The sequence below is a fragment of the Amblyomma americanum genome, chromosome 5 (assembly GCF_052857255.1).
Source record: "Amblyomma americanum isolate KBUSLIRL-KWMA chromosome 5, ASM5285725v1, whole genome shotgun sequence".
NCBI lineage: Eukaryota > Metazoa > Arthropoda > Arachnida > Ixodida > Ixodidae > Amblyomma > Amblyomma americanum.
The window spans coordinates 131,146,947-131,291,125 of NC_135501.1; the positions used below are offsets into that span (position 1 = coordinate 131,146,947).

A 144,179-nucleotide genomic window follows, 5' to 3' on the forward strand; every position below is an offset into this window, starting at 1 on the left:
GCGTGAATAGACACTAAAAGTTAGATTTCTATTCCACGCTGCTGTTTAGAGCCAGAACATAAATACAGAGTAGCTTAACATATGAATACGCAAACGCGGAAAATAGAATAGAAAGGTGACATCGATGTGGGAGAATTTTAATTTACTTGCGTGCATCTGCAGTGTCTGGCGAGTGCATTTAGGGTGCATTTTATTTGTACTTACGGAGTTCGAAAACTACAACCGGCATTTAGTAGGGAGGTGGTGGCGCTGTGAGATTCGATGTCGAGTGCATTGTGTAACGGCGCAAGAAAACGACACACACAAGAAGAAACAGACAGGACAACGCGCGGCTTCTTCTCGCCAGAGTCTTCGTTTTTAGAGCGAGAGCGCCACTTCACTCGCAAAGCCCGAGGTATGTGTGAAGCCTCAACCTTTGACATTTGACGCGGACCTTACGCAGCTGCTCCGTCAGCGCGTGGAATCGGCACCCTCCATCTCCTCACCGCTATAGATAGCGATATCGGCTGATTATAAAATCTTCCATGCGGTTGAGTCATGTGCTTTGTCCTAACAGGTTTTAGCCATTTCTGTTTTGTAGTGCGCTTGCACACTGCGTTCTACATCGAGTCGTGAGCTTATCGGCTCCCTGTGGGGAGAAATGGGGGGCGAGATCGGCCTAGCAGAATAATAAAGAAAAATGGTCGGGTGCTACCTGCTGTCTAAACTGTCAACGTACTGCAATAACCCGTAGTGAAATATGAAAACCACCAATTCGATCCTGATGCATGTCCGACAGATTAGCATGCGGGATTTTCGTTAGTAGTAAAGTATACGAGAAAACAATGAGTGTTCTCAGTGCCTATCTGACACAGTGCGAAAAGTGCAAAGTGGGCCGCTGCGCTGTACAATGCGTGGCAAATGCACCTCCGTACTTCGCATTTGAGTCCTGTAACTGCTTAGGAAATGGCGCAGTATCTGTCTCGTATGTCGGCGGACACCTGAACCGCGCCGTAAAGGAAGGAATAAAAGAGGGAGTGAAAGAAGAAAGGAAGAAAGAGGGGCCGTAGTGGAGGGCTCTGGAATAATTTCGAGAAGCTGGGGATCTTTGACGTACACTGACATCGCACAGCACACGGACGCTTTAGCGTTTTGCCTGCATAAAAACGCAGCCACCGCGGTTGGGTTCGAACCCGGGTGCTATGGATCAGTAGCCGAGCGCGCTAACCACTGAGCCACCGCGGCGGGTAGAGAGAGTGAACACCGAACAGAAAAGCAGAAAAGAAGGCAACAAATGATACCCTTTGGTTTGAGTGCGCAGCACAAGCGTCAAGACCGAACAGCAAAAGCTGCGCACTTAATGGTTTAACACGGCACCGGAAACCAAAGGGGCTCATTTGTAGCCTTCTTTTCTGCTGTGGCGCTTAAAATTTGTTTTTGTGCATTTCGGTTCATTGTGTTTCTTTAGATTTCACATTAACCTTTGTACTACGTCCTGTTTGCGTAAAAAAATAATAATTATATAAACGTTCAAAGTTAACTGCGCACGGCACACAATGCGTAGAACATATAACAGGAGTCTCTTCCGAGTGACACGCAGAATACGAAGAGAAGTCCACCGTAGTCGACAGGTCTCAGTTTGCACGGAAAGGGCTCGAAATTTTTAGAATAAGGCGGCCGTTCTTACTCTGTGAGGGTCAAATACAATAGCTGTGACTCTCTGTGGCCAAGCCAATTTTCTGCCATCAAAAATCAAATCATTACTGACTTCAAGAGACCACTGCATTATTCATTATGTCAAAGTCATCTCTGTTCTTGCAGCGGATCCCGGGGTATCGTATACAAAACGTATCTATCCCCATTGCTGACACTACAAAACCGTGCCTTAAAAGCCATAGGATTACCTACTTCGTAAAGTTCTAACATTTTTTGCGCAATGCAAATAATGTCGTTCACTACCATTCGCGACTACGAAATAGTTCTTATGGTTTATAATATTATAAATACCAAATAGCCCTTAGTACATTCAGTATTCCCGTCCGCAACACTAGACAAGCCAGTAATGGCAATTAAAATCTTCCAATCTGTTATAATGTATAATGAGAAAGACGAATAGAATTTACAGGAGCTAACAATTGACACTCTTTGCCAACTGAAATAAAGCAAGCTAGGAATTTTTAAACTGACGTGCAAGAGACATTTTCTGGGTATCGAAGCAAGGCTACAAAATTAGTTTTTCTTCAATGTGTTCGTGACTGCTAACCTATATATTACTTTGTATTGGAGCGCTGACTATCATTGGCTATCGGTACAAATATTACTCCAATATTACTGAGGAAACTAGCCGCCTATGGGATTGTTGATGACACACTGCAATTTTTCACCAGTTACTTATCAGGTCGACAACAGAAAGTGGTAATTAACAACCTTGAATCTACATATAGCTTTATAAAATGCGGAGTACCCCAATGATCTGTCCTGGGGCCTCTACTGTTTTCCATTTATATAAATGATCTTCCAGGTTCAGTCTCGCTTTCGGAGGTTCTCATGTATGCAGACGACACGGCCCTCATATTCACAGGTAAATCGGTTTCTGAGATGCAAGACGACATGAAGCAGGATTTAATGACTGTTTCCAACTGGTTCAGTAACAATAGATTAACATTGAACGTTGCGAAAACTAAATATGTCGTCTTCCATACAAGAAGAAGAAACGTTGATTTTAACCATATTAGGATTTCCTTGAACAATTGTATAATCGAATCTGTTCCTTCATTTAAATATCTTGGTGTTATCTTTGACAATAACCTTAATTGGAAGAATCAAGTGAACAGCGTTTGTAATAAAGCTGCGTTTGGTTGCTACGTCCTTATTAAGGCTAGACAATACTTTCCTCGCAACATATTACGAAGCTTGTACTTCTCATTCGTTCATTGTCATATGAGTTATTGCTGCGAATCATGGGGCCACACATACTCAACTTATCTCACACCTCTGCAACGGTTACAGAAGCGAGCACTAAGGATTATAACATATTATCCATTGCATCATCCAAGTAACAATCTGTTTGAAGAAGTTCGAGTACTAAAATGTTCCGCCCTACGCGACTACAAAATCTCCCTTCTAGTAAACTGCATGTTAACAACTAACTCTCCACTCCCGATGAGCTTATCCACTTTGCCTGTTCGCAACACAAGACATGCTGCCAATGGTAATTTTAATCTTCCGATCCATCACAACACATACGGTGAGAGATTAATTGAGTTAATTGGGACGAAAGTCTGGAATACATTGCTATTGGAAATAAAGCTTGCCAGAAATTTTAAACTATCTTCTAAATTATATTTCTTGCATAATCAAGTAATCATGTGATTTCCTTTTTGTGTTTCTGTGTTTCTTAAATTGCCGGTGTATACCTTCCTTGTACGTTTGCCAAAATGCCTTGTTTTTGCATGCGATCGGACACTGCATGCTTTTGCTGTGTTAATTCGCTGTTTCCATTTTTTTTCTCACTTTACATATTTATGTGGTTGCCTAAATGCCTAAATAACTTGATTTGTATTGGACCGGACAATAGCCATGTAGGCTATCGGTCCAAATATTTTGTACAATTTTTTTTTGAATTATGAAATAAAGCTTCCTTTGATTGATTAAATTTAGTTCATGTCATCCAATAAAACTTCTTGATTGATTGATTGATTGATTGACTAGTTAACATGGTTTGCCTGTTTTCGAGGTCCGCCAACAATAGAATTAATATGCTGCATAAAGCTTCCCTTTAGATCAAAAACCCTATATGAAAAATAGTCACCTTTACAGAAGCACCTCATATTTCAAAGAAATGACGCTGCCGTAGTTGTATTGGCTTTTAATCTGGTCCTCTGTCGGCACCTGTCCGCAGACTAAGGCGAGGCTCAACGTTATGCCGAAGAACTTCACCGGACTAGCTGTGTATAACGTGGAGATGGACGACTCCGAGGAAGCCTGCGGAAAAGGAAGATTCCCTCGGCTTCGAGCTATCAAGCGGGCGCTCGCGGCTTCACCGCAGCTAAAGGAGGACCTGGAAAAGGGGTCCTGGAAAAGAAGTCCTAGTTTTTATGACACTTTCCATGTGTCAGTTTTGCCTGAATTTCTTCTCGACATTGCAAGACAAATACGTAGGATAAATGGCGGATGACAGTTAAGTTTCACGAGCTTGAGCAGAACATTACTAGTCAGGAGATTGAAATGAAGGGCCTAAAACGCGTGGTGACTAATTTATAGAACTGGGATAACGTGAATATGACACGACTAGCTGACGTCCAAAAAATAAACGGTAAGTAATCCTCTAGGAATTCAAAGAAGACTTGTGGGCGCGGAGAAGGAACTCCTATTCACTAAACTCGGTTGCCGACTTAGATCTGCGACCTCTGTCTATTGCAGCTGCTCTTGCGCTAGCTTACCGGCTGCCTGCGAAACAGAAGCAATCTGGAATTAACATGTTGCAAAGAAACCGAAAAGGACCGATTGAATTGAGGCGGAAAGAATTCATTCACAAATATTTATACATTGGAGAAATTTCGGGCAACGAACAATATGGTAAAAGACAAGGGGAGAGGCGTAATATTTTTCTTGGTAAGGCAACGATAAATCTGATACCTTTCAGGTTAAGGGAAAACATCGGGCCAGTGTGCCGGCGACGCTTAGTTTGTTCTTGTGTGCTTGAGAAAGAGTGAAGAGCAAATAGCGATCTCTTCATCGTCAACTTTTCAATGAACAGCAATCTCTTTATAGCCCTTGTGTGTAAAGAAATACTGTCACGCAGTAGTGGCTCCAGTCCGGCGTGTAGGAAGGGAGCGAAGAGGCCAGGCTCAACGTTATGCCAAAGAACTTGAACGGACTGGCAGTGTACAACGTGGAGATAGATGACTACAAGGACACCTGCGAAAAAGAACGATTCCCTGGCCTTCGAGCCATCAAGGCGGCGCTATAGGAGGACCATTGAAGTCGTGTAAATGCCGCTCTCGGCCGTGGTCATTTTAAAGACGGCAGGCAACTTTTGAGATACGGCGTGCTAAGTTGCTAGAACATTTTGGAATAACGTAGAATCTGCTCCGCATGTAAGCAATGAGTCGAGATAAATCTGGTCATGTATTGCTTCACAAAGCGAAAAGCGGTGTGCCGGCAGCTTTGAAGAATGAAAAAGCACTACACAGACTGGCGACATTTATCCCCCCTCAAATAAGCATCGATCCGATGCTTTAAAACAAGCAGGCCGGCTAGAAACATGTAAGCCGGATTGTGCAAAATAGAGTAGGAACACTGCGTCCTTTAGCGCGCATAGTATGGCTTTAAACGGACGACATAGAAAACTTTAGGTAGCACTCGGCGTCGCTGGGATACAGTCATTTCGTCAGGATCGACTCTATAGACGAGTTCACTTAGCGGAAGAAACATGTACGGGCCGAAATAGAGGCACAAAAGCTTTTCACCGAATCCACGGCGGTGAATCGGCGTCCAAGCTCGGACTCTCTCTCCGGGCTTGTATTCTGCGTTGTGTCTTAAGTTGTAGCGTGTGGCGTCGGTCCGCTGCTGGTCCTTGATCCGTAGCCGAGCACGTCTAGGGCCACTTCTGTGGGGTGAAGGTAGGCCCGGCGACATCGGCGTTATTTTCTTCGGTAACGGTGGGCAGCATGGCTTATAGCGTGGTCGTAACCTCCCTGCCTAAAATGCGTCACATGGGTGGCTTTCTGTGCTGCGGCGTGGTAGGGGAAGACGTCCTAATGCAGGATGACGTCCCAGGTCTTGTGTTTGGTATCGACGTACATGGCGAGCATATCGGCGATGGTTCTGTTCAGGCGTTTCGTCAATCCGCTGGTCTGCAGATTATATGCACTTGTCGTCTGGTGACTTGCTTTTCTGTAACGCAGGACGTGTTCCGTCAGTTATGTCGTGAATACTGTTCCTCTGTCCGTGATGAGCCCATCCGGAGCGCCGTGTCGCAGCTGAATGCACTCAACGAAAACTTGGCGACATCATACGCTGTTTCGTTGGGTAGGGTTTTTGCCTCAGCGTAGCGGGACAGGTAGTTGGTCGCTATGACGGTCCACTTATTTCCATATATTGACTTTGGGAAAGGGCCAAGCAAGTCCATGCCGATATGCTGAAAGGGCCTTGAGAGGTTCAATGGTGTTCAGGAATATTGATGGTCGGTTGGCGAGTGTGTTTCGCCACTGTAAATCTCGGCAGGTTTTCAGATAAGGGGCGACATCGGCAGAGCCGGGGCCAGTAATACTTGTCTTGAATGCGGCGCAGGGTTCGAGAAAACCTGAGATGTCCAGCGGCCGGCACATCATGTGAAGCCTGTAGAACTTCTTCGCGGAGTCTTGAAGGTACAACACGGATGAAGGCTGTTTTGTTGGATGCGAAGTTCTTCACGAGGAGATACTTTTGTACACAAAACGAAGACAGTCCTCGATTGAACGAGGCGGGGGATTAAGAAAACGCCTTCGAGTACGTTGCGCCAGCTCACCAGCCGCCTGCGAAACAGGAGCGATCTGGAATTAATATGTTACCAAGCAACCGAAAACGAACGAGTGAGTTCAGGCGGTGCTTTACGTTGGGGTCTGAGCGTTTCTGCGGTCCCAGGAAGGCATCCTCATTGTCGTCCGGCGGCGGTGCATCTAGAGGGGCTCGTGACAGGCAGTCGTCGTCAGAGTTCTTGCGTCTGGAAGCGACGGTGACGCCGTACTCCTGGAGGCGCATGCTCCATCCAGCGAGGCGGCCGCAGGGGTCCTTCGAATTGGCAAGCCAGCACAGTGCGTGGTGACCGCTGAGCACCTTAAACTGTTGTCCGTAGAGGTAGGGGCGGACTTTAGACGTAGCCGAGATGGTGGCAAGGCACTCATTCTCGGTTGACAAATAGTTAGCCCCAGGCCTTCTACGGGGAACGGCTAGCGTATGCGATTACTTTCTCCACTCTGTCAGATTTCTGAATGAGGACGGTGCCTAGGCCCACGCAGCCTGCGTCGGTATAAATTTCAGTCTCGATGTTTTCATCAAAGTGCACAATGATTGGTGGCGACTGTAAACTACCTTGAGGGCTTCTGCTAGCGGCGCTTCTTACTTAAGTGACATGCCTGCCTTGGTTGAGCCAGATGCTCGATGATGCGCTTAAAGATATTGACAAACCGTTGGTATTAACCGCACAGTCCGCGGAATCTGCGCGCAGCTTTCTTATCAGCCGGCGTTGGATACAGAACGATAGCAGCTGTTTTCTGTGGGTCGGGGCATACTCACTAAAATGGCAGTTTTTTGCTTTAATTGAAAGCTTAGGCCAGACGACCTGATTGCCTCTAGTACTTTTCTAAGCCTTTTTAAATGGTCTTCAAGGTGCTGGTTCTAGGCGAAGAGATAGATGTCATCTAAGTATACTAGGCAAATTTGCCACTTGCGGCCTGCAAGCACCGTATCGATTACTCGCTGATACGTCACTGGTGCTGAACGGAGATCAAATGGCATCACTGAGTGCGGAATGTGGTCTTTTCGCGATCTCTTTCATTTGCCTCAAATTGCCAGCAGCCGCTCTTGACGACCTTCGATGAAAAATGGTTGGCGGTAAAGTTTAGCCGGCTAATTGTGTCTTCGGTGTGGGGTAGTGGGTCGACGTCCTTCTTCATGTTATTTAAGCGGCGGCAATAGATTCATAATCGAAGGGCATCGCGTTTCTTCACTAGAAATACCCATGTCGCCCAGGGACCCTTCGATGGCTAAATGACGTCATCGCGACGCATTTCGTCCACTTGGTCCCGGATGGCTTGTTTTTCTGGCGGCGAAGCAGGTTATGGTCTCTGGTGGAGAGTTCAGGCGAGCTGGTCAGTTACAATGCGATGGTTTGAAATCAGTGGTTGTCGGGCCTTCGGCGGTGACTAAAAGCACTCGCTGTATCTTCGAAGCAGATTGCGGATCTGGTCTTCTTTGTTCAAGAGCATGGCGGTGTTTATGTCAAAGACGTGCTAGTGATCTTCCTTAGGTGTATCTTCTGGATCTCCATCCAAGAGGGAAAAGACGTCGCGAACTCCGGATATTTCGGTGAGGTAACCAATCGTCTTTCTTTTGTTAACGTGCCGGTATTCTTCACTGAAGTTCTTATGCAGCACTTGAGCTTGACCATTGCAGAAAGGTGCAATGCCCCGTGCGATGCCGATTCCTCGATCTAGAAGCAACTCCTTGTTCCCTTCGATGAGAGCCTCCGTGTTCTTGGCATCCGTGGCACCTACGATGACTATGACGCTTGATCGGGGTGGGATGCTCACATGTTCATCGACAACACTTAGGGTAAGATGCTGCTTTATGGTTTTCATCGAATGGATGGCTTCGTCCATCGAAAGTGATGAGCTTGAATCCTGATGCTTATTTCGAAAATTTATGCCAATATTACGCCGAGGGAACAAGGCTGTAAAACTATGAAGATCGCAAGACAGGTATGTCCCGTGGCAGTCATTCGCGCTGTGCATATTCCTGACGACGTAATGGAGGGTCCTCCTGCGAATTTGTGGGTCGTCCCAAATAGTCGTGACTTTCCTCAACTGCGCAACAAATATTCCATTCATCACTGATCAATCGGATTCTGTGCCGAATACAGCGGTAACTTTCAGCTCGTCAATAGCCGCCTTTAAGTCAGATGTCCTGACATTTGCGCTGCAGATCGTCCACAGCGTCGGGTCATGTCTTCGGCGGGTATGTGGATTTTGGATAGGACGTGTGGTCGGGGCTTCTGGGTGGCGGTGTCCATTTCAAGTTCGGTCGCGTCATGGTCGAGCTCGTGTTTGTGAGCAGCGTCGGCGTCGCAGATGCGCTGTCTTGATGCGTGCTGGTCGGTGTAGGATCTTCGTCGTTTCGCTGGTGAGCAAGTTTGTCTGCAATGGTCACTTTCTTTTATTTCCCCTGCGGTGGCTGAATGGATCTTCAGCGCAGAGCCGCTGCGTAGATCCGGCCCGGCGACGCAAAACGGGGCACGGACGGTGAAGGTGAGCGGGAGAGACGACTAGATGACACGTACTCCTCTTGACGCAGGTACTTGTCGATATCCCACGGTCTTTGGCCAGGACGGGCTCATGCTGCATTTACAGGGATACCACGCAAGGCCATTTTTTTGTGTGGGAGCATTGCGGAAGAATGATGCCGTTTTCGCCACAATAGAGGCACAGTGCGCGGCGCTGGTGGGGGTCCTCCTGAGGTCAGCTTTTGTTGGGTGATCTTGCAACTTTATTTATTTATTTATTTCAAAATACTGCAGGCAGCAGTGCTGCCCAGACAGGAGAGGGTTACGAAAGGTAAGCTTGCAAAGAACGCTCAAAGGTATTAATGTTAGTACATTCAACAACCGAAGCAGGCAGGCGATTCCATTGTTCGATTGTGCATGCGAGAAGATTTTTGGTACTGCTTAGTCCTGGCATTGTATAGCCTTATCACTTTTGTGTGGTTCAGCCTTGATGATCTTTGTGGTGGACAAAGTAAATACGAATCATGTGGCAATCCTGTTTTGTTAGGATATAATAAGTGCAAAAATTTTAACCTGGCGATCTGGCTGCTCATCTGGAGTGGCTCCAAGTTATGCTGCCTCAACATATTAGTAACGGAAGATAGTTACCGGTAATGGGATGAGATGAACCTGGCTGCATGACGTTGGATGCGCTCCACCTGCTCGACGTTTTTTACATGATACGGATCCTACACAATAGAGGCGTACTCTAGGACCGGTCGAATCATAGTGCGATATGCTACAAGTTTTAACGCTCGATGGGGATCCTTTTAATTTCTTGCATAGGTAGCATAATTTCCTGAATGATTTCGAGCATATATCATGGAGATGCATATCGCATTTAAGATTGGTAGTAATTGCCAGGCGTACATATTTAATGGATGTGACTGCATTTATGCTTTGATCTCCAATTTAATAAGCGTATTGTAGGGGATGTTTTTAGTTGTAATTGTCATTGACGCAGTTTTAGAAAAATTGATTTTCAGCGCTCTTTGTTCACACCTGTCCGCGAGTTTACATAAATTGGTATTTAGTAGTTGCTGACAGGAAGAATTCTTGAGGACTGAATAAATGACACAATCATCGGAAAACAATTTTACATTTTACAATCAACATTTTGAGCAATATCATTAACATATATGAGGAACAAAAGCGGTCCCAGCACAGATCCCTGCGGTACACCGGACAGAACACGCACTCGGACCTCACTCCACCACATTCAACAAACTTTCTGCTTTTCTGTAGGTACGCTTGCAAACATCTGATAAGAATGTCTGGCATCCCGATTTCTTATAGCCTCTCAATAAGCAAGTCCTGCGGCACACAATCAAATGCCTTGGGGAAATCCAGGAAAATTGCTTCTATTTGTTAGCGGTTATCAATGGCCAGATAAAAGTCATGAATTACGGATAATAGCTGCGTTGAAGTGGACACGTTTTTACGGAACCCATGCTCAAATTCGACAAAAGAAGTTGACCGATTCAAGATAGTTGGATATATGATGAGCTATTATGTGCTCAATTTGCAACACGTACATATAAGTGAAATAGGCCGGTAGTTTCCAGGATTAACTTTTCACCGGACTTAGACTGGCACTACTATTGCGACTAACCAGTCACTAGGCAGGCAGCTTTGATCAAGTGAGGCAATAAAAATCACGTATAGGTAGTAAAAAATAATCTCAGAGTAACGATGGAGAAAAGCATTAGGAATGACATCGGCGCCATTTGACTTTTTTGATTTATATTTAATAAACGTGGATATATTCCCTCGCGGCTTAGAACTAAATTCGGCATCTTAAAACAGGAAGGAAATGCATTAACACTGGTGCGATATGATGAGGTAGAAATCTGAGCGAATGCTCTTTGAAACGTAATATTTAATTCATTAGCAATGTCATTAAAATCTGAATTAACATTACCATTAATACGTAGCTGATCAACACTCTGCTTACTACCGGAAGGAAAGCGCCAATATTTGCCAGGAGAATATTTTATAAAACAAGCAAGGGTATTCTCATAGAAGTTCTTGAGTGTATTTCGCAGTTTGGAAACCAGATCTTTGAGAGCATGCAGGTTAGCCTTACAACCCTTTGATTTCTGTTTCCGTGCTCAGCACCGCTTCAGGTGGATGATATCACGGCTGATCCAAGGGTTGTGATGCCTCGTTTTCTTACGCCGGACAGGAATATATCTGTTAATGCATTCCATGACCGTATTCTTGAACCTTTTCCAAAGGAGCGAGACGTCACCTCCGTGTTCGAACTTGGGAAATTTAAAGGGCAAGGTATCAAGAACCGATTCGTCATCTCCAGCTGAAATATCACGAAACCTTTTAAGAGAAGGCAGTACTTTGCTCCCATGTGCGTTTAAATTTATATGGACTGACTTGTGATCAGCGATGCCTTCCGTGATGGACACATTACAATCTTCTGCAAAATTTTAAAGAAATATGAGATCAAGGGTCGTTGCAGCTGTTTCTGTCACACGTGTAGGAGAAGTAACCAGCTGTGTTAGGTCATGAGGAAAAGCTGCATCAAGGAGAAGACGGGCACTCTCGGCATCATGCGATTCTGTTATTTTTAAAGAGTTACAATTTATACCGGGCAAGTTTAAATCACCGGCTAGCACAAATCTTTGATTAGGTCTTATTAAACCTTCAAGATGATCAGTCAGTTTTGCGATGAAGGATACTGGGCTACGGGAGGATCTAGAAACGACGCCGAGTAGAGTGAAAAAGTCGCGATAGCTGATTTTACACCACATGCTGTCGTGATCTATAATCTGATCGACTAAGACGCATTCAATTTCTTTTTTCACTATCACAGCCACTCCACCCCCTCGCCCTTTGCGATCTCGCCGCACTATCTTATAGGAAGGGGGCACAATTTCAGAGTCAGTGATTTGGGATGACAGCCATGTTCCAGTAACTGCCAGTATATGGGGATCATGAAGAAAAATAACGTCTTCAAGTTGACATGCTTTGTTAGCAGGACATCTTGCAATTAATAAAGAAAAGCGGAGTGATTTGGGGGAGTTTGTGATTGATATTTTTGAAGCAGTGCATACGGCTCATGGCGCTGAGTGGGAGGACGCCTTTGGCTGCGAACCGCGGCAGTGTAAGTCATGGCCTGGGGCTGTGTTTCCTTCCAAGTGCCAGTGTCGAAGTGCAAAGTGTCGAAGTGCCAAAGTTCCGAAGTGTCGAAGTGCAAAGGGCCAGTTGCACTTCTCGCGCCATATTCATGAGGCTCGCTGCTTGAGCATGTGGGGATGTTGGCAGCAGTCGTCGTAGCTCTTCGCGGACGACTTCGCGGGTAACTCCCCGCAAGTTGGGACTAGGTGGGGGTCGTCGTGTCTGGACCAATGGAAGAGGCATAAGCTGTGCGGTTGTACTGCCGAGTCCGGACGTCGAGGGTCTTCTCGATCGTGCAGGCTCCTTGCATGAATTCCTCGACAGTTTTTGGCGGCTGGCGGACGAGGCTAGGAAAGTGTTGTTCTTTTACGCCATGCGTAAATGATTGAACTCTCTTATCTGTGATCTCGTGGTCGACGCGTCAAAAAAGGCGCTTCATCTCTTCGACGTATCCGCGGACGGGTTCGTTCGGAAGCTGGATCCCGGACTCGAGTTGTTCGGTTCTTTTTTTCCTCACGATACTGGTGAATACATTCAAAAGTTGCTTCTTGAATAACTCTCATGTCGCTAGGAACGACTCGTGGTTTTCAAACCATGTACGTGCTGAGCCTCTAGGAAGAAAAAACACGCCTCCCATTTTCGCTGCATCATCCCATTTGTTGGATAATATCATGTGCTCAAATTGGTCCAGTTATTCTTTGGGGTCTTCGCCTAGGGATGTATTGAAAGTTGGCGGCACCCGCGGCTGCTGCAGTATGATTGGGGCCGGCATCTTAGGTGAAGTTGTGATGCTCGTAGCATCGTCTTCTTTAGTCGGGTGCGGTCCGGCAGGGTGTCGAACTCAGGCTGCTCTCCCTGGAGACGTCGGCCTGCTCGGTCAACTGGCGGCTCGTGCTCCGGTGCGAAGCGCAGAGGGCTGGCGTCACGACTTGCAGGGGGTGTCCGATACATGGACGGCAACCCCGTACCTTTACTAGATGTGCATAATGGTGACGGCAGTCTGGCATGCAGGAAGATATCGAAAATGGTTTACGAACGAAATTATTTATTAGGCTGACTTGCGCCTAAGTGAGTTGGCGGTGACGTAGCAACAAGCCTGTTTGGCAGTCGTCGAACAGAATTCCCGCCGCTCTCGGCCATGCTGTGTTTAAAGCTATTAGCTAACTTTAGAGATGCGGCGTGCAAAGTTAACACAACACTTTGGAACAACGTAGAATTAGCTCCGCCTGGAAGAGATCAGTGTAGATAAATCTTGTCGCGTCTTGCAAGCAAAACGATAAAGCAGCGTGCGGCAGCATTGAAGAATGAAGCAGTACACCTACTCGCGGCAATATTCTGTGCATTACCTGCACTTCCTCGTACAGTTGAGAACGTGCAGCGCATAATCAAGTTTTGTCAAAAAAAAAATGTTTCACGGTACACTGCATGCCAGCATGCCAGCATATATCCTGCATGCCAGGACTGCTATGACGGGAAACATGGCTCCGAAGACGATATATTATGGGAATGCACTAGCAAACCCCCTCCGACTACACACTTGCCAGCTCCTTCGGCGGAGGAATGGGAGAAGCCGTTAGCCAGTTCTAGAAAAAACAACGCAGCTGGCCCTCATCATTCGAGCTCAAAAGGTCGCCCCCGACTGAAGGCCATCCTGCACTCTCCCCGGCCCCATCTTTACATTCCATTGTGTGGCAATAAAGTTGCAACCACCACCACCCCTAATTTAGCGAGAGGAATTTGGAGTTCTTGTTGCCTCAGTAACGACGGCACATACCCACGTTGGTGGATAGGCCAGGGTTTTGTGCGGATCCGGACAAAAGAAAACTCATCCACTTTTGGATTAAGCGGCTCATGAATTGAGGTAAAGGAGTATGCGAGAAAAATTAATCATGAATTTTGAGAGATCTTCAGGAATTTGCTTAAACTGCAAGGGATTATCGTGCTGTGAATTGCACGTCGTCATCTTCACCAACTTCCACTGAGCCACGAATGAGCCTATCAGGATAATCACATGATATCGCACGTCTACTCGGTTTACCCACGTTAAAACCATACCACTTATTATGTGAAATGTTGTTTTTGACGATAGCAGATGGCGCAGTAACTTCATCAAATCTCGGTGGGCATGTGAACCCCAATTTAAGGGAAGGGGTAAAAAGTATGGAAAGGCATACAAGTGAGGGTGTTCGACGTAATGTGTCTGGAAGGGCGTCATAAAATCTATCACCGTTTCTAGATAGTACTCTAACACAATCCTCTTAAGATATTCTCAACGTGTACACACATAATACCCTCGGAAGTTGGTGCAAACGAAAGAGGTTAACTGAACGCCTTGATCCAACCAATGGCCTAATGAAATGCTAAAGTAGAGCTCGAAAAGGCGGGACAAAACGCAACTGCAGCGTCAGCACCTTCTTTCAAACATAAACAGTAACTGGCCAAAGAGTAACTATTTACGAGACGGCTACTCTTATATCTAAGTAATCTGCAATTCGCTGATGAGATTGCCTTGCTGAGTCACTCAGGAAATTAACTGCAAAGCATGATCAATGAGTTAGATAGGCAGAGCAAGCAGCAAGTTGAAGCTAAAAACGAACATACGGAAAACAAATTTATTGTTCAACAGTCTCGCAAGGGAACAGCAGTTCACAACTGGAAGTGAGGTGGTGGAAGTGGTAGGGGAAAACGTCTTCTTAAGCAGGTAGAGACCACTGATCAGGATCAGGGAAGCGAAATATTTAGAAGAATAACAAGAGGATGAAACATATGGCAGGTTCTCTCCGATTGTGAATGGAAGTTTACCAGTATCCTTCAAGAAAGAGGTGTGCAATAGCTGTATCTTACCCGTGTTGAGCTATGTGGCAGGAACGCGTAGGCTAAGGAAAGGATTCAGCAGAGGTTGAAGACAATGCAACGATCTATTTAAAGAAAGATGGTAAGTGTAACTTTAAAAGACCGGAAGTGATCAGAGTGGGTGAGGGAACATCGTAACGACATCCTAATGAGAATCAAGAGGAATACATGGGCTTGAGAAGGGCATGTAACGCGAAGGCAAGATAACCGCTGGTACTTAAGGAGTGAATTCCAAGAGAATTCAACCGTAGCAGGGGGCGGCAGAAGGTTAGGTGGGCGAATGGGATTAAGATATTTGCGGGGATAAGCTGGCCGCAGCTGGCAGAAGACAAGGATAATAGGAGAGACGTGGGAGATGCTTTTGTCTTGCAGTGGGTGTAGTCAGGCTGATGATGATGATGACCCTTATCGTGTTCGCGTTATGTTCTTGCCAGCGCGCTTCAAGCAAGGAGAACTCGAACAAATCCAAGAGTAAGTCCTGCGAAGCGCCAAACTGGCGTTGCACCAAATATGAAAATCTGGAGGAAGAAAATTTTCAGGATCCCACCATTGGATAACAGCTCTGCCCAAAGGCTTCATCGTCATTATCAACATCGCGGCATTATAGAAATCAATCAAAACGACCCTTTATTTTTATTCGGAGTATCAAGACTGACAAGACTGAAGATTCAGCTCGTTTTTCCGTGTGTGGTCTGTGTGTAGGTGGCACTGAAGCCATGTGATCAGCCTGGAACGTTTTGTAAATGAGATGCAGCATATGACAAAGAAGGAGGGTGACACCGCACCCCTTTGCCACTACACCTAGGCCAATTCGTCCATGTGCGAATGCGCAATGTTTTTAGAGGAAGAAGAAGTTTTATTCCGCCACAAAACAACCGCCACCATCTTCCGGGGCTCGCGGCTGCACAAACAACTTACATAAGGTAATTACGAATGTAAGAAGACGCCATGAGGCGGTACGACAATAACCCACAATCTGTGTGATAGATTGATCGATTGTTCGACTGGAACCTGTCTTTACAGTGGGTACGCACAACTTCTGCATTTAAGGACAACATATCTACCACGGTCTTTCTCGGTCTGGGCCCAGTTCCTCAGACTGCAGCCCATGGGTAAGCCTGGTTATATTTTATCTCGCTGCCCCCTCCCCTTCCTCCTCATAAACAAGTAAACACGTGAGGATCGAGGAGGACACGTTCTGAAGGTGGTAAACTTTATATCTACAAATAAATCCTCCTCTTCTCTCTATTCTTACGTAGCTCAGCTTTTGTGTGTATGCAGAGGACGACCGTTCTCTGGGCGTCCTGGCACATAACCGCAAAAAAACGTGATATACTTGTCAAGCTGCCGTGTGTAATTGTATACGAAAGCTGGACGAATTAATAGAACGCGGTGAGTGGTCAGAACATGTTTAGGCTCGTCGGCAGCCGCCAGTGAGCAAATGGCCTGGTCGCTTCCCACGGAAGCTTGAAACAAGCAGCTATGTGAGCAAACAAGAGCTACCTGTTCGAGCAAACCAAATGGGTACGAAATGGAAAGTGGAGAATTGGAGCCTCTGAAGGAACTCCCTAAACAGCTATGACAATAATGAGACATGGTTTGCAACGGGGTCATGATATTATACAAGGGCTTAATTTTAGTGACCGATGAAACACTAAATAGATCACGTCCATTATTGGTCACATGGACTATCTATGTTTCATGAGTCCTTGATGTCGATTACTAGCATTATCTCTTATATGACACAATAACTTGGTGTTTTGATGCGTGCGCGCTGAGATCTACAGGCTCCCTTACCACCGCCATAGCGACACTGTTTTGTGATTATCATGTCATTTCTGGCCAATGACGCGATCTTCACAAAACAAGCCCTTCCCTGCTGACGCTGCCGATATACCTTGTGACAGCGCGCTCTATATGCCAGACCTTACTAAGAGTGTATAGATACTTGCTTACGTGTATCCATAGTTTGTCGGCTGTCTATAGACAAGAGTCTACTAACATTGTACGGCCATAAACTTACAGATTGTCTATCGACTGTCTATATGATTTCTACTGTCTATAGACCGGTCTATAGGATTTGTCTTTGGAAAGTGTACAGCTTTCACTGAAAACGGTACATGGACAGTACAGAGACTCTTAACGAAATTTGTGTAAGAACGGTGTCTCTTGCAGGGCTGACATAAGGCTATAATGTGCTTAATGGAAAAACTGCTATTCCAAAACAGAGATACATACATGACCCAAGTTACGTTTCCGCCCGCACCAACAACCCACTAAATGTCCACGAGTACAATTCCCGAATTAACACATTCAAATATAGTCTTCTCCCACGAACAATACATGATTGGAACAGTCTGCCCGCACAAATTGCTGCTTCCCCTGCCACATCTTTTTACAACGCGTTGAAAAATCACCTGTCAATATCATTGTATTCAATTAACATGACTGTTAGGGTCACTATTAATATCAGTGCAGCAATATTTCTTATCCTAGTGCGTTGTGCTCTTTACAGTGCGCTTAAGGCACACATCACGCCGCGACATGTGGTTGGGCGTGGTTCGTTAAGATCATCTTGTTTATGAGAACAGGGCTAAAGGTATTACTGGTAGCAAAAAACTACAGAGGATGTTTGCGAAACACCTGATTTGTGCTACTTAGAAGCGACGATGAGCGCGCATTGTCGGGAGACGGAGCGCTCGCGCTAGGCCAACTTCGGACGCGCAAGAGACGATTTAGCTCGCTGCAGAACCATCGGATAACTTCCACGTAGAAGACGACGAAGAGAGGGCAGTGCTGCGGGACGGAGCGTTCGCGATGGGCGCAGGGAGAACGCGACAACGGACTATTTCGCTTGGGGTTGGTACTCAAAAGATTAGTGCTTACGCATTAAAAAAAAAAATTCTTGTGAGCCATTGTCTCGTGAAAAACGCAAGTGCTGTTATTCCTTTATTACTCTAGATCTATCACAGAATGCGACTTTGGTTCCGGATACTATTTCGGAGTTGAATATAGTACAGAGCAACTGAGGGATTGAAACACAGGTGGTACAGTAGGTACAGGACCTCTCCTTGTATTGCCTACTATATGACTGTGTCTGGTGCCTTCGTACTGACTGACCGTACGGCCCTGTCCCGTGCATAATGTCGGACAGCTGTGGACGCATTTCCAAAAGACTCGAAAGCAAAGCGCGCCTAGACGACAGCGTTTCGCGGTAAACGACGAAGAAGATAAGGAAGGCCAATTACGGAGCGTGCTAAGGTGGAATGTTGCGGACCCCGGATATCATTTTTGGACATAATTTCTCCTTCCTGATATTTTGGCGACATCTGCGAATTCTTCCTTACTGTACAGTTGTATCATGGAGAAGAATAGCTATAGATTTTTGCATTATTTTTTTCTTCCTTCTTGCAGGTGACCAGTCAGTGGTGCTAAAACCGGAGCCGGTTCCGGCGCCGGCGCCGACAGGCGAGCGTGAGTGCTATCATAGTGACAGCTTGATTGTAGAAGTGTAAATATAATTGAAGCATGCATAACGCCATACTTGCTTGTCGCCATGATGTCATCAATAGATAAAGCCTGCTGTGGTGTCCAATAGGCCGCAACCTATACATGAGTCGATTCAACATCAGTTGTAGTAGCAACGGTAGTGGTACTTTTAGTGGTAGTAGTAGTGACAGTAGTGGTCGTGGTCGTGGTGGTGGTGGTAGTAGTAGTAGTAGTAGTAGTAGCAGTAGTGGTAGTAGTAGGTGTAGCAGCTGTATTAGCAGTAGCAGTAGCAGCAGCAGCAGTAGTAGTAGTAGTAATAGTAGTAGCAGTAATAGCAGTAGTATTAGAGTAGTAGTATTTATTTATAAAAAGTTGGAGCCCGAGTGCCAAGCAGAGTGGGCGATATTACAAAACAGCCAGAGATAACAATTGCCAGCGCATAAAAATTCATCCAATAACGCTCTTCACAAACAATCTGACATGCGGATGAAGAACATAGAGGCAACAAGGGAAAAACTGCATTGCCATAGCATAAAAGCAGAGAAAAGTAAGAAATAGACACAGCAGGGCGCAGACAGCTAAGTAGTAAGAAAACATTTTCTTGGAACAGCCGAGTTTGTGAATAACGGAGACATGAAAATGGATAATCATGTAATAAAGTTACATGCCAGGGAAAAAATGACAATTTACTACCCCTGCTTTGCATTGTCGTTGTCTTTTTGCTGTTGACTTGGAGCGGGACTTTCCTTTTCTTTGTTGTATGTATTTTTTCTCCACTCCTGTAAAAGCCCTTCTTGGGCTGACAGAATCAATAAACAAACAACAAACACTAACTCAGATGAGAGGAAACATGCGCTCTTCAAAATCGACGAAATCACGCGCGGCAAAACACTGCTGGCGTTTTGGCATTGCTAAGCACGGAATATTGCGCGAAAACAGGATTTTTCAGGTAGTGGCGTTGGATGCGGAAAATATTTATGGGCAGATACACTTGCAGGAGGTTATGCGCAAGCTGGCGTAGAGGGGGGCCAGCCCCTACAAGTAATATGAACACCAAAGCCATGGAGAAGAAAGCGAGATTGAGGTGTCCATTCACCCAGGGAGCCAGTTGTGCGCGTTTTTTCGTCAATATCAACGGACTCTACAACGTTGTCCACGCTAACGCCAGTGAATACGCCGGTGGCCCACTTGTTTTGTTTGGTTTGGTTTTTGAGGAAAGGAAGTGACGAAGCAACTGTCTGACATAACTCGGTGGACACCCAAACCATGCGGTAAGAGAAGGGATAGAGGAGGGAGTGTAAGAAGAAAGGAAGAAAGAGGAAATTGAAAATTGGTTTATGAGGAAAGTAAATGGCGGATTATCTCTCACATATCGATGGACACCGGCTTGCTTGCTTGCTGTTTTCAGAAAGAATGGAAAGGAAAGTGCACGGGACTGCCCATTGGCTCAAGCTGAGCCACAATCGCTGCCGCGTGCTGGAAGTAGGAGAGTTAAAGGATTGGAGAGAAAAGATTGAAATAAAAGACGCGTGCTATTATGTGGACAAGGGAACTATGCTTTAAGGGAGGTATTAAAGGAGGGAATGAGAGAATAAAAATCACCTGGCTGCTACATCACCACCGCTGCTCCACTTTAAGGTCTAATTGCGGCGCCGATGAACTTGGCTTGACTAGGCTAGTAAAGCTTTCAGTTTAATACGTGAGCTAGCAAGCTATTACACTGAGCGATACTACGGGCAAAGGGAGAGTTTTTTGAATAGTTTCGTGCGGGTGACGTGTTGCGTGAGGCTGTGGTCATGAATGTAGCTAGTACGTTGGGTTAAACGTGGGCGCAGGTAGTCGCCGCAGCTGAAAAGAAACTGTTTATAATAAAGTGAGAAAATAAATTTTAGCCTGCCGAGTGATCCTGCTTTTTTTCAAGGATGGAATATTGTTTGCGGCCATGAGATCGGATGGTGAAGTATGCCTCTGTTGAAAATGAAGCGAACTTTTTGTCTTTTTACCAGCTCCAAGTAATATTCATCTTTTTTTTTTGAAATATGGATCCATCATACACTAGCATATTCAAGTTTAGGTCTTATATGTGTGCTATAAGCTAATAGCTATATGGGTTGTGGGGCAGATTTTAAATTGCGGCGGCGAAAGCCAAGCATTTTTCGGAAGCCGCATCGCAAATTGTTATTTAAGGTTAGGCCTAGGTACTTGTCATATTCGACGTGCAGTCATTTCTCGCGGTTGAATGTATAGGTAACCCGTAATGGTTTTTTCTTATTCGTGACCTGTATCGATTTGCATTAATCATTGCAAAGGACCAATCTTAAACTGCATTAAGGTTTGTTTGCACTGATTCTTGATCGTGGTGACTATATATGTTAGGTTGAAAAGACCACAGTCAACTTCAATTAACCTATTATTTATGGCAGTGGCGTCAATGGCCGTGACGATGTCATTGATGTAGTTTGAGCAGCAGTGATTGAAGTACGAAGGCAGAAGTTGTCTGCAAAAGAGAAATGGGGGTGTAGGGTGACGCCGCATTTATTGAAACCGCCTTCCTGAGCAGTGCGAACCTGTGATCAAGACGGACGAGAAGTAAGGAAGAATAATGCGCCATACTCTCGGAATCATAGATTATGAACACGTACAGTACAACGTGATTAAAAGAGTAGCGCTTTCAATTCGGCCCAGTAGGGCAAACTATTTTCCTTGTGTTATGTTCATTTACCCCCAAGAAAAATAAAGCTGCCGGTATGATGAGCCAATAGGGTAGCTAAGCTGAGGTATTTCCTTCGGCCTTCTTTAATAGGTTTTAATACGTTCAGGATAACTTCAAAATGCGTTAAACTGTACAAGTGCAATATAAGGTAGGCACAAAATGAAACGGAAGACAGAAAGAAACTCGAAATTGGCGAAAGTCTTTATTAAAAATGGAGTTATAGAGCCGAGGGACAGGTTTGCGTTCAGGCCAAATGCCTTAGGCCGCTGGGCCTCTGCTGATAACATTTCCTGCGTTATCAATGGATAATATTTCCAACACGTACTGATCGGACCTCAAGTTGCATGCCATTTCAGAATCAAAGCGATGCCGCGTCACTTTAATCGTTCTCTTGCTTTTCAGAGCCGTCAGCAGCGCCACCAGGCGGTGAGTCCGCACTTTAGAGCTGAGCTGAAAAATCATTTTTATCGCATCATTCTTCACGATCATCATCAGCAGCAGCAGCCTAGGTTATCGCCACTGCAAGAAAAAGAGTTCTCCCGACGGCCGCGAATCTAATCAGCCCTCTTCCAGCAAATCAGCTTAATCCCAAGCGCCCAACTATTTGGCGACCCTGACCCCTGACTCCCCCTCTTTCTTGGATCACCTATTTATTAGTGCGACAGCATTAAAATTGCCGTCTGGCAAAAAGCATCCGGTTTCTTCGTGACGAAATTCCCTCATTGGTTGAGAGGGCCGTGACGTCATGTTCACAGCGAAATTTTAAAGTGTGTGGAGTAGAATGTTCGATTACCTTCGATTATAATATTATATGGGGTTATGCTATAACCTGACCTGATATTCCAGCTTTGTCCACCTACTTATACCCACAAATCCGCACAGTTCAGTAACTAACCCTTACTAATCCTCACTGAACAACCTTATTTCACTTTGTGGAGCAACCTGCTTCAAACTTTGAGGTCCTTGGACTATTCAGGAGTGTGGGCAACTATCAAATATTTCGAATTTTCTTCTTTGAGGATATTATTCTTAAGTTCTTAAGTCTTGGCAGTATACAATCTGCGGTCTCGAGTAACTAATAGGAATGCAAGGCTTCTTAGGCTGTGAAGAAAGCGAGAAGGGAAGGCTGGGAAAAAGTGAGCATATAAGCCTAAATAGTGCTGGCCAGCGTGCGAGAATCAGCTGCAGCCAGTTAAATCTGTATGCCCCGTTAATTGCAGCAACCTTTAATTTCTACTTCGTTCTGTATCGTAATTTGATTAACTTTGCCCCTACCTACCACTATTCGCGGCGCACAAGCGCGGTTCTCAATTGAATGTCAAGCTCTGTCATGTCAAAATGGGCCACCCATCGAGCTCACCAGCGATTCAAGCATTATGTACTTTTTTCGGTTGTATCTGGGTGAGCTACACTTCATAACCTGAGTGTGCCCTCTAATTACCCAAGCAGCATAAGTGATCGCCCCAACATCAGAAAGAGACGGTTTTACTCTGCTCCTTCGTGGGACCGGCCTTTGTCAATATATGTCTAATTTTGGACCAATTACCTGCGCTGCTTGGGTAGCTACTCCTGCGCAGTTGCATTCTTACTGCCATTCTTTTTCCATGACCTTTATCATTCGTCACTGACGTGGCACTTTGCGCGTTAGCGTCCTCAAACAAATCCCTCAACCACTCCCCCGAGTTACTGCACAACTATTTTACCATGATGCTAAGTTTATTAACACTTATGCCAAGCTTTTTCTAATGATACGCGAGGAATATTTCCCGGAAACACAAGGTGGAAAATAGCGGACGGATTATGCCACGCCACCTGATATCTGCGTACGGTAGAGGCATGCCGTGGAGGGGGAGGGGGGGGGGGGGGGTTGGAACACTTAGAGATAGCACTCACCCTAGCCTACACTACTGACGTATAACAGGCTTAATAAATCATTTACAATGAAAAATAGGATGGCTCAAAACATGGAAAGAGGAATATCGTACAACCTTAAGTAACTATAAAACAGCAAAGAGTGGACAGAAATCTTTGATCATCTCATTCATTTCGTAGAGGGCTGAGGTAGCTGCGCAATGCGATAGCATTAGAATCTTCTGATGCCTTTCAGGAGGTGATTACGCTTCCGGTCTGGTGACATTTCCTCCAGCCAATTGGCGAATTTAATTTCCAACGGCATATTTTTTTCGCGATTTTTTCTGGCGTCTAAATGAGGAGGTGTGAAAACCAGCTGTGGAAGCGTGCATATTGCCCTAGTGCGCGCCAAAGCCGCAATGCGGCACTGATGCCCTTGGAGTGGTTGCAGTGAACGCACTGCTGCAGCCAAAATTCTCCTCCTGAGAGTTAAGTGCTCAGTTTCACGTTTCGCAGCACTCTTCCTTGGCATACGCTTACAAAAACTTCTTAAGACAGTCTATACACTGCCCATAGACTTCTGTGTATAAAGTTTATAAACTCTCTATAGACGAATCCTAGAGTACAGTCTGCAAGTAGTATAAATCCTATAGACAGTGTATAGACAATCTATAGATATATGGCCACACACTTTTAGTAGACTTTTGCCTATAGACAGTCTATGGACTATGAGTAGACAAAATATCCATAGGAAGGCAATATAGTCTATCGAAGGCCGTAGATTGTAAATGATCATTTACCCTTGTCGATAAATGTCCTGTTCAGGGGCCCCAATCCTTAGGGCATATTCGACGAATTTCGGGCACTTGCGCACATCCATTGATTAGAAGGACCTTGAAGGTAATTTTTCCTGCGCATTGAACAGGCTCGAATTATGTGTGCTGCAGCGCCTGTAAACTTCACCGTTATATAACCTAAAGGAGGGTCGATGTACTTCGTAGGAGAATTTGCGGTGCTTGGGCGTACGTAAAAAATATAATAACAATAATCGAGGCAGTCATGAAAAACAATCACCTGCAATGTCTGGAGGTTGACGGGACATGCAAACTTCATCCGGTGGTGCCAATACCCAGCCGCTTGGTCACGAGGCGGCGCTGCAATTTATATTTTTCTGACAACGCATCCGCCACCAGTATTTAATTTGCATATTTGGCAAGTGCGGGCATATTTGTAGCATGCACCTGACGCTTTTGTAAGCAATGTACGCAAAACAACAATGAAGGTACACATCTCATCAGTAAATATTGAGAGTAAATAAAGAGATAGTATGTTGGGAACTCTTCAAACACAATGTAAAATATGATAGGCGCGTGTTCCGATCATTGCACCAGTGCCAACGTTAGAATGTTGGTACAGAGGTATAACGTATTACTACCACAATACTCAATAGGGTTCGTAAAAATTTATAATTTATAATTGATAAATTTATAATCTAGGTTTTCACAGTCACGGTCATATTGCATGTAAGATGTAAAACACAGTGCCATGTTGTCGGCCAGTCGTCAAACAGCACCTGGGTTTGTATTTTTATTCTTCGCAGCATGTATCACACATGCAATAATGATGTAAAATCGCTGTAGTGATTCATAATATTAACCAAGCGTCGACACGCGTGGGGTACACGTCCAACATATTGGAAGCGGTCGAGGGAAAGTAGCATAACAAAATGCTTGAATCACTTTTGCTTCGTTCTTTACCAGTGCATCTGGTAAATAATCAAAAATTAGGGTCATTAATCAGTTTAATCAAAGCTACAGCGCTTCAGTAACGTGAATTAGTGGTCGGTTCTACCTTTGGTTTCGGCGTCCATGTTAAGGTTGTAGCGCTATAGTTGGATACAACTTAGAACAAAAAGCAGTTAACACCGGGCCTCGCACGGAAGAGTATTTTATTACTACGCTAGCCAATCACAAGAGTAAACGAAATCAGCTGTTCAATGTTTGAATTTATTAAACGGGTCATATTTATCCAAATTTTAGACCTTATAATTTTGTCTTGCGATTGGCTTCTTGTTTAGGTGACAAGAAAAGTCCTAACTACGGACAACTATTTCTCGCAAAGGAATTCTGTGCGACGGCCCTAAATGCGGGCGGAGCTTCACTGCAGACTTAAGTTGTATCCGAGTACGAGTATGTTGCTCGATATCCCTTCCTATATTGATGTTGAGCGAGCGCGGTCGTTACATTGAGGTGTCACAACTGTATAAGAAAAAAAGGCTATGAAAGTGTTTAGTACACTGCCTGATAACCTCTTTCATAACTGGAGACTGGAGGGGCGAACTGACTCGTTTGGAGTTGGTAGTTGCTCTTGTTATTTGCCTGCATCATTAGTAATGCCCCACTTATATGCATTGTTGTGAGCTGTTGCATATTTCGGCACGGCATCGGACGGTGAATAGGAGAAAACCAGTTCATTGTTGCATAGATACGTGGGTCTATATTCGAGTTTTTTTTTCCGGATTTGCTTTTCTATACTTTCACCCCTAGTTACTGCTACCTCTTACGTCAGTGCTGCCTTCACTGTGCACAGTAGTTAAAAAGGCAGAGTCAAAGACAATGTTAAAAATGTTAAAATGTAGATCTTCAAAACAGGCTATCTTAGAGGCGGACCCCATTCTCTTAAACTAAATGAATTAGTGTGAACAGCTATAAAATTGCAATTCTTCAACGTGACAGAATGGTTCCAAAATTTTCGGGGTCCCTCCACAGCTTTGGCATAAATTACGTTCAGATGAAGTTACTTCACGATAGTTACTTCATTTATTTGACATAGAACTAGTGTTTTAGCCGCCTGTGTGTCTTTCTGCACTTCTCTGTATGGTGCGGTTACTAGTGGCCCTTATGAACGAATCCTACCGTGCTTCCGTTTTCAGGAAACGCGGAGTAAGTACAACTTTCCTGTGGGAAACATTTTATTTGGCATATTTGTTTCATTTACACGAAAATATCGGAAACCAAAAATAGGCAGGGAAAGGCGACCTAACACAGGCACACAATGTCGTTCCGGTGTCAGTCCCACATCTGCAACAAAAGAACAAGCAAATGCAGCAAAGCACCCCGTCAAAAAAAAAATAATGACAACATAACCTTGGCTTTCAAACAGAATTGTACGATGATGATTGTACATTTCTAGACCTAACTAAAAAAACAGTGGCTACTATTCCTTTGGAGTGAAGTACTTTAAAATCTCCATGCTTGCATCCAACAACAGAAAAGACATCGCTCAGTGCGCTGTCAAGCCTCAAACATAATTATTGCTGCGTCGAACTTGGAAACACAGTGATGGTCCCCGTACTTAGAGGAAAAGTAATTACATGCGCTCAGAAAGTAAAAAGACAAAATAAGTTAGTTGATCGACAAGCTCTTCGAACAATTGAGGCTGTCAGTGTAATTGGAAACGCAGACTCCCGAAGAGAATTCCATCAAAGAGCCGACGGAAGTTCGATGGCGCAGGGATTGGATGCAATGATTCCAGTAGCAAGGCACCAGATGAGAGGCCGCATAGATGGCACGGAGAACGACTTGGTTTAGACGCGCACTGTACAGAACTTGACTTCTACGGCGTCCCTCCAACAGGCGATACGTCATTTAGTATTGTACTTGTTTGGAAAAAGAGTATCACTTATCCCGCATAGCCTAGCCATCAATTTGTCTCTTGTCAAACTAGACGTAAAAATTGGCTTAGCTGGGGAGTTTCACGTTGTAAGCGGTGCACTGACGCTTCGTCGTCGATGGCACACCGTAGAAGCGAATTAGTGGGATCCGGACAAAACAGGTCTAGCTTTTCTCTTACTTCGGTGCTGCTGTTGTTGAGGTTGTCCTGGACCTCATTATGGTACATACATTTTTATAATGTTTGGATTCTATTGGCACAAAGGGGGTGCTTGACCACAGAGCGCCATTTCTGCCTCGTTTTGGTCTTCATGAGGGGAGGTCAAAATGCCTATTTTTTCAAGCTTTGCATAAGTAGAAAGTCTAGTACAATGGCAGGTGATGTTTTTACGAGTTGACAAAGCTGTGGGTACCTTGATGGCCTGTGTATTGCACCCCGCATGCCCTGCGCAAGAAGCGAGGGCTGAACAGACTAGGCCAGAACTGCTCTTGACAGATTCAATTTTATTAACACCGCCGTCCGACGAAAGAGCACGATGACAAGTAGTAAAAATTTGCTCTCTGAAGGAGTAATTGATATAAAATTTGGAAATGTGCTTTTTCTCCAGCTTTTATATTTTGCCTTGGTAAAATATATTATTCTCCGGGTCGTAAATTTTTGTGTTTTGGGGCGTTGACTCGAGGGTTTAATGAAAAATATTTAACTCGAATAAGTCAGGGTGTCTTTTTCACAGTGCTTTGAAAGAATAAGAATGTTCTCTTGGCTTCATATTAATACTTTGGCAAGTGTTTTTTTATAAACAAAAACGTAATATATGAACGGGACGAAGAAGGGCGAAGACAGGACAGCTCGTCGCGTGCATACGGTACGTTTTTGTTTATATGTCTGACCAACTGGCCCCTCAGTATACCACGTCTTTTCTAGCTAAAAAGTTTGTTTTTGTATTTTTTCCGCATTAATTCCACTCCAGAATGAGCCCGCGACGGGCCTGCAATAGGTGTAAATAAATAAACTAATAAAATGTAGAGCAAAGCGTCTCTAGGCTGGAAATCAGCCTAAGCCGCCTTCATAAGGAAGAGGTTAAGTTACGGGCCGTAGAATGAATGGTTGAGAAAAACAACCTTGGAGAAGAGTTTCTAAACGCATCTGTAAAGGCGAGGGGGCACACATAGAGGGCACTTTAAAAGACTGAATCTCTGTACATTGAGCAACACTCTCGCCGTTACCTTTCTATACGTTTTGTTTTTATGGATGCAAAAACTGCTCCATTTTAAAACTCGCCAGCAGCTCTTTAGAGAGTAATTATCCCATATAATTGCCCAAGCAAAGCCATACAGCTACTAAGGCAAACTATGCAGCTTTTTCAAAAACTTATTAGCTGAAAATATTCCTTCTGGTCCGTGGAACGAACTCAGGACCACCGCTTGTCCGGGGCAGTTGCTCAATCACTTATGTTAACCAGGACGGCTATCAGATGAAATAATGAAACCAGATTTATTAACAACTAGAAGTGTGAATCATGCTCCCCTAAGCACACTGAAAAAAAAACAAGCAATATGGCCAGAATTCTTTACACCAGTGCTGTTTGTATACATTCATCACATTGAAATCAATTTTGAAACTTTCATTATTTGATTCAATCATTTTCAGTTTCACATACATTTCAGTTTTTTCGACTTGTGCAGACCTTTTACCTTGCTCTCCGTGGTCATAGCGGGTGTTTCTTCCAAGACCACACAATTTTAAAAAATAGCATTTTTGAGTTAGAAGACCGGTTTGTTCGTCATAACATATAGTTAGCGATGTAGTACATCAGAATACAGTTAAGACGTGCTAGCTAGCAGGCTAGTTAACTAATATCGAATAGTAAATTTCTGACTCTGTTAGGGTTCTTAATTGTTCAGGGCTGTGTAACTTACGGTATCCAATATCCAATCCAGATTTCAGAATTGAGAAACCCTACTTATCCTCGGCGCTATGGCCCAACAAATCTTGGCTGCATCACGCCATAACGTATGCGCTTTTTAGAAGCCTTCTGGCAAAGCAACCTCTTGAGCGGACATAACTTGCCAAAAGAGCCAAATTTTTTTTTTGCGCCGCAGCTCCGAGGGTAGCCGCTTTACGAAGTTGTAAAAAAAAACTGATACTCACGGTGGGCTATGCGCCTCTCAATAACTAAGGAGCCTAACGACAATATTATTATTTTGCTATTTAATATTAGTTAGCCAAACTGCTAGTTAGCACGTTGTAGCTATGAGTTCCCATCGACATTGCTGTACTCGCTGCGCTAGTTCCTTGGATTTGCGCGGCGGTGCCGCCGGCCAGCAGCGTCAGTTCAAGTGCAGCTTGGCAGTGGCTGCCTCCAAAACGAATGGTCGAGTACAGGCCTGGTCGTCTGCTCGCCTTGGCGTCGCTGCCAAATTACAGCCAACTGTGTGTCACGGACATCAACGGGCGCCAAAATCCCGAGCCGCGCTCCGAATTTTTCGAACAGCTAATCCCAAGGAAGTGTCGCCATGAATTTGCCCCTAGAAAGAGCTGCTTCATAGAAAAAAGAGAGTCATACATTGCATGTATACACGCAGACGACTTACGAATATGCTCTGAAATTCTCCCCATGAGACTCGATGGCTTCGGTTTGCAGTTATGACGCCATGAAAAGTTCTTAACCTCCTCACCCCCTCTTTTCATGACAGAACTGTCGTCGATTCATTTAGCGCCTACTGTCATATCTTCATTGGTTCTCAACACCTGCACATGGACGCCGCCATATTGCTACACTACAGCTTCACTTCCACTTCGGAGAGTTCAAGCCAGCGAAGAACTCGTGCTGCACTAGGCTGACACTTTTGCAGAACGAATACGGAAATGCAGCGGGCGCGCGCTGCAGTGGCAAAACGAATGCGAAAGTGCTTCGCTCTTTGAACTGGTGCAGAGAGAGCAGCCAATAAAAGAGGCCTACAGTCTTATGTACTAACCGCACCGGTGGCCAAGTGGTTGACCATCCGCCTCGCATGCGGGAGGTGCGGGTTTCGATCCCCAGGGCGGCCGGGTGCCACCGGTAATGAAGTAGGTACAAGCTTTCCCGCGGCCTGATGCTCGGCTTATCTGGGGTGAAATGCTTGGAAAAATAGGTCTTTGACCGCTCTTCAGTAGTCAAAAGTTCGTCGTGCCATGACGCTCTTTAGCCGCAGATGCTCTTGCACCGTAATAATGCATAATCATCATAGTCTCTTGTGCAGGTGCTGACATAGGTAAGCGGAGCACGCTATTTCGTTCTAAGAGCAATCACGCCTTCGCTATCAGAAATTATTAAAATTTGTTTCTCCTTTAGAATGCGCACAAAGATCCACTTCCAACATGCACATAAAATAACTAGCAATTTCCACTAGTGGGTGCATGAAATATGATAAAAGGCAATGGCGCGCTGCGTTTACTTTTGGCCGCACCTGTACTACATCGCGGACAGTGATATGCCAGAAAAAGCGCTCTTGCAACCCAAGAAGCCTATGTTTAAAACTTGTGGAAAATCTTGGGCGAAATGCCCTGTATATTGCCATAGCACCAAACAAATTCTGCGACATCATTCACTGTTTGGGTATTGATTGCAGTAGAATCTTATCATCAATTCGTGCCGACTCGTCGTCTACGCTCGCAGAGGAGGAGAAGGTGAGGGCGGACTCAACGTGCCAGCGCTCGTCTGCGGCGGTGCCTGCCTGGGGTTTCTGCTGCTGTGCGGCATAGTTTTCTTGGTCGTTTTCAACAGATCCTGGGAAGATCGTGAGTGTCTCTTTCGCTGCATGGTCGGAATAAACAACTAGCAAGTGTTATTTGCCGATCACACGGGACCAGTTCGCTGTTGGTGCTAAGCAACTGGGCCCGTGTTGTCCTTTCAAAGCCTGAGTAGCTGAACGAGGGGAATGAAGGGACTGTATCATTAGTATCGCTACTGAAACGCTCCATAGGAGTCGCTCGTATGGAATGATGAGAATATAGAGTCCACATTATATAGAATAATATATAAAAATTCCTGTGCCCCTGTACGGAGTCCATAAACTTTCTATAAGACTTCCATAAAACACTCATAAAGTGTGCATGACGTCATATGGAGTCAGTAAGTTTTCATACGCGTATTCCATAAAGTATCTACCGACTCCTCAAACTGCATACTGCGTGCATATAATGATTTTGGAAACATGTGGGATTATCGGACTCGCCATATGAAAACTCTCAGTAGGGATACTGTTGGTTTTGTTCGAACAACAAAAATAAAAACGGCGATGAAACAAGGGGTGCCCGCAACGGCAATTGCTATATGATCGAAAATGGAATCAAGGTTCGCCATGGCGGCTAGTTAACTGCTACATGAAGTTGAAAGGCAGCTCACGCAATGTGACACCAGTGGCGGTGTCAACTGGAGTGGGCGGCATTTTGCGTAATGGCACTATGGTCACGCGGAAAGAGGTTTAGTGTATCACACGACCCAGTGACAGTCACATCGCGAGCTGGTACCATTGTGACGTGACTGATGGCAATGCGTAGCATGACTTTCTATAGTTTTCTTCTTTTTTTATTTTCAGAGGGAGATAAGCGCCGTACTAATAGAACTGAACCCATCATCCCGGAACCGTCAGGTAAGACGAAAATTTCTTTATTGTGTTTTAAATCGACGCATTCAAAAATCATAATATTCAGTGAGACTGAACCAAACCAGAGGATAGTTGTAAGAAGATTGTTTTTTTTTTATTTTTGGTCGCAGAAACCGTGTAAAGGAGAGCGAGAAAGAGTACATGTGCTACTATAGAGAAGGTTCTCTGAGGAATGTTTAGAGCCAGTTATGCTCAGGCACAGCAAATGTGCGCCGCTTTGTCTTGCTTTCATACCTTAGTTCTTACTCGACACGCCTGTAGCAGACAGGAATTAAGGTCAAATTAAGTGTTGCTAATGGCTTCCAATTTCCCTATTGTTGTGCGTTCGCAGTGCTGTGAATAAGCAAGAGCCCTCCCGGTGATGGCCCCCAATATTCCTTATTTCTTATTCTTTTACAACATGAATGTCTGCACTCCGGCAGCGCAGCTAATCGCTCCAACGTTGGAAATGCATTGGCAAAGGCCGGGTCTACAAACGACCGAAGTGGAACCATTCATTTCCAAAACTGGGCAGATTATCTGTGCTGCTTGGACAGCGACTACGCATCTGAGATCGATGCCTAGCGAGTCAGCACCACTGCGATTCGCCGCCGGTGACGGATTCACTTAGTTGTTTGCGGGTGAAACCTTTTTAACTGCACGATTCTGCGCACAGTCACAACTCTTAACTTGCTCCCAAGTTCAACACCGAAACTGAACAGCTAATATAGCTCTCTAATGGCTTTTTTTGCTGGAATGGCGCTGACGTTTCTGCGCCCAGCAGTGCAGCCTAAGTGCGAACGCATCAATTAATCTGAATGCCGGAATATGAACTGTGTGTTGCAGCTCAACTTCATGGTTGCCAGGATTGCGTTGATGCTGGAGATGACGAACGTTTGTATAGATTTTTTTTCTTTTGCGAACAGGAGGCCGAGACCCGTCAAGTAAGCTCAACTATGCCGCTCATGGCATCGACTTTTGAACAGCGCTTACAAAAAGGAACAACCGTTAGGTTTATATTCTGCTTTGGAAATGGGTGGAAGGAAGAGGGGGGAGGGGCGAGGCATTATTTGATTTTCAAAAATAGTTCCTGGTGGTGCGGCGAGTTGGGCGTGTTGGTACATGGTTTTGTGTACAGCGCCCGTCCTTGTCGCCTCGTCTCTGTCCTCGTCTGTTCAGCGCTGCTTTTCCAGAATTCCTGGTGGTGCTTGCTAGGTTCACTATAGTGCACTCTATGCATTAAAGAGCTTTCCACAAACCTCCACTTTTTGTTTGAGATGGCGACCTACCCCACTATCATTCTGCAACGCGTCATGCAAAATACCCGTCTGTTTTCGGCGACATTAGCTTTTGGCATGCTGCAAAAGATTTGTAATTCAGACTGCCAGTCGGCTCTGAAGAAACAATTAGCACTAAAATGAAAATGTGCAGTAGTGAACAGTGTGTGCATAGCCACACACCACATTTAGGAAAGATGAGCCTTAAGACGATATCGGTTTGGCGTTGTAACCTATCTGTTTTTTGCTGCAAGTAAAGGATCAATATTACTTGAGAACAGTGGTATGCGCAGATGAAGTGTATAATTATTTCAGGCTCAAATTTGATATTGACAGCAGCACATAGAGAGAACGAGTTTGCAAAAGGATGTTTGGGTGAGGAAGCGTTGTCTGGTACGAGTAGGTAGAGCGGTATAGTTATGGCCGAAATGTCGCTGATCACGAAGTGGTTGAGAAGGTAGCGCTCTGCTGTTTTTACCATGAAAAATTCTACATAGTGTATGGCTCAAGCAATGACAGCCCGCGGGCACTGATAGTAATTTGGCCTGGAAGGTTACATTGGACACCTTATCATTCAAAGTGCACAAGTTGGTTGAGGCAAGGCTTGCTATGAATGGGGCAGTCGATGTGAAATGTGCATTTGAATACTGGAACAGGCGCGGTGTTATCTCAGTGTCGTTGGGCTTAAAATATGTCATCCACCTGAGCTATCAGATGACGTGAATGACATCTGTTGCTTTTTGTGCGGTTCTTGTGCATCCTTGATTAGCCTGAACCTAAGCGCACTCATTCTGTAACGGCTATGGTTTCATATTAAAACCCGCAGCACTGCAATTAAATAAAACTGTTAATCTAGCTTCGACTGCCTCTGAGGCTGAAAAGCGCATCAATGACTGCGGTTTACGCTACAATGTAGTCGTGGTGTCAGTTGGTGCCAATAGCAACGCTTGGTTAGCTGGCACCATACTTGCAAACTGCGTATTTCTCTAGATAGCGATGTCGGCATTTCCTATTGATAAGACTATGGCTCAAGAAAACTTGTTGGATGAGTTGGTTAGACCGGGCGCATTGTATCAGATGAAAGTTGGGAACGATGGTCTCGAACTATCGCATCTCGTCCCAACCAGTCAATAAAAACCACACACTTCCAGGAGGTGGTGTATTATAGGCACAGCATTGAACCGATTTTGAATGCGAAACCATTATACGACTGAATCGATCAGATATCGTGTTAGGGCCCTTCTTTCTTAAATGTAGCGTGTGATTATACATACATCGATCAGTAGTGCACATTTTCATTGTCGTGCTGTTTCTTCAGAACCTACTGGCAGTGTCTCATTGCCAAATTTTTTGCAGCATGCCAAAAGGTAATGTTTTGCATCATTTCAAAAGCCTGGTGCGATGAAAGGTGATAGAATGGGGCAGGTCACCATCTCAAACAAAAAGCGGGGATTGTTGAAAGCTTCTTCAAGGCGTAGAATGCGCTATGGCAGACCCAGAAAGCACCACCAGAATCATTTTGTTAAATGCCGGTTGTGTAAAGGCTAGCCTGAAGAGCAGCAGTCGTAACGGGGAAATCGTTAAGGTCCGATAAGAGACGTCGATATTTTAACGCCATTAATTGCTGACATATATTTCTGGTAGGAGACCCTACTGCTGCTATCCTAAGTTGCATGCCCCGATTGCTTAAGTACTGAATAAATTCACTATGAAGGTAGTTTGTTTAGCCTTGACCTCCCAGGTTTGCAATACTATGCCAAAGTTTACACTTGCCAGAACGTGAACTAACTGTACCCGTATTTCTGGCCGGTGGGTTGCTCTACCATGCTCCGTGACGTTTGTTCGAAGCTAAATGAACGCCAAATCGACAAGAATAAGACTTTGTGGGCCGAAACTAATCCGCTTACGTTGAGATAATGTGCAAGGTGCACATAGAAGCGAACAACGCAGTGGCCTTCTAAGTAGGCTCTCTCGCCGGCTGACTGAATATAAACAAGCATGATGGGTTTGACACTATTAGTCACAAAATCAAGCATGCGCACCAAGGGTCCGAGGGGCTTGCATAACTCGGACTTGACAGAGTAAACCACGGAGAACAAGAACACTCCCACGGCAACGGCTGTTAAAGGCGCGTTTGCTGTTTCGCTGATGTTCGCATCGGCGTCATCTGCTTAACACCCTGCCGTACTTATCAGTCAGCATGCAGTGGCGTCAAGCATTACGTCCGCGTAACTTGCCAGGTTGATTTGCCGGCATGTATTGACGTCACTAATGACGTCACAACATTGCGCTAAAGCATAACACCAACATCAGTAGTCCGTGCAGCAGTACATTTCACAGGGCTTCCAGTACATCTTGCTTGGCAGCGGCCGTCCTATCCGTCTTTTTGCGTGGTTTGTGTTGAATTTAGCGCTGTTTTTACCTTTTGTTAGAAAAGCTTGTGTATTTTATGCCTTTCTTTAAAAAGTGAAATTTCCTTGCAAAGTGATGTAACGAACCTCCAGTGTACCCCACTGGCCATTTAGCGCTGATTATGCCGATTTGTAACAAAGTGCCACACTTCTATATCAAATTTATGTGGAAGGTTTAAACCACAGCGCATGGCCTGCTCTGTCAAGCACCGTGGAAAACGCACAAAAAACTTATCCCGTCTCAACGGTGCAGGCAGAAAGCGTTTGTGTCGGCAATTTGTCATTTTCAGCGCTCGTTATGCTTCTTGCGCTTATTTGTACGCGGAAAATCGGGCATGTGGTCCTCTGAATAATGCCGCACTGCGCGGTGCGCACGGCCTGCTGCGCCATGCTGGACCTCGACAGAGTTAGCAAGGCAAGGGGGCTACATTAGCGGATCATGATTAGCGGAATTTAAACATACTGCGCACAAACCTTTTATTACAATTGATCCATCCTCGTGAGCAAAGCCTCCAATTTCTATTCGCTTTATATTGCCGCGAATCATTGCACCGTTTGTTTTCGCACTCAAAACTGCCGTTACGCGGTTGTGTCATTTTGTTTTGTAATTCGAGATTCGACGAGACTTATGTTCATATATCGGGGCCGGTTGCAAATGCTTCCACATTTTTCCAGATGGCTGTAGTTGCTTTTGGTTCTTTATTTCGAAGATTCCTCGCCAGCTCTAAATTGAGCGCGGCCAACAACACCAAGCATTAAAGACGATGACCGCCGACCACGTTTGCGGCTATAGCCGCTGTCGAGGCTTTTAGTTCTTAATGGGTGCGAGTCAGTCCCTTAACCACGGTTTATGGGGGTTTAACGTCCCAAAGCGACTCAGGATATGAGGGACGCCGTAGTGAAGGACTCTGAAAAGTTCGACCTCCTGTGGTTCTTTAACGTGCACTGACATCGCACAATACGCGGGCCTCTAGAATATCGCCTCCATCCAAATTCGACCGCCGCGGCCGGGATCGAAACCCCGTCTTTCAGGTCAGCAGCCACCGCGGCGGCACTCCGCCCCTTAAACCGTTTCTTTTGGATGCCGTTTCGTTGTCTTTTTCACTGAGGAATGTCGTCACCACAACGTGACAGTTTGCATCAACCTTTGAACATTTAATATATATATATATATATATATATATATATATATATATATATATATATATATATATATATATATATATAGCGAGAGAGAGATGTGTGTGTGTGTGTGTTATGTAAGTGAGCATTAAATACATTATCAACGAAATAAGCTCAAAGTCTTGCCCCCCACTCAAAAAAAGTTCCGTAGTAACTGTAGATTACCCCGTCTTCAACCTCTCTGCAAACGGTGCAATGCGCATGCGTATATGCAAGCCTAGGCGAAATCACGAGTGGTCATTCAGGCTCACTCACAAATGCTTGGTCAACGTACGGGCTCTCTCAAACTCACACTGACAAGAGCTCGACCTCATTCGAACTCATAACTGAAACTCATTTTGGCGCACTCAGACTCACGACTAATCTAGACTCACTCACTCATTTGAACCCACGACTCGAACTCACTCGTATAGACTCACGACTCATCTTGGCTCACTAACTTCTACTCATGACTCATGTGCGCTCTCTATTTCGAGTCACGACTCACCTGGACTCATCCACTCATTTTAACGTGATAGCGTTAAATACCGAGTAACGAAGAAAATCCGGCGTCGGAGCTGTCGGCGCTGAGCGAAAAATCAGCATCATGACACTGGCAGGCGGTGCCCAGAGAGGAACCTAGGAGGCAGGAGGGCCACCTAGGTCACGCGATCTTGCAGTGTCATTACAACTTGCCTACCGCATAGTCAGAAAACTGCTCACCATAATAGCTGGCACTTAAATTAATGATTGGTCGCTTGGGAACAGCAGCTTCGGTCACACAAGGCTCACCACCGGGAGAACCTGACGTCGAAGAAGAGTGGCGCATCGCTTATCCTATGCATCACTCTCCCTGTGAGGGATATGAGGACTCCCGGGTATTTATGAAAGCAAAGTAGAAAATGACCTCCTGCAATATATGCATTAACTCATTATGCTATCGCGTAATACCCTTAGAGCGGAGCTTAAGCGTCCCCCATAATTTTTGACTCACGGCTCATCTGCACTCACTCATTCGTATCTACCCATGGCTTATGTGCGCTCACTTATTCGGGCTTACTCGAATATTTCAGCTCATGACTCACCAAGGCTCACCTTGACTCGTGACTTCCTTAAGCTCGCACATCGAACAGTGGAACCATTTTTGTGCCCAGCGGCCCATGTTGCGCGCCTCAAATGCCAAAAAAGGTGTAACACAGTGTTGCGATGAGATTTATATGCAGTTATCCTGTAGCCTGAGATGACTAGAGGCCTGCAACTTCCGCTCGCGAGACTTAATGATCTGAGGCGACTACATGTTTTAAAAAAAACAGTAAAGGAAGAATTAGAACAACTGTGATGCAGCAAGGAATAGCTATTATTTAACGAGACCAGGCGCGGCGACTAACAAACTTTTCTCGCCTTTATGTAATGTTATAGAATGATGCAGCCATAAAAATTACATTGCACCAAGGAAATAAATTTTTCTACATTATAACCTCGACCAGAAGCGCATTTAGATTTACGAGTGCGCAGGAAACTCGCGTTTAAGAACTTTACAAACTCGGGTCCAATTGGTATCAGATTAAATGTGATCATGGGATTGTTCGACCTCACATCATGTATTTATTTGATTTGAGGCCCACACTACAGAGCAAGGTAGGAGGATTCAGATCACAATATCAATGTTAGCTCACTCTCATCACGACACAGATCGTAATCCGAATATGAGTACGAACTCACATACAACTCAGATCAACATATGAAATGAGCCTGAGTGAACCTGATTAAGTTGACTCAGAAGTGAGTCTGCCGAACATGTGCAGTTTATATTCCGTTTTCCCAGTGTCATTTCTGGGTTAAAATCGTTTGTTCGTGCGCGCGGTGTGGTTGACATTAGCTGTCCCACTAAGGCCAAGCGGCGGAAAACAAGTGCGTAAAAAATTTCTGTTCGCTAGAAAGCGGCCATCATTAAAGTTAGCACTCTCTCGTGCGCATGCATCACTCTAAAATTTTTCACCACGATTCAGATGTGAGAAAGGTTTCCCAGAGTGTCAGAGGGCTAGAACCTTTCCGGCCTTGATAAACATCCTTATGCTATTCATAACATATTAACAATGTTCATGAACATCAAACATCAGAAAGGTGTTCACGAACACCCTTCAAAGTGTTGAACACGCTTAAAGGGTGGTAGCCCTGTGACAAGAGCATTATAATTTTGAAAGTTTATTAATTAACCGTCATTCGTCTACATGGGAGTGCTGTCTGGTGCTGAAGCGTTGTGGCGAACGAATTCAGCCTATTCTACCTTTTTGTCTTTATCTTTTTTTGTCTTATCCGGAACTCCGTGATCATGTGCTGCAAACAGTAAAGACGATGGCCAGGATCAGCACCAATGCTGATTAGTTGTGCGATAAAACCAACCACACCTCTTGTAGTTGCGGCTACAGTGTTAGTAATGGATTCCGCACCTTGAAACCAGCATTTATAATTCGGAATAGATCTCTCCCTGTCGTCTACGACATCATTCCTTTAGAACTCGTTTTCTATGTAATAAAGCCCAAAAGGCCAGGTGTAAATAGGCACACGTGACAAGGCCGACATATTCCCTCACTGTGCCACCGGCCGTCGTCACGTAGCGTAACTGTCACGCATCGCTATAGCGAAGTCATGGCTGTAACGAAGAAATCGCGGGACCCCTTTGACTTCGTTATAGCTAGTTTCCGCTGAATGTTCGCCGCCGTATAGAGATGTCGCTAAATATAGCATCACATACTCAGTGATAACTGTCCTCTTTAGATTTAAAAAAAAATATTTACGCAGAATATCTAATCTCCCTTCAGCATCGCTCTCTGTAGAGTGGAAACGCAAAAAGGTGCCTGTGAGCGTAACATCGGTCCATCCTAATGATAACCAAGTGGTGGAAACTATATCGGAGTCTTCATCTGCGTCGCCTCTATGCTAAAATTTTCACTAAGAAAATATAGAGTAAACGTTTCACCACAGTACATGACTCCAGAAAGAGCGGGGAATTGGCCTTGAGGAGGAAGTGACGAGGACAACTACGAAAAATTAAAAGTCAATGTTTCACCACAGTACATGACTATAGAAAAAGCCCGAAGTTTCCGTTAGGAACGAAATTATCAGGATGGAAATTAAAACTTACAATAAACATTCCACCACAGTATACGACTCTAGAAAATCCCGGAGTTGCCTTTAAGGATGAAGTGAGCATGATAGGGAGGAAAACTTAAGAGTGTACGTTTCACCACAGTACATAACTCCAGAAAAGGCCCGTAGTCGCCCTTAAGGACAAAGGCGTGTTTGAGTTAGTTTCTGAGGCCTAAGTGAGGCAGCGCGTGTCTGTGTTGGCAAATGAATATATGCCTAATTAGTGAAGCGCATTAAGAATTGCAGTATGAATTAATTGCGTAGTCTCAGCATTGAGGCTGTTGTCAGAAAGTTTAAGACCTATAATTTTCATTTTGATGACCACGAGGATGGGGGTGCCATTTAGTGTGACTCAAATGTCACACTAGGCCTTTGAAGAATTTTACTTTAATGGTTCAGGGAGACTTTGAGTAGAGAATTAGTAGTAGAGCAGGTTTTTGTAGAATTTGAGTATTTTAGGATTGTTTCAGTAGTTTTCAAGAATACTATTTAAAAAAATTGCGGGGTAATCAAGAATACCTATGTACTTTTAATGCAAAAACAATGTCTCGTCGTGAGTTCTGGAGCGAGGTTCATTGCGATTCGTTCGTTTCTAATTAGAGACCTACTCGTTAGCATACAGTCACAGAGAAAAGATTGCACCGGGTTCAGCTTTATTCGCCAAAACTCAATGCGGTTTGGTGCCATTCGAGTTGTGTGCCTGGATCACAATCTGCAGTCCCTGCTTGAATTCCTCGCACCTTGAGAAGGAACTTTCTTTTTGCTGATGGCGTCACCGGGTTCTGAACGACGCCGGCTTTCATTGCCCATGTGCCATTAAACGCTTTCGCATTAAAATGTGGCCGTCAGGGGCAACGCACGCCCGTGTTGGTAGCCCATAACAAAGCGATGTGCAAGCGAATAAGAACAAGGCAAGAATACGAAAGCCGCGCTTTGCTGTGTATCTCCTTCCTGGTGTTGTGGGCTGTTGCTCTTTACTGTGACTAGATCTACACTCAGTAGAAATTGAAAGAATATTTTGGCCGATTACAGCGTTGTTATGAGGAATAGTCAAAACAGAGGAAGCTTTCAAAGCTAGAAAAAAAAATAAAAGAAAAATGTGGTCTCCACTTGCCGTTTCCTTAAGCTGACTGTGGTGATGGTATTAAATTTTTGCACATGTATTTCCAATGCTTGACCACATCGGTATCCTGTTCCCGCAGTTGATCACGAAGTCTGTATTACTTTCGATATCATCATCCACATCACGTTTTCAGTTGAGCAGCGGGAAAGAACTATCCTGGTTTTCACTTCAAACATATTGAGAATAAATTTTTTTCCCACAAAATAGTAGGCAGCTGCTCCCAAGAAAAGCCGAACAATCAAAATTCTCTGAAAGCAAAAGCTGGATGGAGTTATTATCAGTGTCGGTTGAAAGTACGTGCGAAATGTAGGCTGCTCTTGAGGCGATCTTTTTAACTCGCACGTTGCGTGCACGCAGAGTGGACCTACTTCGGAGTACGCGTAGGAGACCTGGAATCCAAAGGACATGGCGTGTCCGGAAAGGTGTACGCTGCGACCGCACAGGTTATCTGCCTCGTCGACTTCAATTACGATGGTGCAGGGTCCTGTAAGTAATAGCCATTGACTGAGCGTTTGCCACAAGTTTCCGGAATAGGAGGTCTAAGAGGATTCTGGTGTGGGCTAGTTGGTGCATACTTTCTACGACACAGATTGACACAGCGCAACGGGACGAGGACGAGAAGAAGAAACACGATACACAGGACGGGCGCTGCCTTTGTTTCGTGCTTCTCGCCCTCGTTCACTTGCGCTGTGTCAATCTGTCTCGTAGATAGGAGGTCTGTTTGTGAGTCCTGCAGCGAGGCCACTTAAGTCAGGCCGCAAAACTTTAGACATCTGCAGGGCGAGTAGAACTGTCATCCTCATCGCTGAGAACCGTGGTGACTTCATAGGCACCTTTAGTGCTCCACTGTACTTCTAAAGGAAGATCCTGTGTCCCTGAGAGTTTTTACTGAAGCTGCATCTGCATGTGAAAAGAGTAAGTTACGGACCTTTCTTTTCGGGCAGTTGTGAAACTAGGTTGGGCGTTCTTTCTTCTGCTCTATGAGTTGCTCACAATGTTGCAATGAGAGTGAGAAAGAGAAAATTTTAGGAGCATCCATGCAATGCGCTCAGAAGGTCAGCCTCACCTTTGGTGCACAAGCAGCCTAAGTGCATTACGGAAAATTGCCAGGCGAGTAGGTACATGATTTCAACGAAAACAGTGCGCGAAAGACGGGACTGAGTGTGTACATGTCTCCTACTCTCGTTCCCGCCTTTCTCGCACTGTTTTCGTCAAAAGCAGGCTAAAGTTTCACCTTAACAATGTAACGTGCTTGGCCTATGGCTGACAACCTTTAAAGGTGGTACCAACCATTCAATAATGTTCGTGACACATTTATGATATTAGGATGTTCGGGAACACTTCACGCGTGTACATAGCTGGCCATATTGGTGTTTATATGTACCAGAAGGGTATCCATGAACACCCTGAAAGATGTTAGCCTGGCAGTTAAGCGCAACGTTTGTAAAACTTTACAGGTGCAAAGCATTTTAGTGTAAGCGGTACCAAGCGCCACTGTTGCTCAGAGTCAGCGTACTAACGCTGTGCTAGAGGTAAAGGGAATGTAAAATAATAGGCGTAGTCACGAATATTGATTTTCCCAATCTCTCATGTGCGATGTTGTTGCATCCAGATGTTAACGTGGAGTGTTAGAGGGCGGGTCTCGTGAGTGACCCGGGGGACGTACTTCGCGACTGGTGAGTTCGAGACAGGCGTGCAGGTCTTCCGACGTTGGCACTTGGAAAGGCTTTCCTCAAAATTACTTATTTATTACAATATTTACAACTTATTTACATATGCCGACAAATTTCGGCCTCTCCACTTTAACTAAAAAAAAGACAAAACTCCAACACTCTCGCGACTCCGGACCACCGTCGGCCACCACACGGCCAACCCGCCCGGCCGCCGCTCAAGCAACTCGCTTCTCCAACTCTGCGACCCCGGGACCACCACCGGCCGCACACGACCGATCTGTCCGGCTGCCACCAACCAACCTCCCGCGCTCTCCTTAGCGCGCACCCATCTCCTTGTCCTCCCGCCAAAACTACACCCTCAGCCAATAGGTGACTTTCCCGCCACATTTCGGACGCAACATATCACAACACAAAAGAAAAGCACACAATATAAAACACACGCCTTGCAACACAAAAGAAAAGCACAAAATATCGAACACACGGCTCGCTGCAAGCTGCCGTGGCTAACTAGAAGAATGCCACAACGAAGGGGGAGAAACCATTTATGACACATGCGTCCTGTTAGCCGCTCTGGCCTAGGGTGCCCGGATGCCCGCTCGCCTCCGGCGCTGGACCATCGAGCAAGTTGCTGTGGCTAACTAGAATCATGCCACAACGAGCGGAAGAAAAACCATTTACGACACATGCGTCCTGTTAGCCGCTCTGGCCTAGGGTGCCCGCTCGCCTGCGCTGGCCCATCGAGCAAGCGGCCGTGGCTAACTAGAAACATGCCACAACGAGCGGAGAGAAACCCTTTACGACACATGCGTCTGATCGGACCATTCCCCCTAGCTTAGGCCGAGGCTCCCGACACTCGCGCGCGACGCCGCCGTGAGAGCCTCTCCCTTTTGCCGGCGCGTTCCCCTGCTCCCCTTCGGCGGCCCTCCTCGCGCCTTACCACGACGTACACCAGCTGCGTCGTGACAGGTAATAAAACCGATAATAAAAGGTCTGGTGACGTTGCTATGACATAATGCCATTCGTGCGGATAACAACCCTGACGCGCCACTGTTGCTCAGAGTCAGCACACAAAAGCTGTGTTAGGGGTAAAGGGGATGTGGGTTATTAGGCCTAAAGGGCATTTATCGTGACCGATAACAGAATATCTGGTGACGTTGCTATGTGATGACGTCATTTCGTGCGAACAGCAACCATGACGCGCCCCTGTTACTTTGAGTCAACATACTAATGCTGTGTTAGGGTTAAAGGGAATGTGGATTAATAGTCCTGAAGGGTATTAATCGCGACCGATAATAAAATTCTGTTGACGTTACTATGATATGACGTCATTTCATGCTGGTAACAACCTCGAAGCTTCTCTAGGCTGCGGGAGCGTTCATGGGGCGGCGTTTCTGGCTCTGACAGGAGTCGATATAAAAATGCAAATGCCACTCATCTTGCAAGGTGTTTATCAGAGATAGCTTTGAGCTTAGCTCTGAAAGGCGCATTACCAGGAATTCGGTGCAGCGCCCAGACAGTAAGCCCAATCAAGCGGCCTGTCACGTTGTGTTCTGCAGGTACCCAGTGAATCTCTTTCGTTCTTACATTATGGATGACGTCAACGAGGTATTTTTGAATGTTCAAAGCAATACTAGAAGCGCTTGGAGCAAACTCCTGGTAATGTTCTGGGAAGGAGGGGGGGCTGTTGTGGAGTGCGGCGGACCCGCATTAGTAAACTGCGCGTAATTGATTGAGAAACGTGATAGGAGAGTGAGGGTGAAATATTTTGGTGAACGACCTCGAAGAATGGCGCCACAATTAAACCACACAGGAAACCTTATGAAACAAAGGACTATGAAATGTTTGTGATACACGGATGTAGAACTGTGGCTTTGCTATATTGAATATTAGTCTGCTAAAATGTTTCAACAGTACTGTCATTAGTAATGTAAACAAAATGTATTTTTTGGCCCTTCAGGGACAATTAAATGATTAGGTTGCAGTTTTGCTGTGTGGAATTGCACTTGTCTCTTTTTTATTCGCATTGTTTACTATGCATAACGTTTCTCCTGCAATGCAGTTTCCTTCATTGCATTGCGTATGACTCTCTCCGCTAAAGTTGTCAACTTCTACGGGTGACTAAGCCTATCAAGTGGTCACTGCTAACAGCTTTTTCTGGCCATTCACAGATTTTGTTTAACAATAGCCTAAATAAACATTCATTCATTCATGGTTGGAGAGCAAGGCAGCACGCTTTGCCAGTTGACCTAGCCTAACTGAAAATAGCGGAGAGGAAACTGAACAGACAACTAAACTTTGTTCGAGGAGCGTTTCGGAATGCATGCCAGGCATACGACACCAAGCACGCATTTTGGTGACATGTGCCTCACGTATTTTTCATGTTCCTGCCAGTTTGAGTTTGTACATTGCCACGCAATGGTGCGAAAAAAAAACAGACAATAGACGAGGCGATTGACGTAGAACTGCAATTAACTATTATTGGGTTGACCTGGGCGCACAAAGAACTGAAGCCGGCGGCTGTGACCATAACAACAAGGCAAGATAACCTCTGGCCCTTTAGGGTAACAAAGTAGATTCCAATATTAGGAAAGCGTAGCAGGGAGCGGCAGAAAGTTAGGCGGGCGGATGAGGTTAAAAAGTTCACGAGGAACGGTGGCCGAAGCTGGCAAAGGACACGGTTACTTGGAGAGGCATGGGAGAGGCCTTTGCCCTGCAGTGGGCCTAGCCAGGATGGTGATGATTTTGATGGTGAGTGAACTTTCCAGATACGAGGTGCAAAACAACCAGAACAGCATCGAACAACGTATAATCGGTTCCACCAGAGTGCGATAATTCGCGCTAAACCTGGTTTGTCTTGCATCACAAACGAAAGCGGTAAAGCCACGTGCCACCGATTTTGAGGAATAAACAAACAACCACTACAAACCTTTGTGTGAATATACTAGAGCTAAAGCTTTACTCTTCGCACCACAACTCCCAAGGTCAAGTTTGTTGTGCGTTTGACCTTGAGTCGGCGGAGCGGAGGTGTGGCAAGTGACGTCATACCACATGACTCGTTGGGGAGAGGCGCGCAGCTGCGTTCGCTCGGATTCTCGCCGCTGCTGTACCACGTGACTGGCAGGGGTGTAACAGCTGCTTCTCTGGCGCCGGTCGGTCAGTCTGGCCATGGATGAGGCACGCGCTGAAATGACTCCGGCGCCGAACTTTGTGTATCTATGCTTAAAAGAGCTTTCGCTCATTTCACGAGTGCTAAGAAGCGCTACACGTCAACTAGTTTTTTTTTTATCGTTTCTAAAACTCGTTTAGTTTTTTTTCATGTGCCGTCTGTATGCCTTCTTCTTACCCCTCTTTGTCTCACAGTGTACCTTTCGGAGATTTTTGGATATATAGAAAAAGAATTGAGAGGAAATTTTCTCCATGGTAGCTTGAAAGTTTTGATCTTGCGAGATTAAAAAGAAAGCCTTAATTCTGCTTTTCACACTCAAGAGGGCCTGTCGTAAATTCAGCGGGCACCATCACAAAACCTTTTCGGTGAATTGTGCGCCTTCCAGGAATTTTTTCGTGGAACCCCGTATTTGTTGTCTTCGGTCGTTCCAGAAGCTGTTAAAGGGACTATGCAATAAATTAATTGAGATTACGTAAAGCAGACGAGAGATAGGCATTCGATCACGCATCACCCCAGTGCAAGAATTTTTGAGCTAGCATCAATAGCACTGAAGATATAGACGATTAAAAATTACGCTCCTCCTCTCCCCCCTCAACTCGTACACGAGGAACACCAGAAAAAAATAAAGAAAACAGCTCTGGGACTGGGTCCCGTCCATGAATACGTCGTCCGCCGACGTTTATTTTGCAACTTCCGGTTGTCGCTACTAGCCCCGCAGCAGCAGCGTCGGCGGCGTGGCGGCATCTCTCCGGTCTCTTCTCCTTCCTGGATTGCGGCGCGCGTAGGGTTTCTTTGCTTGTCATCTGTGGTAATTAGCAGTAATAAACCCGGACCTCGAGGTGCGACTGCTCGCTTTTACGGCCGCGATGGGCATTGAGCCCTATGCGTGCGCACGAAGAGCCTTGCGAGTGGCTCCGGAACTCCCTACAGAAGGAGGCGGCAAAGGAAAATTGAAACTATATGCGCGAAGGCAATGCCCTGGCTCGCGCTTGGCAGAGAGGCTCGCGCGGCGGCACAAGCAAACGATTTTCACGGCTACCGGAAGTGTGCCCGTGACGTCGTGGCTTCCCTGGCTCCAGCGAATGAGGGCGTGTGGTGGCCTGGCGACGTCATGGTACAGTGACATCTCAGTTCCACGATTTTAGTTCCAAAATCGGTCACTACGAGCACACCAATCGGCCCGCGAATTTTGAAAAACACGGTTTTTAAAAGTTCATAATAAATTGCCGGCTCAGTTCTGAAGACTCATACTTGGTGTGAATGCTTCTTAGCATCATTTCTAAGCATTGAAATCATTTACAAGTGACTTTTTATTCGTTGCATAGTCCCTTTAAATGGCCAAAAAATAGTTGTTAGAGTTTGGGGAGGAAGAAAAAGTGCCCCGAAAATTTAAATGTGCAGATGCCCGACGTCACTCGTCAACACGAAGAAATTACTTTTTCCACCCTCATTGGGCAGCGAAAATGAGCTGTTTCAAACAAACAGGAGAGTGCGGTTTTAAGGTAAACTACAAAAAGTCAAGGCTCAGAAAACAAAACTAGAAACACAGCGTGTCGAAAGCAGGATAAATTAAACAACGGAGCAAAAGCACCGTGCACGGAGGAGTGATAACCGGGAAAAAAAATTAGCAGCTCTGTATCAGATCAACAAGCGACACAAAAACGTCGCCAGTGGAGCAAGCGATGAAAGAAAGCTCCGCAAATAACTTGCAGATAAATCTAGGCTCGAAGTAAACAATAACGATTGAAATGCTAATGCCACGGGAGTTGATAAAGCACGTATTATCAGCAGCATAGGTTTACAACGTTCTTACTCGGGCATGAAAATGAGTTCGTGTTTTTCTAGCTACAATGAAAGGTAACGATTGTTTTCCATAAAGTAGCGCGCTAAAGTGCCAAGGCATCAAAAGAAAACTGACACCATCAATCGGGACAGTTGAAGTACTTGCACTGGTTCGCTTTCAGTATTTGAAGGGCACTGTACCCAAAATTCACGCTGAGTTGGCACTTTGCGGCGGCAGCGCCGCAGATTATGAGAGAGTTCTCGAATGGCGCCTATGATCTGAGTGCGCTCAAACAAGCCTGTGAGAAAAATAACGGTGCGGCCGGCCGTCACTAAGCGGTGGACCACAAACGCAATGGAATTGGAGGCTCAAGTCCTCACAGGCCAGCGGATAACTGTTGAAGGAATAGTCGAGCAAGTTGCTATGGGTGCCGACTTATCGCACAACGTCCTTGACAAAAACCTGCACATGACGAAGGTTTCCGCGGTTTCTGAGGCTTGCGCAAGAAGACTTGCGGAAGAAAGCGGCCGCAACAACGATGAAGGTTTACGAGAGAGAATATGATGATTTTTCGGTCACCTTACCATCATAGATGAGTGTTGGGGGAGTACTGTGAGACAGGAACCCAGCGGAAAATAATGGCAGCATTTAAACTGACTAGCGCGAAAGGAGGCCAAGGCTGTGCGTGCATCAGGCAAAGCCATGCTGAGCCTGTGTTAGGAAAGCCGTGGTGCTCTTCTTACCGATTATCCTCGCAAAGAGCAAACTATTACGGGGAATAATTATTGCGAGCTTCTCACAAAGTTGTGAGCTGCTGTCGATGCTCAGCGCAGAAGAACGCCCACGAAAGCGTCCGTAATCGTCTCCTTCAAAACCGGTGACGGTGACAAACGCTGTGTCCATAGGTTAGAAAAGCTTGCCTCTTACTTTATATTCACACCGTTTCACAACAAACGTTTTCCTCTTTTCTCGCATGACGAGCACAGTACGCGGGTAAACATTTCCGAGAGGACGAGAAAGTGTTTCCTCAAATGTAGCTATTCCTAAAATCCCAACAAGTCATGCTTTTTTGGGCAATAATCTTGAAGACGGAACATGGTTACGTGCTGCTGCCAGAATATTGAATGCAATGGTCGATCCGTTCGATGCTCGGAGATATATTTCTCCTAAATACTTCCCATTGCTCGCATCAAGTGTTGAGTTTTCCATACAAAGTTAATAGGGAACGTTTATCAAGATAGGAAAAAAAACATTATTAGCAAAAAAATGCAAGCCTGCCCATGGGGGATCGGATGATATATTTATTGTTGCAGTGAAATCTTACGATACACTAAAAATGGCATTCATAAACTACTTCCCGTTGAAAAATGCTCTTGTCGAGAATTCCTGCCTATGAATGAGAAATACTATTGGAATAGTCTGCGGCAGTTCGTCCATAGTTGGCTAAAGTGCTTGGACTTGGGAGGCGAATATGCAGAGACAGATTAAACTTCCTTTCAAGTCTCTATGTTTCTTCATGACAATAATATGTTCACGGCGGAGCTGTTGCAAGTCATCCTACGGTACAACGAAACACGCTACCCGTGGACGACTGCGTACCATGCGCAGACCAACGTTTTTACGGAGCGCTTGAACAAGACCATAGCGACTTGGTTGCGCCGTACGTAGGCGCCGAACATGGCGTGGGAAGTCATCCTGCCTTACGCCGTGTTCGTCGAGGGCAGTGCAAGAGGTCACGACGCTGACGACGTTCAGGCTCGCCCATAGTAGGGAAGACATGACCACGCTCGACGCGATGCTGCCCATCGTTAGCCGAGAAGATAACCTCGGAGTCGCAGTCTACACTCTGAACAGAAAGGAGTAAAAAAGGGGAGCAAGCTGTCCCCTAGAACACCCCCTTTTATTAAAGTAAAAGTGCTAGAGGACAGATTCCTCCATTTTTTTCTCCCATATGTAGGCGTATTCGTGATTAGACTGCACCTACAGTGCGCGAGGGAAGTACGTTGTCTCGCGCACTGTCTTTAATGGTCTTTAATGACAATGGTCTTGGTCTTTAATGACCAAGAGCACAAAAATGCCAGTCTTTAATGGTCTTTAATGACAATAGTCTTGGTCTTTAATGACCAAAAGCACAAAAATGCCAGTCGCTGCAACCTACTCCGACACCACGCAGTATACAAACCGGGTGACCGCATATTAGTGTGGACGCCCATTCACCGCCACAGGCTGAGTTTAAAGCCTGTACGACACTCATTCGGCCTGTACACGATCATACGTGGACTTGGAGAGCTCGACTACGAAGCGGTCCCCGGCGGACCGACAGCATCACTGCGGCGCAAGAACGCGCACAAAAGCTGCGCATGTGGTACGCGTGAAGCGTTATTACGACTTCGTATTTGCATTATGACTTATTGTTTTTGCATTCTCTGTGTTTATATTGGCGCACATTTTTCTTCAACGTAAACCATCCGATCGGTGCTTATTTAAGAAGGAGGTGATGCCGCAGAGGCTTGCAAAGTTTATGTGTTCATGCTTAATGCCGCCGGAAGACGCGTTTATCGCTTTATTTGTGATGCACGACGCAGCTGTAGATTTATATGGAAACATAACAACAAAGTGTAAGAGATTTTGCTCTGTTCCTGACTTGTTGTAACTTCGCACGCCGTATCTTGAGAGAGCGCCTTTCTGTCTCTCTGTCTTCCTGTGTTCGTTCACTTGCGCCATTCAACTTTATGATGAACCAACTAGCCCAACAGCAATTACTTCTGTATCTATAAAGTCCGATGTCAGCTTTAAATTGAGCGCGGCCCAGGACAGGCAGACATTGTTCGACGACTGCCGAGAACGCTGGTTGGCGTTCCCGCCACCGAATCATTCACTTCTTTGTCGGTGCAAGTCAACCCAATAAAAAATTCTTTTCGAAGCTCTTTTCGCTGTCTTCCTGAGCGTCGGACAGCTGTCACCATTACGTGGCAATATGAATTTTACGAGCTGTTCTCTTATTTTAGCAAAAAAAAAAAGCGCACAAAGCAACACCAGTTCGAATGCAGCTGAGCAAAAGTTTAGTTTAGTTTATGGGGGCTTAACGTCCCAAAGCGACTCAGGCTATGAGAGACTCCGTAGTGAAGGGCTCCAGAAAGTTCCACCACCTGGGATTCTTTAACGTGCACTGACATCGCACAGTACACGGGGCTCTAGAATTTTGCCTCAATCGAAATTCGATCGCCGCGGCCGGGATCGAACCCGCGTATTTCGGGCCAGCAGCCGAGTGCCATAACCACTCAGCCACCGCGGCGGCGCAGCTGAGCAAAAGCTGTCATGGTAACGTGATGGTAATTCTGGAACATTTCGCGCATTAAAATAGTCATAGTACGTGGTAACGGCCTAGTCTCCAGATTCGATATTTTGGTGTTTGGTGCCGGTGGTCATGTTGATCTTACTGCCTCCCGGGAAACTATGCAAAGGTTTCCAGAGAAGTTCGACATAGTCGCGACTGATAGCTTTCATACCGTTCGCTCGGTCGTTTGCTCTCTCCGCACCGTAGCTGCTGTTTTCATGGTTGGAACGACGGACGATCCCGACGACAATGGCGAAGTGCTACGCGACTTAACGCTAAGGTAAGCGGCATGGTTCCGGAAAGTAATGGCTGTCAAATAGTCGCGTGATGCGTGGATATATGAGTTACTTGAAACTGGTCAGTACTTTTCGACGTAGTCTTAGCACAAAAGACATGCGGAAGAATATCTTGGATGGTTTAAACAAGGATGCTAAATAAAATAATGTGACCGAAGCCAAATAAAATTTTATCAAGGGCCCACACATCTTCCCTTCCCTACCTTTAAAAAGTATAAAGACCCATCATGAAGCTATGCATTAAAAATTAAAAAACTGTAAGCATATCCCTGGCAAAACACTTCTAGTCACGCGTCGCAGAAGATGCACCCAAAGATTAATATATTTACCGCTATAAAATAGAGACTCGGTTCTGCCGAACTTCCGAGAAAAAAAAAACGACCGTTATCCTGCTTAAATGTTGATAGGGTGGGATTCCAGCTGTGACATGGGTGCCTGACTCTGACACCGTCTTTCTTGGTGGCACTATATCCGGAAAGCGGATATTGCAACCCGTTTTAATGCATACCTTCCCATTCAAACTCCTCAGTGGAGCAAAACGTTTGGCTCAGTTTTTCTCGGCTGTCTTGGCTGTGATTCACATAAAAAACTGTTTGAAATAGGAAATAGGCGCGTGGAAAAGACGAGCCGTTGCGGAAAGTGCTGACGCACTGTCAAGCCGCTGATAAGAGCGGCGGCCGCCCACTTCGCCGCGGTCAGCGAGCACGCTCCGTTTGCGGGAAAGCCTCTGAGAGCTCTGCAGTATGGCAACGCACGAGCGCAGTCACGTGGTATTCTTTGCATAGTTCGCGGGCTTTCTTTAGATGCCGGAAAAAAGGACCTCGTAGGATATACAATGCTACATTAAACTAGATCGGTTGTTTCTAAATATGCTCTACAACCTAAAGTAATGCTGTTGGCACTGAAATGAATACTTGAAAATTTGCGCAATTTATCTTAATTAGGTAAATAGGCGGAATATATAAATATTCTCAGAAGCGCCACACGATGTCACGAAGACGAAGACAGCTTGACTACAATGGTGTACCGAAAACCTACTGACCACCAGCAATATTTGCACTTTGATAGTAGCCATGTGAAACCTGTTAAAACCAGCATCCCCTACAGTCGAACACTTCGGTTCAAACGTATCGGCTCTAAACAATCTGACTTTAAAAGCAACTGCGCCACACTTCGTAGCATGCTCATTAAACAAAATTACCCCCTCAGCTGATCGATCACGCCATAGAGCGCGCAGATACACAATCCCGAAAGATTCTACTTTCTAAAGAAAAACCAGATACTTCCTACTCAAACACCAACCTTGTCCTCACTCATTCTGCATCCGCATCAAAAGTTCCTTATAATATTCTCATGCAAAGTATTCGCCAGAAGGAAATATCCGTAGAGCCACCAACGGCTTTTTATAGAAGATCGAGAAATCTACGGGACATACTAACTTCCTCAAAAGCTACTGCTCCACAACCCACAGGCTGCCACCCTTGCAAAAAAAGCCGCTGTAAAGTTTGTCCGCATATGACTACGTCTCAGAGCGTTAGCAGTACTGGATCTAACTTTCATTTAAGAATTCAGGGTGGCTTCGCCTGCGATAGTGCGAGCGTCTTTTACCTACTCCAGTGTACCATATGTAACCTTGCGTATGTAGGCCAGACTGAAACCCTCTTTATATTACGCTTCAATAACAACGGAGCCTATGTTATACCCATCTCAAACCTGTCCCTATCAAGACATTTCCAGCTCTGAGGTCGTTTATTTCATCATATAACAGCTCCTATTCAGGAATCTGCATTTAAATCTAATGAAGACCGATAAATTAAAGAGTCCCTCCTGATCTATAAGTTTAATATAGTATCTTCTGGTTTGAACGAAAGCACGGGGAAATTGAGCACCCTACCAGTTCAAACGCACTGATATCCACCGATGTTAGTGCTATTCTGTTCGTTCTTTTTGTTCATATATATCGCCCCCCCCCCCCCCCCCCCCCGCGTTTGAGTTTAATCGCATTTGTATGTTCAACTTGCCGCTCCATCATATAACTAAAATTTCGCTACGTTCATCTTTATAGATCACCGCATAGGTATGCTTCTTATTTCTTCTTTTTTTGCGCTCGGACAGAACAGGCCGATCGCGTGATGAGTTATTTTTGTCAGTATGTAATAAAAGATGATACTTTTACCGTGTAGGCTGCTTTAGCGTGACCGTGTGTTTTTTTAGTGTTTTTAGAGTGTACAAATTCTCGATTCTTAAGTATTGCTGTCCAGTAATCCTGGTTTCTCGTCTTTGGACTGTAAGCATGACACGTGTAATCATCGGTCGTCGCATTCTGTAGCAAAGCTTGTTAACGCTTTAAATTTCGCAACGTACTCCTTCTGTTCAGCCGTTGTGACCCACATTCGTGGACCTACATACCGCGTTTTAGTCACGCGTGTATTATGTTTTTAATCTTCTGTGCATTATATGTTTGCACGTTTTTTGCGCACCCGTCGTCATATTCTGTGCCCTCCCTTCCTATTCTGTTATTCTGATTAAGGGCGTTCCACGGCCGTGGCCGAAACGTCAAATACGTTGTTTCAACGTTGGTCTCTGTTTAGTCAGTATATATATAAAAGTATATATAAAGAACAACCATGCCGCCGGTGGGATCCGAACCAACGACCTCCGAATATCGCGTCCGGTATTCTATTCGGAGCTCGTGGGTTCGGATCCCACCGGCGGCATGGCTGTTTTTTCTGCTGCTTTATAAGTAATTTTCTTTAAAATAATAGACTGGCACTACAAATTAAAAAAAGAAAACATTCTCCTATGCATCTTGGTTTCGGTGACTGTTGGCTTGCTTCATATGTTTGTCAAACGAGCCCCTCAATTCTTTTGCCTTGTCTGGTAATAGCTTAACGAGGGTCGCGGTTCTGGCAGTCCTGATGCCATAGGTAGCATAAGAGGGTCCTTGCACAGTTTCCGCCCTCGCCGTTAGATTAGATAACGTTCTACGTCACACTCGCGGTAATACAAGACGTCCTACGTCCACCGCTATGGACGAGGATGGCGCTGCTGAACACTCTCAAGCCTCGCTTACACGCTAAACATAAATACTCACAAAAGCAGCAGATTGGACAGCGGTCGCCGTAGCTCAGTTGGCAGAGCACCGGAAGCGATATTCGGAGGTCATGGGTTTGGATCCCACCGGCAGCCCGGTTGTTTTATCTGTTGCTTTATAAGTAATATTCTTTAAACAAATTGACTGGCACTACAAATTAAAAAAAAAGAAATATTCTCCTATGCACCTTGGTTTCGGTGACTTTTGGCTTCCTTCATATGTTTGTCAACGCTTCTCGAGTCTTGCGGCGCGTTCTTCTGGCGTCTCTTGAACGGGTTGTCTCTTACTCGCTTCGTTCCGTCGTTGTTTCTCTTTCGCGCTCTCCATAACGACTACAATACACTGAAGTGAAGCGCATGTATATATACACCCCGCGAGGCGACGCCTCCTCTCCCTCTACCCCAGCGGTGCACATCTGGTGGAGCGAGAGGCGACGGCAGCGGCGTCGACTGCGGCGCCATCTGTTGGAGCGCGGTTGCGGCGTTGCTAGGCAACAGCGGCTCAAGGTCCTTCGTCGGCCACGGCAAATGGCTAAAGTGCGACCACGGGACGAGCCGAGCTGGCTGGCTGGCTGGGGTAGTGGTGCTTTCGCAAGAAAATGCAGAAAAGGATAAAAAGTTATACACTCGAAGAACGTCCAACAACTTCTGAAGCGATTATCGGTAGGATGATAGCGCGATGCAGAGAAAAAGTTAGGGGAAACTTGTCTATGCATTTAGTGTTGCTGCAGGCAAGTGGCGCACACGACAACGTAAATAAGGAATTCCTGTGGAAAACCCTTTAAGATGGTCTCCCACGTTATATAATTCATTTCCTAGGGATATATATGGAGATAATAAAGTTGTAATCATCGGGAAGGAGTGAGAATTATAACTGTCGCCGTAAGCAAAATAATAGAGCAGGGTTGTCTTCTATGACTGCTGCATTCATGGTTTATCTGATACATATGAAAAAAGCCACCAGAAAGTGATCCAAGTTAGGATTTCATGTACACAGTAGTGCAACGGTCATAGACGAGCTGCTGTCCGCTTTCGTGCATGCGGACGATATTGTACTATCATCTGATAGCCCGAAGGGTTTTCAGGCTCTTGTTAATTGCTATGTAAACAACAGAGCCGCTCCGGGCTTGACGATTAGCGCCGTTAGGAGAACTCTGGTTATTATCATCAGTTATACTTGGCTAGTACTTACTATAAAAGACCACGAGATGCCTATAGACCGGCAGAATATAAATATCTACTGGTATGGGCAAACTACCGAGAGAAATACATAAAGAAGCATAACTGACTGTTGGGGCTAAAGGGCGATGAGATGCCGCGATTATGATGCATAGGGTTCTTCAGAGCTGCGACAAGTATGATGAACTGTGAGGCATTTGGAAAAGAATAATGCCGCCAGGGCTTACTCTTGGAAATGCGGCTTTGTGCCTAAGGTCACAAAACAGAAAAAATGAATTCAACCGAACAGACAATAGATGTACAGTCTGAAGAAAATCCGTAAAAACAATACAACCTTATACTAGAATGCGGTAGTGTCCACCCGGTTGTCGTTGCACGCTCAGACACTGTCCTTGATGTCCTAAGATTCAGAGAAAACGAAGTGCCTGAATCTGGAATATGAGTGAGCAAAAAGCGATTGGGAGATTGTTGGCTCAAAAGCAGCGCGACGACGTTAGGTTACGAATTAGGGATTAAAAATTAATAAAAAATGTAAATGTCTAGAAAATGGTATGAGTTTTAACGATTGCTGAAACGAATATAGGTACAAAAAGACGACAAAAGTCACAACTGCCACCGCGGTTTAATTGAGCACGCTCCTAAAATCCGTCCGTCCGTCCGTCCGTCCGTCCGTCCGTCCATCCATCCATCCATCCATCCATCCATCCATTCATCGATCCATCCGTCCGTCCGTCCGTCCGTCCGTCCATCCATCCATCCATCCATCCATCCATCCATCCATCCATCCATCCATCCATCCATCCATCCATCCATCCATCCATCCATCCATCCATCCATCCATCCATCCATCCATCCATCCAACCATCCATTCATCCATCCGTCCGTCCGTCCGTCCGTCCGTCCGTCCGTCCGTCCGTCCATCCGTCCATCCATCCATCCATCCGTCCGTCCAAGCAGAATGGAAGGATAACGCGTCCATCCATCCAAGCAGAATGGAAGGATAATCGCGTCGTTCTGCCTAAGCGTGCAACGCCGAGAGATTGAGGTTATGTGATGTACGCACCATCGAGCAGAGAGTGTAGCAGCGTAAAGGAAGCTAGATATAAACCATTGCGCACATAATGGAGCGCCGCAAGGCAAGCGACATATATGTACTCTGGCGGAGATATATGCCTCCTCCCGGCCGGATAGAAGGTGAAAATTTTCCAAATGCCTTTCTTAGGGAGCGCTTCTCCAAAGGGAGAAAAATGCCCGAAGTGGAAATTAGCTCCAGCTTTTTTTCGTAGAAAGGCGCAAATAAAAGCTGGATATTGCTCGTGGCTCGCATATAGAAAAAGTGCATGGAGAAAACATGGATGCCATATGCTTATCCCGAAAGCGAGCACATGCAGTTTAGCCGATAAATGTCGCCATGAAGAAGCGGAAGCTTGCTCGTATTTGTGCTGAAAACTGCCGAGCTTATCAATCAGTTCCGAAAAAGGCGCCTGTGTGCTTTTTTGAAATATTTGCGCCCCAAAGATAAAGTGGTTGCCATTTGAAAAGTTCGAATAGCGTTCACCCATTTCTTATTTTACAGCAAACGCAGTAGTAGGCTCATTGATCCCTATCAAGGCACTTGAGTTTGAGAGGAAAAGGTTTCATTCGAAGCACAAGCTTAGATAGGAGGCAGCTAAGCCAGCCACCTGCACTCTCGGTGAGCAGCACCTATCAACCTTAGCCTGTGTGAACTCCTATATTGCCACCCAATTTCACTCTCCAGGAGCTCACGCCATGGGGAAATAAAAATTATTTCCCCCGAATCACCCCTCGGTCTATACGACTGCTCACCCATCTACCAGCACCCTCCTCCTCACACGTGCTCCAACCTCCATGGTGAGGGTGGAGGAAGCAAAGTAAATATACACAGAGGAAGTTTTATTACAGTTGAGCCAGTGATTCGAATGCAGTTTTTGTCGGGTAGCACCCTCTTTTACGTCAAACTTCTATCATTTGAAAGTTTGTAAGTATGCAACTTATGTTAATCAATATATGCTTGATACTTAGAGGCTTAATTTTTGCTTATTTTCCGCAGACCAGCCGCTGCCAGGAGGTCGGGGTAAGCATTTAATAAAAAAATTCTTCTTTTGTCGGCGTCTTGTCGGAGACTGAGTCATGCTTAGATTGGCTTCTCGTGCTGTGCGTCACATATCAGGTGGGGGAGGGGAGAGAGGGACGGTTGGAAGATGGAGGGACGGCAATCCCTTTAAACGCCGCCTGCTACACCTAGCAGGTGAAGGCTTGACACAGGCTCAAAAAATAACAGCGGAAACGAGACACGGACGGAGAAGAGGCAAAGACGCCCACGAACGCAGACTAACAACTTTATTACGCGAAGAGCACAGGGCGTATATTAAGCAATCTCAGCATCTTGTCCAAACGCTAATAAAGATGCCAGCTATCCTTGAGCATCAATGCGAGGTGAGAGAAAGTGCGATTCAAGTACAAGTTGGACGGGCGGTTCTGCTTGACGCATGTTTGACTCCGGTGCCGAGTTGTACGTTTAAGTGTCGAGAACAAGATTGCAGTGTTGATAGTGGCCGCGGCGGCCTCTCTTGGTTGAGGTCCAATGCAAAAGCGCTCGTGCACCGATATTCCGACGCACACTAAAAAACGCACTGGCTGCAAATGAATTCCATGTACGCCGACACTTCGGCGCACAAGAGAACCTCAGTGTGAAGTTATGGTATAAAGATATCCTAATTCCTACTACAAGAAAACGCAGAGCCTTTGATGACCGCACCGGTTCGACCAGCACTCTAGGACCGACTACTACTGTCTTACCATTTGGCTGTTTGAACAAGTCGATAGGTTCAGCATAACTGCCGTTGAGACTTAAGCGCCACTAAAACTTACATAGTGCCGTGTTTTAAAGCCAATCTTAGAAGAACTAGCTCCACCGCGTTTTGGCCAGCCGTGGCGGGACGTGTGACGTGGTTGCACCATACAGACCTACAAGACGGAACGGCAGCGCTGTTACAAATTTTATTTACACAGTTTGTAAGCTATACAGAGATTTTTGTCAATACAATTTATGTACTTTCTATAGACAAATCCTCTAGATCGGTCTATACAAATTTCAAACCTTGTAGACAATCTATAGACAATCTATAGGTTTATGGCCATAGATTTTAGCGGGCTTGTCTCTTAGGCAGTAATATAGACTATGAACACGCAGAAGAAACAAGAAGGCAACAGAGTTTATAAGGAATAAGTAGAAACCTGTAGGCCACGTTTATAATGCAGTGCACTGTTCCGTGCAGATACTTGTGCTCGGGACGAAGCAGATAAGCGCGACGCGCGGGTTTCTAGAGCAAGCTGCGCGTCAAGCCACAAGAGGCCCCACTGCAAAGCATCCATGTTTGGCCGCATTTTGTTCAACCAGCTTGCGCGCACATTTGGAGCTGAGTCTTGATGAGCGCTAAGCGCTCGTGGATACAGCCAAGAGGCTTAGCAGTGCTGGGAATGCTGCGCATAGACAGGAGCTTAGTAAAGACTGCAGAGTTCTTCTTCGCTTCCTCGTCCCCTCGAGGTGCTTATTTGGCGTTGGACGGGAAGCACAGGGCCACAAGATAACAAACAGACGAACAGAGGAACTGGTATTTTATAAAAAAAACTTCAAAAGCGGTACATAAACTAATAAGCACAGAACAAAGAGGATCTTTGCATTCAGCTACCAAGCTGCCACAAATTTGCGACTTGCCAAAGGCCGTGGCGTGTTCCTTCGACGAAGCCTGACTAAGAACCGCGTAATGGCATGTAACATGCTTTCCAATAACCAACTCTGAAACTTCTAGAAGCGGGCGGCGGCGTCTGCCTCCTCTGCGTTCTTGAGAGGTGTGGAACTTTCACGCGCGCCGCCTCGCCGAGGTCGCGGGAGAGGCGGGCCCGGACGGGAGCGGCGGCAGCGGGCGCTCTAGAGAATGTACCTACCGCAAGTCTCCTCTTCAGCCTCCAGCGCACCCACCACAAACGCCTAGCGTTCGCTACTGGTCTTATGACGTCGGAACGCACAAACGTGCGGTGTAATAGAATTTTTTATAATAAACTGCACATCTCCAACCAAAAATGTTAACTTTAACCCAACGTTTCGAGGTCGACTCGGCTCCTTCATCAGGGGTGACTGAGGGCAGTAGCAAGCGTCTTTTAAGTATGGAAGAGAGTGGGCGGGGGGGGGGGGGGGGAAGAGAACGTCAGCTGTGTCGCCAAAGGCGCGGGGGAGGGATTGGGAGGGGGGTTTAGGCTGTTAGTCACGCTGGCGCACTGCAGGGAGGTGCTGAATGGCGACTTTTTTTCGTTGCGTTGAAGAGCGAAGTCCCTGGGCATACACTGGGGGCAGGTTTCCTTTTGTGCGGTTGATAGTGGAAGTAATGCACTGGGCCGCCACCTGCCATAAACACGCTGCTCGACAACATCGGGCCCATGCCAGGATCCAACTACACTTGCGTGCCGCCTACATCGAGACAAGGTAAAGTCGGCAAAGACAAAGTGAAGCCCGCACGACGAACCGCCGAAGTTGTTGGTTGAATCGCGTCATGCGTTGTAACTCTCCCGTGCGCCTTTTCTTGTCCTGTGTTTTCTGGTGTCTCCTATTCAGCTCCTGTTTCCTAACCAAGAGGGAAGCTGTCGAGTTCAGGCGCCTGCTGGCAGAGAAAATGTTTTATTCTGACTCTATGTTGCAAAACTGCACTGAGGTCAACGCGGCATGCTCAAATAAGGAGGTCTGGTTTTTTACACGCGCCGAAATATAACCATACGGCCATCGAAGCATGGCCTTTCGCGAGCCACTAGCCAACAACACAGCGCAACAGGCGCTGATCCCCAACGGCGGGTGAGCAGAGATTTCTTTCTGAATGAGGTTTGCATAGTGTGACATGGTGCTGTATAGTGTGCCATGGGTGGTATGGAAAGTGAGGCACAACGTCCTATAGCTGAACAGGGCCTATGAGAGGAAGCATAAACAAGAACTTCAGATTCGACCACCCGGAGCTTTTAACGTACCCTTGCTTGACTTGGAAAGGAAGGATTAAAGGGCAACTCTGAGGTTAATTACGACATATCACATTTAACTGAAGCTACTACTGTACATTGTTCTTAGCCTTATGATCCTGTGCGCTGCATTTTGCAGCTGGCCGGCGTTTTTGTTCAGCGCAAGTGAATTTAGTAATAATAATTGGTTTTTTTGGGGGGAAAGGAAATGGCGCAGTATCTGTCTTATATATCTTTGGACACCTGAACCGTGCCGTAAGGGAAGGGACAAAGGAGGGAGTGAAAGAAAGGAAGAATAGGTGCCGTAGTGGAGGGCTCCGGAATAATTTCGAGCAGCTGGGGATCTTTAACGTGCACTGACATCGCACACCACACGGGCGCCTTAGCGTTTTTCCTTCATAAAAACGCAGCCGCCGTGGTCGGGTTCGAACCCGGGAGCTCCGGATCAGTAGTCGAGCGCCCTAACCACTGAGCCACCGCGGCGGGGTTTAAGTGAATTTGCAATTCTCCCTTTTCGTGGCTTCACTCGGTTAGCATACATGACGTGATTTGTAGGTCGTCCAATCCGTACTGCGTTGCTCGAGACGCACAGTTGTTTTTTTTTGTCGTCTTTAATGGCTTGCTGGTCATTGGTCTGAAGACGTATTTTGCTATTATTGGAGGCAGGATCAGAAGAATGTATCCGCATCACTGACCCAAAATAATCGATAATCCTTCAGAGTGGTCATTTAAGGTCTTTTTCTGGATGCTTTTTGTGCACAGGTTCAGAGCACAAAATTTTCGAAGGGTTTCTACGCTTATTTATTTATTTATTCATTACCACAAGGACCCCGGTTAAGAGGCTTTACACTGTAGCATTGTGGTGAATAAAAAAAAAACGCGCCTTATGTTCGTAATTATTGTTTTTCCCAAAGTTTAAGTTTAAAGATTAGAATAATTTGTGAGTAGCGGTTTACACAATGATGCCTTTAAAGGGGTCAGACGGTACTGTGATCTACAAATTTGAAACATATCTTTTAAAGGCAGGTTCGCACTTTCAACTCTGGTAATAAATAGACGCCATGCTCTTAGGTCCTTGTTATGAGTATGTCCTTTCTTAGCGCTATTTGATTGTATGATCAATCAGTTCTTAATTCCGCCTAGATTACATTAGTGGTTTATTATGACCAGTTAGTAAACTAAAACTAGCGAATTTCATCCCCGTGCTCATGAAACATAATAATCTCATTCATCACAAACCACCATCGCTAACTACTACCATGAATATGATGTTAGGCTCTCTGCCTGAACGAAATGCATTTGGAAACACAGTAAGCGGAAACAAAACAGAAGGTTTTAAGTGCCTCAACTCCTGTTACCCACTTTCAGGCTGCAGCGCCTGGAAGCGGAAAGCCTCAGGAAATACACCAGTGAGAGAGTCATTCTCAAACCCTCCAAACCAATCAAGGAGTACAAATACTTCAGCGTTTATTCCAAAGAGGAAAAGGTACGCATGCTTTGTACTAGGCTTGCTTTTATGCAATGCGTTTACGGATGCTGTAATGCTCTTTTGGGCATTTCATTAGGATGAGGAAAAGAGCCTATATACAGGAAGATAACGATAACAATGCAAATTTAGCATATGCATTGAAACCATTAAACCGAAAAAATAAACACAAACAAGGGAAAGACAGAAAAGATAATACGTATTAAAGTCGAAGAAACGCAAAATGAACATACACGGTGAAGCAAGAAAAAAAACACTCTTGCTTCATCCATCGGTTATTAGATGGTTTGTGAAGCAAATGGCATCGTGTTTGGCGTAACGACGCAGCATCACTCTTTAACTGAAGCATCGCGAGAAGCTCTCCTTCTCTCTAGGGAACGGACAACTGCACCAGTCCTCTTCCCCGCGGTGCCTACTCTCCACGGCGACGTACTAGTAGTACAGCTAAAACTCGACTGCACGAATCGAAGAGCAACTACGGAATAACGCGTTTAATTGGGAAAGTAATGAAATCGAGGAAGGTATTTATTCGCCCTCCGAAATCTAAGCTTGTAACACACAAAAGCTGCCGCTGCATCGCACTTTCCGGCTACCCGCGCCTGTGCGTGCGATAAGTACACGGAAGCAGTCCGAATCGTTTGTGCGTGAGAGCGCCTTAACGTAAAACGGATTCGAAGCCAACGTGGCAAGCTCCGCCGACTGCCGAGTCCCCAATTCCGTGCAATGGCGCCTCTTGCTGACCCGTCAAAACAAAACCAGGGCCGAAACTTTGGCGCCTTGGTGCTGGCACACTGCGAACAAGCTTCTAGACATCATGGGCAAAATAAGTGAGAATTCACCTTTATTTTGCTCATTTATTCCGAAAAATACTTAGTTAAATTGGCTTTACTAGCAGGCTGTCTCGTTACATCGGGCTATTGAGCACATTGATTCCTATGGGCTCTTGCTAGGGAATGAAAATTTCTTCATTAGATCGGCAACTTCGTAAAACTACTGGGTTTCATAGACAGGGTTTCAACTGCAGTCGGGCACGGAGTTCATGTAATAAAATGGTGCAGTCTGAGGGAGCCTGAATTCGGAGATTAGGTGTATCTCGCGACACCTATGAGCCCTAAAATGAACAATGCACAAGTTACGAACTCTAAGATGGCATACGATGCCCACGATGACATCGCTGAGGCACTACTAGTACTAGTCACGCCACTACCTAACAGTATGCTTACCCCGAGGCAAGAAGCAAAGCTAGGGCAAAAGCTCTACACGGAATGCGCAGATAACATGAACAAGCGGTATTTGTAGATGCCGCAGAATACCAAGAGAAACAAGCGTTCGCACTAGCAGCGGTGTACACGGAAGGCAGACTGTTGGTCTACGGCACAACTAAATCGAGATCCTCAGAAAAGGCAGAAGAGGCGGCTATCGCCCTTGCCATCGTTAACACCAGTGCTGATAATATAAGACGCGACTCTAAATTCGCCATACGCAATTGTGCGAGGGGAGAATTTCTGAGGCAGCAATGAACACATCGGGTAAAAAAAAAAACATAGAAGTATTGTTTGGGTACCGGCTCACTCGGGGAATCCTAATAACGAAGCGGCACACTTCAAAGCTCGACTATTCGTCAGCCGAGCAGAGGATGCGGTTGTTTTTGAGAGTTTCTCAAAGGACAGCCTAGCATCATATCCCGACATTACAAACCATTTTAAACTAGAGAGGAAGATCTCAATTCCCTGCACCTGGCTACACCTTGCATAAGGGGCAGGAGACCACCTGCAGGTGACTCCAGACGTGATACTTAATGACTCCTTGCTTACTATCAAAATTTTTTAAGAGTGATAACGACCCGTAATGTACGCTCTGTGGCGAAATAGCCACTTACAATCACATATTGTGGAACTGTAAACAGGGGCCGCCACCAGAATCTTTTAATACAAGTTCCTACTCTCGATCAATCGGTGGCCGTTCTTGGTCAGATCAGACCTGGGCGTTCAAACGCGGGCCATTGAATGGGGCTTAAGGCCGCTGTCAGCCGTGGACTGCTAGCCACCCAGCACGAATCATCTGCATTTTGCCTTCTTACGAAATAAATGTTTTGCAATTCTAGACTGTATACAACCATGCTGGGACCTGAAGAAAATCGATCGAGACCCGCGATAGAAATGCCTCGGTATAATATTCGAAATGAAAATTTAAAATCTGGGTCAAGCAACACGTTTCAAGGCAGAAGAAAATGGCGACGAAGACGAAGAACGGCGGCAGTTTAATATGAAGCTCCTTAGACGACGTCTCCGTCTGCCAAATCTGCTAAATCTGGCGAACACGAGACGACAGCAGATGGCACACTCTGCAAGCACGCACGTCCACATGTTCCGCAGGCCCGCTAAGGCTAACTAGGGCAGCATCCTTTTTGTTCAGGCATTTTAGTTACGTAATGCCGCAAATCAGGTGCTTGCAGCGTCTTCCAATTTCCTTAAATAACCTTTATTATGAAAACAGGAGAACTTCGTCACATTCTTACCTGCTGAAAAATGCGGGATTAACTTGTTCTATCGTGCACTCTCAACGCGAATACGGCTGTATGCATGTGATAAGGTAGTAAGGGTTCTCAAGCGCACTCAGTTATAAAATAGAAAGCGCTAGAGGACGGCTTACTCCTTCTTTACTGTTGTCTCTTTAGAGTGTACTGCATAAAATGTAGTGCTGTATTCCTTCATGGAATAAGATAAAATCTTGCCTATAGCATAACCTGAAGATAGTTCGCTTTTGCGATGCATGGTTGGGGTCTCTAGAACACCAGCAAGTATTGAGCTGCGGGAGGGCAAGTAAGTGACGTTGTCTGTGAGACCGCTTAGGATGTAATTTGAGAAACCACACTGTATGACTCGAAGAGAAACTTGGTGAGCGGCATAATTGTCCGGAAATCTGCATTTCTTTCATTATTTTTTTTTTGCGCTTGCCATACGGGAGTTCGAGTCGAGCCTCATGTACTCTTGCAGGCTGTCTTCTGCGTCTATTACTTCTTGCTTCCTACCTCCATGCCACTCACGGTGCGGGCTAGATGTCCATCGAAAAGTGATACATTTACTGTGCCGTTTTTATTCCAAACGTTTCGTTTTATTTTCTCCATCTCTTTTTCTTCCGGAGCGCACGAGATATTGTCGATAACCTAGCTGTCGTGAATGCTGTGCAAGGCTGTGCGTCGTGATATGCGCAATATGCATATTTATAGGTGGTATTTACTATATTCAGTTCTGCGCTTTAGTATTATCCAAGACCTTCCGTGTTCTGTGAGTTTCCGTACACAGGAGCGCGAAATTTCAGCAGCACTGAACAGCGGCGTTAAACCGTTAAGGCAAGCTCCCACACCAGCACTGAAACGGAATTGTGGCAGCCGGCTCGCGATCGCCGCTCTGATATCTCCCGTCGTCTTGTCAGTTGACTTTCCGCCCCATTTTTTACCTTTCACGGTAGCCGCATGCCGGGTTGTTCCCGTGGCAACCGTCCTCGGGTTGACCATTCTTCCGCCCGCACCACAACAATTAATAGTAGTAGTAGTAGTAGTAGTAGTAGTAGTAGTAGTAGTAGTACTAGTAATTGACCATTCATCCGTCCGTACCACAAGAATTAGTAGTAGTAGTAGTAGTAGTAGTAGTAGTAGTAGTGGCGGTGGCGGCGGCGGCGGCAGTAGTAGTAGCAGCAGCAGTAGCAGCAGCAGCAGCAGCAGCAGCAGCAGCAGCAGCAGCAGCAGCAGTAGTAGTAGTAGTAGTAGTAGTAGTAGTAGTAGTAGTAGTAGTAGTAGTAGTAGTAGTAGTAGCAGTAGCAGTAGTAGTAGTAGTAGTAGTAGTAGTAGTAGTAGTAGTAGTAGTAGTAGTAGTAGTATTAGTAGTAGTAGTAGTAGTAGTAGTAGTAGTAGTGAGAAAAACTTGTGGTTCGTCATGTCCCAGTGGGTGGGGCCCATGGTCCAGAGCGCCTGTGCCCTTGTCTGCCAGTCGGACCCGGTTAACCACCTGTCGCTTTCCTCCAGACCAGAGCTGGGTAGAGCAGCTTCCCATATACACTGGGTGGAGCTTAGGATGGGGAAACCGCCGTGTTATGTTGACACACCCAGGGAGTGTGGAGCAAACCAACCTTGTGTTTACAAACAAAGCTGGCACTCGAGGACGCGAGAGCAGACGGAGGCTGAAAAGTAGGGCTGGTGGCCTTAGGATTACATGAAAAAAAATGTTTTTAAACAGTTTTCTGATTTCAGAGTGCACTTACGATGTTGGCTTGTGTGAAAATCACCGAAGTTCATCCTAGAACAGATTCAGATAGTGTGAAACGTCACTGCGACGCCTTTGTATTTTTAAAACTCTGCATTAAGTATGCGAAAGGGTTTTGCATACTAAGTGTGCAAAAGGGAGCGCGGCTTTCTCAAACCATAAGGAAAACAATAAGAAACATTCTTCTCATTTTATAGAATACCCATGGAGGCTACTGTTTCTTAACACTGGGCCAATGCGGTTAAGAAGAGTGAGAGAAAGTGTACGCTACACCATTTCGAAGCCATTTTTTTAAATCGCCACCATAAATTTGTGTTGTGAAGCTGGACGTACACTGAAAAGCTTTCCTATCCTGTGTGTTTACCTGAATAGCGGGAGCTTCCTGTGTAGTCCGACAAGCAGCATTGCGCGCTACACTTGCTCACTAATACTAATAAAGTAGACAGCCTAGACAGCATTACCTGAAAAAGCGCAAGTTCTGGGGCAGAACTTCCGATTCGGATACATGGGAGAGGGAAGGATTTTAGAGATCGAAGGAAGGCAGCGGAATATTTTATGTATCAAGGTGCGTCGTAGTATCCACGCGAATATTTGCGGATTGTGAGCAGGATCGCGAATCCAGTGTGTGCGCACATGACATTGTTACTTTGTGCAGAGCTGATGAATGTATTGTGTAGTTTGGGATGGACGATGAAATTCCTTAAGCTGTTTAAAGGCAGCGAGGCAGTCGGTGAAGAGGTGTAGCACTCTGAAGGCGGAAACGAGACGAAGGGAAGCAGTTGCATTGTGAATCACTTCCACATCCATACACTTGGCGGTACATTGCGTGGTGTAGAGAGAGGCCTGCGATGAAGTCAGTTTGTGAGAAGCTCGACGGATGCTGATTCTATATTGTTATTGAAATAAGCTAGCTTCCCGCCTGTTATAGTTCAATTTTCTCAGTCGTGCTTCATGTTATATTTTACTGTGAGGTTCTCATGTTTCGAACGATGCCCTGGCCGCATCTCGCGGGCCATTTCTTAACGCAGGGCTCTTCAAGGCGCATTTTAATTGTGGTGGCCGCCGTATGCCGGCGCCACTGCACCATTCAGTTGCGCCAAGCTTCCACGTCAGCCGAATAACCCGGTATTTACTTACAGCCAGCCAGGCCAACGCCAATGACGCTATATTGTTTTCTAAAATGGGGCCCTTAAGCTATCATTTTCAAAAAAAAGAAAAAGTATGACTGCATTGATGAGTAAATAACAGACGTTTGCGGCGCTGAGTGTCATATGAAACATGTTAATTTATTGCAGACAATTTACGGTGTCGTGAAGATCGAAAATTTCAACCCGCCAGCTAAAATGGACTTGGGCGAATTTAAGAAACCCAATCATGATGTGAAGTCAGAACGGAACACACTTCTGGACTCGAAACGGATCCAAATCAAGGGCTTCAATATAGACGGCCAGGCACCCGGTAAGTCTTCAGCGTGCTTTTTCAAATGTAGGGAGGGGCTCATGTGTCATCTTTCAGAGCGTATCTCCCTGTCTGCAAGCACAGAGAGATTAACACCATGACACTTGTATGCTTCTTCTTTGCATTTCGGCGTGCGTGGATTGTGTGCAGTGTCCTTCCTACTACAGACACTCGCAGCATGAAAAGAACTGGACTTATTATACAAAAAAAAATCAATTTGGTCTTTTGGTGTGATATGATTAAAATTTGTTGAGCCACAGCGCCGAGGGTAACTGCGTGTCTGACACGCCAAAAACCTATATCGCTGTTGCTAATCGTATCCAAGCGCATGACTGTATTAGTTACAAAGTTAACTATCCGGGTTAACCAGGCTTGCTAGTTAGCATCATTTCCCTGTTTTTATGTTTCCGCCAACTCTGGAAATATGCGTGGTATCTTTTTTTCCCCTATCCTTTCCCGCCATCACGCCTGCCTGTTTAGCCTCCATGTCTTCTCTCTTTACCTTCTTTGCTGGCCACTCATAATTAGGCGCACAAGACAGTAGTTAGCAGTTGTAACGGCTGGCACATAACTTTTGCTTCCTTTTTTATTTGAAGAGCCACAAGCTGCAGCCAATATTTGCAAGAAGAAATTCATTCCCGTATAGATTTTTCCCCGAAACCACCTCTGATTGGAATTTACTTCCAAAATAACTTTTTAAAACTGATAAATTCATTCAGGCATTAGAAGCACATTTACTTGGTTAGGTTGTCTGATTTTTTGTTCCCTTTCATTCAGCTTTGTGTTGTATTGTCGTACACATCTAAATAAGTCTGTAATTAGCATGCTCTATGCCTGTCCTGCTTGGGACACATCGGCATTCAGTATCTTTAAATAAATAATAAATAGATAAAAGCATTTCCACCACCAACACCGAATCTCATGTCATCGCGGGTGCGTCAGGAACGGCTTGCGCGTACAATCTGTTTACTGGGGAAAAAACTGGAGGGGGCAGTTAAGCTCTGCCTGAAGGGTACGGCGGTACAGTTTAATGGGTTAATGCCCAGATCCGTGGAATTGGTCACTCTACTTTATGTTTATAGATCGCTGGGAGCCCTCATACCACAACTGGCGGAGTAGTGCAGCGGCTCACGCTTTATCGCATAGTGTATCATAATTATACGCTGCTTTTTGCTTGTGCTAAGAACAAGAAATTATTTATTACCGATTTTTTATTGCAGTATGCGCTGTTCGGAAGCCACGCCCGCAGTTACTTGACCTTGAGAAGGATTTGTTTTGTAATTCTCTTTTAAAAGTGTGCGGAGGTTGTCTTGAGCGTTCGTTGCGCAAATTCGGCAGATGCAGGAATTTTTCTGTGCGTTTTAACTGGAGACAGTTTTTTAAAAAAATATTAGGCCATGAAATAGCACTTAGTCGTTCGATGAGAGGATCTGCTGCTCCCTATTTCTTGAGACTGCTCTGCGAGAGGAGTATATACTTGCGTATCACACATGGCAAAGCATGCTGTTATGACTAATTTTGTAACTCTTTGCAGTTTCATACTTTCGGCTGCAGAATAAAAATGCCTGCAATCTAGAGATTCTTTAATAATTACTGTTTGAAACTAAATCTGTGATAGGACACTGTCAGATTTTGTGGCGGAAGGAAAAGTTAGGTCCTATGTCCTGTGCGCTGTGTTCGTCTCTTTCCTCGGCCTATATCCGTTCGGCAGGTGGTGTCAAAAGCTGCACTAGTGTGCTTTGAGAAGACGACGAAGAAGGCGATCTTCTTTTGGTGAAGGCAGAAAAAAGCGTGGGAGACAAAGAAAGCTGAAGACAGATTTGATGTATAAAGGACTAAAAAAAGCAGTAATGAAGCTATACCTCTTCTTGAAGTGCGAAGTAATAAAGGCCAGGAAGCAGCGCTTAAAATGCAAAAAAGTCGTCAGACGGATGCACCCAAATTATGTTTATTTAAAAGAGGAATGGGACGTGCGTGATGACTGCACAGAAAGGAGAAAGACCATGGATGGCCAAGGAAATGAGAAATTTTAGAGGCGAAAACATGGCGTGCCGAAAGAAAGAACCATTTGCGTGAGCGTATTCCTAGATAACGCAGAAAGGTATGCGCGATAATAGAAACCCAGCAGCCCCTTTAAACTCTGAAATAAAAGCGCTCATCAAGGCAACAAACCGCATGGCGCCTAGGTGGCGCTGCTTACTTTTGAAAGCTGCCTAGACAAAGAGACTATTTGCCCTTTTGCCTAGGGAAGCAAATGCGCTTTACGCCGGCCTGCAGTTGTCGCTCTGATTAGGTTTGACTTGGACGAGAAATGGTAATCCGCTTCAAGACACCCCGCCAGGTCCCAGGTGTTGCGATCAACGTGCTCTGCAAGAAATGCGATACGTGTAAACGCTCCAGAAGCGTTACAGTCGTACATCTGAGGGGCTAGTTTGGATGGATATCCCAAAAATGTTTTCCTCTAAAGAAATTACCATGCTGTGGTTGTGTATTGCAACTCGTGTTCAGTTCAGGGTGTTTAATCGCAGTTTTATATTTTCATCAAAAGTACCCTTGACAGCACGTGTGTAATAATAAGCGACAATAATTTGCTAAAGCTAAGCAACCAGATAGTTCTGAAAACTGATCATAATATGGATCATTTCGGCCTAAATAAAGCTCAATATAAACTTTTTAGCCAGAAAAAAAATTCACTCACTAAGGGGTTAAGCGATGAGCCACTGCACTGAGATGGCAGGTGCTGTCCACTGTGGGCCTAGTGAGACCAAGGTTGCTCTCTGCGAGCAACTTCTCGTTACCAGTCATTGATTTAACTGCCACCTTGCAAACGGTCAATTTCCTAACAATCGGGTGGGTAAGTCATGATGACGCCACAAGACCACGTGGTCTAGGTGGCTTTGTAGGTTACTGCAGCGGCCCGTTGCTCCTGCTGCCAGGCTTCAAACGGTCGCCAACGCCTATACCTACTCCGGACAGTGCTTTCAGAGATGCGTTCACTAACGCTCTCGCGTTAAAAAAACCAGTCACCAAACACTACTCCCTCCAAGAGACGAATGTCAGCGCTAGCTGACTGTGCGAAATGCATAACACATTGTCACAGCGAAAAGTTGACGTACTCAGGGAAGGTTTACTGAGACTTACTAGGACGCGAAGGTAGCTGGAAGCTCGAGAGAGGAGGACAACCGCCACAGGAGCATACCCAAAGCTAGCCAAGTTGCAGACAATGCAGTGTGACAGCGCCATCAGCGTGGATAGTAGTTTGGCATTACCCCCCCCCCCCCCCCCCCTCCTTGAAAGGTACCGCTCGGCGCCGCACTTAAGATCGCGAGCGATGGTGAACAGTACGCGAAGTGACGTCGCAAGCGTATGGCTCCTGTTGTAGTCATGTGTGATGTGGTACATATAAAGCGAATTTCAAAGGCTTTGTCGGACAGGTCATTTAAGGAAGATATGGTTAGTATTCACTTAGTTGTTAGAGAAACCTACTCTTCTCATTAAAGTCTAGTTAGCTAAGGGTTGGGCGTTTCCGGGGATGCTCGCATATGATCATATCGTGTGGAAGAGAGTCGGTGTTTGCTGCGCAGCGAATACATTTTGGCGGTGGGCTGGTGGGGTGACTGGGAAGCAATTCTTTGGGGCGACAGAAAGGTGTCTGTCTTTAGCTACCGACACCGTGACAGCTTCTTTTATGACAGTGTGCGGTCAGGTAAGGGGCCCGAAATGTGCCAGTCAAGGTTCATCTTTCATATGTTTTGGTTTCACAAACTTGCCATCTCACTGCCGGAAATGTGACATAAGGAACAATGCTCCCCGCTTTTGTAAAAAAAAATGTTATGAGAAGTGCCACAATGAGCTTACTCGCAAAACAGTGGAAGCCGCAAGATTCTCGGACTCAAAGACGAATGCGTCAGCGCGCCCTCTTTTCTACTCTCGGGCAAAGATGTTCCGTTCCTATCTGGTTTTATTCATTTTAGATTTGGTTTTACAGGCACATTTTACACGTGTTTTTGTTTTTATTGTTTTAGAGTTCAGCCGTAATATTGCTTTTGTTTTTTAGCTCTGTTATCGTGTTAATTGTTGGCTGTCACTTTTAATTCGTTTTTTATCAGTCGGTTTCTAGCCATTTTGCCGTGTTAAAAACCCGGCGCTGGTGGTCGTAGCAGGCTACGTAGTTTCGAATGCTTTGAAAAAGCAACGAAAGAAGCTTACATTTTTCAGAAATTATTAGAAGCAACGGGAAGATATCCAGAAGAACAATATGTAGATTATGCATGTCCAGATGCACCCAAAATTTCTCCCCAGAATTACTTTTTCATGCATTCTTGTTTACATATAAGCTCTATTCGCTGGTGCTTTGGCTTCTTAAAGGTCGCTACTTTCCCGCGTGTGGTATCGATGGTGAATGCTTTTGTACTGTGAGGCAAAGAACGCGCATGTGGAGATACACTAAAATCTTGCCAAGTGGCCACCGGAGGGTCAACTGTGCAGTCTCTACTGACCAAGGATCAGTAAGCATGTCTGCGAAGGATGGCCATAAAAGCAGCCGTAACGTGAATAGAGGCCACCAAAGCCCTATATATTACAAAACATTGTAGTGAGTACCACCATCAATTGGTGCAAGCCAGGAATTCATTGTAGTAATGGCGTAGTCCAGCCTAGGACTGTTCATAAATGACTGTAGCCGAATTCGGCTAAACATTGATTTATTGACTGCAGGACGCGGCGGCAGTGGTTTCGGCCATTTGTGCTCTACGGGCTGAGCCGTGGCCAAGGTCACCATGGCTGCTTTCGCGGCTTGATAACCGGCCGCCATCAGCCAGTACTGACAGCGCTTTCGCCGTCCTTTGGCGCTCCGCGTGTTTTAGGTGCTGTCCTTTGGGGCTCCGTGTCTTTATCTGGTGTGCGGTAGCGATATAATATCACTCGCTCCACCTCTTGCTTGGCAAGCCTTACCTGTCACTCAAAGTGAAAATGATACCGATATCGATTGCCACTGTACTCTGGTTTCAGTGCAGCAGCCTTCAGCAGCCTTGGCTTCTTTCGCACCTTCATATGGGAGTTCGTAAACTGCCGTTGGCAACATATGTGAGCGTTTCTATTTCTTCCCTCGGCAAGCTCCATTGCACGGACATGATGGCAGCGCTACCGGCGCCAAACATGACAGGCTCATAACGAACGGATGAAGGATGAAAACAAGCGAAAAGTAGTCCGCTTTAATGACTAAACAGCGCAACTGCCGAGCATTCGCGAGGGTAGAACGAATATAAGAACGTAGACGAAGACTTAAATGGGAGAATCTGTCGGTATAGTCGTTGTTGCATCGTTCTCAGCAGCGCGCCGCAGCACGAGAGAGCACAAAAAGACTCGAGGACAGGAAAACGCTGACTTCAACTTTAATTTCGGAAAATTGCCAATGCACAGAGAACAATACGCCCAGCGGAGTTACAAAAATATGAACACGAGGGGAAAGGAAAATGTCGCAGGCAAAAGCGTAACACCAAAGAACCGAACAGATTAAATGGACAAGATTCTATGCCGATATGGTGAAGAACCAAACCTGATCTTTACCCGAGGAGGTGAAAAATTACATACAAGTATGACTGGCTGTAGCTGACACAGCTAGAATACTTCATCAAAACTTTCTTTTTTTTTCTTTCACGAAAGAACGCAACGAGAGAAACAAGAAAAATTCAAAGGGATTCAAGACATGATACCTATAATGAAAAAAAACGAGGATAATATGAGGACATTAAGGAGCGTTGGGGATGACTGAACTCAAAAAAGATGCGGGCGCATAGCCCGAAGCATACAAAAATGGCAGCGGACAATTAACGCTGCAACACAAATAAACACAGAATGATGAAAGACGTTTGACATGGAATATGAACACTCTAGGAAGGCTAAAAACAAAATATGGAAAGGGAATGAAAAACGTATCAATAAAACCATGGTTAAAAACAGATAAAACCAGCAGAAAATGCAATCCCTTTGTCCGAAAGGGAAAGAGAGGGCGTGCTAACGCATTCGTCTTTAAGCTTAGCAATCTTGGCTGATCCACGCTTGCGCGTGTCAACTTATAATAGCATTTTTTCAAAAGTGTTGTTTCTTCGAATACCGGGCAGCATTGTTTTTTACTGTCGCATCTCAGATAGTGAAGCGTGACAAAAGCGGTCGGTTTTCCGCTAGGTAGTCGGTACCAAAACAAGGCGTGGGTTGTGACAGTGTGGCGATGTCTGAGGCACCGGGAAAGGTGGCTGCTCTGCTTCCGTCGTTGTTGGTTGGATACACGTCCGGACATAAGCTGTACTAAAGTTTTTCCTGCTAGATACCACGAGCACACGGAAAGTTTAGGAACGTTTTCTACACGATAGGCTTCATGGTCAGGTTAAGATGCCCCCCCCCCCCCCCCCCCTCCGGTTTCGACACTACATTTACTTTACTTAAGTTTACCCAGAATAGGAGCTAATACCAATTGATGCTTAGCTCCATATGCAAGGCAGCATCGGTTGAAATAGCACTGCGGACGCGACAAATAGCACTGCGAAACAGCACGCGAGGCTAATCGCAATGTTTTGGTAAAGCAGGAAAACGGAATTTTCAGGGTGCGCGCTCAAAACACGCAGGAAGGAATGCATTATGTAGCAGTTGTGTGACTGCCATATCGTAGGTTGTAGAAATGTACATGCAAAAAGCCTTAAAGGAATCATTACCATCTAATGACAATTTTGAGGGAGCGTCTCCTGCGCTCGATGGACGGCCGATGTAGATGCCTGTTATTGTTGGAAGTGTCCCATGCAGGTCGAAAATATGCGTTGCGAGTAAATGCGCTGCATGTGCTCCTCCTAGACAGGAGGAGTTCTGTATACGTTCGAAGCAAAGGACGAGGTCTGATACTGACGTAATGCACCATTAAAAAGCACATATATGACGAGACTGGCAACATTAGCATAATGACTACGTGGTCGAGGGAAACGCACTTTCCGCGTTCATCTAATCCATGCCGCCTGCACGGTTTCTTTATTTTCGAATATGCGAAACGCTGCGTCCGCGAAGTGTGGACGCTGCATTAGTCCCATGTTGTCGGAGATATAGCTGAAGCGAAAGGGGATGCGGTGCGTCTACTCTGCGGGACAACGCATTACTTCTGCACTGCAACACAGTAGTCCTCCTATCGAGATATAATTTTCGCGTTCTAGCTTTATTCTAGGGAGAGATAAGGAATTGGGAGAGAGCCGGGATGTCGATAAAGTGGGGAGTGGGAGAAGAGTTCGCTGAGAATAAGCGGACAATAGCTGGAGCAGGAAAGGATTTAGTAAAGATTAGTGGAAGGGGCCTTCGTCCAGAATGGGACAGAACCGGGCTGATGGAGGAACGTAATTACTTTTCTGCTTCCACATCGTCAAGTCACGGCGTTGTAGCTCACATTGTTCGGGAGCTTGAGCATCCCAAATGTCTTTCACGCCAGCAACTTTGTTAACACGCTTTTTATGCGTTGCATATTGCAATCACTCAGTTCAGCCCTTGAGCGCGGGCGGGCGGCCACCAAACCACGTCACGTGACGTCACGACAGCCGAAGGAAAAGCTGGGCCCCAACTCGCGCGGTCGCGCGCGGCCGCAGCCACCACCTGACTCCCGCTCCTCCCGCTAGGGGCGCTGCGCTATGATTGACGTCACGGCATATGTATAAAAAAGCTGCGCTCCTTCGCCGCGATAGTCTTATACCCCTGTCACACGGGCATTTCGAGGGCTCTCGAACCTATAGTCTATCGACTCAAAGGCGATCGAGGGCTGCTACACGGGCAGTTTCAATGGCGATCGAGTCAATAGCCTATCGAGCCATCGGAGCAGCACGGAACTCCATCGAGATATGCAACGCATTCGTGGCTTAACCAAGCTAAGCCTGGCCATTTTTCTTCTTCGAGGGTTGCGTATAGTCTTCCACAACCAAGCGCCGTTTTAATTGGAAAGAAGCAAATGAGCAGTGCCTCCATACATTGTTTTTTAGTGCGAAAGCACTAACCAGGACTTTCATAGCCAAGCAAAATCGTTTCTTGCGTGCGTGTGCCCAGCGCGCGGCACTTCCCGCTGATCGTCGTATTCGACGCAGAATTTACCCGGTCCCTTAGCGAAAAAAGGCTTTCTAAGGATGCTAGAAAAAATTATGAGCATTGTTAATAATAATAATAATAATATTATTAATAATAATAATAATAATAATATTAATAATAATATTAATAATAATAATGCATTTTTTGTCCGCATAGCATGCTTATTATACATTAGAAATCTGCTAAAATATACATTAATACATGAAAATATTCTAAAATATACATCAAATATATTACATTACATTAAAAACACAGTAAAATACACAATTAATATATTAAAAATATGCACTTCGGCTGAACTTAGAAAACGTGTACTAGTCGGATTCACCGGTTCATACTGATCAATGTTGCCAACATCAGAAGTCATGACTGAACTGGCTATAAACATGAAGAGACATACAATCCCAGAGAAAACACCTTGCTATAAAGAAGCCTGTGACAATTGAAGGTCACGTGACAGGGCCTGAACGGTAATGACGTCTCCGCACAAGGAAATGCCGAAGGAAAGGGACATCAGTAAACAGGAACTCTACCCGCCGCGGTGGCTCAGTGGTTAGTGCTCGACTACTGATCCGGAGTTCCCGGGTTCGAACCCGACCGCGGCGGCTGCTTTTTTATGGAGAAAAAACGCTAAGGCGCCCGTGTGCTGTGCGATGTCAGTGCACGTTAAAGATCCCCAGGTGGTCGAAATTATTCTGGAGCCCTCCACTACGGCACCCATTTCTTCCTTTCTTCTTTCACTCCCTCCCTTATCCCTTCCCTAACGGCGCGGTTCAGGTGACCAACGATATATGAGACAGATACTGCGCCATTTCTTTTCCCCCAAAACCAATTATTATTATTATTATTAAACAGGAACTCCGACAAGTCTGATACTTGGCTTGGCTTATATATACCGCCCGAGAGGAGACACATTATCTTGCCCGGTGAGGCGCTTTTTGAGCAAAGATTGTGGGCCCCCAAATTTTCGCACAATCGTCGGAGTGGTCGCATTCGAATCTGTGGTCTATCTATAACCGAACTGTTAGTCGTGGTGTGCTTTAGGCATCGGTCAGCAGTCGAACTGTCAACCAACAAATAAATGGGCGTCTATGGGAGCCGGTCGGTCTTGCAAGTTGGGGTCCTTTTCGCTTGCATGTTCGGGTCGGGAGGCGCGCATTACGTCATTGCCGGTATAATGCTATCACGCTGTCCACGCGCAATTTAGATACGTGGTGATTGCCTTTCTGCTAGAAGTTAGCATAAACAAATGAACGACAGAAAAAGGAGAGTTTTCACTGTTCCCGGAAACGTGATTTCGAGCACGAGGTTGTTCCACGGCAGCTTGAAGTGTGCTGCAAATATGCTGACGCGGGCTACAAATTTTTAGGATTGAACTATACTATGCACGAATTAATTTTCTATTTACGAAAGTACACTTTAAATTCAGTGCCAAAATTTTATTTCCCGAAACACGATTTCGAGCACTAACTGTTCAACGGCAGCTTGAAGTGTGCTCCAAATACTTTCTAGCGGACAGCTGATTCGTTAGAGTTGAAGTATAATTTGGACGAATTAATGTCATATCGGCAAAAGTACACGTTCAATACATAGCCAACACGCAAAGGTCAATGCCCGAAACGCGATTTCGGGCACTGGATTGTTCTACGGCAGCTAAGTGTGCTTCAAATATGATTAAAAGGACTGCCTGTTTGTTAAAATTGGAGTATACTTCAGGCGAATTAATTTATATTTAGAAAAGTACACTTTTAATACATTGACAAGATGATAAAACCGCATACATATTTTTCACACGCTTGAAGCGTGCTCGAAACATGCTTTAATTGAGGTATACTTGAGACGAATTAACTTCATATTTACGAAAATACACTTTTAATATATTGGCAAGATGCTAAAACCGCATTCATATTTTTTTCATGTATTTGAAACGTGCTCGAAACATGCTTTGTGTGACGAATTTTTGGAAAATTTTAAGAATTTATTTTCAATGCCAAGCATAAAATTTCAGGAACATATTTCCGGAATATATTTCGTGCATTCATGAATACAACATGTTTAAAATACATTACAAATATCCTGAAGTATATTCCAAATGTATTAGTTTTTGCTAAGGGGTGGTTCCGTCTCAGCAAAATTGTCGCTTGCGTGTCCGCTAAAAACGAAAGAAAATTGAATCACACCTCATATGTGTGCCTATGTTCGGTCATTTCATGTATCTAAAGCCAGTAAAAACAGTCTTTGCCCATAAAAAGCCCCTGCTTTCGTTCTGAATTGAATGTCGTAAATAATCTCTCCAATTTTTTGCCTTCAATAAGTGGACTAAACTTATATTCTTCTCTCGCATGTCGCAGCGACATTCTTCTCGGTCGGAACGGGAAAAATCCTTAAGAAGAACGCCATTAAGATAGAGTAAGTACACATGACGCTTATCATGAAGCAGTGTCGTGACGCGGGATTTCAGGATGTGCCGACCCGGGAATGCGCTCATTTCTTCTGCGTTCAGACTGGGCTCTGGTTGTATCTGTTCTCGCGTGCTTTGTGATGATGTCCGTGAAATCCATGTGACTGTGTCTGGTACACTGTCGTCTAGCAGATGTGCGCAGTTGATTGATGAGGTCGTTAGTCTCACGGTTGGTGTTGCAACAAGAACACTGGTGACGCCCTCTCCTGTTGATGTCACGCAGCTTTAACGACAAGGTTGGTCACCTTGCGGCTGGCAAAAAACAAGGATGGCGTAGAACCAAAACGATTTATTGGGCGAACGTGCTCCCATAACACAGATGACATTCGGCGTCGCCATCAATAAGTGCCTTACTCGGTCATAAGGTCAGAACTCGTGTCAAATTTTGCAGCGGTAAATTTTAATGGGTCAAAGAATATTAGACGGAATACCATATTCCGATGGTAGAGCATGGCTCGCACAAACCACCTAATGGTAGCAGCTGCCGTTGCAGTGCAGTGGCGGATCGCCTGATCATTGCACCACTGAACTGTAGTGGTATGAGGTCTCCTAGGGATCTATGCATTTGAAGTAGAGAATGACCAATTGTGCATATAAGGGCATTAAGCCATTACACTACCATGTCATACCCTTAAGGCAGAGCTACCATGTCATACCATGTCCACGGCCGTTCGATCGAGCGGCCTTGCCATGTCATACCCTTAAGGCAGTGTCCCCTCCAAATTTTATCGCAAGCATGCATGGCATCCTCCGCACATTCTAGCCTTTCCTGCATGTTCTCAACTGAGCCGTCGCAGGTCCAAATCGTAAAGTTGTCAGCTTACTGCGCATGCTGTGCACCCTGTATACTTTAGAAACCACTTCCACATTCCTCTCGGCTTCTTTAATCCTTACTTCCCCCCTCCCCCCGGATGTCGGTTATACTGTGAGATGACTTGCATTCCATTATAGAGTTCTCTGCGCCAAATGTATTTACTTTGTATTAATCGTAATCTTTGTTAGAATAACACAACCTCACTCCGCCGGTGTGCACAATTTCTGCATCGCGTTGTGACAGCCTGCTCTCCAGCGTAGCCAATGGCAGAAGTTATGCGGAGGATGATTGATGCTACATGCCAGGCCACTTCCAGCCTCCATCCTGAGCCTCAAAGAAGACGAAGTGGCCTCGGGTTCTCGGGCTAGTGACTAGGTCTGCTTACAAAATCGCATTCAACATTGACAATCAAACGGCAGGCCATCTATCATTACCAGCTTAGCGGTGAGAAGTGGTAAAGTGATGTTTGCTGCGCGCAGCACACGCTGGCCGAATAAAGACAGAATTTAACGCTCCTCCTGATCACACTACCACAGGCGGTGCGCTGGTGGAAGTCTTCAAAACAATAAGGAAAATTCTTGGTTTCGTGCCGCCCGCCACCACCCCCTGCTATGCGTCACCTCATGTAGCACACCATTTTTATGCACAAAAGGGGAAAATTTTTGCAGCTTTCAAAATTTGTCATTCATTTTTGCTTTTTATGTTATAAGCTTCTATTCTTAATATTAACCAGAATTTCTATTAAAATCCGCGTTATAAAAATATGCTTTCACATCGCTGTCCAATATTTTGTTTGAAATGCATACCGTAAAAGAGTGAATTCATGTACCTTCATTTTATGCTCTCCGCGTCAGTGTAACTGCACGTAATTTTCAGACGAGACGAAGTCAACCACCCTGTAACGAAAGAGCTAACGCCACTTAGCGGTTCCTTCGCCAAAGAGCTGAGTGGGTGTATCTCTTGGCTGGGTGCGATGAGGTGTCTACATGTGCACGCGCGTACTCTAACACTGCCTTCATAATTTACACTGAAATGTGGCTTCGCTCACGGATCCCGCGCATATGAAAGGCTACGGCCTGTGGCCAGGTCTGAATAAGAGAACAGAGATGTAGCGCTACTGGCTTACTGATCGCCTCTTCCTCGGTAGCTTTGGTAGGTACTTACACCTTGCCCTCTATTCTTCGTGGTGCATGCGGGCCGGGACGCATTTTTTATTTCTTATTTATTTTCTTAGTCCCAATATAGTCTATGCCCTTACGTACTGCCACCTTGGTCTGAGCATTTTAGTGGTCTTAGTGCGGCTGGCACCGTTGCTGTGCAGTGAGGAGGAGCTTCATGAATTACACGGCGTGGACTTCGAGCTCAGTCTGCCCGAAGGCAAAACCTGGGACCAGTACAACTGGTTCTCAGCCTATTGCTACAACGCCGAAGCAGACCTCGGACACTTGGAGCTGCCCTCCGCAGACGCCATGACGGTGCCTGTCTACTTCAATGACAGCAGCAGTCAGCGCCGACGAGCCGTGCATCGACGAGCACTTTTGGGAAACCTGAGCCTTAAGGCCAAATCTGGTGCGAAAACAAGTGAGCATTTTCTGCACCCGCTTTCAGAAAAACTAGCGAACAAGCCGTCCTCTTTATGAGCCTAAGATCTACAGTGCCCGGGGCAAATAAACGTGCTTACTTCAAGTGTACAAGGAACGACCAGCGGTTAATCTTTCCTGAAATGATGCGGCCGTGCATGACCGTTGCTTAGTGCGAGCGCTCTTCTTCACTCAGCCTTAGTGCTGGCCTAAATTTTATCTGCCACTTCCTTTTTCCTACACTCTCGCCGTAATTCCTGCTGTCGCCGTAGCCTCCTTCTACGGCCACTCTCCTTCCCCATCTTGAGTAGCCAGACTCCGATTGGTTGGTGGCAACCTGTGGTGGCAACCACGTGCCGGTTACACGTTCTCACGCTGTCTCGATACATTCCTCTTCCACAGTAGTCATACTCCGGTTGGGGATTTCTCAGCTTCCTCTCCATCCTCCTCCTTCCATGTTAACCCCCTTCCTGGACAGTTACGGTTGTCACCATCTTCTGGTTACTGCTTCCTATGCTCTCGCCATAAAGCCTCCACATGGTATCCGTGACAGCCGCCGATTGGTTGCACCTTCTTACACTATCGACATTCCATACTCTTTCCAGGGCGACCATCTTCCGGCTGAAACTCTTCCCCTTTCCCGACCCCTTGCCCTTTGCACGGTAATCATCCTCTGGATGATTCGTGTGGTAACCACCCACTGGTCGCGCATTGCTCCGTTCACGCCATGCCTTCGTCTTTGCACGGGAACTACCTTCCGAGTGGTGTCCCTGACATTGCACCCAATGGTTAGTCAGATGACTACGACAGGCTACGACAGACTACAACGACGTGAAGCCCATGAACAGGCGTTTAACAGATATCGCTGCAAAAGTTAATAACAACAAGAAATTGTAGGCTAAATGAGTTCGATCTTTTTATCAGAGAGAGACATTGTAATGTTGATTCTGTTTTTTGCAGTGATTCACTAGAGGAATAGAAGGAAAACCTGCCGAGGGCTATTTATTTTTTAGTCACTCATAGTGTCACCGGAGCTCGTCCTCGGTGGATAGCTAGCGCCGCGTCAATGAAACGCTTGCGCATGTGTGTAACCACTTTACGGGTACTTTTGCGTTCCTCCTCCATGGCAACTCGGCCGCCGCGTTTCGGTGGAGGCAAAACGCAAACATTGCCGTGTGTTGTGCGGTGTAAGTGTACGTTAAAGATACCCGGGTGGTAGAAATTATTGCAATATTCCGGAGCCCCCCACTAAGTCATTCCTCTCTACTTTCGTCCTCCCTTCACTTAAGGCGTAGTTGAGGTGTTCGCCAGGTAGTGAGACAGTTACTGCACCATTTCCTTTCCACAGAAATCACTAACCACGACTATCGTCCTCCTCCAGACTTTACTTTTTCTGCTCCTCCCCTGCTTCATGCCCCTTTGCTTCCCTTGCCGACGGGACTTTGAATAGCTCAAGCCAAGAAAACAAGAGTAAGAGAGCACGCGGTGACTGTGTTTTCGCAGATTTCGATGCAATACAAGGTTCCCCTAAACGACTTTCGCACAACCCCCCTCCGGAGACTGCTTTCGATACAGCGTATTTTTAGCAGTGAGAGAATTGATGATTTGCGACCAGGTTGAAATTACTTACAGCCGTTGAACTAAAACTGTGAATGAAATAATTATTTTTGAGTTCGCTTTATTTATATATTTATGTATGAAAACTTTAGTGAATGCATGACAAGTCTCAGTCTTATGTGGTCAGCTATTCCGGCAGCCCATTGGCGTGCGCAACAGCGTGGACCCTGCGGACGAGTCCTTGTTGCTGCTTTGGGTCCTCGCTTTGGCGAATGATCTCCCATTGCTCCAAATAGAGATTAGGAAGCCTCTCAATAAAGCGATTGAAATGATATGCCAATATCATGTCAAAATCCGTAGGTTTTTCGCCATTGTGTGGAAACTCTAATTTGTGGCGTCTTCCTGTAATCGGCGAAGGGTCTGATCTTCCATATTGTCTACAGTTTTGTGACGTGCAGGGTATACATATCCCACCTGTCAGTAGCCCTGTTGGTTTCTGGCATAGCTGATTATAGGCTATGTAACGTGTTCATTTGCAACGTGGGCTAAAGAAGAACCACGATGTAAGACAGTTCGGTCGTGCCGGTGAGCGGAATCATTCCCTCCCGTTAGTTGCATGTCTTTAGGAACTTATATTATTGAGGCTTGATCAGCAGGATGTTTTCCTAGGAGTTTGAAGTCTAAGTGAGTCATTAGTGCAGTTTTTATATTTCTGCGCGAAATTTGGGAACTTGTGAGTACACTGGCGTTTGGGTTGGTAGCTCCCGCAAGCGCGATAGCTGTGTCCTCTTTGTGAGTGGGCTTGGACAGGCGTACTGACGCGCAATTGATTAGTTTGCCTTCGGGATTCGTTATCGCGATGGTTATCCGACCTTGGATTGGACCGGCTGCATCCACGTAGAGCGTGTCCGGGCGGCCTTCCCATTTATTGCGCAGGCTTGCGGCTCTGGCTCTTTTTCGTAACGCTTTATATGTAGGATGCATATTTCTGGATATTCGAAGGACATAGATGCCCTACCAGAACGATAGAGTGAGTTCCGTTCTTTGGTCGGCCCTGTAGGGTGCTGTAAGGGGTTTTGTTCAGGGGTATGATTTCGCAGCGATAGCTATATTGCGGTAGCATTTCCAGCATTCAGCGTGGCGGTGCCACCACGCTGTCACTTTGTTGGTCACGTGGTGCGGAGCAGCTGCCGGCGGCCTCGCGCCGTGGCTGATTACGTGAGTCGTCACGTGGTTGGTCACGTGGCCAAGTTTCATTAGGCCGTCGCGTCGCTACAGGTTTAACCAAAGCTAAACCACCACCATTTTTTTTTCTCTTCAAGTACAGGACTTTGGGGAAAGCCATGCAGACTTATCTTAAAGCGGAAGGGGACCACCTGCGCGGATGATGCTGAGGTTATTATTTATTTAGAGTGGCGCCGCGGTGGCTTAAAGGTTATGTTCCTCGGCTGCTGACCTGAATGACGCGGGTGCAATCCCGACCACGGCTGTCGAATTACGATAGAGGCAAAATTATAGAGGCCTGTGTAATCTGCGATGTAAGTGCACGTTAAAAAAACACCACGTGATCGAAATTTCCGCAGTCCTTCCTTACGGCGTCCCCCATAGCCTGAGTCGCCTTGTGCGTCGAACCACAAGAAACCATAAACCAAGCGATTATTTTTTTACAGTACTTTTAATCCCTGTATCAAGAGATTATGAGATACTGAATAAGATAAACAGTGTTTATGTGATAAAGAAACAATGGAAATGCAGAGTGAACCTAAACCAACACAAGTTGGCATAAAAATTACTTTTCGATTAGGGCTACAAATTACTGTATAGCATTTTTGAGGACCGCACGTGTGTTTGAGTCACCCGAATCCTTCATTGCTCGGCGCAACATATTTAAACTGAATACAGAAGTTGGCACGCAAAAAACGAGGACATGCGTAGATAGACAAAGAGGAGCACTATATCACGCGACCGCACCAACTTCTTCAGTACGCATGTCAACCAACTAGTCCAGCTTACTGCTCTCCTAAGCAAAATATTTAAATGCATTCTTGGTGGCTGGAAGGGAACACACCAGAAAATGTCAGTATCTGGCAGCACACCCAGTGGATCAGTTCATTTATAGGAAATTTCATTTGTTAGATGATCTATTCTTTTTAAGATGGAATACAACTTAGTTATTGTATATAATGTTAAGATTTCCACAAAGCAAACTTCGGCCGCTAACTGAGAAATGGATATCAGGCCGTGCAGAAAGAAAGGTAACCCGACTTTCTTCCGCCGAAGTTTCGTTTGTCATGATTTACAGGAGTGAACGTGTGCTAAATAAAAAGTAATAATGTTTTTTAGGAAATAAATGGTATAGTAACCGTCTCACTTCGTGGCGGAAAACTGCGCCTTAACTGTCCTCAGCTGCGCCGTGAGGGAAGGGAGGAAGGTGGGCGTGAAAGAACGAAGAGATGCCCAAATGCGAGGCTCCGGAGTAATTTCGACCACCTTGCGAATATTTAACGTGGCCTGACGTCGCACTGCACACGGGCGACCTTTGCGTTTCGCCTCCGTCGAGATGCGGCCGCCGCGGTCGGGTTCGAACCCGGGTACTCTGGCTGAGCTGCCGATAAGGTTTACACCCTCCATCATTATGCAAGAAATCAAGCATCATGTTTTACATTGCGCAATTTTAAGCCTATTTTATTTGTTTTTCATTCTGAAGCACACTCCAGTGTAGACATGCCCGCCGCAGCCGCCCTCGCAGTGCCGGGCTCCTTCAGCGACAGCAGCCGACGCCGGCAAGCCGTGAAGCGACGGGCGCGTGTGGGAAACCTGAGCTTCAAGGCCGAATCTGGTACGAAGAAAACTGAGCACATTCTGTACGAGCTGTACGACTCTTCTTCTTTTTGAGCCTAAGATCAGCGATGCCAAGGGAAATTAAATCTGCTTACCCCAAGCGGACGAGGAATGATTACTTCTACATTGTGCCAGAAACGAGGCTGCCGCTCACGACGGTTGCTTAGAGCAAGCGCTCTTCTTCCATTCGCGCGCTACCGACCAGGGTACTATCCACATTCCTGGTCCAAAAAATAAAATGCTCAAATGACTTTTTGACTTCAGTCATATGATGTCCCGTTGTAAGCTACTATTCAGGAGAAGCTATATTCCCTGTCACGGTCTGCATCCTTTGACAACGGCTCTCTTATTTTCTGCCACTAATTGGAATACCAAACTGTTAGTATTTTTCTCGAGACGACTGTTCTTTTCTTTCTTGTTTGGCATTCCCTGATGTGAACCAGAGATGCTGTTTGTCGGACATCATAGTACACTATTGCACTTTGTTTCGCGGTAGAGTGGATTTATACGGAAAAAGTGATGTATGCAAGCGCGCCCACCTCGAGAAATTCGGGGCCCTGTGAAGAGATTGTGTTGAGAGATGTTTGCCGTAAAAAACGTGCCTTACTTTTCACTCTCCCAATAGCTGTGACGTAATAGCGATACCTGTATTGCGCCCTCCCACTCTTGCTTCTTTCGCCAAGTACGTGGCCTACCATACCCACATGCCCGTTTTACCGACGCTATCCCAAACTGAAGACCATGATGAAGTGCACATTGTCCTCAGTTTCAAATGCCCAGAATTATTAACAGGTGAAACAGAGGCAGATTGTATATGCTCCATGGCAGTTCAGTAGCCTTGAAAAATTAGCTCAGTGGCAGTAGTGGCCATGCATGTTGTACCCAGTGCGCAAGCGACTGAAATGTTTTTCCGTTTCATGAGGTGTACTCAAAGACTCAATTTTTGGCAATCATTTCTTTCTAGAGAAGCCAACCCCATTCGTTCGTGAATAAACTTGTTGTACTGTATGTACTGTTGGCAACAAATTAACACAGTCAAGAGTAATAACACACCAACATTCAGACATCAACGTTTTAGCTCCTTTAGTGGGAATACAAGCTCGCTTGAATAACACTTCTTAACGACAGTCATCGCGCCTAAGAAGTAAAATTAACGTGCGCAAGTACTGAGCGTCCCCCAGAAAAGATATCTTCGCGTTTCAGCTGTCTTGTGTTTAATTTGCAGCTGGTAGTGCAGTCCGAGGCGATTTGAAGGTTGTTACACTCACGTGCAGCGAACACGAGCAACAACGTTTTCCTGCTGTGATGAGGACAGAGCTTCATATAGAAATTACAGTTCACTGTTTAGGGAGGCAATAAGCATGAAAATCATTTTTACTGCGTTCACCCTTCATGCACAAACAAATTGCATTAGGCGACACATATTTAGCCAAACATGCTCTCCCTGAGATCAGCTCAGGCTGAAGTATATGGCGCCTAACCATGTTTACTAGCAGGAATTTCCCTATGAGGAAGCGTTCAAGTACAACCTCTGTGCAGGCTTGTCGTACTTGTGTGTTTACAGCGAGTGCTGTACAGAAGAGTACTGGCTCGAAAACTGCGGAGTGCATCTGAAGAATACGGACCTTTTTCGGTTAGAGCCGAATTCCAGGAAACAATTTTGGCTTACGGCTGTTGTTTTTTTAACTTCTGCAATGTCTTTATAAAACTTACCACAGCAGCAACTAGATAACCTAATCTGGTTTTGTTTTTTGCTTTTTTCTGGGTTTAACGACCCAAAGTGAGTCAGGCAAACACCACACTTTCTGTTCTCTTTCTAAGGAGAACCAGATTTGATGCTTTCCAGAGGTAGTTTCGCGCCGCTTTTCGCTTTGATCTTGGAGGAAGCTAAATATGCAAGAGCAACCTGCACCCGCTCAAATAAAGCTTTGCGCATGCAAACTGTACGGGGCGGTCTTGCAGGCTCGCCCAAGTTGCTTGCGTGTACATTCGGGGACCTTGGCGTGAAGAGAGCAATGGTTCCCTCGGATGGGCTGTGTGACGTCGTGTTCTACACAGACGTGGAATACGACAGCGACAAAAACGCCATCGCTTCTAAGGACGGAGGCCAAGCCTTCAGCATGCTGAATTCGGCAGCGAGAAAGTACACCAAGACCACCTTCGGCACCTCAATGTCCACAGGGTGAGCACCATCTGGTGTGCTGAAACTAGTCGGTTTGGCTTCTTCAGTACGTCGAAATAAAAATTGCCTCACAAGAGGATGTGGAACGCTGTCTGTCCCGAGCAGCACAGGAAATCGGCCCAATATTTAAAATGTATTGGCAAAGGCATGGCCTTCAAAGGACCCTTGTAAAACCATCCCTGCTAATATTGTGTCAATTACCTGTACTGCTTGGGGTACTACGACCGCTGTGTGCTTGTTAGGTGTTAGGTGCTCGTTCGTTCGGCGCGTTGTTTTTCAGGGATGTATATCTGCTCCTGATCAGTCAAAGGTTGAGCAAGGCTTTCGTATGCTGAATATTTAATCCGAAAAAGCTGAATATTTTCAGATAGCCAAGGAATGGTTTGTGAACATGCCGTAAGGAGCAAGGAGCCGAATTCCTCAGGAACACTGCACGGGTAGTGGCTAAAAAAGTTTTTTTTCATCTTAATTTAATGTCCTTGTGAACGTAAATTAGCGTGCATTTCTTCATTTTCTTCGTTAAGAATATAAAATTTTGGTCGTAGTAAGGTTAAAAGAAGACGGAATTTGGAGTATGTGATCTTTCTTTAAAAAAATATTCAACATATCAGATAACTTAAACCGCCAAATAAAGTACGCCTGACACTCACGAAGTTCTGCTTTTGCGTGCGTCTTCTTTCGATATCGATCAGCAATTTGTGTTTATTACTTAGGTGACGGGTTGAGACAATGCTGAGTATAAGGGAAACCTCGGCAAACAAGGGCTTCTTTTTGATTTGTTGTTACTCCGCAGGTTTTTGTGAGATGAAACAAAACAAAACGAAGCCGTATTAATAATTTAAAGGAAAACGGTCGATACGAAACGAAAACAAGAAAAACACACTCAACACCCGTACAAGAATACAGAATAAAGGTTTGGTTTATGGTGGTTTAACGTCCAAAAGCAACTCAGTCTATGAGAGACGCCGTAGTGAAGGGCTCCAGAAATGTCGACCAAATGGGGTTCTTTAACGTGCGCTGTCATCGCACAGTACACGGGCCTCTAGAATTTCGCCTCCATCGCAATGCGACCGCCGCTGTCGGGATCGAACTCGCGTCTTTTTGGCCAGCAGCCGACCGCCGTAACCACTCCGCCACCGCGCGGCTGCAGAACAAAGGAATAAAGGAAAGAGTTCACCGGGTACTGAGCGTCCCAGGTGAGGAGGGGATGCCCTGCAGACAGGGCAGAAGCGGGTGAATGTAGTGCGACGCGTCGCTGGCGTTGCGTCGAAGGAAGCGGCGGAAGGGAGCCAGGTGGTAGTAGGAGCGGAGAGGAACACAGGGAGACGCCGGTGGTCTCCCGGCAACCGCCCGAAGAACTTGGCAGCAGCAGGAGAATCGTAGGCAGATCCCGTCGACGGTGGCCCGAAACGCCAGAGGTGTAGAGCAGGCAATCCAAGAGTGCTTCTAGGCAGCACGGAACTTCAATACATCGACTGCTACCTTCACGCTTGCAAAGAACGCAGTAGGCTTGCGTCGGTGATCCAACGGAGGTCCATGGCAGCACGGACCCAACATTGAACACCTGCTACCTCCACGCTTGCAAGGAACACAGGAGGCTTGCGTCGGTGATCCAAATAAGGCAGGTCCACGGCAGCACGGAGCCAACGTCCGATGGCTTCCACCTCCACCTTCGAATAACCCAATCTCCGCTGCCCTGTCTTCCTTTACTCCTCGGTTTTCTGACACGTCAGCTCTCCGCTCCTCGTGCTCGCCACGCTCCCTGTCGCCGTCGTCTCGCACACACCATTCGCACGCGCACACGCGCAACACTGGGCTAGCACGCGCAGCGCTCCGCTGTCCAACGCACCACTGTCGACGCACCGCGTTCAAAAAATCCTCCGAAGATTTGTTGTGCACCTCACACAGGTCCATGCCGATCTGCTGACAAGGCCTTGAGGGGGGTTCAATGGGGACAGAAATCTTGCTGGTGGAGTGGGAGCGGTCTATCGTCGTTGACAATCTCAGCAGGTTTTCACATAGGGCGAAATCGGTGGACAGTCGGGGCCAGTAACATTTGTCTCGAATGCGGCGGAGAGTACGAGAAAACCTGAGGCGTCTAGATGTCGGCTCGTCCCGAAAAGCTTGTAACGAGGAGGCAGGCTGTTTTGTTTGAATAGTTCGTCAAAGAAAGCAATCGTGGTTCCTTTGATAACGAGCTATTATTCTTCGCTGAAGTTCATCAGCAGCAATTCAACTTTACTACTGCGGAAATATGCAATGCCTATTGTTATGCCAATTCCTCGCTCTAGAAGCAATTCTGTTTTCCCATCAGTAAGAGATTGCATGTTCTTGGCATCCGTGGCTCCTAAGGCGACCATGATGCTTGTTTGGGGTGGGACAGTCCCTTGTTCATTCACGACACTCAGGGGAGCATGCTGCTCCATGGCTGTCATCGAAGGTCTGGTTTCGTCCGTCGAAAGCGTGATGAGCTTGTATCGAAGATCAATGATCGCCTGATGCTCATCTCGAAAACACATGCCCAATATCACATCGCTGGAAGAGTGTTGCAATACTAGGAAGGTCGCCGTATAGGTATGACCCTTGACAGTCACTCTCGCTGTGCGTCTTCGTGATTGCTTGATTAAGTGTCCTCCTGCAGTGCGAATTTGTGGGTCGTTCCAAACGATCATGCCTTTCCTCAACTGCGCAACGAATATTCCAATCATCACTGATCAATCGGCCCCTGTGTCGACCACAGCGCCAACTTCCAGGCCGTGAATAGCTGCCTCTAATTCAGATGTCCAGGCACTTGCGTTGCAGGTCGTCCTCAAAGTCGGGTGATGGCTTCGGCGGGTATGTGGATCGTGGGTAGGGAGTGTCGTCGGGACTTTTCTAGGTGGCGGTGCCGTTTCAAAGTTCGGTCGCTGCATGGTCGAGCGCGTGTTTGTGCACGCTGTCGGCGTAGCAGGTGCGACGTCTTGATGCGTCCTGCTTGGTGGGAGAACTTCGTCGTTTCGCTGGTAAGCAACTTCACCTTAAAAGGTCGCTTTCTCTTCTTTACCCTGCGGTGGCTGGTCTACCTTCCGTGAAGAAGCGCTGCGCAACTGCGGCCCGACGGCTGAAAGCCTGGCGGCGACATTGATTGTGCGCGGGAGAGACGGCTAGATGATGCGTACTTATCTGGAAGCAGGTACTCGTCGATATCCCGCGGTCTTCGACCAGGACGGGGTCACGGGGAATCATCAGGGAAGGTACGCAAGCCCATTGTTTTGTAGAGGCAGTGCGGAAGATGGTGGCCGTGGTCGCCGAAATGGAAGCAAAGTGGGCCGCGCTAGTCAGGGGTCCTCCAGAGTTCAGCTTTTCTTGGGTGAGTTTGCGATTAAGTTGGGCATGCGGGCGATTCGGATGATTGGTGCGGTGTATACTGCTCCTGGCGCAGTGTGGGAGGACGCCTTTGGCTGCACACTGCGGCGTCTTAAGTCATGGCCTGGCGTTGTGCGGCCGCCGAAGTTGGAGTGAAAAGTGCCTGTTGCTCATCTAGCACCATATTCATGAGGCTCGCACTATATCTATGTGGGGTTGTTGGCAGCAGACTTAGTAGCTCTTTGCGGACGATTTCGAGAATAACTTCAATCCTGTTGTCACTAGGTGGTGGTCATCGTGTCCGGTCGAATTGAAGAGACATAAGCAGGGCGGTTGTACAGTCGAGTGTGGACGTCGAGGGTCTTCTCGATCGTGCAGGCTCCTTGCATGGTTCTTCGACAGTTTTTTTTTTTTAGTCGGCTGGCGTACGAGGCTGGCAAAGAGTTGTTCTTTTACGCCGCACATTAATAACTGAACTTTCTTTTCCTTGGTCATCTCGAGGTAGAAGCGGCGAAAAAGGCGCTTCTGTTGTTTGATGTAACCGAGGACGGGCTCGTACGAAAGCTAATCCTACATTCGAGGAGTTGTTCGGCTGTTTCTTTCCTCACAATAGTGGCGAACACTTTCAAAAGTTACTTCTTGAATAGCCCCAAGTCGTTAGGGACGACTCGTGGTTTCCGTACCACGCACGTGCTGATCGCTCTAGTGAGAAAAATACATTTATAATTTTCGCCGCATCATCAAAATTGCTGAATAATGCCACGCGATCTAAATGGTCCAACCATTCTACGAGGTCTTCGCCTAGGGATCTATTGAAAATTGGCGGCACCCGCGGATTCTGCAGCATAATCGGGGTCGGCATCTTTGGCGAGGTTGTGGTGCTCGTAGCAGCGTGTGTTTTCTGTAACGTGCTGTCCGGCAGGGTCTCGAACTCAGGCTTCTCTCCCTGGCGACGTCGGCAGGTTGGGTGAACTGGGGGATTGTGCTCCGGTACGAAGCGCAGATGGCTGGCGTCATGATTTGGGGAGGGCACCCTGAATATGGAGGCGTACCCAGCATCTCCACCAGATGTCTCGGAGTGGTGACTGCAGTTGGGAAAGCAGAAAATATGCGAAATTTATGTCTAAACAAAACTCTTTATTTGGGCTGACTTGCGCCCACTGTGGACTGAATCACTCGGCGGCGGCGTAGAAACAAGCGTGCTCGTCGGTCGTCGGAGAGAATGCCCGCAGCTGTCGGCCGTGCTCAATTTAAAGCTGATAGCGAACTTTCGAGATAAAGCGTTCGAAGCTACTACAACATTCTGGAACAATGTAGAATTGGCTCCTCCTGGATGGGATCAATCGAGATAAATATGGTCGCGTCTTGCATTGCAAACAAAGCGATAAGCGGCGTGCCAGCTGCTTTGAAGAGTGAACAAACAGTACACAGATCCCCGGCAATATTGTTATATCACGGCGGCGCCTCTTAGCTAATTGCTTTGATGTATAGGCTCGTCTACTCGACATGATCTTGAAATAGATATTCTGGTAACATTTATGAGGAAACGCCTTGCTACATTAATTTTAAGGGCGTTTTTGAAGAAGCGATTTATCGCTGATGTTTTATAAAAAGTTTCTCAGAAAATATCTTACTGTCGACACCTATAAGGCCTTCCGATCTAGCCCAAGACGACTGTAACCATTCGGAGCTGATTCAAGACGCTGAAAAGAGGTTTTGCGTTTCGTGAGCTAGCATGCGATCGTGCCACGTTTCTCTCAGGTTGTAGTTTAGTATTGATACTCTCGGAAGCCCAATCCTAATAGATATCAGTACGAAAGCTCGTACGCTCATTTATTCACAGGTCGATCGCAGATGCCGTGCAGGACAAGCTGTCCCAACTCACCGCTTCCATGGACCTGCTCTTCCGCGCCCGGTTCATTCACTTTGGGATGCTTAATGTCGAAAACATAGAGAACTATGACACTTTGAAGGGCGCAGATCTGAGGTACCTCAAGGTGAGCTCACACGACTCATCAGCATTTATGACTTCTCGAAATTGCGGTTTAATAACAAGTTGTCCTCAGCGCAAAATGCCTCCTAGATTTCAATGCAAGCCACATGTCTGAGTTATGAATGTAGCCCGCGTCTTATTGAGCATTATTCTCCTCTACCCACGCGTTAGCCTCCATGCCTCATCAACATCTGGATTGAGAGGGAGCGAACACCCCAATCACTTTCAACAAAGGATGAAAAATAGTAGAACTAGTTTTATCTCTTTTGCTTCCTGAGATGGCGCTATATTGGTGCCACACAGCTGTAAATGGTTTAAAAGAGATATACAAAGGTCTCAGATATGCATGATCTTCCAAGGTAGGTTCGTACGCTCCCTACATTTTATTATTATAATGTCGTATTTTAGGCATTGTTTCTTTTCTATTGTACATTTTATGCCATTGTTCCTGCTATTTGTTGCCTCACTTAAAATTGACGACGCTAGAACTATTTCTGAGGGCCATCCAAGAAGTCGAGGCGACGATCGAATCTGATACGAAAGAAACAAAACACTAATTACAACAGTATTCTGCGTCACATAGATAAAAGTCAGACTCCCATCGAGAATTTAAAATGAGAGGAGAACGTTTTAGGCCAAACTCATTACTTACTTCAGTGGGATTTTATGGAAAGAACGCAAAAGCCAGCTGATCTAACATCTTCACCGTGATCCCGTGAATCGTAGGAGAAGGCAGGAGACTCAGAGATCATGTTCATGTTCCGTCTTATGTTCCGGTGGCGCCACAATGGCGCCGTTTAAATGGCTCGTGCTTTATGGTCAAGTTGGCTACTGCACAGGGGGGTGAAACAAGCCACCGGATACAATGGACCTCAGAACCAAAGCTCAGCCCAAACGAACAGTCATTTAGCAGCTGCGATCTAAAATAATCTCTGGAAGCTCTTTCTGCACATTGATTGGCGCAGCCACTACAAGTTCTTCGTCTTGCGCGGCAGCTAAACACAGTGCCCGAGTAGAGGCTGAGTGCCACCGGTGACAGCACCCAAGGACCCCGTTTTTCTCGCTCTAAACTCCGTCTACTATAATACTGTGGTGATTCATTAAAGCAAACATGTGCACCTCGTCCTACAAAACCAGGCGTCGGCACAGCACCTCGAGCACATCCCCTGCCATTTGCCTTGTTGTTCATTTCATGTGGAAGGAGGCTGTCGCGCTGGCAGTTCGGCATGCACCGCGTGCACGGCCAACCGCTCCATCAGCAGTAACGAGAAAGCAGTGCGTACGCTTTTTGCTCCACTGCACTGCAGGGTCGCGTGAACGGCAGCTAGTGTAACGAGGATCATACCCTCAGGCAGTTCCTTCTGCACAGTGAGCTATGCACCGATACAATGCTTCTCCTGTCGCGGCTGCTAAATGCGCCGTCCGAGCGTAGGTTCAGCGCCGCTGGTGCTAGGATTAAGTGGTCTCGTTCCTCTCCCTCGTAATGGCTTCCTCTGCTGTGACGACCTCCCGAAGCACATGCATGGGTAGTTTTTCAGTCAGGCCTTAAACCAAAGCCTCGAACACATATCCTGCTACTTCTGAGATGTAAAGGCCTCCTTCATGATTAAGGAGTGAGGTTGAAGTACTAGTTGGCAAGCGAGTATGTCTGGAATATAAAAAGTGGTCATTAAGTTTAAACAAAATACAAATATCCCTCCTACACCTTTTATCTGAACATATGGCGAAATTATAACACTCTAGTAGCGACGCGAATTTGCATTACCCATTAGTGTGATTATCCAACTAGTTTTTGTTATACCGGCTGTCGTTTGACCCAGCGCGCAGCAAGAAAGGGCGAAGAATGCACACTGCTTTCTCTTCCTTTATGGTGTAGTGGCTGGCAGTGCACGTTGTGCATGCTGATTCGCGAGTGCCATGTCCTTCTCCTTCGATGGTAACGAACCGCGCACACCATGCCGTTAGAACATTCCTCAACAACGACGCTCAACCGAAGGAATGGGCTCTGTCGAATTGGATTTCTAGACAGAAGGGGTCCTCGGGTCTAGGACAACCCACAGCACGAAATTACCTTGCAGGCTTCTGTAGTTCTGTCTAAATAGTACTTTCTTATCCTTGAGAGGAGAACCCTAAATGCGAACAAGCGCCATTGCGATGGGCACAGCAGTTCTGGTTTGATGGTGGTTGCTGAAGACAAAGAAGGCAGTATATTCCATTCAGCAATAACCAAAAGTACGGATGCTCTAAATCGACGAATGCTTCTGTAATAAAAAAATTCATATGTCGATAACTTTCTTGCGCACCACAGCTTCGTAGAACCAGGGTTTTGTTTCGCAGTAGAAAGAGGAAGAGCTAACACTCTGACGTGCCCTGACGGGCTGTTAAATAAACAATAAACAGATCTGGAGAGTTGTGCGCTCAAGAAACAAACCGATATCGACCGCCACCTAAACCTTTACTCTTAAGATGCGCCGAACCAAAATGCTTCAATCGTATCACCTCTTTTGTCAAGCGCGAGGGCCAGCTGGCGCGCAGAAATCTACAGTCGCAATGAGGCAGCGGTCGTGTTCGCCTATCTTCAAATGAATGAGTACATGTACACGCTGAAAATCCCTGAATGCGTGTCCCGTCGCCCGACTCGGATGGTGCTGATGGAGCGAAGTGCTGGCATCATGGCACCATACTGAGGGGCATCAACAAATCGTTAGTACTAATACTACTAAAGTGGAGAATTTGATTCTCAGAAACCCACTGCAAAGATAGGCTGCTTCAAGTCGAATAAGTAATATATGGTTTACAAGATTCCCTTCGACTTATGCCCCGCCCCGTACATCGGTGAGACGAAAAATTTGAGCGAGAGACTTCAACATGAGAAAAACTATTTTTCGAAATCGCCGCAGAATAGAGGGCAGTTATTAGTATTATATGTACCGATTTTGCTAGGTAGATTTCGCCACGTAGTTCATACGCCTCTAGGGAAGGCGACGTCAACAGACTGCATTGTTGCAGCTGGGAGAATAGGAGCGCCGCACCGTCAACTATTGTTTGGTTTGGTTAATGGGGGTTTAACGTCCCAAAGCGACTGAGGCTACGAGATTCGCCGTAGTGAAGGGCTCCGGAAATTTCGACCACCTGTGGTTCTTTAACGTGAACTGACATCGCACAGTACACGGGCCCCTAGAATTTCGCCGCCATCGAAATTCGACCACCGTGGCCGGGATCGATCCCGAGTCTTTCGGGCCAGCAGCCGAGCGCCATATTCACTCAGTCACCGCGGCGGCCCGTCAACTTTCGCATGAGCGCATTGGCCGAACACTGCGAACTTTTTGAACAAAGAATAACCTTCGGCCTAGCGAAGCGTGGAGATTAATCTGCTTAAGAAACTTAACTTGAAATTTGGTGTATCCAGTGCACTACAGGTAACGTAAACAGAGAAATCTCTTTCGTCAAGTAAGCAGGAAGAACAAGCGACGTCTGCTTTAGTCACCCCGCACAAAAGGATCGAGTTGGCCCTAGAAGGTTGTGATCATATATTTAACCATTGTCTGGTGCCATAAACTCGTCTATGTTAGAAACGCAGCCAGCCCATCTTCCTTGAAGGAATTTTATATTCAATTGTGGTACTTCAGTGAGTCACATGCATACATAGCTGTGGACGGCTAAGCGTCACAGCGACACGCGCTTAAAAAAGACAGCTTTCTATCATGTAGCACAATAGAGGCCAATCTCATCCCGTCAGGCCCGACTCTAGAGATTCGTTACGCTTCAACAATGTCACATGCGGGACGATAGGGTGAACAGCAGCATGTCTTTTGAATGCAAAAAAAAAATATTGCGCCCTGTAAATTGAAGTGCGTTTTTCCGTATCTTTCTGTGTTGTTAACTTTTGCTCACGCATATCCTGGTTTGACCGACATGCTACTTTCCTTACATCAAGTTAATTCCACAAAAACCGCATTCTGCTCGATAAAAAGCATCTTGACGCCTTTTTGTTTCTTAAGCCACCTCAGGGCACAGTTTTTGTTTGGCGGTTTTCACAGCACGCGGCGTGCAGAGACCACGACTTTAACGTCGTGTCTCTGGACCACCGTTTCCAAAGTGTTTGACAGGCTTGGAATACACGCTATTACAACTACCCGCTGCATGCTCTGTACAGCATTGTTACCGGCCTGCGCTTGCGGGAGCATTGCTTTATCCAGACGCGAAACGACTGCGGTGAAGGGACGAGTACTGTAAGCCCCCATAAATTTCTCGGCAGGATAGTTGGAAATATCGCGTTTAGGAAACGCTCACATTTTCTGTAGGGTATGTTTAAAGTTCATTTTAGCACTGTTTTACGAGTTTTGAAATTGAGAGTTGAAACGCAGGAGCGGCTCGATCTTCCGACATTCGCAGTATCAGAAGATACTGTCGAATCGAAAAGAAAACCTTATCTAGAAATGTAACCATTAATTTACTGGTGGCTCATACGTAAGATAAAAAGCAGTCTTAAATTTCTGTAGGGCGTATAGCTCCTTATTGGTATTGAAATTTTATTTTGGGGATTAACAAAAAATCCAGCAGCCTAGGGCTCAAGCCAGAAAATACTGCCTTACAAAAGGGTAAATGTATCAATACAAAACAGGAATCAATGCACTTGATAGAATGAAGCTTAAATCTTGAACAACGAAGTAACTAGTGAGGCACCAAGCACATGAAACATAATTCCACTAGCCATTGAGGTAATGGAAACGAATGTCATGTACCAAAAGTCCAAACAAGATAAAGTCTAACAATACTTTGAAATGAACGGAAAGCTTTAAAATCATGAGACAAGGTTTAGATGAAAGCAATTTATTAAGCTTATTGAGCCTGAATTTCGAAGAAGTGCCCGCGCGGCAGCGGGACTAATTTAAGCGAGCGCGTGCTTCAGGTTGGTGCTGCTGGAACAGGACTGCGCTTTGCGCTTTATGCCATGCTGTGCTTTGTGCCCGAAAAACCCATTCCCAAGCAAATAAATACCTACCGATTGTGCGGACGTAGCCGATTTCAGAACACCTAAAAATGGCGATCACCAGAATAATGGAGGATGAAGTCTTGAAGGCAGCCCATGAAAGCAGCCAGGTTCTGAAAGTGAGGCGCCACTCATTTAAGGTGTTGGCGCTTCGTGACATTCCGGTACACGAAGTCAATCTCAGTGATGCACTCCTGCGCGCGGAAACTGCAGGTCGTTGCCGACTTCCTGAAGAAAAAATTGACGCACCGACAGTACCACTCCGCTTTGGGTTTCTCACTTCGGGACGGCTCCAAAGGCGATGCTAGTTTGGAAGCGGTGAGGCGATCCCCACAGTGAGTGACGATTTCCCGATGTTTCTGACGGAACTAAAACACAAGTGGCGCAGCAATATTGGTCCCAGGAATGCTATGTCACCTGGCGCAAGAGCTTCGAGATGATACTAGTTGGAAAACTCCGCTTCAGATAAGCAGAATCCCAAGGGGCCTACTTTTAGTGTGCTTATGGATGGCGGCTTCATCTGAGAAGATGCCAGTAAAAGCTGCCGCCATTTTAAGGCATTTTGTTCTGAGCAGCGTTTATTTTTTTGCTCGTATAACTTTTACTTTGCCTCTCAGACTGTCAATTTCTTAGTGTATCTATTTCACTGATATTGTTTCCAGCAGATGAGTGTTTATCTAACACTTGAAAGTTCGCAACTTAAACACATTTTATGCTACTGACTACAGGAGCCGCGACACTTCCTAAACCTGCAAATCTTGGCTCCAACCCGATCACTGTTTCTTGTAGATTGGGCCTGTGGGAAGTTTCGCAACTTTTAATATTAAAGAGGTCTGGTTGACGCTATCAGGCTCTTCCTGAGTGTTACCTTATCGGTCGTTGGGCTGCTGCACAGTCAAGGTACCAATGGCAGCAGCAGGTACACACCGCACTCCTGCGAGAAATGTGTCGACGCGAAATGTGGAAAGGCATGCATTAGAATTGAAGCTAAAAAAAACGCCGTTTGCCAACAACAATACATAGTCTTTGTTGTGCGGTATTACTCGACTAACCAATGGCAGCAGTACAGCAAATCAATGTTTTGTCATGGACAAGTAGGCATAAAAACTTTCGCACTTATAGTGTCCTTTCTTTTTTACTTTTAGATTTGTTAACAAGGAAAACTTTCACAACGAACAATTTTCTTACCAGCTGGGAACAGTGTATGGCTGTCATGAATGTAGGCAGAGGTTCTCTGAAGGCATAATTTATGCCCGGCATAGCCGTGCTACGCGGCGGTATGCTCAGCCGGCGCTCGACGGCGTAGTGCTATCGCATGGCGGCCGTTCTTGTGTGCGTGAAAACAACGCCACAAAATCTTCCTTGTTGAGACTAGATGTAACCATGCTCCGCAAGTGCGCAGTGCTCATCCTATGACTAATTTTTACTTTACTCCCATATGTTGTTTCGACCCTGCAGGGCAGTGCGATGCATCGCACAGCAACAAACTGGAGCACACACATTAGAAGCGTAATCAGGAAGGAATTGTAATGCTTTGTCAACCACTGCGTGTTTATAGAAGCAGCCTTTTCATTAACGTTGAAGGCGAGTGTGCATAATCTGTAGACGGTACCGTGTACATGGTCACAGGGCTGAAACTTTGAGGCCAACAGAAAATTTTGGAAAAAGAGTAAGAAGACTGTCTAAAGCAATGCAAAGGAAAGAAAAAAAACTGGCCATTTAAACTATGGCTCGCTGTTGCTAATTCAGCGAGAAGGTATCTTGCAAACCTGAGCTTGAAGTCTGCTTCGGCTACAGTGGGGTTTTTGGCTTTACACAAGCATCGTGTATTCTGATCTAAAATGCAAACCGCACACACATGGCTTGGTGTTGTAATAAGAGAGAATTACTCATTGCCATCCACCTAAGCGCATCCATGCTGCTACAAAGGAAAGCTAGACAGCTTTCACAGAATCTGTGTAGTTAAAGAATTCGTTTTTACCGAGGTTCGAACCTGGGGCCACCGCTTCACCGGAGCAGTCTCTCTACCAACTAAGCTAACCCGGAAGGCAAGCGTACGGTAGGGCTAGAGCGAATTAATCAATAACTGGAAGTAGGAACAGTGTTAGTCACATGTTTAGGGGAATCCCCCAAGGTGTAGTGGCTTTTGTAATAAGGCTGTAAATACTCACTGCCATCCTCCCAAGCTCAGCCATGCGTCTTCAAAAAATCTGTATAGCTTTCCTTTGTAGTAACATGGCTGCACTTGGTGGTTGGTATTGAGTAATTACTCTCTTGTTACAAATCTACTCCACCTTCGGAGATTCCTCTAAACATCTGACCACAGTTTACAGTTTACTGTTGCATTGTCATGGCTTCATTACTTTTCATTTTCAGTGATTAGTGCACTGCAAATCAGTGCTTCATGATACCTTCCCCGTCTTTAATTCTTTCTTCTTCTCCTTTTTATTTATTGGAACCATCACGAAACTGGAGATTACACGCAGACTAGTCTTAGCTGATATCACTTAAGCAGCTTCGCAATGTAAAAAATGAGAGCCGTAACGTTAAGAGACAGCACGAGGTGACTTCAGAGAGAACAACTCTTCATATCGAACTTGGATGAAGCAAACGAACTTAAGCAGGACGCAGTGCGCGAGGCGCATAGACGGGGCTCTGTTTGAGCAAGAGAGGACACCAGAAAAACTAACGCTTCGCCGAGTGCTACACAGAATGAGGCTCGATGGTGCCTTCAGGAAAGAGAAAATGAAAATTGGTTTTGAGGAAAGGAAATGACGCAGTAACTGTCGCACATATGTTGGTGGGCACCCGAAATGCACCATAAGGGATGGATGGAAAAACTTTATTTTCGTTAGAACGCATGTGCAGACGATTCCGTGCTTGATAGCCGTCAACCCGTGGTTGACGGCGGCCTGGGTGGCGTACACCACAGCCCTGGTCTGGACGACCGAGTCTGAGCTGGCCATCACGGCCTCCCACTGCTCGAAAGAAGGATCACGCATAATATCCGCCGGTGGCGGCGCTATGCTACAGCTACATGATATGTGGTTATAGGCTGCCATTTCCTGACATCATGTGCATTCCGGCTGAATGTCAGGGTAGATTTTGCTTAAGATGTATGCGTTGAAGAACGATCTCGTCTGCAATCTTCGCCAGACGCACTCCTGCGCCTTTACCAATTGCTTCTCCGGGGGCGGGTAAACTCTCCGCTCAAGATTGTAATGGTTAGTAAGGTCTTGGAAGGACACCACCTCATCTCTCGTGGACCTCCCCGGAACGTCCGGCTCACCTGCTCGGCGGGCGAAACCTCGAGCGTTCATGTGAGCTGTCTCGTTGCCAGGGTTTCCAGAGTGTGCCTGTACACAGACAATTTCTACCTCCGTAGTCCCTCGCCCCACGGCTCGATTTAGCAATCGTGCCGCTGTGAGAGATATTCTGCCCGTCGCGCAAATTTCGCATGGCTGTTTTTGAGTCGCTGAAAATCAGGTCAGCTTAAGTACGAGCTATAGCTAACGCTATCGCTGTCTCCTCTTAGTTTCTGAGGAGCGGGTTTTGACTAATCCATAAGAGAAGGAAGCGACAAAGAAGGAAGTGAAAGAAGACAGGAAGAAAGAGGTGCCATAGTGGAGGTCTCCAGAATAAATTCGACCACGTGGGGATCGTTGACGTGCACTGACATCGCACAGCACACGGACGCCTTCCTTTTGCGTTTCGCCTCTATCGAAACGCGGCCGCCACAGTCGGCTTCGCACCCGGATGCTCCGTCTCAGTAGACGAGCGCCTTAACGACTTAAGCCACCGCGAGGGGAACATTTCTTTAAAAAGTTACTAATCCAATCGCTTCGTGAAAACGTCGCGCTGAGAGCGCCTGTGCAGAGCAACGCCCCACCCATTGCCTTCTCAGGGGTAGTTGACATGCCCTTATGCTAGATAAAGGTAAAAAATATACATTTAGCTACATTAAGTAGGAAAATAAGAGTACATCACGGTATAAAGTAGCTCTCTCACCATGCATCATGATTGTCTGCGTTTCCCGCCAGCGATTTCCCGGGTCTGACGATGATCGTCCTTAAGCTGCACACTGAGGATGTAACCAGCGGCGGAGGTTACTGGCCAGTGGCTCCAAATCCTGATGGTGTCTTCTCCGAACACAACACACTCTCACTGGTAAGAGGCTGCGTTCACGTGGGCGTGTGTGTGCCATGAGCGTGCTTGTATGCCTGCCCTGCGTCATGGTGCCCTACCATGCACGGCAACCTCCGGGTTACCCCACGGTGCACGTCGTTTCTCTGAAATGTGGGAGCTCAAAATTGAATATGCGGAAATCGAGGGTGAAGTGTCACTCTCTTATTTGGTGGGCACCTCGAAACCGGAGGGAATAAAATTGAAGAAAGAGGGACTGAAACAAAGACGACAGAGTTAGGCGTTGTGTGGTGGAGGGCTTTGAATTAATTTTGATCACTGAATGTTAATTAAAGTGCATGACATCGCATAGTGCAAGGGGCGCGTATTTGCATTTCGCCTTCATCAGAAAGCGTCCACCACAGCTAAGATTTCATCAAGCGTCCGCGTGCTCGCGAGTCGTACGCTATAACCAGCCGTATAAAAAATTAACGTTGGCTTTCCATAAGCAGAAAGGGCGCAAAAAGATCATTTTAGGTGGACACCCAAACCGCACCTTGAAGCAGGGGATTAGGCGGCCGTGGGCTGTGCGATGTAAGTGTACGTTAATGATCTGCAGGTTGTCAGACCCAAGCAGCACAGGCAATCGGCCCAAAATTGGAAATACATGTGCGAAACCGGTCCGGCAACAGACCAGAATAAAATCATCCATTTCTAATATTGGGCCGATTATCTGCGCTGCCTGGGGGAGTACTCCAGAGACCTCTCTACGGCAACCTCTTCTTCTCTCTCTTGTTTCACTACCGCCTTCGTTCCTTCCCTAACTGCGCAGTTGAGGTGTCCGTCAAGAAGTGTGAGAGGCCTTTCATTTCTTCATAACCAAGAAAAGAACGAACGACGAAAGAGAGGCCTGACAGCATACGGCCGTCTTAAGTTTGAGCCTATCGAAACGTGGTAACACGGTCGGAATTTGACCTGCTTCCTCAGGGTCAGCAGCTGAGCGCTCTAACCACTAAGCCATCAAGGTGGGTCAGGCCAGATATGCACAATATAAAAAAACTTCCATGCTCGCCAAGGCTAAGTTGGTTATGTTGCGAGAACTGAACGAAATAACAATGCGGTAAAATGTCTAAACTTGTGTCCTTATTCGCGCATAGCTTTGCGTGCATCAAAGAATTAACCTATGGCGTCGAATATCTTCAACTTCCTGCCATGCAGTAGGCATACAACTTTGGCCGATTCTTGTGCACCCTTATTTAAGACACTAACGCACACTTCAAACCCACAGTTTCCTGATCAGTGGTGCCGTCAGCTGTTACAATGGTAAATAATTTAGTTGCAGAAGTTGGAGGGCTGCACGTGCAATAACTCAGTTTGAGAATTGGAGTGACCCGAGCGGAAGAGCTACCTATTTGTGGTGCTTGAAAAGACGTTTCAAGTTACTACGACCCACTTTTAACGAAACCAGCGCTCGTTCTAGCGGCGTCCCAGGGTGTCCCGGCGAGCCTCAGTGGGCCGCGCAAAAATACATGCCTAAAAGTGGCTGGTTTCAAGGTGGCGAACACTGAACACAACTGTACGGATGTGCGAATAGCAATTTTTTTCATACCGATTTTTATACGAACAAATCAGTTCCGCTAATGAACCAGTTCTTAATAGTGTAATTAAAATGCAAATCGAATGTTCGGATGAATATTAGCTACGTGTAAGAATATTTGTAATTCAATGGAATCAAAGTGCTAGCGGTGGCGTTCAATGTCATGCAGATAAAGCTGTAGTCGACAAAAGCAAAATCGCTGTTCACTACGTTGTATGTAATTTAATGTCAGCATATCACGTCTGCGACGGCCATGTAATACGCATATGAAAATTAAATATTGCTATCGATGACGAGACCAACCGAACTTGCCTCGCATTTCATTTAACGAGAGGAACCATGAGAAAAAGAGCTTGAAAACAAGACAATGGACGAAGACAGAACCCACACAGCAGGAGCTCTGTGTGTTCGGTCTTCGTCCGTTGTCTTGTTTTCGCGCTCTTTTTCTCATGGATCGCTACCGACTCGCCCAACTTTTCACCCTTGTCAACGCGAGGAACATTGATTACAAGCAATAAGTTTTGGTCCAACAAATTATGTGTGAATGCAGGGCTTGGCAAGTATAGCTGAGGCTTGGAGCGTCGGCCATTCTTGAACGCCATTTTTAGGATTATTACAAACGGCGCCACACGAACAGACCGCGTCCTGACGCTACCCCTCTCTCCCCGTGCAGAGTGATCGCGACATCTTGCTATGAGGCCTCGGATTTGACCCTGTTTTTGAAAGAGTTCTAAATGAAAACTACGGCACGCCGTATTCGAAATTCGCTCCAATTATTTGAAAGCCTTGGATTGTATTCGATTCGTTTGCGCAGGTTTAAACATGCCCTTTTGAATCGGCTAAAGAACCGAGAAGAGTATATTCGGTTTCCCATCCGAAAATTGGAAACATTGCTAGAATCTTAAACAGGAAATTCGTGATGGGTTTATTATAATGTTAGGTATTGTACGCAGCTTGTTTCTTGAAGACATTATTGGGCATTGAATTTACTCCGTCCATATTGAAGTATACCCGAAGAGAGGATATAGGACTGTTTCAACGACCTAAACACCAAGGTACATATCAAATGAAAGCAAAGGTAAAAGGAGGGAGGCAATTGAGTGGGGCTGAAGTTGTTGCTTGGAATGGGAAAATTTGGTTAAGTACAGTGCTTCTCGTTTCTCCTACATCTTTGACGGTTAGCTGCAAGCCAATGTCCTTTTGCCGATTTTCGTGCCTCTCTTTGTCCTCCCTCATGCTTTCCTTCGTCAAATTCCCAATCTCCAGGCCAGTATCAAGGACGAGGTGAAGAAACTGCTCCTGGACATTGCGAGACATGGACGATACGCGATGCTTTCGTTCGCCATGTACGCAAGAACGTACCGCATGAAGGCGTCATGGAGCGAAGGTTCTGTCCGCGAGGTGTCGGAGAGCAGCCACAACATGGACTACGCAGCGGTGAGTGCGCGGATGTACAACTGCACCGAACCAAGGCCTTCAACGCGATTCGCCACTGATTTAGCTAAAATAAGAACGCTGCAGAACAAAGAAAATTGGCAAATTTAAGAAGTAGATAGTTCCTAAAAAGTAAACTGCATATTCAACCGTAAAAAAATTAAGGTTTGTGCCTTGTTGAAGGAGCTGGAACGTATTGAATTTTTTTAATAGAGTTAAGAGCATTCATATAATATTCCATTTAGTTTGCAGATGATGTTTTTACAATTTAGTGTATCCACCTTATTTCCGTTCTGAATATTCATAATTCCATACTTGTTATTGTGTAATGCACGTTCTGGCCTGCTCGCACATTGTGTGCTACCTCACTAAAAATATTCCGCAACACTCTGGGCACTGTCCTTAACCACTGACATTCTCGTTTTTTTTAAATATATACACGAGCCTACTAGCGCCTCGTGGCCTCCGCGCTTAGTCGGAACGTAGACGAGGCGGCGGTTAGCTCGAGAGGCGCGCTCGGGCTAGACCTGGCTATGGGATTTAAAAGAACCTGACCACCTTATTAGGTTCCCCCTACGCCTACCTGAATGGCTCCCCTTAGGTTGTGACAATATTAATTCACTCTCCACATGCATACAATTTAGGTAGGCGCATAAACTGGCGGCGGTATATTAAAGACGCTCATTTGTTCACCTACGTGACCAAAGTCAGTGCCGTGCAGCAATCTTCAGTTCTAGTTCGAGCTATATCCTTCCCCTCAGACAAGTGGTCACAGTGCCTGTCCAGCACGGACTGTCGGGTCACTTGGAGTACGTGGGTACAAGTGCGACATGCTAGGATGTGCTCATCCACCCGTTCAATTATCATGTATGGCGCAGGCTCACAGTGCCGATCCCCTTAAGGGACATGTTTTATAAGAGTTATCTCTTTCTCCTTTACGGGCAAGATTGTGAATGTGAGTATGAATTAGGATGTTCAGTACGGGAAAGAGTGAATCGTCCCTTACGGAACATATCTCTTATAAAGCAAAATTCTCATTCTTATACTTTACAAGTGCAAGATGAGAGGGGGCGCCTGTAAGGGATATGATAGCAGCTAAGTGGGCGCTACGTGCCTGATCCATACGAGATATGCAGGCAGAAATGTTATCGATCTCAAACACTTTCGTCCAATGCTCATGTTTTTCAGATGCTCCCTGAAGCCCATGAACGCATGAGCAAAAGGTGTGTGGTGCGGTTCAGGATTTACCTTCACATCTTCGTTCAGGGAGAGGGCGTGTTCTTCATTAGTTCACGAACGGCCGGCCTCAGTTCACAGTGTCGTGTGTAGCAGAAGTTGTTACATTTGGTTACTAAGCGAAGGCGTATTGCACAGGCGTGCTGTGCTGAGCGACCTACCACTAGAATGGCGGCATCTGCGTGCTGAGTAACATGGACTTCAGCAGAAGAGCGTGGCTAAGTGAATTGGCGAGAACTACTGACGTCTAGCTGAAATGATGGTCAGATGAACCTCGGCAAAATGCGTGGTCAGATGAACAGGCCCCCGGTGACATGTCAGGGCAAAATAATGTATGATAAGGCAAGAAAGAGAACCTGTAGAAAAAAGGTAAGAGGAGCAGATATGTATATCAGGAAATAAAATTAGGGAACCTGAATGCGCTAAGTTACGGTGGAAGCAGCTCGTAGAGCCAAGGGCTTGTAATTAGACATAAATAGGAATGAACTAGATTCTGCGGTATGCTTTGTGTAGCTGATGATGATGATGATGTCGATACTGAAGGCAGCAGATTCCGAAGCCACGTTTGAGGAAGATGTCAGTCGAAGGTCTCCGTTTAGCCCGAAAGTTCTGTTGATATTATTATTTTGCAACGGCTTTCTCACTTGAAGGTTTGCAAGATGAAGGCCGAAAAGGACAGCTCGGATGCCGGGACGATGTACGCCGCCGACCAGCACAAAAAGTTCCTGGCGCTCTTCGATACGCCAGCAACGTTTAAAGCGAAGGTAAGCCACGTGGGCCTTGCTCAAGGTTAACAGAGTAGCCAACACAATTATCAGAGGAAATGCATATATAGGTTATTGTATCCAATCGACGTCTAAATGGTCTTTCACGTAATGGTGCCTGAATTTCGGTCTTTTGTGGGCGGTAAACGGCAAGTATAAACAGTTTAATGCGCACCAGCGTCTATGATATATGAAACAACTTAAAAATGGAACCTAAGGGGTCTTGCGACATGTCGGTCATATCGCTCATGATGAGTTTACTTAATGTGGTGATATGACAATGAGGTCATTTCGCGTGAACTACGTAATTCTTTAACAACAACCTTTAAACAGGGATGAGGTGCTGAATGGGCAACGTTTGAACCGTTTACGTTTTTTGATGAAATTTTCAGGAATGATATATTCTGATGCAGTTAAGGCACAAACAGAATTGCCGTGTTTTATTCCATGTGCGAAGACAGTTGTTGGCATGAAAACGAGCTAGTGAGCGTGTAATTTTAAAACAATCACCTTAAACGCTCTTTTACTTGAATAGATTTTTTGGTATTGACGACTCAAGGACTGCCTGTCCTGCAAGAAAAAGGGGGTCGATTGTTGTTCTTTGGCAAATCATTCAAAAAACGACACGAATTAAACGCAGATGTGGCTTTTTCACTGACACCGTTAGTTCAAAATCTGTCTTGTTCTTTTTTTGTGCGATGGAAACCTGCAAAACGAGTACGATTGGTAAATTATTTTGTTCTTTTGAAAGCGTTTATTGAGAAAGCACGGCCAACGTAATCGGCTGTGCAGTCTAGGAGCCGTATTTTTCCTAAATATGAAGTTTGGACCAAACATACACAATCAGAAAAATGAGTTACAAATTCTAACACATGATATTTTTTGCCATGGGCGTTTTTTACTATGTTAAATGCCTTTATTGAACATCAAGAATCTTCCTTTTTCATTTCAGTCTGATAAATAGGAATTCATCGCAGTTTTTCACATCTTCTGTTTCTGACCTTTCGACAGGTTTTCTTCGTTATCTCAAACACAGTTAAATAAGCCCAAGACTAAAGATAAGCTGCGAATACTATAATAAAACCGAAGCGTTATGAATAGAAAAGTCTAGAATTCAATCTTCAAAGGGCGCGTGATGCTCTTACATTTAAGAGAGTCATAATATCGTTGTACCTGCTAATTACTGTTCGCATGACTGGAATTATAAAAGTTTTGTTTGATTTTAACGCGTTCCTGCTGCAGTCTTCACAGCTTGCCTCAACAGTCCAGAAAAGGTGAAAATGAACTCATATTCCTTCTTGTCACCGCAGTGCGCTTTGAAATTGATGTTGTCACGCTCTGCTGGTGACACCGCTTGTGACACCCTTACGGAAACACTTCCAATTTTCTTGCGCGTATTCTGAGTGGATTATAACTAAATACGATAGAAGATATTTACTATATGAGTTTATCAACCTCGTATGACCAAAATCTAGAAATACCTTTTAGAAATTAAAGTACTATATCTTTGCCCTTCTTCCGCTGATCATAGAGATACTGTACAAAAAAATTAGCTACTGCTGGGTGGCTGCGTGAACGCATAAAATGCTTCTTGAGACAACTGCTACACAAGTGGCACAAATTCTTAGTCTCTCTCAGCATCTGTCGGTCCCATGGTTTCTATGCCTCACTGATTAGAACACGGGCTTTTTCTAAAAGAGTGTGTAATTCGAAGAAATAATTCATCTGCTCAACAGCTACTTCAGACGCTGTGAGCACTGTTAAGAGCAGTAGCAGTCTGGACAGCGCATAACAGATTGCAGAGTAATGCCTCGTATTCGATTAGAAACTCGAGTAGCCAATACGCGCTGTAGGAGCACGGGAACGGGAATACAGTGCACCAGAGGCTGTGCACTAAATGTTGCAGCAATATGGCTGAGGTCATAGGAACCGTTTTTGGTTTTGTGGGGTTTAACGTCCCAAAGCAACTCAGGCTATGAGAGACACCGTAGTGAAGGGCTCCAGAATTTTCGACCACCTGGGGTTCTTTAACGTGCACTGACATCGCACAGTACACGGGCCTCAAGAATTTCGCCTCCATCGAAATTCGACCGCCATAGCCGGGATCGAACCTGTGTCTTTCGGGTCAGCAGTCGAGCGCCATAACCACTGAGCCACCGCGGCGGCAGGAACCGCTTTAAACATCTCACTTCCGTCATTTTTTTCTGCTCCATGTGTTTTAGATCGCACCTGTTGTCCGAGGATGTTTAAATAAATGGCATATTGCATAAATATTGCCATTATACCTAGTTACATCAAAACAGATTTCTTAACACAAAAACGCTGACGTGCGCACGGCATACCATGCGTAGAGCATATAACAATAGTATGTCCGAGTGCCACGCTTGATACCGAGGGAAAACAAGCGTGGTCAGAGCAGCACTATCGAATGATACGAAAAGTACGTGAGGAGTACCGGCATAGGCACGGTCGGTTAACGTCCATGAAGTTGCATGGCGGCTAGTGGGGGACGCCGTAGTGGAGGACTCTGGATTGATGCTAATTACGTGGGGTCCTTGACGTGCACTGGCATCACATGCCACACGTACGTTTCGTATTCCGCCTGCAGAGAAACACTGCACCTGAGTTTAAGATTCGAGCCTGCGACCTTTAACTTAACATTTGAACTCACCAAAGCAACTGATCCAAGTCTCACCACTGGCAGAGGCCTTCCAGAGGCCACGGACGCAGCGTGGCTTATGAAACTTGAGGATGATAATGAGGCATTTTTTGGCTAAAGACTCAATCATCTCCGAGCTGTCTCGCCGCCCGCTGCACAAAAACGTGAAACCACCGCACCTGTTAACAATTGCTGAAATCAGCTGAATGATGTTGCCCTAATTGTATTGTCTTTTATTTCAATTTGGTCTTTGCGCACTTGTCTTCTGCAGACAAAGGCCAGGCTCCGCGTGATGCCGAAGAACTTCACCGGCGTGGTGGTGTACAACGTGGAGATGGATGACTACAAAGGCAGCTGCGGAAAGGGGCGGTTTCCTCTCCTCAAGGCGATCAAGCATGGGCTTGGGGTTTAACCGTATCTAGCGGACGGCTGTATGCCTTAAAAAGCTGATAAAATTTCTGGCGCCGTCATGCAACAGAGCCTATTAAGACACTAGTTATATTGGACCAATTTTGTCTGTTTTTTTGCCGAGAAATTCTGTAAAGAGATGGCCGAATACATCGTTAATATTACATATGTCTTCTTAAGAGTCAACAGCTAACTGAACGGCAACTTGAACAGCGTTTAGAATTCAGCTGGCAGCCGCTTCCATAGCTCAACCCTGAATATACGCGTCTTATCGTCCACCCTACTTTATGTCCCGTAATTTCTTTTGTAGCCACTTACCAATTCTTTCCGCGGAAGGGTTTCTTTCCGAACTGCGTTGGAAAGAGTGCTTGCACATCCGCAGGATTCTTAAAGGGGGAAATAAAATCCACGGGCACCTCTGTAAAATGACGAACACGACATATCGCTCAACCAGGTGACATACGGAGCGAAGCTGAATGACAAGTATTCAGTATAAAATATCAGAGGTTATAGAAGCTGCCCGCTCTTGCAGAAAATGTTCTTAGTACTGAAAAAGCGCCCTAGCTGATGTAATCCAAGTTTTAAGCATTTTAGCAAAACATTACGGAAGATCGAAATGGAAGTTCTGAACGGTGGGTGCCAAACTCTTGCGAGAAGGGTGAGGTGAAGACGACACTGTATACTGATGCGGATGCCACGAGTATCGCGCGGTACACGAACGTTTATAGAAATACGTGGTGGTCTCGTGGTGAAGGACGTCGATCTATCACCTTCAATAAACTAATTTTGTGTTGCCTCTGCTACCACACGCACCCTAGTAAGTATACATTGCATCAGCTCACCCCCTGCTTTCAAAGAAAGTTTTCTCAAGCATCCTCTCTACGAAGCGACAAGGAACGCATTGATGCTGAAAGCATGTTCCAAACAGCTGGTTTTCACACTAAAGAAGCGAACGCCCCAAACGGAGAACTGGAGCGAAGTTGGGCACGCACACGGCCAGTCCCCCTCTTGAACCGTGTTTGTCCGCAGTGCCTCCGTCCCAAACATATCCGGATTCAGACTGGGATAGATAAGGCAATCGAAGTCAGTTTAATGTGGTACAGCAAAAAGGAAGGTGTCACTTGAAACATTGTTGCTGCACATTTTATCTATGATGAGCTTGATAATGTGCACGTGATCCTATGAAAGTGCGACTGAAGGAATGAGCTAGTGGTATGCTTATTGTGAATTAGGCAGCATCCGTTTTCGACAGCTTCTGATGAATGCTTTCTCCTCGACACCAAATTTTCCAGAAATATCGCGCTCGGAAAAAATTGTTGCGAAACAATTTTCGATAACAGTTTTATGTTGATGCATACTTGTAGCACATATGTCAAATATGTTTGGGTTGAAAAACTACAGAACGCATTAAGAAGACTATGGCAAAAGCGAAGGTACTCTGTTCGTGCTTAGTGACGATGGTCAATATCAGTTCTGAGATCATACTCTGTAATTGCGCCACATATTAGAGACTGTCACGACTGGTATGCTTAATACTGATTTTTTTCTACAAAGGTTTTCAGACGGGTGTAATACACCATTGCACTATGCATCAGGATACCAGCTAGGTATTTGTTACAAGACACCCAAGATCAGTTTGAGGAATGGGTATACTGATCAGTACTTGAAAAGCTAAACAATCTGCATCAAGACTTCTCAAGCACGCTAACAACTGTCCTCACCTTATGTTGTGCTGAGGTTAATGAAGACACGATTTTTGGCCTCTGAATACCTATTCGCTGCGCTATTAGTGCCCTGGAGTACTTGTACGAGGGCACGTTCCTTTTATTCATCACGTGCTCATGGGTATAGTCCACTTACTCCCCAAAATCGGTGGTCTGCGTTTGTGTGTTTGGTTCCTTGACTTTGCGGAAGCACCCATCGGTGAGTGTGTCCCCAGCCTCCCAAAAGTACTTCCTACTCTCTAGAGTCCACCCATCACCCAACCACCTAGACGTGCTAATTCATGCATATAGGCCATGTCAAAACATGCGTACTTCCGTTCCCTGAAAGTCACAGAGCCTCAACTTCTGGTTTCGCTTTATAGATCGTCTACCGTTTCCTAAACGCAAATTTTATCTCAAGAACATCTCAGTGTATTCATAATAATACTCTTGAGAACTTCAAATAAAGTTTAGAGCAGGTACAAATCATGAGAATCTCAAGACGACAGGACTCTGGCTGTGTTGATAGCAGCTTAACATGCCTGCACAGCGTGAAAGAGACCACGATACGAGAAGCGACGAAGAAGAGAGCAGCGTTTTCCTTCCTGTGTAGTGGTCTCTCTTGATTGACATTGAAACGTTACAGGCATTGTATACTATTATGCACATTAAGCCATTGTCCCGTCTTCCATCTCCAAGTTAACAGGACACCTGATCTTGCGTCTTCCAATCTATCAGCCTACATGCTATTACCACTCATTTTCCCGCCAAACGTTCCTGTATCCAGCAATTAACCGCGTGTGTCTTGGCCACTCCCCCGAGGTGGGTATGTGCCAGCATTGTTTGAGGTCTACCTACCTACCTCTGGATTGTCTTTTGCTCGACATGCGCTTCGCAACAACTGCTTGTCGCCACCAGATCTATCCCGACCTATGTATCGGCGCTCTTCTCACCCTTTGCAACGCAGTTTGCACCCTTGTAATGGACGCGTCTGGAGAGCCCGGCATGACGTCGAACCTTGCATTCATCGATCTCGACGCGATCGACGGCGGCAGTGATTCGATCGCGTTCGAATCGACCATTAAACATAAATCCGCCCACGCCGGCGCTCGGCGAAGCTAACGCGGTGGCGACGCTTTCGGCGCCGACAGGGACAGCGTGGAGGGGGACGGCGCCCCGGGTAGCTGGCATCGCAGAAGGTCGCGCTTCACGCCGTGGTCCGGTGTTCACCTGTGTATGCTAGGAGCGGTCTTCCTGGTAGGCGTCCTCTTCGCCGTTGCCGTGGGCGCCGCGTACCTCTTGGATGGCGATCACTCCAACGAGCCTCGGTTCCGCGGCCCCTTCGAGATGGGAGCACCCGCACCGAACGGAACCGCTAACGCCACGGTTTCAGGACTGTAGCTGTGGTGGGCGAAGCTTCAAGCACTTAGCGTGTGACCGTTAAGTTAGCACTCGAAGATACTGAAGCGGGTTTACAAACCGGTATTTCATAAAAACTACATCTAATGAACGTTTATTTGGACGTGCATTTGTGTTTTTGGAGTAGTTTTCGAAAGCAAAAAATGCTTGCCTCGATCCTGAGCCTATTTGACTGTATATGAACGAGGATTTGATCAGTTATCTCGGTCCTATTCAATATAACGGCATGCCTGGCAGTGGTCTTTGCTGGAAGAGTAGTGTCGTTTGCTGGCATAAATCAACATCCTGGGCATTTGAGAGGTACTGCAGTAAAATACGTCACTACGCACGACACGTAGTATTTAACTTGTGAAATAATCTTAACAGTTTTGAGAATGATACATGTAGTCAGTAATACGCACTACTTAAGCTGCACACATGCTGAGCAAAGTGTGCCACTCAATTATTCATTAAGGGCCAGGAAGGACAGTCAAGAGCAAGTGCAAGTTTGCAAATATTTGGCATTTTTGTTTGCCACAGCCCGAAAGATGTTGCATCACTTTCGTTACCAATCACAGCAATGAACTAAATGAGCTTTTTAATGCTTTGCTGCATCAATAGAGGCAGATGCATCAAAATTGTTGCGCCTTAGTCCCCTGCCACCAAGGCATACCTGGTAAGGAAGCCGCCCATGAGGCAGTCCACGCACTCACTTGCTGGGCACCAGGCGTTCCTTGGGAGGACCTGAACACAGATCACAGCCTTCTTATTTAGTTTAAAAATTACTGTGGACTATCCTGCCGAACACCGGCGCTACCCGGTTCCTATGAAGGAACTGGGCAAAGCTGACGAACTCTCCTTAGGCTCTTTCAAAACACCCTGCTGTGCCCGGCGGTTCTGAAGCACTTTGACTCTTCTTTTGACGGCCGCTGCTCATTTTGTGGGCAGGAGGCCGACACCTTTCACATGGTATGGTCATGCCGGCAAAACCCATCTCTTCCCACCCCCATCACCCCTTCCCCTAGCCTAGAGGACTGGGAGCCGGCTCTGTTCGGCTGACAGGAAATATCGGCCCAACAGGCCCTGGTTTGGCGGACCTGCGCAGCGGTCAGGACCAACGGGGTCCCGGAATTAGGGACTTCGCTTTTGTAAGGAGCGAGACCCACTACGGGCCTCTTCCCGTGCACTTCTTTGTATATATGGCTAAATAAATGTTTTTCATCACCGCCAACACCTAGACCATTGGTTTATACACAGCCTCTTGTATTAGCCGAAGAAAAACTTTAATAAAAAGTAACTTTTTAGACAAAAATTTCAATCTAGCTGTCATGAATACTGGCAGAGCTTTTATAGAGACTGTTTGCTGTTCTTGTTTCTATTTTTGGTACCACATACCCAAAGCAGCTTAAAGGCCAGGGAAGATAGCTTTTTTTGTTTTTTTTTGTGTGTGCAGCCTGCGTGCTACTGGTGGTGGCGCTTACGGCGCTATTGTCCCGTGCGCAACAGGTGCGTTTTGTTAATGGATGAGGAAAAAGAGCGGAAACAGCCTTAATTATTAGGCTGGCTGGTGAGTCTTTCCATTCATGGACGGCATTTGTCGTTTGGTCATCATCTGCATTACTAAAATGTGCTATTTTTCTTTAGAAGACAAGAACTATTTGACGCCTTAGGGCCTTCTACCATTGGGCATACGAACAGAAATGTCCCTGCCGCCATTCTAATTTTGGTTTTAGACACGAAAAAGCTGCCATCCTAAAATCTTTCTGAATTATGCCTTCTGGCTGCTATTTTCAAATTTCATCAGTAATGAACGCATCCTAAGCACTGCGATCACAATTCTCAACTGCAATCAGAGAACCGGCCTCACTTCGTTTTTACTTGTTTGAAAAACGTTTTTGACCATCTGTCAGTCACCGCCTACGTCTTGGTCAATCACCTGAACCGGATACGTGCCATTGACTCATTGAGGAGAACAACAACCAGCCTTGTTTCGAAGTGCTCACTACCAATCTAGTAACGAATGCCCTGCTGGGCATTCGGCTACCGCAGCTGGTGCCTTACGAGGCATTTTATTGCAGTTGCCATTGTCTACTTCCTAATTAGTTTTCGTTGCTGTCGGCATCCAGTCCCTTTTGAGGTGCACTCTTAGTCACGAAGCTCATGAACAGCTTTTAACAGACCAGGGAGCTTTCGGACAGCTAATACGTGAGTCCCATTGTTCTGAGTGCGGTGCAACAGCTGTAGTCTTACTCCGTTCAGTTTCTTGAGCGGCATGAGAAAGTTTCCAGGAAGTTAAGAACGCCAGTGCACGTGGCCAGAATTGTAACTAAAACTCCGTCAGTCGTCTGCTCCCGAAGGAGAATGTTATCCTGATGGACTTAGTCACGAGCGATAGGTGAGTTGTGAACCGTCGAGTGGTTGGTCTTGCTAATGTACCTAATGTGGTCACATGGTGTGAAGGTCCTGGGGGCGGAGGTACTCCGGCGTGCGACCTGTGCGAATATAATAAACCAAGTGAAAGACTAGACAGCAGCGTGACCAACGCATCGCGTGTCATCATCTCTGCGTGTCATGCGTGAGCCGGGTCATTCACTAAAGATCCATGCGCATGTCAGGTACCTTTCAAGCACAAACAGGCACGTGGCTTCTAGGAACGGTCTTTTTCATTTTGTGTTGGGAATTATGCACCTGAAGGTGAGGTCAACAGCGTGAAAAATATGCAAGAGGTGGGCGATGGCTTTAATCTGGTCGTCCAGTGTCGTCATGCCCATGTTAAAGAGGGTAGGTGGTCAGTGGGAGGAAGGTCCATATCAAGCCTCAAACGAGCGGTGCGATTTTATAGGAAGAGAAGGGAATGCTTGCCCAATTCATCTACAGCTCGGGTGGAGAAGTAGATGTCACGCTGCAAGTGGTCTTGGATATTACCGCATTCCATCGCGCGAACGCTTGCCTCTAACCGCTGCCAAAAGTAGTTGCTCATCTCCCTTTCTTGTGCTTATTATCGGCGTTTTCCTTATACCTTGGGGAGGCTACCGTAACGTTCTGAGCCTCTATATTCAGGAACATGTTGACTAAAAATTGTGCGCATGTGGCTAGTCACGCAATCTATTCAGTTACCCACGACATGCTACGCTTCTTCCAGCTGTGCGCCGGTGTCGCAGAGAAGTAGGTGAGCCATATCTTTGTTGCCTCAACTAAAAGCAAAAATTCTGCCATCCATTTTCTACTTGTCTCTTACTTAGTAACGCCGATGATTTCTTTTAGCTCTCGGCATTCTTTACAAAGCCCATTCGCACTTTCATTTATACAGTGAATCTTCGCCTCTAACAGATATTTTTCCTCGAATATAAAGGTTTTTGAAAGACACAAACGCTGGCAAATGTCTCACGTCTGGCCTCCCGACTAGTCCGCTGGTTCTTGGAGTGGGCGAGTGCACTTCGTAGCCATCTTGCTCCGGTTGTCAACAAATGCCATGTTCCTTCCTTCTTCGCTTCCATCCTCGCATCGCCGCTTTTCCCGTCACACGCTTGGGGTGTGAGCTCCGCACCCAGGTGAACTCCAGAATAACACCTGTACAACCCCAGATTCTCAGCCCATAGCGAAGACGGATGCCTCTCTTTCAGCATCTGAACACCTACGCACTGTTGGCAATATCACCTACTTGGCACTGTCCCCCGCACCGAACCTACACATTGCCTGTCCATTCTAACTCGGCCGCGGCGGCCATGTTTCGAGGAAGGCGAAACACAATAGAGCCGCCGCGGTGGCTCAGCGGTTATGGTGCTCGGCTGCTGACCCGAAAGACGGAGGCTTGTTCACGGCCGCTTTAGTATAATTTCGATGGAGGCAAAATTCTAGAGGCACGTGTACTCTGCGATGTCCGTGCTGTTTAAAGACCCCTGGGTATCGAAATGATTACGAAGCCCTCCACTACGCCACCCATTTCTCTCTTTCTTCTTTCACTCCCACCTTCCTTCTTTCTCTTACGGCGCCCTTAAGATGCCCATCCAGAAGTGTGACAGTTGCTGTACCATTTTCTCTAATCAAAAACCTCTATTTTTTCTTAATCCCTTAAATCTTTCGTCTTACCATTATGGCACAAATTACCGGTCGTCTCCCATATTAGCCACTTACCGATTTCACCAATATTACCTGAACCATGCTCGACCTAGAAAAACTGAGCCATCTTTTCAATAATGTAAATTTTTTTTCTCATATATGTTTAGGCTGACTTCGCCACTTCTTCAATATTTTTCGGTGCCAGTAATACAGAGATGCGTGAGAGCAGAAATGTTTTCCTGTAGCGGGATGCACGAAAGCGTCGTGACAGATCAGGTCTTATCGGGCACCTTAGCTCGGTTTCCAAAAAGTTTATTTGGCTCGATCAGAAGGGCATGTGTAAATACGAGGTGCTGCTAGCAGACATTGTTGTAAACACCGTAATAACGGACACATAACTTAATTCTACGTAACATAACTGCCTAGTCGGGACACAAATATGAAAGTCGCTAGGCGGTGGTGTGGCGTTACGCAACAGCCAAGGTATTCATACTCTTTGTACCCTCTTTGCGCACCCTCTCCACCGTAGTGTTAGTCAGCAGAAGGATTTATCCGTGCGCAGGATTCAGGCAGGGGTGGCTGGTACCACATCTATCCATCATCGGTGGCGCGAAATAGATATGCCAGCATCTGACAGGTGCCGTCACTGTTGCGCTCCACCAGGCATTTCTGAATTGCGAAACTTGTGGAAGTGCCCTGCAATGGCTATTGTCTGAAAAGAGCTCCTCAGGGAGCTGGACCTGCGGTGGAACTGCGCATGTAATTATGGCGAGTGAAAAATGGACAATCAACAACGGCAACCCCTGCGATTACCTCAGCCAAGCTGGACTTCAGTAAGGAAGGAAGGAAGACCTCAGACGTTGCTGGCACATACCCACTACGGGGGGTGACCAAGACACAGACGGTTAATTGCTGGATACAAGAAAGTTTTGACGACAAAAGGAGTGGTAATAGTATGTAGTCTGATAGATTGGAAGACGGAAGGACAGGGGTCCTGTTAACTTGGAGATCGAGGACAGGACAATGGCTTAATGAGCGTAATAGTATACAATGCCTGCAGTGTTTCACCGTCGTACTGATTGAGAGCGGGAAAAAGGAATTAGAATGGGAGTCGCTCCGTTTCTTGAAGAAAATGTATGCGTTAATCTAAAGCCTAAATTCTATTATTAATGCTTTAATGCTTGGGTTGCTATGCTTGCGTCCCCACTGGACGCCGTGATGCCGATAATGATGGTAAATATGAATTCGTTAGTTTCACCACTAACTGGTATCATAAATGCATTAATGCTGTTGTCCTCTATTGGAATGGCACATAAAAAAGTAGGGGATGTCCAGGGTGCTTTCAACAGTCAAAACGTTGCCAAACATGCACTCATTTAAGTTATTCAAGTTTTATTATAGTTTTAAAAATGATTTTCAAAAGTTATAACTAACAAGAGAATCTCTTGGACGCAATGATAAAATTATTCAGATAATCACACATTTGTTTTAGTTCACCTGGCTCTCCGAAGAATATAAAGGCGACGCCTGATCAAGCGAGCGGAATTTGTAGATGAGGTTCTCGCAAAGAACCAAACCGCCGAGAGGAGATTAGAAAGTGATAAGTGTTTCGATTTCGCCGCATGCTTGACAGAGGTTCGGCATAGAGGACTCCGATCAGCACAAATAAAGGTTTAGTCGTGATATTCTGCAACGCAAGTGGGTTATAGACACCTCGCATTGCCGTGAGCTACATGAGCGCACTATACAAGGGAATGCCAAATGTTGAAAATTCGCTGCAGCAAGGCCAGGCTTATGACTCAAGGAATGCCGCTGCAGGAACCATTGAAAGCGAATGGTAGTCAAATGCACAGTGTTTGGGATGAGAGGTACCATAGGTCCTCGAAGTGCAGACTTTGCTAAAATATCACACATCTGATCAGCATCAATACCGCAGTGTCCAGGTATCCAGTAAAGACGTACTTCTTTAAGATGTGGTAGAAAGAAATATCTTAGTGAACGGCCCAGAAAGTTGTACCTCAGACCTTGGAGCGTAGTGAAGAAAGAATGGCTATTAGCAAGTGTAATGACTTGATTAACGTGGAGAGGGGCTCTTTATAAGCCCATTAGAATCTCTAGAAATTCAACAGCGAATATAGGCGTATAATCAGGGGCCCTAAAGTAATAAATTCAATCAAGAGTCCTGGAATAAAGGCTGATAGCTACATTTTTCTTTTGCTGACAGGTATTTGAGAAATCTGCCGTAAATTTTGAATCCGAAGGACCATTTAACAACGTAAAGACCACATTGAAGACGCTTTCGGCGCCACTCTGCAGTGCTCCGAGTCTCCGACAAGTGCTCCGCTGCGAGATATCGCCTACAGATGACTTTGTACACTCCGTGCATTTTAAATGGCCCGCCAAAAGCACTGTGCATAAGGGTGAAAGTAGAGGCTAATAAACCGCTTGTTGCTACTGATAGTTAAAAAATGCAATATTTTAATTTTGTATTTTTAAACACCATTATTCAGGAGGCCTTTTTCCGGCCTTCAGTAAGGAAGGAAGGAAGTTTGCTGCGAGATAGTCGCTGACTTTTCTTATTTGTTTACCGGCATGCATTTAGCGGTTCGCACACGTGCTAGCTAGTAGTTAGGGAACGCTCAATGTGCAGCACGATGTGGTTCGTGGAGCGTCATCATCCGTTACCATTCTTCTGTGTGCACCGTTCGTATTACTGGAAGTAGAGTGAAAAAGAAGATGTCCTGAGAAAACTGGTTGCCACTTCGAAAATACTTTCGTTTCTCTGGAGCGCCTTCGAAGGCACAGACACTGCACAAGTGCGAGCACATAAACCACGCAAGCACAAAAGCGTCCCTTCACAACGGAACAAGCGATCACAATGGTAACTTGGTGCCACACCACACGTCCAGAGCATCCAGACGCCGATCAAACACAACAAGCAAGTGATGCGAAACGCCCGCATGACCGCGATTCACAAATCATAAATGACGCCAAGCCAATCCATCCATGGATGAAAATAACGCTTTCGTTATTACGACCAGGTGAAAATAACGCTTTCGTTATTATGGCCAGGTCGCAATAACGATTTGGCTTGGCTTTTCGTTATTAGGAAACGAACAGGTCAAATTAACGTCGGCCGAGCTCTGCAGCGTGCTCGGTCGCTTTCGCGGCCACAAGCTGCCGCCGTAAGCTGCTTAGTGCTGGCTTGGCAGCGTATTTCCGAATCGTCAAACCTATATTGGAGGAAGTAAGCCGCGACACCTTGAGAAAAATAAAATGGCTTGTGAGAACGTGTATGAAACGGCGCATGTAATTCACTATTTCTTCTCTTGGTGTGTTTTACCCGTTATGTTGCATACTGAGGTTCTTTGGAAGGAAAATAACTGTTTAAAAACTTTTCAGGCTGATTGACCCAACCGGAAGCTGGTGCACTGTCCGGCTGGCGAAATGTAAATACGCGGATGGGAAGCGCTAGGCATCCGTCTTCGCTCTTGGTGCTTTACTTGCGGTAGTGTTTGGCTGCCTTCTCAGGTTTGCTATAATTATAATTATCGAAACCTTTCCTGCACTGCGGTCAAAGCCGAGCCGTGTCCCTGTTTAGAAGGCGATTCCTCTCCCTTATCGACTCATCCGGCTCTACTGCACCGATGCATGACTACTGGCGCAGGCCAGTTGAGGACACAGAACGAGTTGCAGCGACAACAGCCAGTGTGGCTGTAGCGTAGTTTGTCTCAAAGGCACGGTGTTCTGCCTTCCGGTTCTGCCTCCCGGCTTGCCACACGCCTTTTTAATGAGTTTTAAATTTGAACATAAAAGGTAACACGCACTCTGAGAATACCTTGCATGAACCGAGTGTAGTTAATTGCTGGTGAAAAAAAAAACGAAAACTATTTTCTTCAGTAGGGTTCGAATTGATCTCAACGTTCAGAAATACAGCGGAAGATACACATCATTTCATTGATGTGCTATTTATTAGCGGCGTTTGTATGAAAGAACAGATTTTATACACAGCCCTTTACACAGTAGCCACCTACTGGCTGTGCTGCGCTGAAATACTTAAATACTTTGAACACCTAAGTGCGTACATTTAGCACCTAAACTAACAGCCAAGGAGGGCAAGAACACACCGGAGAAACACCGGATACAAATTCGGTAGAAATTAGCCTCCATCAAAAATGTCCTCATCGCCAGAGTGAAATGTGTTTTAAGGAAAGATTGGTGGCGAATGAGTAATGTCTAATGAGAGGACAAGACTGCACAAGCGCAAACCTGTGTTGTGCCGTCTTGTGAACGTCCCATGTGCGCATCGTATCTTTCTAACAAGAACGTGGGATATCGGCACTTATTGGAAACACCCGAGATTCCTTCTTGGCAGCACAATCTCTATATGCGACCACACAGTGTTGTTCTCAAAGCTTATGCCACCGGTTGATGGCGCTAGACTGTGGGGCATTAGCCGCCATATGGAGTGCTTACTGTGCACACGAGATTTTTGGTTCTTGTGTTTTCAGAAGAGACTTCAAATTGTGAATGAGCACTTTTATCCTTCGCCTCTCTAGCTACGCTTTAAAATTTGATAAGGTATTCGGCGGCCTGAAGATGCGGTGAACTTCAGTGAAATAATTACTCGAATATACCACAACGCCACTGGAGCCAACATCAGCAGAAATGATGTCTTCTCTTTTAAGCTTTCCTGTGCAGACTGTCAGCCCTCTAGCAGAGCCAGTCACAATGCGCTCAGCCGTTACACAAGGGCCCATACGACAGTTCAGCGATGTGATGGGATGTAGTGACAGGAAGGCAGCGCCATACAGCTGCAATAAAACCTGTAAGACTACATATAGCAACAGGGCTCAGTCCATGATGAATGCGCTAAAGACGTACATGCTCCAGGTATCTCAAAATATTCTATTAATGAATAAAATGTACCCGTCTATGAACATAACAATACGGCATTCTCGGTGGTATTGCTGCTATGAGTATCCATGGTGCAGAAGCCCGATCATGCCGAGTTCTTGAGATTTAAGCCGTTCGCGGAGGATATCTCGGGTGCTGCGAGCTTGGCGAGGCCCAGTGTACGGTGCAGTCAGGCTCACATGACTTCCTTTTCAAGGCACTCCTCCGAATCTGTCAGAGCGTTTGACCGGTTGTAAAACGCGTAATTAGGTCCAAAACTAATTCTCCCGGCCTAGTTTTAAAAAGAAAAGCAAAAGATGGAGTCGTAAAGAATGTATGCTAGCCGGTAGCACCAGAGTTTCGAAAAGGCACCTCCTGTTACGCTGCGTTGTGGACGCCGTCTGATCACTAATCATTGATCACTTTTGTCTATAGTTTTAGGCAAAGGTATTATAGTTCTTTGATGAAGCGATGAAGCAAATAAACGCGAATAAAAGCACTGATGACTGTTCTTGAGAAACCACGTGCCAATAAAAATGATCTCGATTGTTTCTTAAACGTCACGAAGCATGAGGCGCGCATTTGTCGCAGTAAGAAAAGGGAGCAGACGAGCGAACTGCTTTCAACTCCCGAGCACAGAAAAGAAGATGCACGTACACACACATATACACACACACAAACGAAAAAACAAACGGCACTGAAACGGGACCTTGTCAGGGCGTCGAGCAGGGCGTCAGGGGACTATTGCATAAGAAGCCAGTGATCTCCACCATGACCTCCATTCGCGACCTGTAACGCTTCAAAACAGGCTCGATCTAATTGACCCCTTCGGAGTGCGTGTGCTTCGTTGCCCTGCGGTTATCGGCTGTGCTGTCGTGGTGGCTGGCCGACGGGGCGCAGCTCTCGATGTGCCTAGCCATTGACGGTTCCTTGGGCGTCGACTGCTGGCCCTGAGCCAGCACCTCCCTCTGCACTTCGGGCAGTTCGACATCCTTTGTCTCCGGCAGCCAGCGGATGGCCAGCTCGCATACCAGGAGTCCCGTGGCTATGATGAGCAAGGTGGACCAGAAGTCGGCGAGTCTGGCGACGTCGACGAGCATTTCGGCAACGCTCTGACCGAGGCGCCCGGCAGCCACCAGCATTGTAACTCCCGTTGCCCGCACTGCGCTGGGGAAGCACTCGTAGGCCGGCAGTTTGGCAATTAGCAGGCACAGCTGTACGACGGCGAACAGCACTTCCATGATCACCTGCACAATATCACGAGAGCACTGAGTGAAGGAAATGTGTCAGGTTATGTTCTCGAGCTCTAGAGATAACGGTGAGTACGAAAATTATAAAAGTTTAAAATAGTTCGGTGCACATAAGTACCTTTCACGAGCAAAACGGCAAGTGGAAAGATTGTAAAGGATGTCAGCACGTTTTATATGCTCTAAATACCGCCGCACTGATTCAGTCACAGCAATGCTAAAAGAGTGTCAGTTAGAATCACTAGAAGTAAGAAGAACAAAGCAGAAATTGAAACTTTTTTTTCTGATAATGAATGATAAAGTCAAAGTTAATAAACATCACTATGTTACACCTTCCCTGAAGCGTTGCCCTCGGAAAAATCACAGTAAGGTATTACAACCTATTATTACACGTACTGATGTCTATCGCTACTCCTTTTTTCCCGATGCTGTAGAAATTTGGAATCAACTACCAAGTGACGTTGTGGACCAAACAGATGTTGTGATAGGTGTGAACGCGTTCCTGGAAGATTGCTGTGCAAATCTATAATTCTGTGCATTTGAGTGTTTCTTTTTTTTTAGCGAAGAGAATTGCACTTGTGTCTGTATATGCTTCCCTCCCTGTAATGACCCTCATGCAGAGGGTTAACAGTATGAATAAATAAATAAAAAAAAATAAAAACGTCCCGCGCAAAGTCCGAAAAATATTGTCACAATCCATCGAAACTGCGCAGGCAGACGCAGAAGAAAGGCCAAGAACTATTTTAAATTTGGAGCCTGATCTATGCCCAGAGCACTCCTAGCGCATCCGCGGCCGCTTTGTCATCGTTGCTGCTCAGCGCGGCGGTCGCGCAGGGTTCAGCACCTGACCTTATCACATCGTGAAAAGAGAGCTCATCTACAAGGAAAGGAAAAGCAAAAAATATGGGTGATTCTAATTATAACGGAATGCAATTTGAAAAGGGGGGAAAGATGACCGAAAACCACATATGGCTGCGAGGAGATAACAGTTTAAAGCACGATGTGAAGAGTATCGCGGTACCTCGAAACGTAGGGCTTCAGGCGGACCATATGCACAATTTTAGGCCCCGGTCACCGTTTGTCGGCACTCTTGGTTACATCAGGAAAGGACAAGACATGTCTGAAAGTTCATACCGGTGAGTGCAGTGTCCATCGTTCGGCGGACGTTGTAAGAGCACAGCTGAGCTCGAAGGGTAGGACACGAAGAGTTTGTCTGGTGTTAAGACGGCGGTTTTTCACAGTCCCTATCATCTACCTCTATTTCCAGTAGCTACTTCTGAGGTGCACAGAAGTAATTTGCGTGCCCAAGTCTATCAGGGGAGTCGTCGACACTCGCAGCAGATGAACGTCTTTCTTTGTCGAGCTGTTAAGTTCCTTTTTTTCGGCGCAGAATGGGATTCTTTTTCTTTTTGCAAGGACGACTGAAGAAAAGTATGTACGGCCGCTTGACGGCTCATTTACGCCGTCGTCGAACAACTCTGACTTGCTTTAAGATAGCCTCTCTCTCGGTAGGGCACATACGGTCGGGATGGACGGGTCGAGCGCCTTCATGCGTGACAATCCGGTGTTTAACGATTAAGACTTGCCGCAGTTTAGACAAAACGTTAAACACGCACTAAACTAAAATCGAGAAATACTTTCTGCAGAGAAATAGTTTCTTGGTTAATGCGGCGAGTTGGGCGTGTTGGTACATGGTTTCCGCCTTCTTTCGGTCATGGAATACGCGTCGTTAAGATCCTCCGATCGGAATGGAGACGCCAAGCACGCCTGTACCGCGACCTCCTGAGTGCCCAGGTCTGCAGCATGGGACAAGATTCCTCGAACCACCGTGAGCTGCGGGCGTTCCACACCCTCGCCGACCAAACAACGGAGTTCCTCTGGCAACAAGTGTTGAGAAGACTGAGGGCCAGGCCTGCTCATGAGCCGCAAGGACCACAATGCAAGGTGCATGTCATAGGTGATGTAACTTTGCCAGCTTACGTCAGTCGTGTCCTTTCTCTCGGCCCTAAGTTTGTGGTAACGCCCAAGGAATCAAGGCTAGAACAACTGTCTTTAGTACGTCAGGTGTCGCGCCTCACCTCGACCGAAGCGAGCACCCGCTTTGTCTCAGAAGGTGTTGACATCCTTAATCGTTGGAAGAGTACCGAGCACGGTCTACCCGTGAGACGTGTAATTAGTTTCCTACGCGACCACTCGCTTCGTCTTCTCCTAGCTGACAAAGAAGGTGGATTCGCTGTATTGCCTAGCTCAGTGTACATATCCAAATCTAGGGAAGCTATCTCTGCTGTGTTTTCTGGTCATGCAAAGGTGTCTCTAGGCAAAGTCAAGTCCAGAGCGAAGAAACTTTGCGAGCAGTTGAATCTATCTGATCTTGTCAAGGCGATCGATAAGAGCAAGAAATATTTTTTAGATGTCTTTTTTAGCGCTAAAACCCATAAGGTAGATGTGCCACTGCGAACCATAGTCTCTGAAACTGGTACATGGCAGCACTCTGTTGCTCGTTTTTTACAGCTCCATCTCAAGCTTTTACCCGTGGACGACCCGTTTATTGTTAACAATTCCAACCAGGTTTTAAAATTTTTTAGCACTAACATTGACAAATGCTACCAGGCTTTCTCCATTGATATTAAAGATCTCTTTTATTCTTTACCTCACAAGCTCATCCTCGAGTGCGTTGAGCTTTCCATTGATAAATATGGCTCCATTGCTTTTCAATATACTGCGGGGGTCACAGTTGGGGGTTTTTTAAAACTTTTAAAGTTTTATCTCCAATCAGCCTATATCCAGTTTGAAGGGATGTCCCACCAACAAAAGCAGGGTATATGTATCGGGTCCTGCATAGCCGCGGTTCTCAGTGACCTTCTGCTGGCTCATTTCGATCGTCAACTGCTCGCTTCTCCCATAGACAGCAATATTATCAAGGTTTTTCGTTACGTGGACGATTTTTTAGTTGTCTTAGACTGTGACGCGCAGGCGATTCAACGTATCAGTAAGAATGTACTGGGTTCATTCGGTATTGTGATGAATCCTCTTGACCTCACCCACGAACTTCCAGTAAATGGCCAAATTAGATTTCTAGACATCCGGTTCCACTTTAAAGATGATGGTGTCCGCTGGTGCTATGAAACGCGCCAACAAACCACTTCAGGCGTTCAACTCCGCCCACTCCAAGCTCGTTAAACGAGCTATTGCCATGTCTTGCCTCAAGAACGCTCTCGGCAAATCCTGCCCGCATCTGATGTCACAAGCATTCAATCGTCAAGCAGATAGACTGCTTAGCGCTAGGTACCCGCACCACCTCCTGGTTTCAGTCGCTGAAAGCTGCCTAAAACACAGGCGCAGCAAGGTGCATACGTGCGATAGCCGCGCACAGCGCAGGCAGAAGGTAGCTGTGATACCTTACATACACTCACTTTCGCACAATCTGAAAAAGGTAGCCCAGCGTTACGACGTGAAAGTGGTCTTCTCTGCCCCTCACAAGCTGTCCAAGCTTTGCAGGATCACTAATCCGGAGGCGACCCAGCAGCGTGGCTGTGGCAAAAAACATAGGCGGCCTTATGTTGATCGCACAGAAGGTGTAGTTTACAAATTTCCGTTAAGTTGTGGAAAGACGTATGTTGGACAAACTGGGAGATGCGTGAACGAGAGGTTAAGAGAGCATGCCTTGAACGTGAAAAAATGCACGCGAGGGAAAAGATTTTGAAGGCTTCCTCGCAAGTCACTGTATCACTTGCCTAGATTGTACTCCTGCACTCGATGACACCTCCATAATCAGAAAGAGCAGTGTACGTATCACTAGAGAAATAGCAGAATCAAATCAGATATATAGCCTGGGAGAGGGCTGCGTCAGCACAGCCTCTATCGCCCTTTCACCAAAAGAGCTGGCTTTTCTGAGCATGCGCGAACGGTAGCTACACTACGTTTATAAGTGTGAATCCCTTCAATAAAATTTGTTGTTAGTTCAGCGCCCGTCCTTGTCGCCTCGTCTCTGTCCTCGTCTGTTCAGCGCTGCTTTTCCAGAAAATAGTTTCTGTTCGTGCGTAAGTACTGAATTAATGTCGACGTCGTTCTCTGCGATCTGTTGAAATCTCGGCGCGGTCTCCTCGCAACCAGTGCATTCATGGTCGACGTAAGCTGCGGCTGTACCGCGGAACAGCTGGCGATGATCACTGCAGTTGGGAACGAGTACCTCAGTCTGACCGCCACGGAGGATGGCAACACCTCTTGCTAAGGAAACCCATAGCTTGAAGAACAGGAAGACATTAGGCTAGATAACATGATGTCCCCGATATAGCTCTTCGCAGATTAACTTCTGCGAGGATGCTGTGGCGTGGTGGCATGTGGCGTTATCATCGGCAACACGCAAGCGGCTGTAGAATCATTATTTTGAGGCTTTTTTGTTGTTATTTCAGTTGACAACGTCGCAGGATATTCGGGAGGTGTACAGTGGCACCGTGCTCTCGGAGAAAGCTAATCCCAAGGATAAGTTCTATCCAGCATTCGGTCAGAATGAAAAAAGCAGCGAGAATGCACAGCCACGCAGTTTAACCGTGGTCGTGCACACTGCCAGCGGCGTAACGACATGCCCTCCGGCCGTACGTAGCTGCGTTTCTGCCCGCGGCTCCGCAACGTTTTTTTTTCGGGCCATGGGAATCTTAGAGGGGCTGTGAACGGGGCTCTAATAAAGTTGCGGCATGCCTGGGATATTGAAGGACGCCGCTTCGCGAAAAGCGTCCAGGAAGAATTTTTTAAATGCGCTTTGTAGAAGCTGAGTTATCTGTAAATCTGAATTTCAGTCTTCGCGCCTTTCCGTCTCTCGTAACTTTTTCCACGCTGGAAGGTAGGCGATCCTTCGCCGACCCCCCCCCCCCCCCCCCCCTCTCTTCCCTCTCTGGGAGCCGAGCTTCCAGACCCGCCGGAGCTAGGCGGCTTATTGGCCGCGGCTACGGTAGCTGCCTGACGTCTAAAAGAATCTAACCGATGGCCACCTCTCACCATGTCTACGCAGATGCGGGGGACGGAGGAGGGCGCGAGCATGAAAAAGTCGCCGGGAAAGGCTCGCCAACTTTGACGCGTGGTTGTGGGTCGTCTGCTGCGTGTAGAAGAGTATAATTTGGCTCTGGTTTTCATGGCAACACAGTGTGGTGATTAAGTGAGTTAATGTGCTTTCCTCGGAAGGCGTTTCAGAGCCCCTTTAAGAGTATTTTACTCCAGTATCTACTACAGCGCTAACCTCTTGAATGCCAATTAAAAAAGTGATATCCAACGAGGTTCCGCCTTTACGAGAGCCTGCCATTGCCGACGTCAATCCGGGATGATCCGAAGGGCACGTCAGTGCAAAGCTTGGCGTCGATACAACGTCCGGCAGCCTCGCTTCAAACGGCGCCAGGTTAGTTTTCTCAGCGAAGGCAGGAGGGCCTGCATTGGGCTCCAGCTACTTAACCGGTTCGAGAAGGCGAGAAGCGACATGGCGAAGGCAACCATAATTGGTGGCGCTGAGAACGTGGTGAATCGCGCCGTTGAATGGTGGAGGTGCGTGATGCCTGCGAATGACGTATGCTCTCAGCATGAAAACCTCGAAGTCAAGGCCGCCGATAGGGGCACTGCCAGTTAATGTGGTCGGCCTGGCCGTATGGTAGCAGAGAGGCCATCGATCCGGCGCGCACAGACGTTGCTCTTCCTCGCCAGCATGCGGCAATTGGTTCAGAGGGGAACCGGCTTGGCAGATTGCACAGCTACCATCGGAAAGTTGTGCGAGTCGGCTGTTTTGTTTTTTCCTCTGCGCGTCCACAACGCCATCGTCCCGTTGTAGTCGTTTTTCCCTATGTTTCGTGCCCATGCATGATGTCGACCTTCGTGTTGAAATCGCGATCGCAGTTCATTCGGGTAAATACGGTAGTTACAAAAGTTTTGCAAGGCGAAATACCTCGACCATGCAGCTTCCCTCTAGAGATTCGTTAAACACTCATTACCAGCACCTCTCCTTGACGTCAGGGCACACAACGAGACACACAGTGATGACGTACCTGTTTATGAAAAATCTAGAGATCGCCCCGTTATGTTCCACGCTAATGACGTCACTGGTAAAGTGCGGAAGCTGTGAACAAAATCGAACCCATGACTCGGTGTTCATCAGACAGACGACATTCTTGTGGTCTAGTTGGTGAACTCGAGTTTTAGGGGAAGCGGCGTGGTATTTTCGGACCCCCTGCGTGTTGTCCTGTCTCTAAACACTGTAGTAAAACATCGGATTTTTGAAATCGCGGGATATGCTTACGGCGCGCTCCTCTTCGTCAACCTCGAAGTTAAATCGCCGGTAAACCGGTACCCACCTGGGCAGCCATCAGGTAGTCGTAGAACGTGACGAGACCCGCTCCCGCGGCGGCAGTGGACGCCACAGCGAATGCCATGTTCAGGCTTGTGAGCCGGTTCCATTTGATCACCAGGGAGTAGCCGGTGGCGTACACGGGTAGCATCAGGAGCACAAGCAGCAGCTGATCCCAACCTGAGAAGGCGCTTCAGTTCTAAAGATAAATTTTTTTGCGCACCTGAACTGGTATAAAAGTGCGTTGTTCATTCGAAGTATGCCACTGCAGCGGTGGCCTAGTGGTTTGAGCATCCGCCTCGCATGCGGGAGGTGCGCGGTTCGATCCCCAGTGCCGCCGGGTACCCACCGGTGATACAATGGGTACAAGCTTTCCCCTGCCTGGTTCTCAGGTTCTCTAGGGTGAAATACTTGGGAAATGGGTCTCTGACCCCACGTTGTGCAATGAAAAACTACCTTGTGAAATGAAAAAGTACCTAGTGCTACTGAGCTCTTCGGCCAGAGCTACCCTTGCGCCATAAAAGTTCATCGTCACTCTTAGTAAGTCTTTCGAAATGTTCTAAAGTATACGCCATTTTTCTACATGCGACCACTCACACCACTCTTGCAATTCAATTTTGCGACTTGCATCCTTTTTTAAACAAAGGCTCAGATACTATCCACAAAAATAAACAAAAACAATAGAACTGAGATGGCAACTAAAAAAACAGACGTATTAGCTCCTGTACGTTAAATAGAAGACAGCCCGATCATCACTACTACAGGAGTGTTATGGGCTTGTACGTATACTCAACCTGTTCTAGCATTGAGCTATCCCCTGCTGAGATGAATTTGTTGTTTGGAAGTGATCAACGACCATTCTCTACAAATGTGTTCACGTTGCCGAAAGGTATTCCGCCATAAGCTGTAATCCTACTGATGCTTAAAAGTCGATCGTATTTTCATCAGCGTTCGGCGTAATATGAGCTTCCGAACTTCACATTGAGAACTTTTTCCCCTATTGTCCTATAAAAGCTCTTGTGCCAGCATCGAGTTGAAGTAACTTCAATCGCCAGCTGGCGCATCTCGGGGAGAGGGCATGCTCACATGGAGATGAGCGTGTGCTTGTCCTCCGGCAGGTCGTAGTCCCATCCGTCGCAGGGCACCTCGACGCGGGAGCCGTTGAAGACGATGGTGGCCAGGTCATACATGGTGCAGCGGCTGTGGTGCCTGTTTCCCTGGCCGTTCTCCACCACGGGGATGCTCACATTGAGCCACTGTTCGCGCGTCAGGTGGGCGAACAGCGCGGGTGGCTTGCACCAGTGGTCCACTGGCTGCGTCAGCACGTGAGCCGACCAGTAGTGGAACAGAACCTGCCCGGACGGGGCACCCAGACCGACAATAAGATGCACATTAATAATGCACAACACTTCGCAAGATTTAGCTCAGCGCAGACGATCATTCGCAGTTATTTGAGATTGATTCTCTGGAGATGATGCACTCAGTTGCCCATAGACCTATACATATAATTTTGGTCACGACAAATCGCACGTCTACTTGGTAAAGTCTACACGTATTGCCTTTTTATTTGTTACGACCACATGCCGCGTATAATGTGCTGCCCTCCTGTGTACCACGGATTCCCATAGAAGGCAACGTAGCACGGGCGACAGTGAGAAAGATGGGCGGATGAGTTCTGGGAATTTGCATGGATAAAGATAGCGCGGGACCGGGTTAATTGGAGGTCTGCGAGAGGGGCTTCTCTGTGCTGAAATGAACGTAGTTAGGCTGGTGAAGATTACGACTGTCATATTAAAATTACCCTCGCTTGCTAGGTCAGCTATCCGTGATGGCGGGACACTTCCGATCAAAGGGTCATGAAGTAGGTAGTTCTGCCCTGCTGTCTGGATGCGTCATGCCGATGACCGGTCTTATAACCGCATAACGAGGATAGGCCCCTATCCTCGCGGATTATGTCTGTGCTCAGACGACGGTCTCACCATGGCGAGGAACAGGTGGGCGCAGAACAAGACCTTGTGCTGGAAGCGGCCGTGCCCGACCAGCTCCAGCAGGACCAGGTACTCCTGTCGCAGCTTTCCCGGCGGCAGGCAGCGAGCCAGCTCCGCCGCCGACAGGGTGGTGTCCATCGGAGTGCCTTCCGGCACGTTCATCGCCCGCTCGCGTCTGTTCAGACTGTTCCAGAAGAGGAGACATGCAGACATAAGTAACTAGGCATACAGCACACGTTTGTCAAGAAACAAGCGCGTAATTTCTCATCAGCATCCAACCAGCGTAAAGGTTTTATGGTTTATGGGAGTTAACGTCTCAAGGCGACTGAAGCTATGAGGGACGCCATAGTGAAGGGCTCCGGAAATTTCAACCACCTGTTGTTCTTTAACGTGCACTAGCATCGCACAATACACGGGCCTCTATAATTTCGCTTCCATCGAAATTCGACCGCTGCGGCCGGGATAGAACCCGCGTTTTTCGGGTCAGCAGCCGAGCACCATAGCCACTGAGCCACCGCGGCGTCCCCAGCGTAGAGGTGTTAATTTCCGGCGGATATCGAGAAGCGCCAACCGTACTTCCTTGAGCACTCCAGTGCAGCCTCAAAGCATGGCTGGTGACCACACATGCTTACCCCCTATCAGGTGTACAGGGCTCAAAAGAACTCAAGTCTTTTGGTAATGAAAGCCTAAAACACTGAGAAAAAACCCAGCGAAGCTGTAATCAAGAGAGTATAAGGACTGGTGTCACGTACATCACCTTGTTCGTGAAAAGGGCTGGTCGCTACTCCTGGACACCGGGAAATCCGTTGAAGCCGCAGGACTGCCGCGTGTTTGGCCGCAGAGCCTGTTCTGGGCCTATCTTCGCCGCACGGTATTTCTGCTGGCTCGTCTTCCCGTGTATTCCTCTGCGTTGCTGTTCCAAAGGGCTTCCGAGGTCGGAGGTACCGTAGCGCGACACGATCGAACAGGCAGCTTCTTCTTCTGGGCCTCGTGCAGAGCGTGCAGCTCTTCATTTTCTCTGTCGTGCAATGCGGATGCACTAGAAAGCGGACCGAGCGGCTGCGTACGCCTGCTGAGAACTAGAGTAATTTTGCGAATTTAGTGCAGGGGGTAGCGTTAGGGCAAATAATATTGTAGAAGTAAAAGAGAAAAAAAAAGCAGCAGTCGAGATTGACCTCGTTTATCAGCATAAACGTTGTGATTTTTTTTCGATCTTTGTCGTTTTTCACTCCTACCTTAATCCCTTCCATATCGGTGCGGTTCAGCTCTCTACCCACTGTATGACAGTAATCGCGCCTTTCTTTTCCTTGTAACTAATAAGCCACATCAAGACGCGCACTGTCTGTAGGTTTGGCAGAGTGAGGACGCTCATGCCTCGACCTATGGCATGAATTAAATGCAAAGTCACCAGCGCTGCAAGGAATAGTGCTGATGTATTGTGGATTTTCGATTCCGTTTCAGTTTTTTTTAATGGTCTGGTGCTTTCTCTTGCACATGTGGACTTCTTTTTTCGCTACTCACAACCGAATTAAGGGCAATTAATGTTTGGTTTATGGTTTAGGGTGGCTTAACGTCCCAAAGCGACTCACTCTATGGGGGACGCCGTAGTGAAGAGCTCCGGAAATTTCGGCCGCCTGGGGTTCTTTAAAGTGCACTGACAACGTACAACACACGGGCCTCTGGAGTTTCGCCTCCATCGAAATTCGACTACCGCGGCCGAGATCCAACCCGCGTCTTTCGGGTCAGCAGTCGAGCGACATACCACCAAGCCACCCCGGCGGCTAAGTAGAATTAAAGTTGTTGGTCAACTGCACCCAAGCTGTGAACCTCGTGTTCGTTCACTCACTTCGTCCCGAGCCTTACAATACATCGCCGACGATGACGGTGCGTCAACACTTTACACTGGCGACGCAGCGTTCGGCCAACGTCCCCGGCCACAGCGGATTGTTCCCCCAGTTCCATAGCTTGTGCGTAAAATTTTCCTGGTTGAAATTTCTCTGAGTATGTCCCATAGGCTTCAATATTTCCAGCTTTAGTTACATAGCCGCCTGCACGTCCGTTTCGACCACGTGTGAGCTCTGCGATACTTTCCTTTGTTCGTCGTGACCTGGCGTCGAGTGCAAGCAGGGAGCCTAGCAAGCGGAAATCTCACGACTGCTTACTACAATAGATCCATTCGAGAATCAAATATTTTGCTTCTCTACTTTCTTCACCTTCATATGTGTCATGAAAGCTATTCTTAAATTTTTTCGAAGTTACCTGATCAGCAGCGTTGGAAACTGGTGTCTCGAAAGAACCGTCCTGCGAGTTGTATTCAGTATTTCGCGCACAAATAACGGTTTTAATAGATGGGAACATCGCTTGCCAGTATTATTAAACACACTTCAAGACACAGACATGGACATAAGAACAGCGTCAAGACCCGCACTCGTTAAATATTTTAGGAATCTAACAGTATGAAGCAATAGATTAAGGATTGGCATTTCTATGTTGTAATTAATGAAACATTTCTGTATAAATACATTTGTCTTTGTTTCAGATATCATTTTTGAAGTATGCACATGTTGTATAAATTTTTGTGTATAGAGTTTTTATATATATATATGTGTGTGTGTGCGTGTGCTGACTCGGTATAATGTTTTCTGGTGTACGCGCGTAAAATATTATTTGATCGTATTTTGTGCTGTAGTGCAAGAACTTCTGCAGAAACTAATCTAATCATTGTGTGTAAATTTTTGTGTGATTTGAAACCGCTGTACGCTGCCATCAAAGGGGGCAAGGGCCTTAGTCAAGCTGCTTAACTAGCAGCTTTTAGTCCTTGCCCTCACATTTTTTCTGTAACAGGATAAATGTGGAATAAATGAAATGTAAAATGTGAAATGTGAAATGTAAATGACATTAAGAAAGTAAGAAGGCAGATTTCAAGAGCTAAATAAGTTCCAAGGGGAAACATGAAAATTATCCAGTTCTCCAAATGACAATACTCACTAGCACCAGAGGCTTTTTCGTATCAGCGCACATTGTTTCATGGCGAAAAACATACCAATCAGCAGTGCACAGCAAGGGTATTAAACTTGTTTCCAACGAAATTACGTCCCATATCCTTGAAAATGCCTCGTGAGACTGCGCTCTTGCTCAGTACCGGAGCCGTTCCTGCTGTGTCCAGGCTGAACCGCAGTTTCATGGTCGCAGTCGTGTCTGAAGATTAAAATATCTCACGTTGCTAGGCGGTTCTCGTTCATCAAAACAAAAGGTGTTTTTTTTTACAACTTTGGTGATTAAGGCAGTCGGATTTAGTATTAAAGAAAATCTGCTCAGTCGATCTCAACGGTAACGATAAACGCAACGCGCGATGGCTCCACAGATGACTATTAAGCTAAACAACTGTGTCCTCCCGGGCTCAAAAGTTTTCAACTCGCTCACATGTGGTGCCGGAACGATATTCATTTCATTGTAGATATCAACAACGTGACGAGGCGATTTCAGAACCTGCCCCCGCACTTCCAGATATATATATAGAATGGTCCGAAGAGATGCTGATTGACCATATTGTGAACTGGCGTTGCATCTCAGCGAGTCCGACAGGTTTTTACCGGAGGAATCGGCACTGTTTTCTACCGTTGCTGTGCGCACAGCAACACAGAATGTTCAGACTGAAAAATGCCCAAAAATCACGCAGTGGTCTAACCCTTACAGAGGGCAGCTGCAATGCAGCCCCCCGTCTATATTGAAGGGCCTCCCCTCAAATAAACTTAGGAAGTGGCAACATGTTCAACAGTAATACCAACGGCCATATCTTCTTTCAAGAATGTCGCCTAATCGTCAAGTCTGCGGCTGCAACGTGCGCCGCTTCAATCAACAGGGGTAAGCAGCACGACAGCAAAATGCAACCTGGAACCGCTTCTGGTGGGGTTCCAGTCGGCACAGCGTTTCAACACCCACCTGTCCAGCCACAGGGAAAGGGCGTTTTTTCTGCTCACGAATAGAACACTATCAGATAGTCTCCAATAGAAGCAAAATATCACTAGAACAATTTCAACAGAACCAGTCGTCAGAACAAGAGTCCGACATTGAAACGTCTACGAATCGACTCCACGTATTGCATTAACAAAATCGAACGTCCGGCGTACACATACAGCTCTGAGTAGCTCGAGGCAGTGTTGTGGTGAACTCGTCGTACCCAATCAATCAGAAGTTATTCACAAGATATTTCTTAACCACCACGGTGCCGCAAGTACCTCCGTCACTCTTCTAGATTATTTGGAGAAAAACATTAATATTGTAGGCTGTTTTACTACATCGTGAATTTAGGCCGCCGCGGCGGCTTAGTGGCTATGGCGCTCGGCTGCTGGCTCGAAAGACGCAGGTTCGATCCCGGCCGCGGCGGTCGAATTTCAATGGAGGCGAAATTCTAGAGGCCCGCGTACTGTGCGATGTCAGTGCACGTTAAAGAACACCAGGTGGTCGAAATTTCCACGACCCTTCACTACGGCGTCCCTGATAGCCTGAGTCGCTTTGAGACGCTAAACCCTCATAAACAATACATCGTGAATTTCAAGAAAGAACTACGCCGATATTATTGTGTACGGTGCAAGAAGGCGTCACGCTATTTGCCTTACACACCATCCGAGCTCTAAACATCTTCACCGTTGCACATTATAATGCCCGCAAACGGTTGTGTAGCCCGACTCAGTGCAACTACGTTCAGTCCTGAACAGAAGTTTGCAACGCTTTTTTTCAACAGTAGTGGGTATCGGAAAAGGATACCAAGTTTGAGTCAAAGTTCGGTAAAAGGCACAGCCAGTTTCGGTGAAAGTGCGTCGTCTTTCACTTGCTATTAGGCCAAAGGCGTCCGAAGAGCTTCAATGCCGACAACAAAATACAAACCTTGTACTTTTAGCAGTACATTCCAACAAAGAGTGTACGGATGCAAGGCATACAGTCACTGAGTGCAATTTATAACTAGCAGCTTGGGCAGAATTCGAAATTCGCCCTTTGTTTTAAAGGCAACAAAGTTTTCACTGGGCCCTGAAAAGTTTAGTCGTCGAGATGCTGGGTTGTGTCACCTGGACAATGGAAAAAACGGAGGGCTTACAAGTTGTGCAAGGGGTCTTCCCATTCTGTCGTGAATTAATCACTTTTTGGATCTTTTTTAAACACAGTTTTCAAGTCCTGCTTCTGTTTACAGTAGGCAGCTCTACGTCAACTTGCTCCTTCGTAATCACGAAGTACGCCTACTGCATCATCATCACCTGGAGCATTGAACTATTTTGGAGAAGAATTTATTTTTCTCTGTCTGCATCTGGACAGTCCAGTCGACGGTCTCAATGCGCCCAACGATCAAATTCAGCAGAATTGGCGCAAAGGTCGATATTTGGGTTAGTTGATGTGGGTTCATGTTAAAAAATCAGCGCAAAGGACGGGACAAGAGACAACAGGACGAGCGCTTACTATCATCTAACGTTTTATTGCAGAAGGCGGCAATATATGGCTTTGAGGTCTTGAGAAAAATATAAAAAAAGAAAACTGTAACAGGGACAACTCATCATAAGAAGGCGAGAGAGAAGGCACGTGTTCAGCTGGGCTGCTAGCAATGGGGTGGGGTGTGTGTGGTATGAAAAACCAGAAAACACAAAAACACAAACAAAAGGGCCAACAAAAGTGGTTTGTAAACAAGAAGGCTAACGTGCGGCTTAACGCGTGTGAAGGAATTGGCTGTTGAGCAAGTTTTCACATGCGCACTGTTCGTGATATTTCGTTAAGATGTGTATTTAGTTAAGCAATGGAAAACAATAATCTCAATTGGCCCCGTGACTAGCAAGGTTCCAACTTGTACGATTATATTCAGCGGAACTGGCGCAAAGGTCGGCATTTGGGCTAGTTGATGTGGGTTCATGTCAAAAAATCAGCGCAAAGGACAGGACAAGAGACAACAGGACGAGCGCTGACTATCAACTAACGTTTTATTGCGTGGCCTAGTGGGTTGGGTGCCCGTCTCGGCTGCGGGAGGTGGTCGTTTCGAAATCCACCGCCGGACACCTACCGGTAAAAATGGGTACAAGCGGTCCCCGGCCTGGCGCCCGGCTTTCATTAGGGGTGTTCGCTTGGGAGAAGCTCCGTAAACTCCGCTGCACCCCTCGCGGGCGAAGCCCCAGTGTCGGACAACCTCGGTGCCTGCTAAAGGTGGTGTCAAGGCCGACGTGGCTCGAACCTTCATCACCTGCAGCAGCAGTCATAAAAAAAGGGCCACAAATGAGCTTCTACAGCACGAGGCGGATTTAACGTTTTTGACGGGCGGAACTTATCGCTGATACATCAGAGCAACTGTGGTCAAGATCCTTCTCCAAGCATCTCACCAAGAAGAGCCGAGCACCAGGCCGGGGAAATCTAGTACCCATTAAAAGCGTCTTGGCTTTGACGCCGGCCCTGGTGTACTAAGTCAGGACCTACCGCCTACGTACCGGGAAGTGCGAGTGTGGGCTTCATCCCAAACTCCTATGGTCTCACAGCAGTACTACTCACAGGCTCTCAATGGACGCAAGCGCCAGTCCTGCTTTCGCTTCGCCCTCGGTCTCTTCGCCTACTACGCCCGCAGGCCTCAGCGTTTCCCAGAGGTGGCCCTGGTTGCCCGGAGGGGGACCGAGGACAGACCCAAGCGGCGCTCCCGAGTGATGGTAGGGCTCGGGTTACACAGGGACGCCCCTACCCCTGATGACTTTAGTCAGCGGGGATTTCCCTGCAGCGTATTCGCTTGAGACAGCCACAGCAGCCTATCCCTAAGCTGCCGTGGAGCATGAACTCTCTCGCTTTCGGTGAGAGGGAGAGGGTCATCACAGCCCTTCCCAGGTTAACCAATGACAGTCGCCCCCAATAGACTGGGTTACAGGAGCACGCAACTGCTCCCGGCGTTACGCCTAGGGCCTCCATCGCCGAGGCCCGCCGCCCACTGGGTTACCGGAGGACGCTACCCCTCCCACGGTTAACCAGCCTGGAAGCATCTCACGTACTCCACAGCCCCGGTCGCAGACTTGGACTACGTCCAGGGAGCCAAACCCTCCTGTTCGGCTTCCGAGAACAGACGGCCCAGTCAATCCAGCCCATCATCAGCGAAACTGCCAATGTTCTGGTTGGGGCCGCGGATCACCACCTTCCAAGAACCGTCGGCCCCGGGGCGCCATACCCCCTTTAGGGAGCACGAGTTAGCCCTATTTTCAGTAGGGCCGCATCGGGTAAGATCTCACCCATGTTACTGAGAACCCAACCTCAGCCAGCCTTCGGCTTGCTTTACAGGCTCACGCCAACCGAGCTCGGCTAATGAGACAGAGAACTTATGCAACACTATCTCCATCTCTCTTGGACTACTCTTAGCGTTACCCAGGGCTCACCACGAGGAGGCAGTAGTCCGTCGAGCCCCCAAGGGAATTGCGGAATCGGCGGCACTCCTGTAATCACTCTTTAGGGTTGTGACTTACAACTGGGAGAGCTTTCAGCCTCCTATTTTTGTGATGTACAGGCCTCTCTTCGGTGTGGTTATGAGCAAGTGAAACCTTTTGAGCAATGTTACAGCTTTCTACACACCCCTATTTCCGCAACCCGAAGAACCCAGTCAGTGCCTGGGGAGGAACGGCAACTAGGACAAGGCGTCCGCAACCATTACTTAACACAGTGCGATTTTCTGACCTGATGGCATGTGATAAGGCATTATTCCCTCGAACTGTTTGCTCCTTACCCGATTTTTTTTTTGTTATACATAAGTGCCTTTATACGGTATAGTTCTTGTTACATAACACTGAAGTATTGCTCAAGCATAACTTCTATATGAAAAGCTGAACTTAACGGAAACACATAGTATTTCTTCCCCTGCCAGGATACTCATTGAATCGGTTCCCGCTTCTGGCAAGTCAATATAAAGTTTTATAAAGGTGTAAATAGCTGGTGGACTTCCTTAATGCCTAAGCACTGCTGACAGCTGATGTGATATTGGGGTTTTGCATTCGAAAATGATTTGAAATTGTTTTTTAATAGCAGTGTTTGAAATACTTATTTTCCGTTCTGCATTTTCTGCATTCGGAAAGTGCATTCTTTGCAAATATGTAACAAAATCGTGAAATAACTGCTCCATCTGGGGCTTTTTAAGAGTCACCCCGTAGAATGTATGCGCTTCATGAAACGCAGGCATGCAGTATATTTCACTGGCAGGCCGGCTTTTTATAAAATATAAATTTGAATTTGAAACTCTATGCCCGCACACAACGGGCGCCGCTGTGAACCGTATGTCGGCGAAGTGCGGACGCCTGATCAGTTCTGGGGGGCAGGATGCTGCGACGGGGGCTCGCTGTGGCCGCTGCTGTTCTCGTCTCGCTGTCGGTGCCACCAGCAGAACTGGCCACGAGCGGAACTCCTGGGCGGCTTCAGAAGGCTAGCGGCGCTGCTTGAACTTCCACTGGGTGCACTCGCCCCGCCGAAGAACCCCCACGTCTGCGTTGCGTCCAGAATGCACACGACAGCCGTCTACGGCGGAGACAATGCGCTATGTCACGAGTATTTAAATGTGCTAAAGGCCGGAAAGGGAAACAAAAAGAAGGAACGAGGGCCTTAAAAAAATATAAAACATGGCAAAGGATTTAACAACTTCCTATCACAATTTTGGACTTCAATGGCTTTATAACTTCACTTTTAACTTCATGCAAATTATCCAATAAATTCCGATAGCTGCCCTTCCTGGCCTCAGGACAGTAACAGTTTCTTAGACAAACGTGCACGCTGCATGGCCGCGCACCCTTTTAGATACAACTTAAATTGTTACCTCTGTTACACTTCTAACTTCGGGCGGTTTTTTTAGGAGTGCCTTCACGCATCAGCAGAGCTGGAAGGCTCTCGTGCAAATGAGCCCTGTTTAACCTTGCAACTCTCCAGTAGAACGCTGCTATAGGTCAGCCCGCTGCATGAACACTCTTGTGCTTCAGAAACTGCATCAGCGGTTTTTCTCTGCGACTATTCAGTCATTGAAAATCATCATGTAACTTTTCCTATATCGCTCAGCGTGGCCAGGCGAGTGCATCCGAAGGGTATTTTACAGTGCACAGTGACTGAAGCGGATCTGACTCCGTCTTCAAATGACGTAGTTCAGCTTCTTCTCATTATGCGTCAGCCTAAAACTTTGTGGCGAGATTTTTGCACTGATTTTTGCCTTTCCGGGACGTTCCAGGAATCAAGCAAAGAAATTTATTTTTTGTACTTTTGCTGCGGGTTAGAAAAATTGCAACTACAGAAGACACCAAAAAGAGAGAATATAAGTGTTGACTAAACGTTTTTTCAACCTACGCCATATCCCAGGCTCATTGGTGATTTTGCTAGAAAGCCCCAAGTGTGCTTCCCCTTGCAGTAACACAAGCCTCTATATATGTACGGACCTGAACGCGACCCGGACCCGCATCTTCATGCCTTGGCCCAGCCCGGGTCAGAACAGAGAATTTTTAGGTCCGTGCAGTGCAGTGATTTTATAGGGAGTAGTTTGAAAATTTACAGCTTTAAAATTATTTCTTTCCTGAGCTGCAGTAGTATAAAAGTCTGCTGTTCATTTAAAATTAATGTTTAGAAAAATACGAAAGTGTCCGCCATTTTGACAACGGCGACCACTAACAGTGCTCTACCCACTGTCGCACATTGCTTTTCGACAAAACAATCCCGCACCTCGAGACAAGACAACTTTTGTAATAGCTCCGCATTATTCATAGTATTTCCTGCAATATCGCCGCGCACCACGCAGGGTGTATTTCACGTTAGAAGTGAGGGTCACTGACATTTACCAATTTTCGTACCCTGGAAACTCTGCAGTCTCCAGCCTTCATACCTGATGACTGCAAGTGCACCGGCGAAATTCGGCGGCCTTTCTTTTCATCAAAAACGGTGAGAGGCTCCGAAAGGCCATGTAGAAGTTCACAAATGCCTACTGCTCCTTTTTAAAGCGGACGATTACAATTTCATTACAAATATGTTAACGTGTCCAAAAGGTGCCCTTAAAACCTTAGTGCTCTAAACACACTAATCCTGTCGATGTGTTCAAGCAGATTATATATTCATAAGCGTCATTATTATCATCAGCCTGACGACGGCCACTGCAGGGAAAAAGCCTCGGCCATGTCTCTCGAATTAACCTTGTTCTTTGCCAGGTCCGGCCAGCGTATCCCCGCAAACCGATTAATCTCATCCGCCCACCTAACCTTCTACCTCCCACTGCTGCTCTTGCCTTCTCTTGAAACCCACTTCGCTACCCTTAAGGAGAATCGGTTATCTTGCCTTCGCGTCCGACGCCCTGCCCAAGCCCATTTCTCCTTCTTGATTTCGACTAGGGAGTCAATAACCCGCATTTATTCCCTGGCCCACTCCGCCGTTTTTCTGTCCCTTAACGTTATACCTATCATTTTGCTGTCCATAGATCGCTGCGTTGCCGAAAATGTAAGCTGAACCATTTTCGATAACCTCAAGGTTTATGCCTCAGATGTGAGTACCGGTAAGACATGGCTGTTATATACTTTTCTGTTCGGGGATATTCATTACCGTAGAAAACCTGCCAATCCGCCTTTTTACACGGCTGCTCTGCGGATGGGCGCCTCTCCTCCTCCAGATCCTCTGGTTGAAAACAAACCGGAGGCTCCAACTGTGCATTTGCTGTTCATGTTAGCATACTGATAACTCAAGGATGTAGCAGCGAATCCCCTCAAAAGGAGATCTTCCACCCAATGGCGTCGATCGAGTTTCATGAGGCAGAGACTAGGCCCTGGGGAGTTGGTTGTTCGTTCTCCGGGCTAGGGCTGCGGAGAGTTAAGGGTTGCGTGCCTCAGTGCGCCCGCTCCCTGGCAGCACGCGAATTGAGGCATCTTAGTGGAGGGGGAGGGGGTGAGGGAAATGCCTTTGTCTCTTTCCTGCTTAGCCTCTGCTGCGGAGCAACAGTTGGAACCTCTTTTTTGAAAGGCATTCGCCGCTGCATTCTTGAGTTGCAACTGCCTATAAAGGCGCTTTCGAAAGATGGCCACAGATGGCGGCAGCTGTCAAAGTCACACTTGACACAACATATGCGCTTTTGGACCTTCGTTGATCCCGACCGCGCGTGCATTTGTTTTAAACCATTACCAGACAAAATTTCACCACTCCACAAAGTGCGTCACATCCTGTAAATAAGGCGGATTGCGCTGCAACCCATTATTATTATTATTTCACTCTCGTGATCCTGAGCTGCGGTGACTACCTGCTCTAAATAGACGTATTCTACTAATCGTAAAATACCGCTACTAATCGTAAAATACTCTACCCTTTTGAGAGTGTTGAAAATTACTTAAATTGTTGAATTTGAGTTCCAAATTCTGGCGCTGAGAAAGTCTGCTTCGACTGTCCTATTTAAGCTTCTGTGTCGGCGTCGAATTATCGCTGGATGGCGCATCTCAGAGAGGGCATGCTCACTTGGAGATAAGCGTGTGCGTGTCGTCCGGCGTGTCGTAGACCGATCCTTGGCGGGGTACCTCAATGCGGGAGCCGTTGAAGACGATGATGGCCAGGTCGTACATGGCGCAGCGGCTGTGGTGCCTGTTTCCCTGGCCGTCCTCCACTACGGGGATGCTCACATTGAGCCACTGTTCGCGCATGAGGTGGGAAAACAGCGCGGGCGGCTTGCACCAGTTGCCGATGGGCTTCGTCAGTACGCGGGCTGACAAGTGATGGAACAGAACCTTGCCGAGACATAAAGAAACAATTGGGCGGATTATTATAGCAGAAAGCTCCAGAATATTAAGATCAGTAGTGCGCACCAGATTTCTGAACAACCTCATATTTAGTCGTCGAAGATTCTACAGTCTGCTGTCGGTGGAACTATATAGTTATTGGTCACGGCAAAAGCTATAAAGACTACTAGTTGTTCGTTTTATCATCATACGGCAGGTAATATGAGTTACAGTCCTTTATATCCTGGATTGCAGGATATAAGGGACTATAGGGGCCGCCCTCCGTAAGAGGGCGGCCAATGAGTCAATGCACATGTTAACTAGCGCTAAAGACAAGGACAGAAGAAAGACGGACACCACGAACGCTAGACATCAGCTGGTTTTATTCCAGACAGACACATTAAATATATAGGCAAACATGTACAACGGACCCCACCCTAAAGCTTTAAAAGCGGTTTAAAGGCCAATGAGTCAACTGGGCGGATGAGATCCGAAGCTTTGCTGGCGTGGCCCAGGTGGGCGCTGATAGCGGAGAGCAGGCTTAATTGGAGATCGGTGAGACGGGCTTTGGGGCGGCAGTGCACGTAATTAGATTGAAGAAGATTAAGATTGTCATATTTTAGTATCCTTACATGCTACATTTTTCTGTTGTGATGACGGAATGCTTTCAATTAAATAATTATGAAATGGGCTGCATCTGCTCTTCTCTCCAGATGAGCTATATGTTGATGAGTTCTCGTATAACCACATAACCAGGAAAGGCGTCCGTCGACAAGGGATACCCTCCTGTTCGGGGCCGCCGCGGTGGCTCAGTGGTTATGGCGCTCTGCTGCTGTCCCGAAACACGCGGGTTCAATCGCGGCAATGGCGATCAAATTTTAATGCCGACGAAATTCTAGAGGCCCGTGTACTATGCAATATAAGTGCTCGTAGCTGTCATATAACGTAGCTGTCATCAACGCCGAGGATGTCAAGCGGGGCGCTTCACATACCTTTTTCGTGAAGAGGCGCCCGCGGCTCCTCAACTGTAGAAAAGCTCTTGCAATTGCTGGATGTTAAATCTTCACTGCCAGAACCTCTTTTCTGGCTGCTTTTGCCGCGCCGATTTTTTGTGGCCGCCTTCCCGTAGAGCCTTTTCCGTTGCCTTTTTTACAGGGCTGCCAATGCCGAAGCGGGACCGGTTACATGCGATCTTCTTCTTTTCCTCAGTAAACATGGCAGGTACCCACGTGGGGGGAGTGTCTAAAGCGTAGTGGCATAAACAAAGAAATTTCCATAGGCGATTACGACAAAATGTTAAGCACCAAACGTGAATTTGGGAAAAAAATATATCAATAAAAACGGCAGAAGAATATATAAAGTTAAATAAAAGACATAATTTTGGTGAAAAAAGAAGAACTCGAAATATATCAAAAGAATTAGCAAATCAACCTACCAGTCCCAATTATGTAACCATGGAGAATCCCACAAATTGAACCCAATGGAAATTCTTTGGCACTCGCACCAAACGATAATAACACTGGCAGAGATAA

General features: G+C 46.4%; 2 protein-coding genes and 1 long non-coding RNA gene across 3 annotated transcripts in view; 2 read left to right on the forward strand and 1 right to left on the reverse strand.

The window, feature by feature from the left end:
- Positions 1–4,156, forward strand: part of LOC144134197 (uncharacterized) — a 12,703-nt gene extending 8,547 nt beyond the window's left edge. Inside the window, exon 4 of the mRNA XM_077667156.1 lies at positions 3,881–4,156. Coding sequence (XP_077523282.1) covers positions 3,881–4,156 — 276 coding nt within the window. The remainder of the gene's footprint in view (positions 1–3,880) is intronic.
- A 26,256-nt stretch (positions 4,157–30,412) lies between these two features.
- Positions 30,413–109,410, forward strand: LOC144135026 (uncharacterized). The gene is made up of 18 exons (XM_077667797.1): positions 30,413–30,491; positions 31,292–31,345; positions 32,266–32,283; positions 40,819–40,947; positions 50,628–50,700; positions 57,060–57,083; positions 61,382–61,499; positions 67,057–67,219; positions 77,680–77,737; positions 79,925–80,172; positions 84,448–84,579; positions 86,544–86,763; positions 91,952–92,105; positions 97,308–97,429; positions 101,135–101,261; positions 104,080–104,250; positions 106,134–106,247; positions 109,178–109,410. The coding sequence occupies exons 5-18, from the start codon at positions 50,639–50,641 to the stop codon at positions 109,316–109,318; spliced, it is 1,854 nt and encodes a 617-aa protein (XP_077523923.1). The 5' UTR covers positions 30,413–30,491; positions 31,292–31,345; positions 32,266–32,283; positions 40,819–40,947; positions 50,628–50,638; the 3' UTR covers positions 109,319–109,410.
- A 29,770-nt stretch (positions 109,411–139,180) lies between these two features.
- On the reverse strand, positions 139,181–143,822 carry LOC144135025 (uncharacterized). Its single transcript, XR_013315344.1, has 3 exons — positions 143,640–143,822; positions 142,391–142,560; positions 139,181–139,441 (listed from the first exon to the last, which is right to left on the reverse strand). It is a non-coding gene; the product is annotated as an uncharacterized LOC144135025 (long non-coding RNA).
- Between the last annotated feature and the right edge of the window lie 357 nt (positions 143,823–144,179).

What these genes read in the sequence shown, in the direction of transcription:
- LOC144135026 (XM_077667797.1), top strand. Translation starts at nt 50,639, where the DNA reads ATGGTTGGAACGACGGACGATCCCGACGACAATGGCGAAGTGCTACGC. An exon ending in TTTATTCCAAAGAGGAAAAG is followed by an intron (nt 61,500 to 67,056) that starts GTACGCATGCTT and finishes AATTTATTGCAG; the next exon opens with ACAATTTACGGTGTCGTGAA. An exon ending in GAGCTTCAAGGCCGAATCTG is followed by an intron (nt 84,580 to 86,543) that starts GTACGAAGAAAA and finishes GCGGTCTTGCAG; the next exon opens with GCTCGCCCAAGTTGCTTGCG.